The sequence below is a fragment of the Amia ocellicauda genome, chromosome 8, assembly GCF_036373705.1.
Source record: "Amia ocellicauda isolate fAmiCal2 chromosome 8, fAmiCal2.hap1, whole genome shotgun sequence".
Classification (NCBI taxonomy): Eukaryota; Metazoa; Chordata; class Actinopteri; order Amiiformes; family Amiidae; genus Amia; species Amia ocellicauda.
Genome location: NC_089857.1, coordinates 23,462,904 through 23,576,109, shown reverse-complemented (window position 1 = coordinate 23,576,109; position 113,206 = coordinate 23,462,904). Strand labels below are relative to the sequence as shown.

Genomic DNA, 113,206 nt, shown 5'->3' with positions numbered 1-113,206 from the left:
ACTTGACCCTTTCTGACTCTGATTCGTCAGCTAAGCGGCTTGTCATAGAGTACCATTATACACTCACCTAAAGGATTATTAGGCACACCTGTTCAATTTCTCATTAATGCAATTATCTAACCAACCAATCACATGGCAGTTGCTTCAATGCATTTAGGGGTGTGGTCCTGGTCAAGACAATCTCCTGAACTTCAAACTGAATGTCTGAATGGGAAAGAAAGGTGATTTAAGCAATTTTGAGCGTGGCATGGTTGTTGGTGCCAGACGGGCCGGTCTGAGTATTTCACAATCTGCTCAGTTACTGGGATTTTCACGCACAACCATTTCTAGGGTTTACAAAGAATGGTGTGAAAAGGGAAAAACATCCAGTATGCGGCAGTCCTGTGGGCGAAAATGCCTTGTTGATGCTAGAGGTCAGAGGAGAATGGGCCGACTGATTCAAGCTGATAGAAGAGCAACTTTGACTGAAATAACCACTCGTTACAACCGAGGTATGCAGCAAAGCATTTGTGAAGCCACAACACGTACAACCTTGAGGCGGATGGGCTACAACAGCAGAAGACCCCACCGGGTACCACTCATCTCCACTACAAATAGGAAAAAGAGGCTACAATTTGCACAAGCTCACCAAAATTGGACAGTTGAAGACTGGAAAAATGTTGCCTGGTCTGATGAGTCTCGATTTCTGTTGAGACATTCAGATGGTAGAGTCAGAATTTGGCTTAAACAGAATGAGACCATGGATCCCTCATGCCTTGTTACCACTGTGCAGGCTGGTGGTGGTGGTGTAATGGTGTGGGGGATGTTTTCTTGGCACACTTTAGGCCCCTTAGTGCCAATTGGGCATCGTTTAAATGCCACGGCCTACCTGAGCATTGTTTCTGACCATGTCCATCCCTTTATGACCACCATGTACCCATCCTCTGATGGCTACTTCCAGAAGGATAATGCACCATGTCACAAAGGTCGAATCATTTCAGATTGGTTTCTTGAACGTGACAATGAGTTCACTGTACTAAACTGGCCCCCACAGTCACCAGATCTCAACCCAATAGAGCATCTTTGGGATGTGGTGGAACGGGAGCTTCGTGCCCTGGATGTGCATCCCACAAATCTCCATCAACTGCAAGATGCTATCCTATCAATATGGGCCAACATTTCTAAAGAATGCTTTCAGCACCTTGTTGAATCAATGCCACGTAGAATTAAGGCAGTTCTGAAGGCGAAAGGGGGTCAAACACAGTATTAGTATGGTGTTCCTAATAATCCTTTAGGTGAGTGTATACACACACACATATACATGTATGTGTATTTATGTATGTATATTAACGGATATATGTGTCTGCTGTATATATATATATATATATATATATATATATGTATATATACACTCACCTAAAGGATTATTAGGAACACCTGTTCAATTTCTCATTAATGCAATTATCTAATCAACCAATCACATGGCAGTTGCTTCAATGCATTTAGGGGTGTGGTCCTGGTCAAGACAATCTCCTGAACTCCAAACTGAATGTCTGAATGGGAAAGAAAGGTGATTTAAGCAATTTTGAGCGTGGCATGGTTGTTGGTGCCAGACGGGCTGGTCTGAGTATTTCACAATCTGCTCAGTTACTGGGATTTTCACGCACAACCATTTCTAGGGTTTACAAAGAATGGTGTGAAAAGGGAAAAACATCCAGTATGCGGCAGTCCTGTGGGCGAAAATGCCTTGTTGATGCTAGAGGTCAGAGGAGAATGGGCCGACTGATTCAAGCTGATAGAAGAGCAACTTTGACTGAAATAACCACTCGTTACAACCGAGGTATGCAGCAAAGCATTTGTGAAGCCACAACACGTACAACCTTGAGGCGGATGGGCTACAACAGCAGAAGATCCCACCGGGTACCACTCATGTCCACTACAAATAGGAAAAAGAGGCTACAATTTGCACAAGCTCACCAACATTGGACAGTTGAAGACTGGAAAAATGTTGCCTGGTCTGATGAGTCTCGATTTCTGTTGAGACATTCAGATGGTAGAGTCAGAATTTGGCGTAAACAGAATGAGAACATGGATCCATCATGCCTTGTTACCACTGTGCAGGCTGGTGGTGGTGGTGTAATGGTGTGGGGGATGTTTTCTTGGCACACTTTAGGCCCCTTAGTGCCAATTGGGCATCGTTTAAATGCCACGGCCTACCTGAGCATTGTTTCTGACCATGTCCATCCCTTTATGACCACCATGTACCCATCCTCTGATGGCTACTTCCAGCAGGATAATGCACCATGTCACAAAGGTCGAATCATTTCAAATTGGTTTCTTGAACATGACAATGAGTTCACTGTACTGAACTGGCCCCCACAGTCACCAGATCTCAACCCAATAGAGCATCTTTGGGATGTGGTGGAACGGGAGCTTCGTGCCCTGGATGTGCATCCCACAAATCTCCATCAACTGCAAGATGCTATCCTATCAATATGGGCCAACATTTCTAAAGAATGCTTTCAGCACCTTGTTGAATCAATGCCACGTAGAATTAAGGCAGTTCTGAAGGCGAAAGGGGGTCAAACACAGTATTAGTATGGTGTTCCTAATAATTCTTTAGGTGAGTGTATATATATATATAATTTATTAAGGGGAATTTTGCAAATTTTTTTGAGAGGATATTGTGTTTGTTATCTGGGGTCCTGTTTCATTGTATTGACTGTTACGACGTCTATTCAACCTGAAAGCAACGTATATTTCGGGGGTTGATTAATCGTTGCCAAATCCACGTTGAATACCACGAAACAACGTTGAAATGACGTCGAGTGCCTGCTGGGATCACTCTTTAAAAGCAGCAACAACACACTGATGTACTTTACACAAAACACTGCTGTCTTTAGTACTTTGTATACCTTTTACATTTTCTCATACAGGCATCTGTGAAAGATTGTTCCAGTACAGTCAGGGCCGGCCTTTTGGCGATATAGGCGAGATTTGATTGTGGGGGTCCCCACCTCGCCGCAAAACGTTTTAGTGGTGCCCATCTTTATGGCGGAGAGAAAATGTTTAGGTAAAACTAAGAGACACACAAACATTTGAATAGTGCACATCACAGAACATGTATTGCATTTTACAGTTTTTCCCAATTCTTTACACACTAAAATTGGAACATGAAACGCAATCACCGGAACCTGAAACTCATGTGCCAAATCCCTAAACCAAGTCTGCAAAATTGCAAGCACAATTCCTGCTTTACACTCAGTTTCCAATTCTATATCACACTTGCAAAACACTACACACAGTTCTCTACATTAGGCACAACATTCAAAATTCAAATGTCTGTAGTCCCTTTGGAAAGCAACGCCAATCACAATGCCAAGCTCTATACACCAATTGGCAACACCCACTCCTCACAGCTGTAAACACTTGTTGCTGAATTGTTCACTTTAGCACTAGAAAAGGCCACAGATGAGCTCTCCTGTTCTGGAGGAAAATGGAAGTCAATGGTGAAGCAAGGGCTAGAGGTCAAGGAGTGAGAGTAAGAGGAGGATGAGGATGAGGAAGGACAGTTGTCTCAGAGGAGATCAGGGCCACATTAGTGGACCATGTGCTCAACCATGGATTGAGTATGAGGGAGGCTGGGCAGAGAGTTCAGCCCAACCTGAGCCGCTACACGGTTGCATCTATCAGAAATGAGAACCGGTAGATTACCTACCATCTACACTATACTCTTTATGTATGTATACTCTAGTATACTGCAGTCCGACATCTCAGTAGGCCTATGTTACTCAGTGATTGTTGGCCAATGTTACAGTAATGTCATTTCATATCGAAAGAATCAAGATTATTTTAGTTTACTGTAACCAATCATAGTATATTTGTGGATCTTCTGCAGAACTGAGAGATGGCCAGGCCATGGTGGATGACACCAGCTGTTCACACCAGAACAGGAGACCGCTATTGTGAACATGGTGGTGGCAAACAAAACAATACCATTATACTACAAGAAATCCAGAACCACAAAATTTGCTGACAACACCATATTCAATAACATTCAACAGGTGGGCTTGTCTACATTGGACCGTGTATTACAGTGCAACCGAATCCTGATGAAACAGGTCTACAGGGTGCCATTTGAGCGAAACTCAGAGAGGGTTAAAGAATGTGCAAGTAAGTACTATACTGTGAATTTATTATCATATCAACACTGTATAGACACATTACAGTCCTGTAACCCAGTGTATTGTGCCTCACCATATTGACTGCTCTAGGTCTATTTTTACATATTGTTTCAAAGAGTCTTGGAGCTGGATGCCACTGCAATTCAGCACGTTTATATTTACATTGATGAGGCTGGCTTCAACCTAGCCAAAAGAAGGGGACAGGGACGGACCATTATTGGCCACCGTGCCATTGTGAATGTCCCTGGACAGCGTGGAGGGAATATCACCATGTGCGCAGGCGACCTCCATCACCATGCCAGCCTTGGTCCCTACAACACCGCCCTTCTCATCAAAGTCCTGGACACACTACATGGCATCCATATTCTAGCCGAGCAGAGGGGTGGACCAGAGCAGCCCAGGTATGTTGTCATCTGGGACAACGTGAGTTTCCACTGGGCTGTTCTGGTCCACGGCTGGTTCATCGACCACCGACAATTTATTGTTCTATACCTCCCACCATATTCCCCATTCCTAAACCCAATTGAAGACTTTTTTTTAGCATGGTGATGGAAGGTATATGACTGCCATCCCCTCACACATGTGCCTCTTCTCCAGGCAATGGAGGAGGCATGTGGTGAAGCTGATGTGGGGGCTTTCTGCAGCTGGATCCATCACTCCAGAAGATTCTATCCCCGCTGTTTAGTCAGAGAGAACAACGCTTGTGATGTAGATGAGGTGCTGTGGCCAGACCAAAATAGGAGGTGTGATGCAGCCTAATTTCTTTTGTCTTATATTTTGCATGTGTTTTTCTGTTTACAGTTTTGAAAGAATGAACCACTTTATCTTACTGAATGTTTTTCCTGGTTTTCTCCTGTTGGGTATGGAAAGTGTTACATACAAGTGTTCAAAAATACTGCCTTTTGGAAATAAATGACAATGTTTTTGTTACTGTATTGAATTTTTGTGTGTTTATTTATATATATATATATATATATATATATATATATATATATATATATATATATATATTGAGTAGGTATACATTAATGTGACAATATTTTACAACCAGCTACAGTGTAACAATGAAAATGCAAAAGGCATAAATCTACTGATGGGATATTCATAGTATTGTTTTGTGTTGAGCACATCAGTGTGTTGTTGGTTGGTAGACAGATCTATTCATATGACGTGTGTGTGTGTCATTTTGATGCAAAAAAACATTTTGGAAAGAGATAGAACAGTTTTGAATGCAGTGTTTGCTTTTGCTAGAGATTTGTAGACTTTTGCATTTTGTGTTTGTGTTTTTGTTTTGTGTTTAGAGTTTTGCAAAATGAGCCAAAGATTCAGCAAACGTGTGTAAACAATTGGGAAAAACTGTAACATACACTGAAATAGATTTAGTAATGCATACACATTTAAATAGTACACTGTGGACATTAAAATAACAGCAATAATTAATAAAGATTTTAGGTAAAAAAACACCCACGCCATAAGTACTCAAATACTGAAAATACTATATTACACATTAAAACACAAAATGTATTAAAAAAAATACAATACTATCAAAAATAAAGAAAGTTTAATGGGGACTCTAACCCTAAATAAATAAAAGCATTTCAGTGTTGTACAATATTACATTATAATACCACGATATGGTGTAACTTGTTAAATGCACACACGTGTGCCTTATTGTCATTAACAATGTTGTGCTGCAACGCCATTAAAGAGCAGGTTGTCAACCCATCCACCACTCCTTGGCAAGCTCTGTTGCTACTTTCTGATTATTTTCCTGGCTACATTTAAAATCAGAACATATTGATCATTTAATAATTGTTGACAAAGTGCGAAAATGTTTTTTTTCAACCTCCAAATAGGTGTCCAATGATTGATAAATAAATAGTTGAATGCTAAATGATTGTACCCTAATTGCAGTAGCTGTTTAGTAGGATCATGATTTTGCATACCATTGCATGAATGATTGCCTGAAACATAATTTATTATATTTATGATTAACAATCAAATTATTTATTACTTAGAAACTAGTTGCTATGAATAAAGGTGCCATCAGGTGTCTTCTTATGAATGACTTGTTTGTCATTGAGTCAGTGTTGCTGATGAAAAGTAGGCCCTTCATTACCAAACACCAAGTAACTAAATTAGGATACAATTATGAGTCATTAGCAAAGTGTTAGTTAAACATTAAACTGTTGGTTACTTTAAAACTAACCTTCATCTGGGTGATCACTGGGATATGTGAATATTTGATCTGTTAACTGGTTGCATATGTCAGATTTATCACATGACTCGTTAGGCAGAGGAAAGCTGTTGCTATGAAACATTGTCTGCTTAATCAGCTGAGTCAGTTTACTGGTGAAGGGAGAGAGCAAATAGGCCAATAGAAGGAAGGTTTGCAAAGTGATTTCATGCTCCCTTGTAAAAGTATTTTTAGTATTTTTAAAATACAAAAATACAGTAGTTTATTTTGATACATGGTGTGGCTGCTGTATTTTGTAGTTAAGGTATTTGGTATTTTATTTTCAAATACATTTTGATGTATCTTTGCCCATCCCTGCTCTGTCAGCTGGCGCATAACTGTCACACGATGCCTGTGAACAGTGTGATCTAATACAACAGCAGCACCAGCAACAGCGACTGTCCGTCTCCGCCTCTGAGTCTGCGCAGTCCTCAACTGCGCCCCTCCTCCGCTCCTATCCGCTGCTGAGTGTTGCCTGAGGTCGCACAGTGGATACCCTGTGGCAGACTGCGCAGTTGGCCTTGTACTCGTGTGCGCCTGCTCTCAGGCCTGTGTCGGGACAGCCTCTGTCTCTGTACTGTCTCTGTCTCTGTACAGCCTCTGTCTCTGTACTGCCTCTGTACAGCCTCTGTCTCTGTACAGCCTCTGTACTGCCTCTGTCTCTGTACAGCCTCTGTCTCTGTACTGCCTCTGTACAGCCTCTGTACTGCCTCTGTCTCTGTACAGCCTCTGTCTCTGTACAGCCTCTGTCTCTGTACTGCCTCTGTCTCTGTACTGCCTCTGTACTGCCTCTGTCTCTGTACAGCCTCTGTCTCTGTACAGCCTCTGTCTCTGTTTAAACCCGCGCGTCTGATCAATACTGTCCGCTCGGCCTCGTAAATGCTTTTGGTTTTATTATTTCTCATGTCATTGCAAGTATGTGAAATCGTAGTGTGTGCAATAGAGTTGGGTGTGCACGAAAATACGGGACAAATCGCGTCCCGTGTCGACTCAGTAAGGGAAAGTGCATTTTATTTTTCAATACGGGACTTGTGGCAACGCTAACTACCAGCCACTACCCATAGCAGCTAGCAGTACACACAAGAAGACCTACAACACATATACAAATATGGGTTTTAAATAAATCATTGACAGCTTGAAGGCACTTATTAACATAGTTGATGGAGTTGAGTTGATGGAGGCCAAGTGGAGGCCTTTGTGGTCAACAAGGTATTGTGTTGGCTGGTGGCCGTACAGGCTTTATCGGAACAAGTGGTGCATTTGGCGCATGCCTGGGGTCTGTTCAATATGCGTTACTCTGTTAAAGCATCTACAGCTGATAATGTGTGCGAATGTATATTGACAATTGGTACATTGTAATAACATATCGTATATATACTGAAGCCCCTCCCTTCCTGTAGCCATTTAATAGGTACATTAACTTCTCAGAGGGCATTGAGTAGTGAATGTCTTCTTTAATGGAAATCTTTTGTTTTAAATCGATGAATCGCTCATTTTCTCTATCTCAAATATACTTCTTACTAGTAATAAACACATTTAAATACTGTGCATTACCATGCTAGTAATATATTATCTGTGATACCAGCTTCCAATGTTAAATATTACAAATATTAATTTTGCTAAGTGGGAGCAATACTACCTCAGGTGTATCCATGGCAGACTCCACATTTGGTACCCACACTCACAAAACGTTGTACTGGTGCACAGAGTGTAACATAGAAGTAGAAAGTGAATAATGCAGTATATAATCACAGTGTTTTAATATACTCGTTTGTGTAAACTGTGTGTAAACTGATTAATACAAGTTATTTGAAAACCTCTCTCTCGATAGATAAATAGTATCGTTTTAAAGTGTGATTTCAAATTAATAAAGACTGAAGTATGAGTAAGAGTATTCCAGTTCTATAGGAAGTAGAATTCATCATCAACCATGTATCAAAGGCTTGTTCTGCGTGTGCATAAGAGTCCAGAGTCCAGAGTCCAGCCACAGTCCACAGTATGTTGAATGGGCGACTTCAACATGTGGCAGTCTGCTTGTTTGTCAGTACTTTCAGAGTTATTTCAGTTGAACATTTGTATTGTTTCTCCATTCTCATTCTCAGTTGTGGTTTAATTTTGTTAAAATATATATATATATATTTTTCCCACCTTCACTTTGTCTGTCAGGGCTTCAACTGCTTTAAGTAATAATCAGATATTGGTATATACAGCACCCTCCAGGGTTACTCATACCCTCATTGAACCTTTCAGCAAGGGTATGCAATAATCTATAGGCTACTGTACATGTTGACCTGTGGTTAATGTGTAAATTATTAACATTGTTAAAACCAAATATGTAACAATTACAAATACAACACCATGGGCTCCAAACATTTATTGTGTAACTTACCTACTCTCAAATAAGTTTGCTTTGTACAGTGACACGCAATGAATTAATTCACTGAATTGTATGATCAAATTACATTCAATGCTTTCAGTTAAATAAATGGTATAGAAACCAGGCATACAAATCTTACAAACATGGAAACTAGTGTATTTTATGATTGCATTTTATTGGTCATAAATGTCATACAAGATTGGCAGAGAATCTTCCATATTATGAATTATAGTTTAAATCATATACCAGTATATACACACACACGTATTTATAGACAATGACCACCTTCTAAACCAATCTTTTAAATTAAAAACTGTATTTTACACCTTTAGAAGAGGTGACCAAAGTAAGACTGAGGTTTGTTTTAGTCCCTTCATAATGAAAAAAATCACCAAGAGGTGAAAGTCATTATAAAATATATAGTAAGTACATTGAGTTATCACATTATCGTCGCACCAAAATATCAACTTTTAGTTTGGATGTGTGAGGCAGAAACATCCCATTGATCATTTACTTCATAAAGAAGAAATCTTTATATAGATATTGATACCAGATTGCAGAAATCCAATCTTCAAGATGTAATGCCAATTTGTAATCCAACTCTTACACATCATGTACACTGATTGTTTAAATACCCTAACTTTTAAAATGAAAATACAAAATCATTAAACAAAAACAATAAGGCTCTGCTGATGGATATGCATAATGGGGTATTTTTAACTGTAATTAGCAAGTTTGTAAATGTGCATGCTTAAATAATCAAATAAAGCATTTTTGGCCTACATATACATCCTGATATAGTTCGCCCATTGAACTGAATACAAACTAAAAAATATGGCCTAACCTATTACAATGTAGCTAGGGATTTACAAGTTGCTAAAACAGATTCAACACTTGATTTTTTGTACTCCTGTATAGAAATTACCTTTTATATATTAACCTAATGATTTGATTAAATGAGTAACTGGTACAGTGTTTTCTGGCGTGCACTGCCCTGGGCGCATGCTTGCTGACAGTACATTCTACAAGCCTCTAGCTTTGACTGTTATTCAAATAACAGCTGAAGGTATGTTTAGTATTTTAAGGCTTTAAATAATTACAGTCTTAAGTTTTTCAGTAGAAACTACAACGTGAAATGTTGATACAGTCACTGAAAACAGTCAATTTTGTCCCCCTAGTGAATAGATAATTACTTGTCCTTATTTCCTTATTATGAAAAACTAAAATAGATGTGAACCTGTTTCTGGGAAGCATTCATAACCCTAAACAATATATACTTCATATAAAGTTTATATTTAAGTTCCATACATTATTTTAAAAAAATGTCACATATACTTACCACATATATTTCTATATACATGAATTTGGTAATGTTTATGGTAGGCAAGTGGTTATCTAAGGTATTATTACAACTTTGCATATCATGAAGGTATGTTGTTTATTATTTCCCACAAAACTGCCCCCAAAACTGGTCCTGGAGCGGTAAAACATAGTTTATTGTTAATTCCGCCCGAGCACTCAATTTACCATCTGAAGCAATTACTTTATTCTTTAATGTAGATTCAAGTGACATTTCGTCTCTCGAATGAACACCTTAACAATAGGGGTCTCCAGGACCTGGGCAGAGGACCACTGCTATCAGGCACGTGCACAGATAGACCCCAGGTGGTGCTTGAGCCCATGCCCTTTTTCCCTTAAACTAAAAAAAGTGCCCTTTATCCCAAGCACTCCCCCCCTCCCCAGAACGCACTTTGTTAGCACGCCCCCTCCCTCCGGACCACACCTCGCCAACACAGGGTGCCCTTATTTTGGATTGAGCCCCTCCCCCTCAAAAAAGCTGTGCACAGTACTGACTGCTATAAATTCTGGATTCTAGGTAGAGCTAAGGGTACTGAAACCTATGGCCAAGGCAAACGTGTTTTTATTTCATTTTTTTAACTGAAACCGTAGGTGACAGAAGGCTCCTGATTACAACTATTTCAAATTGATCTAGAACAGAAAACCAAAAGCTATAGGGATCACATGACTAACGGGTATCTATAGGCCTGGCCTCAAACACAGTGTGATTTTCTAACAAGAACTCAGAATCACAAGTGACAGCAAGCAGAAGTCAAATTCTTCTTATATTTATTGAGTGTTTCTCCTCCCACCGCTGTTGTAACATCATGATGTTCTAGTTAATAAACATGAAATAAATAAAATAAATAAATAAACAGCAACATCACAGTCAAGTGTGAAGACGGCTGCTTGATTTTATAAGTGTTTATGGCTCATGATACAAGGGCACATTTTTTTTGTATTTTTTTTTTTTATTAAATGTATTTTGCCAAAAGCTCCAAGGTCATAGAGCTCTGTAAAGTGTGTGAAGGTGCAGACAGTGGCAGAATTACAGACCTGTTAGTAGCTTGGACAGTAGGTACATGGATTATGTTAACAATTAAAATGTAATAGAACGAAGAACACACAGTCACACACTGATGAAATAAGAAGTGTGGTTAGAATCATCTAATGATCAATGGTAGTGACATATTAGTAATGCTAAATGGGAAAATTATTATTATTAAAAGAACAATCTATGTGAGGTATAACGGCATAGTTCAGAATGAAATCCAAACACGATATAACACTATCATATAAAGTAGGTTTTGTACTAAACATTAACCTCAAGTTTCTTAACATTAGGTGTTCTGATGCTATATTTCCTCAAAACTTTGTTAAGTGGTATTGTAAAGCTAAGATGAAAAGGATAATGTGACCATGGAAGAGGTGACTGCCCGAGCAGTGACACCCAAAAAGATTCCAGTATATAGAATTGGAATCAGTGGAGACTAGGCACATTTGTATACCTCTTTTTTTGTTGTTACCCAAATAACTGTTTTGTACATTTATACATCTAATTTCTTGTTTGCTTTTAGTTATATCTATCATTAGTGAGTATTACTAACTTGGAAAAACAACATATTTAACACAGCCAGAGCCACACTCTGCCCTTCAAAGGCCTGATCACTCCTCAATAATATACTGCTGGTATATGTTCCCAGAAACAGTACCCAAACCATAATACCTCACAATGTTTCATTTTAACAAGAAAATACCTTGATTTCATAATTTAATTGGTGGGAGAAATATGAATTTGTTTCTGTCATGCTGTAACCTATAAATATCTGAGCAACCACATTCGTGTTAATATTTGCTTTGGAATGACTGGCTGATGAGCACTTTTACTTATAGACATTCAACCCATATATTTATCTATTTATCTTAAAATGTCTAGTACATTTCAACAAAATACAAAATAAAACCTCAAGCTAAATTGGTCCATGAATTTATATATTTTAAAAAAGGCAAATGGAAAAAAGGGAATTGTTTGTTTACAGGATATCACACCTGCTTTAGAGATCAAAGGATCATTCTGGTGCTCCATGATACTTTCATTGGAAGGAGTGTGAAATTTTAAATAATGCATAACCATCTGACGAGAGAGACTTGATATATTACAAGCCAAAAAAACAAACTAATGGGTCAAAATTCCTAACATCTTTGTATATGATTTTGTGGCTCAGTAGTTATAAGATCTTAACAGACCACATCATCAACAGAATATTTACATTATTGTTTGGTAATGGAAAACTATCACACAACTCTGAGAGGGAAGAAAATCTGCATTTTGCTCAGCTTCATATAGCAAAAAGTATCCTGGTGACAATTTCTCTTATTTTTCTTTCTCTGCAACAGTAATGGACACACACATATTACACCTCTTCACCATAAACTTTGGGATACAAATATTATGTAAAACATTTTAAGGGTATGTTAGGCATTCTTGAGAAACCACCAAATTCCAATATAATGTAAGATAAGTGTAAAACAAGATGTTTGTCCTAGGTGTGTTAAATACTGCAGTTTCAGTACAAGCTGTTTTTCAGACATTCAGGTTGATGGAGCCAGTTGCTACAGTGATCTTGAATGCAGTGATTGTCTCATGAATTCTGACAAAAAATATGCAATGATGCAGTTTCCTTCCTGGAAAACTGAAAATATCAGAGCCTTTCTACGGGCTGTAAAAAGGTAACGCTCTTAACACACAGACACAGGAACACTTTAGACCACGGTCTCCTGTCTCAGAAAAGTGCTTTTGACCCTTGATTTTCAAACTCTGACCAGGCATCCTTGAGCTCCATGAAGATCATTTTGGCATACTGCTCATACGGCTGCCCAGTGGCCTGAAAGTGAGAACAATTTTTAAAGTTGGTTAGCTTCACAGTGGCAACTGATTAAAAGCAATTTAATCTGAAACCTGGATTTAAATCATAAAAAAAATGTATATAATACAAAAGACAGAACAGTGTTTATAGAACATTTCACTTCCCATGTCATATGCATTTTAGAGTGCATTAGTAATATACATTGGTTCTGTATTAAGAGACTTTTTGAATAATACACAAGGCAAAGGACACTTTCACAATTGTAATTTGCAAATGCTTAAGCCCGGTTTGGCCCAGTCTTTTTTTTTTTTTAAATGGGTGTGTACATTTATAGGCATCATTTAACAAGGGCTGTCAGTGTGGACAGACGATAGTGATATTTGTAAAGAAACAAAAATGGGCAACTTTACCATGTTAAATTAAATTTACATACTTTGTGTGAATGTCACAAAACATATTTTACCTTGTCTGGATGGACCACCAGCACTGCTTTTCTGTAATACTTTTTGACTTGATCTGGTGTCACTAAATCGGCCATGCCCACTGACTTCCACCGTGTCTCCCCTTCCCACAGCACAGTGTGCAGGGTGGACAGCAGGGCTCGGATGTTCCGCTCCTTTCCTTCAATCCAGTCCAGGATCTGCACAAGGAGAAACAAACATTACCTTTGCGAAACTCCAGTTAAAATATATCTTTTACTTTATTGCATAGCTGATATACCCGTTTTTGGAGATGCTGTACTTTTTGGTCACTGTAAAAACAAGAAACTTGTAATATATTCATGTTAATAACCTATCATTCCCTTTCAATTGTGAGATTTTCCATTTTGCAGTATGGGTAGGTAAACCAGAGCTATCGGAGATACTCTGAAGGCCACAATACACTATGAAATTTCCATGAAATATGAATGTGTTCGATTTCGTTGGATTTCATTAAATCTGACTATGCGAAATTGCACGATTTCATTGGGTGAAATCAGATTAAATCAGATGAAATGGGGATGCAATCGCACGCTATATAAAGGGTGTTTGGGAGCGAGACTGCGTGATGAAGTTTTGAGTTTTGAAAGAGAAAAGCAAGAAAGAAGATAGAGAAATGTAAATACTTTCTGTATAGGCATATTTCATTATGACAGCTTCAGCCATGCTGTACATTGTGGCAAAAATAAGACAGCTTCACTGAAGTCTATGCAAGTTTACATTCAGTATTTGTTGCAGAAATTAATGAAAGCAATACTAGTTTCAGTATTGTACTTTGCAGAAATATATTTGTCCAACATATTTGCTCAAAACTTGTACTTTAATATTTTTTAGATATCTAACACTGATAGTCTTGCATTGTTTCATGTGTGCATGTATTTATACAAAACAAAAACAAACAAAAACAACACTGTACACTTTTACTAAAACTATTTTTTTCAGATTGACAGATTGTTATTATGCTTCTTGCGTTTTTAATTTGTTTCCTCCTTCCTCCCTTTCCCATAGCCCCTGACTGTGACCCTACATCTTGACAGCACTTAGCTTTTACTGTCCAGGATGTAGGACCTCACTTACTGTACTTGCCTGTGTAAATTGTAAATTAGAAGTTGTAAAATGTATTATATTTTGAATTGCTATATTTTATGTAAATTGAATTTGTAATGATTGATGCCTTTATTGAACTGTATTTTTGCACTTTGTTTTGCACTTATGTTGTAAGTCCCCCTGGATAAGGGCGTCTGCCAAGATATAATAATAATAATAATAATAATAATAATAATAATAATAATGATACACAACTATGATTTGAGGAAAACTAAATGGAAGAAATACGAGACTGAAAGGAAAATATGTATTTAATGTTTATTTAATATTTAATAAATGGCTTTTGCCAATTTACCACAGTTTTATGTGTACGAGACAGTAGCCGTAAACACTGTGTAAACTGGTGCTTCTCTGGCTCTCCTCTCCTGTCCAACTTCCTATCTGCTGTTCAAGCTTCCCAGTGACGTCGTAGATGTTGTCATGTGACTCCTTCTTGCTCTCTGATTGGATACTTGTCCAGGGCAATTTCATGAAAATAGGACTCTGCTCTATAGCTTGAAATTGCATAAAATCTGTTTTTTTCAATGAAATTTCGAGGAAATCCTGGGCTGCATTCGGATTTCATGAAATCGGATTTCATAGAAATTTCATAGTGTATTGTGGCCTTAAGGACAAAGCAAGACACTCCATCCTCTAGGTCAGCATCTGCTGCCTGTGAAGTCACATCTCCCAATGGCAAGGAAGCCCAGGTGCTTCAGATTTAAGGAGAGGATGCAACACTGCCAAATAGGCCCCCCTAATGGCTCCGACCCAGGAAGACAGATGCTACTTAGATAGGGGCTGACCCTGGTGACGTGCAGCATAATAAACAAAAAGCTGCACAGAACAAAACCAGGTATTTGTCTGATCAACATAATAGGCCAACATACACACAGAACAGAGCATTCAAAAACTTTGAAACTGGAAGGCGACCTGTCAAAAAGGTCCTGTAAAAACTGCAGGAAACTGCTTTCAGACAATGAGCCAAGCACTAGTCCTGAAAGATTTCCCACCACATCCCATATTGAGAGTGTGGAGGTCGCTCTGACATTAACCAGAGTGTGAACATCACCCTCAGACAGGCCCAGTTATTCTGACTATATTCTTGAGTTAGCATCTATGCCCAATGCATAAGTTTCCAAGCTAGATGGTCAAGGGTACTTGAACGGAGGCCCTGTTTGTTCAGGTAACACACAATCCTTGGGAATAATTTAAATTGCCTGCTTCTCTAGCAGAACCTTCATCTCTTTTTCTGGTGAAAACCACCCTGCTGAAGTGAGGAGGGCTGAGCCGGAACTGCAGGTCATAGCCACTCTGCACCATGGAGAAGACCCACCTGTCCAAAGTAGAGCTGAAGGGCCTTAGTCTGTAAGACATAAGGCAACTGCCCTAGCACCCTAGGCCTCATCCTCTCCTCATTCTGCTGTAAGTATCTCTGGTGACAACTGTATATCTACCCATACTATGTAATGGAACATCTCGCAATCTAAAGGGAACATCAGGTTATGAAAATAATCCTAATTCCCTGAAATAGAGAAGTTCCACCTGCCATGAATACAGCTCTGGGAAACCCTGTGATCTTGTGGAAATGACACACACCTGAAGTTTTTGAGGGTCCATATCTCTAGACATCTCTTGTTTCCTCATCTCCGCAATAGTCTTTGGTCCTTTCCTATCCATTTTTGCAGCAAAACCCTGTTTGGACAAGAGGTCCTCAAAATCATCCTCCTTCACTTTAGGCTTTGGTCCTGTGAAAACAATTATAAATGTAACACATTTAACTGAGTTAGATGTATTTTCCTATGAGAATGGTGAAAAATATGATACCCCTAGACTTAACTGTAATTATATTTTATAAATTTGAACTAATAAGGAAAGATAGTTTAACTTCAATTTATACATAAATACATATGCAATCTCTTTCAATAACTATCTCTGTTTCAGAAGAACAAAATGAGGTCCCAACTTTTGTAAAAACTGAATTCTAAATAATACATTTACATTGTAAATGTATTTCCCTTTTTAAATTCAAATTAATTGAAAAAATTATGAATACTTTGGCCACATGTCCAGAACCTTGTATTTAAATGTCAGTTCAACCATGCTCCTTGATAGAGAGAAAAAGCTAAACATATGGTTTACATGTAAACTCAATTTGAGAATAATTGCATATTTAAAGTTTTAGTAAAACAAGTATGATTATGAAAATACTTTGTATCTTTAGCGATTTCTCACCAAATCCAGGCCCCCTAATTCCTCTATCCTCTCTCCCCCCAATCACACTGAAATTGAGGTTGTAGTTAGGCTTGGCTTGCGGTGCCTGTTTGGCAGGCTGGGGTTTGGGTGTCGTCGGATTTGTCCATGGCTTTCCTGCAGGTCGTCCCGACTGCCACTGACTCCCACCCTTAGGTTGCTGGGCAGTCTTCTGGTTAAAGCCGGAAGCTTGAAACCCACCACTTGAAGAACCTGTAATAATGTATTATATATATATAATCATGAATTAGCCCAGTTTTAACCTCTTCTTATGCATCTTGTATAGCCTCCAGATATTGCCTGTAATATTACCAAAGGTCATCCAGGCCCTGAGCAACATCATGGAAGAACATACCATTCTATTTAAATTCATTCAATGATGTGCATTATAAGTTACTAGTGCTAAATATAATAACATTTCTGACTTTTATGTTTAGCCTGAGTTTACTGGATCTCTGCCCACTGACTGATAGTACATGTTACTTATTAAAAATTTGATTGCTGACAGTAATAATTAAGAATGTATAGTGTCTGTTACCTGGAAGAGCAGAGCCAATATTCCCAATGTCTGCAAAGGGGTCAAAGCTCTGGGACTTGGTCTGAGCGATGGACGGGCCAGAAGAAACATTGGATGAAGGAGCTGGAAATGAGGTAAGCCTAGTGTTAGGTAGAGCCAAAAACAATAACAGGATGTATTGTTCTTAATTCTACATTATGTGGGTCCTAATCCATGATTTATTGTTTATTTCCCACATCTTGTTTGTTATTTTTTACCAAATAAAATGTGCCATAGTAGCCCAAAAAATAAATATTAATAATTATAAACCCTACCGAAGTACAACAAATTCAAAATGTCATTAATGTAATGAGATTTTAACAATTTTAATTCACTGATTATCTATCTAAACAGAATTAACTAACTGTATACACTTTCCTGGTCAGAGAAGAAGCACTGGTATCACAATGCCTGCAATGGCAATGTACCAGGTCTTACACTGACCTGGTTAGCATTTTTGTTGTTGTTGTTGTTGTTGTTTGTGTGTGTGTGTGTGTGTGTGTGTGTGTGTGTGACCCATTTGACACCTATCAAGATAATTTAATCTTCATCTTTATCTTTATCTTTCTGCCAACTGTACCTGTGAATGTGGGTCTGCTACTGGGAGGAGGCATAGCACTACTGCTATTGGAGTTAGATGTCCAGGCATCCCAGCCACTCAGGAGGTCGGGTTGACTGGCAGAAGATGGTATCTTAGAGGTATTGGATGACAAATTATCTGCCAAAGAAAAGAAAAAAGGAACAATGCTGTAGTGTTAGCAGTATTCACATCACTAAGAGCTTTAGAAGAATTACAGAAAAGTGTAACTAAAGGACTTTTAGGTGATGCATTTATATTTTAAGCAGTCATGTTCAGTGCAGGTTGATTTCACCTGTGGTGGACTGAAATAATTATTATAAAGGATGCTTTATACAGCTTTATTAGACTTATTGATACTGAAGTACATGCATCTGTCTAGGTAGAACTGCATAAATGTACTTAAGCATTTCAGGTTTTCAAACTGGAAATCTGAGGACAATACTGGAGAGATTGCATTGCATTGACAGAAAAGTCACATCTGAATCTAGATTATGTGAGGCATTGCCATATTGCCAAGATTTAGCCAAGTTATTTATCTGTTAAGGGTGACATACTGAGGTTGAAGAAGTCTGAGCTTGAGGAGGGTGGAGGGGCCAGGTTGCTGATGTTGCTGGCTGTTTCGTCAGGACTCAGAAAACCACTGAAGAGATCAGGGCCTGACTGCTGTGCCGTAGAAGAGGAAGTCCCTACAGAGCCCATCAGAAATGGATCAAAGGGGTCACTGGCTGTGAGAAGGAGACAGACAGCAGCAAGGTGATCAATTTTAAGTATTTTGAAAAGTAAAACCGTGCATTCTCCTAATTACTTTTTCACAATACTTTCTGTCCTTGTAAGGGGAGGATTATGAACTCAACCTAAAGCAAACAATTAGTGCTGTATTAAAGTATACAAGTCAGCACAAAGAACTCTGATCAGAAAGCATCTCTACAGATCACTGACAACAAACATGTTTAAAAAGGACAGACTCCAAATAAATATTTGTATTCAAAACATTAGTTTGTTCTTGATTCAATATCTGGATACATTTCACTTTTTCAAAAAGACAAAATGACCAGATATCTGTAAGTTAGTGGTCAGTCTGAAATTATTTTATATAGCAGTGGACATAATTAAACTGTGGTCAGCTAAATGTATTTGTGAGTGCTAGGACTTTGTGCATGTTTTTTGTTAAAATTAACTGGTTGTAGTGCTCTCATGACAGCGGAGACACAGAAAAATAACATGACTTACTTTTAGAGGACTGTGGTGCTGTAGCTATAGATGATGGGCCCTGGGTGTTATTGGGAGTTGCGGTAAAGAATAAATCTTCCTCCACACCACTTCCAATCAGGTCCTCAGTACTCCCTTGCACATTTGTGGGGGCAAAAAGGTCATTTAGGAGGTCAGCATTGCTGGAAGAGGTCTTCATTCCCCCAACAGGAGGGACGGTGGTAGTTGGCCCTTCAGACTGGGAGTCTGTGTTGAGTCCTAGCAGGTCCACACTGTCTTCTGATAAGCTATCCTGGGGAAGCCTATTGAAGTCTGCTTCAAAGAGATGGTCACTGTTCTCTTGAGATGAGGCTTCATCCTCTTCACCCCTGGAACCCACCCCATCTCTAGGGAAAGGGGGGAACTCTTCCTCAGAAGGATCACTCATATCATCTTGGTCTTCAGTCACGCCGTGGCTGGTCTGTCCATCAGGACTGTCCTGCCGCCCTCTCCCATCTGAAACACAAATCAGCAGTCTGAAACCCTCACACTTCTCTATCACTGTACTCATTTGCAAAACAGATCAAATATGATCCTAATCAACAGTGAAATCTGCCTAGTTCAGTTTTCAGCAGTAGCAAACTCTCCAATGTAAGCTGGCGATGCATTCATATAACAGCTGTTACAGAAACCTAAACAGTACATTAGTAAGTGAGAAATGTGTTTTACAAACTTTGTAACAAAGTAGTCAAGAATGAATGAATCTGAGTTGCATCCTTCAATCTGATGTATCCTGCAACATTGAGTCAAGAAGATAACAGATATTGCTTATTCATTCCAAAATGATGCATACAGATCACCTTGTCCAATCACTGGAGTTGTAAATGAACAACAAACCCACTACACTACAGAGCAGCCAATCTGATTATGAAGCCATTTTTTATAAATATACGAAGCACTGCAATTTTAAAAAGCAATGTACCCAATGTTTTCTAACATTTATTCTCTAAAATGTATGCTGCAATGTATTGCACTCTATGTGCACATCTCTATACAAAAAAATTATGCCCCAGAATAGTTTAGAATATTATTGTTATTTTATTTAAATAAGCAGTTTTTAACCATGCCCTTTCTCTGTGTAATATAGCCTAGTTTTTAACCAAAAATAGGTCAATAATAAACCAATAATACAATTTAGGGTAAATAAACCAAATTACAGGTCAATAAACCAATAACAACAGTGTAGCATTCCAAATATACTGAAATATTTAATGTTTTTGCAAAAGTATCAAATTTCTTGTCATACCTATTTTTCTAATGGTCATGACAGCATTTAGGTAGGAAGAAAGATGCATAGAGATAAGAGAGAGATTAATAGATATATATGAATACCATCGCTGATATTCAATTGCAGTTTTATGTGGCCTCCTGGAGATACTTTTAAAAGTCAAATTTTAACAGCAGTTTATTTTTGTTATTTTTGTAATTACAGGTTAGTCAGAGTACACTCACAAACATTTTAGTTTGGAAACATCACTAAAATCCAACATAAATAAACCTGCATTAAAATGCTACTTTTGAGCTGTATTGTGTCCTCCCATGGCTTCGAGTTTCACAGACATAAAATTAACTAACATGCATTTAAGTGAACCAACTTGTTGCATAATTCCACATACGTGCCAAAGGAGAAACCACCTTTTCCAAATAAAATATTTAATAATCGGGGATATTAAGTTGATGTGTTATCGGTATTACTTCTGAGTCCTCTTATGCAAATCTTTGTTATTATAGCTCCACTCTATCGATGATACAGACTAATTTCTTGATGCACTGAAAAAAACAAATATTGCGGTTTTGGCAAGCATTCTGGACATTGCAGTCTTTGCATGAAAAGCACCACTTTTGGACTATACGAGTTGTACTGCTGTGCAAGGTTTTTTGTTGTTATTTAAAGTAAGTTACAGACTACCAAGTACTGCAATTCAATGGAGAGAGCTTCCACTACAAAAACCACCACTGAGAAAATAGTCTTGGATTGCAAATTACATAGCTTTACTACAATTCAAGGTGTGATCACACTTCTCAGCTCATTCATAAGTGTCAAGGGCAACATTCTGACCCTAGTGTGCACTTCACAGGCATATGTTCAGTTAAATAAATAATTAACCAGGCATGTGCAATGAAATGTGATTACTTGATCGATTTTATTGGTTTCAGAAATGGCAACTTCTCATTAACGAGTTCAACCAGCCTAGCAAATTATGGCTTTTAGTTATTTGAGTGCAAAAAAACCTAGACAATTTGAAAAAACTTTTATTTTTTGCTATTCTGTAACTTTTATAATCTATAGATCTATAACAAAAACACACACACAAAATTTGCCAAAACGTGGCAAATGTCATCCAACGTACCCGTTAAATTTCTAGATTAAACAAGAACAGTGTAGCACATTTTTTTACATACAATTACCCAATTATACAGCTGGGTTTTTACTGGAGCAATCTAGGTAAAGTACTTTGCTCAAGCATACAACAACAGTGTCTTCCATCTGGGATTGAATCCACAACCCTCCATTCAGGGTCCTAACCATTACTTCACTTCAATTTAAGTGTCCTCCATCAGTGTTAAATTGTAGTCATTTACATGATTTCAGAAATAAATCTGCAGTTCCTGTAGGTTCCGTTTGCAGGGTAGTTCATGTCAAAAATAAGACTCAACCATGTGCACCAAGGAGCTTTCAAAAGAAATCCAGGACAAAGATCAGGTAATGGGTATAAAAATATCAAAGGCCTTCAATATCCCATGGAAGGTGTATGACACCACCAAGACCTGATGAAACCTAAGAAAACCTGCCATCCTTAAGAGACCTGGGATGGTCCCAGTGAGTCTACTGCAGGTAGTGGGATGTGGGAGAAAAAATAAATGCAACCTGGCCCTTCATAAAAGTAATTTGACTCACCATCCCAATCCAGTGTCTGGAAGAAGTTATTTGCATTAGTGTCTGTACTTTGAGGTGACTCGGGTTCTGTAGTGGAGTCATCCTGGGGTTGGTCTGACCTGGCTGCTTCTGCATCATAAAAGGCTGTGGATCCAGGCTGTCTGGGAAGCTCCGGTTTACCTGAGAGACAGCAGACATGTACTGGACATATTCTCATACCACTTTGCCATCTGCAGTCACTTAGTGGTCATTCGCAAAGGTCTTTGAGCAGTGGTCGTCTCTTAAAATTACTGTAAAGCTGATCATTAGCTGAGACAACATGCAGCTTTTATGTTGGATTTCAATTCAAGATTAAATTGAATTCAAACAAACTATGGCAATTCCTGTGCCTTTCTTTCAAAACTTCTTTTTTTTTTTGGCAAACGTAACATTGATTTTTGTTCACATAAACTACTAATATCAATTTGGAGCAATTTAAAATTAATGTTGTCCTGCTCATACTAAAATACAATTTATTCTAAATGAAATGGAGTCCCATATGCAAGAGTGAGATTTTATAAATGTCAGACAGACAGGAAGTTTATTCAATATATCATATCATCTTAATGATGCACACTGCTAACTAACAAGCAGTAGTCAATATAACTAAACAGAATGGTAATCTGTCTTGGTTAAAAAACGATCTAATGATTTGCAAGGTATTTTGATTTGTGCTGTAATAAGCTGAGATATAATTCAAGAGCAATACTGTAATGACTACAAGCCAGTCACATGTAATGAAGTTGAGACAAGAAACTCTGGCCCCACAACCAATTTGATATTAACGAGTAAAGATTTATCCAATAATGTCATCCAATGGTGATTTTAAAGAGAAACGTCAGAGCAGCACAGGCTTTTGTTAAGTTTACTGGATTATGATTTATTTGAACCATAAATTATAAGATTGTTTTTCTAAGTGCTGAAATGGGAAGTAGTTTCTCACACACCCATTACCTCAAGGAGATTTTAAATTATTGTATTGTTTAAAGGAAAATCAACTCTTTTCACAATAAAATATCTAGTTAATTCACAGATTATTGCATAAATGTTTTGTTAGTCTTACATATCATGTCTAAGACAAGATAATCATATGTCAAAATGTATAATAATGTACTGCTCCATTTTGTAGAATCTGCCATGCATACATTTTCAAGCAATCTAAAAAAATCTATGGTCATGTGGTCTGGGACATCTGTGAAGTCACTGAGTCTCCTTGCAGGCGTAGATACATTCAAGTTAGGGTGGACCTATTGTTAAAATAATGTAAAAGCACAAGTAGACAAACTATTTCTTAGTTGATTAAATGCCAACATAATGCTTGGCAAATGCATCGTAAAATGTGTCTGTGCTTGAAATAAAGTAGCTCCAAGAACACAGCACAGACAGCTACAATACCCATTCTCCAAAGAGACTCCATCACCAAACTCCAACTGAAGTCAGCACAGCAAGATGCGAGATTAAAAAATGACATATTCCATAAACCAGTGTAATAAACCCAAATACAAACAACATTCTGGTAATAGAAGCTATGGTTACAAGAAGATGACAAACTAAATGAATGATACTTATGCAACTCAACCTTAAAACCGATACATGGACAGGCCATGTTTGGTCTAGAAAGAATAAGCATTGGATCACTCAATCATCTTCACATTGTAAAGCACACAAATACTGTACAGATTTTTTATTACTGCACTGATTTTTGGATTTCAGTATTTAAAACTATTAAAAAAGTATAAAAGTTTGCAATACTATTGCATACAACAGACATGATTAAAAAAGCATCAGTAGCCATGTACACTGTTCTGCTAACCTACATGGGAGTGTGTGTAATTTATTTATTGAGATGATTAAAGTACTGTAATGCAATGACTGTTCAATATATTGGTTTAACAGAAGCCTCTTAGTGCTGGAGGAATGAAATATTTACCCGTTACGAAGTCCAGTGGAGAAAAACAACGCCCAAATGATACGTTAAAAAAAAAAAAAAAACTGATAAAACCTTTACAATGTACTTGCTAAAGGAGGTTCCGTTTATATATTTTTAATATATTACCAAACTACCAAATCTGCTCAATTGACTTATTCAGAGACTGAGCTTGCATTTATCTCGACAGCTAAGTGTGGAAATATAACATATTACCAATGTCATGAGAAGCATCTGCCGTTTGGGATTTATTTTTATTTTTTAAACCAAAGAAATCTGAATACAAGCTGCCACTGGAATCCATCAAATTATTATTGCATTGTTATTATTGCATATTAAACCTGTGAAATTAATAGTTTCAATGCTGGAATAGAAAAATTATTATAGGCAACAGAATATATCAATTTGCTTTTTATATATGTATTCATAGCAATTAGTAGGGATTCTTCTATAAAGTTTTGATATGAGTGTTGGTCTATTTATTTTCTATTCATAAGGTTTTGAGATGTATTTATCATTGTCTTTAAAGTATAAAGTATTGTTAAAAGACCAAACCAAAATAAAAAACCTATCCCACCTCCAGGTACTGGATACCATCACTCCTTTGCGTATTCTAAATGTACGCATCTTTGTGGCAAAACTCTCTATTCGCTACCATGATACTCCTTACACACAGCTGTCTTCACCATACTACTCCTTACCTTCAGTCTCTTCTCTCCCTATATACCCTCTCTGTTCATCTCTTACAAGTGGGTCAGCCATAAATTTCCCTAAAGGACCCGAATGCCTGAGCACAGCCTCCCTTCTCTCCAGACCCAAAATGATGGAATGATTTGCCCGTAGACATTAAAACTACACCACTACACTTTACCACCTTTCTATGCCTCATCTGTTTGATTACACTTTTAGTATTCTAATCTACTCTTATATCTTTATTATATTCACTGTAATGTGTACATTAATTGTTATAACGATGTTGTTACCCTTATAATATTTTGAATATCTAGAACATTGCATTTTAGTGACTTTTGAAATCATACAAGTTGCCTTGGCAAATGCCTGGTAAATAACTTGAAAATAATTTAAGTGAAGAAAAAAAAAAACATGAAATGCCTTTGCTAATGAGATTTAGATATCACACAAGTCATTTGGCTGTAAATTCCTTCAAAATGTGGCTAAATGAAGGAAATTCAAAGACTGTTCTTAAACCTGAAGTCATCACAGGAAATATCATAAATATGGATGTTGTCCCTTTATTTGTTATACAGCCATAAGTGTTTAATTAGGGAAGTGATAATGTCTTTCTTTAAATATTTAGTTATAGGTTATACTTTTTAGTATACTACAACTTGGTAGTTAGAGTTAGAGAAAAGTTGTGAGTTTGTTCTAGTCAAGGAAAGTGTGGTAGGATGGTTTAGTTGTATAGTTCATTTTTATTAGAACACATTTTTAGCATATATTTAGTGAAGAACCTTAAACATAAAACTCATAGAACAACTCGATCATGGAGAAACAATAAGTTAAATGGTGAGACTGTAGTGTGTTGCAGATCGTAAAGCCGTGGAAAGGCCACTGAAAAGGTTGAGAGAGTGGTACTACAAATACGGCCTTAGCCTTTCATTGGCTAAGGTCCTGGGACATTTGTTTTACTTTGTCCTTAACAATGGGGAATCTGGTTTAGATGGAAAGGTTGGACTGCAATGCTGTGGACCTAATCTGCAGTATTTTCTATTGTTAAAAGAAACAGGTTGCTTTCCATTCATAGTGTTTGATTGCCAGCAGTGAGGAGTCATACAATTTTTTCGGACTTCGACTTACATGCATAACAATTAATTCTTCGTTGTTTGAATTAGAGTCTTTACATTTGCCTAAATCTTATGTTTAGTTATTTTTACTGGTACGAAGTGTTGCTAAAATATTGAATGCAATACAGTGTAGTACTGTTTGCCTGTGCTAATTGTTGCTTTGTGTGTTAATAAAGCTATAAACATTGAACTTGCTCATTTTTGTGGAGTTGTTTGAAACGTAATTCATGTACATTTTTTGTTGGTAATAGTCTAGTTGTGAATATAATACCCTGGGTATATTTACAGTGCAGTAGTATGGTTGATTTATATTTTAATGGTCAGCTGACTGCAATGTGCTAGACACAGTATTGGTACAGTTAGTGTTAGTTAACACTTAGTGTTAGGAAATCTGTTAGAGAACGTATCTGTGAATATTTACATTTAATTTTCAGAGGCAAATCTGCCTGGAATTAGATTCAAGAGTTTAAGATATTTCTAAGGACACTCACCAAACTTTGTAAGAATTTCCTGTTGCTCCTCCCGACAGGAAAAGAGGATCTTGGGATTGAGGCCCTTGGTGGGGAAGTTTTCCCAGGGCGGAGTCCTGTTGCTCGGTCGGTCCCTGGACTCAACCTCCACTTCTAAATTGACTTGAAAGAGGTCTGGGTACTTCTCCTGGATATCGCACGCATCCAGATCATATCTGCAGGGTGGCACAGAGGAAAATTAGACATGCATCACTCAGTAACAAACAAAAAGCATACATACTGATATGAATATCAATTAGATTTAACCAACATTGCAAATGAAGTGTTTTGACCAGACTGACTTTGAGACACACTGACAACAATTTTTCAAACTCATATATAAAAATGTGGAAACAGTTTAAGAAATAAAACTGCTAGGAATGTAGACTACTGACATATGTCATCCACTGTTTACATAATTGTGAGGATTAATTGAAAAAACTAAACTGAAATTGATTTTAAGAGTAAAGGTGTTTGGACTGGTGGATTCAGTTTGTTTATCCTACATATTTCATAGTAGAAGAAAATGTAATGGTTTAAATACCCTTTTTATTTTTGTTTTTAATTGTTATAAGAAATGCTAGATGATTTTGATTAATTTGGAATGAATGATTATTGTTGAAATAAGAAGCTTTGAGAAGTTTAAATTTACTATCCGACCAATAATTTAGGGTTGAGAGTGGGACACTTACTTTGCAAATTTGACTGTGGTTGCATTTCTGGGAACAAACCCTGTGTGAAACTGAATCTGGAACATCTTCATTGAAGCCATCTAAAGTATATATACATAAATATAGAAATATATTAATATTATACAAATATAAATATAAGAAGGTATTAAAACAAATGTTAAATATTAACAAATTACTTCTGCTTTTCCTCTGCTTGACAGGCAAAAATTAAAGCCATTTACTACATTTAGAAATCCAGCAATTTTCCTTTTTAAATGTCATTACTGTGCACATGATGTGCTCCATACCTTAGCTTGCAGCCTGCCTCCCAAAGTGGATCTGGAATGATAGATCACGATAAGGACATCTCCCTGAACAGTAACGCCAAGAGGAATTTCAGCTCGACCATCTTCTGTCTTAAAATCCCTGCAAATAGAAAATTGTTATATGGGGTGTTCAAACCTGTGGTGTCTGAAGGCATATACTGTAGGTTCCCATGAAAAAGAGGCACAAATCAACAAAATACCTTAACTGACTAAAAATAACATTAAAAAGTGGCTGTTTTGAGAAAAACTGGTTTCAAAACCATGTGCCCCCTAAATGATTTAAGATACAAAAAAAAACATATATATGGATATAAGGAAACAGAAAATGTTGTTTAAGGTGTTTCACTTTTGCATATCTGTGTCTTTAAAAATTCTTCTGCCTGTGGACTCCAATTGGGAAAAGCAATTATATAAAACAAAAAATAATAAAAATATATTCAGTGTACTACCTTCAAAAATTAAGTGAAGGCATTACATTTATACTACTACACAACAGCTGGGGCATTACTGGTTAGTCAATCTCCAAAAACCAATACTAACAAAATCACAAAAAGACAAAATTTTGAGAAAGTGAGAAGTGAGAAAGAAAGTGGTTCAAACATTCAGTTAAAAAAATGTAGGAAACACCGTAATATAAATTCATTGAAATGAAGAGAAGCACCTACTTCATTCTGTCATATTCCTGAGAGGTGCTGGCCACACGGTCATCACCCACGTACACCTCACAGAAGGGCCGGCAGCCATTGCGCTGCTTGTTAAACAGGGGCACTGGTGTCATGTTGATGGATTTGATCAGGATAGGCTTACTGTGAGGGATGATAGGTTCCTCGGCCATCATATCACACATATACTCTATATATCTACAGGATTACAAAAGCAGACAAGAAATCTGTATTTTATTTTGTGGGAAAAATACAAAACATTTTTATGTTTTTCAGACTCAACTTCACCATCTGGGGGTGAATACAATACAATAGTGTATTTGTGGATTGAATAAAAGCACCCTTGTAATATTACTTTTAAAGATCATGCCGTGTATTGTGCAGATTGTGTGCAGTGCTTGAGATGGGCCAGTTCTCACTGGTACAAAGTACCAGAACTTAAGTTGGCACATCTCAATTCTTCAAGACTCATTTACCATAACAATCTGCATATACAGTGAGGGAAAAAAGTATTTGATGCCCTGCTGATTTTGTACATTTGCCAACTGACAAAGAAATGATCAGTCTATAATTTTAATGGTAGGTGTATTTTAATAGTGAGAGACAGAATAACAACAAAAAAATCCAGAAAAACGCATTTCAAAAAAGTTATAAATTGATTTGCATGTTAATGAGGGAAATAAGTATTTGATCCCCTATCAATCAGCAAGATTTCTGGCTCCCAGGTGTCATTTATACAGGTAACGAGCTGAGATTAGGAGCACTCTCTTAAAGGGAGTGCTCCTAATCTCAGCTCGTTTCCTGTATAAAAGACACCTGTCCACAGAAACAATCAATCAATCAGATTCCAAACTCTCCACCATGGCCAAGACCAAAGAGCTGTCCAAGGATGTCAGGGAAAAGATTGTAGACCTACACAAGGCTGGAATGGGCTACAAGACCATTGCCAAGCAGCTTGGTGAGAAGGTGACAACAGTTGGTGCGATTATTCACAAATGGAAGAAACACAAAATAACTGTCAGTCTCCCTCGATCTGGGGCTCCATGCAAGATCTCACCTCGTGGAGTTTCAATGATCATGAGAACGGTGAGGAATCAGCCCAGAACTACATGGGAGGATCTCGTTAATGAACTCAAGGCAGCTGGGACCATAGTCAGCAAGAAAACAATTGGTAACACACTACGCCGTGAAGGACTGAAATCCTGCAGCGCCCGCAAGGTCCCCCTGCTCAAGAAAGCACATGTACAGGCCTGCCTGAAGTTTGCCAATGAACATCTGAATGATTCAGAGGAGAACTGGGTGAAAGTGTTGTGGTCAGATGAGACCAAAATCGAGCTCTTTGGCATCAACTCAACTCGCCGTGTTTGGAGGAGGAGGAATGACCCCAAGAACACCATCCCCACCGTCAAACATGGAGGTGGAAACATTATGCTTTGGGGGTGTTTTTCTGCTAAGGGGACAGGACAACTGCACCGCATCAAAGGGACGATGGACGGGGCCATGTACCGTCAAATCTTGGGTGAGAACCTCCTTCCCTCAGCCAGGGCATTGAAAATGGGTCGTGGATGGGTATTCCAGCATGACAATGACCCAAAACACACAGCCAAGGCAACAAAGGAGTGGCTCAAGAAGAAGCACATTAAGGTCCTGGAGTGGCCTAGCCAGTCTCCAGACCTTAATCCCATAGACAATCTGTGGAGGGAGCTGAAGGTTCAAGTTGCCAAACGTCAGCCTCGAAACCTTAATCACTCGGAGAGGATCTGCAAAGAGGAGTGGGACAAAATCCGTCCTGAGATGTGTGCAAACCTGGTGGCCAACTACAAGAAACGTCTGACCTCTGTGATTGCCAACAAGGGTTTTGCCACCAAGTACTAAGTCGAAGGGATCAAATACTTATTTCCCTCATTAACATGCAAATCAATTTATAACTTTTTTGAAATGCGTTTTTCTGGATTTTTTTGTTGTTATTCTGTCTCTCACTGTTAAAATACACCTACCATTAAAATTATAGACTGATCATTTCTTTGTCAGTGGGCAAACGTACCAAATCAGCAGGGGATCAAATACTTTTTTCTCTCACTGTAGGTCCAACCCTTGTATAAATTGCCCCCACCTTTTGGAGACTAGAATTTTAGGAAAACACATAAATTAGGCCTACATATTTGTGTATTTATTTTTTATTCTGCATGCTCAACATCAATAATAATGTATTTAAAATCAGCTTTGGATTTATGAAATGTATGGGTGACTAGAATAACAAACAAAATGAAGAGTGGTGTATCTATAGAATAATAATAATTAAAAAAAAAAATCACGCACACAAAATGGAAATAGGGCTTTACTGTATCATCAGTAACTATGCTGATTCAGGCTCAACCGTCTCATTCATTTGATTGAGCAGTATTTAATAGGTTTATGCATAAAGAGATTTCAATGTAAATGGCCAAATAAAAGTGTGAAAAGTAAAATGCATGCATGTATAAAAAGGTATTCATCTTTGTTAAGCATTAGTGTTTTAAAAAATATAAATGGTAATATAAATATGAACGTGTAAGAACGGGGGGCACGACCTCTGACCCAATTGTATAGGGGCACGACCTGGGACCCAAAAAGTTTGGGAACCTGATTTAGACTGATAATAAATCTCAATGAAGAGCTAAGATGACTGTTGGTTTACCTTTTGTGAGAGGGCCAGATGCCTGGGGGACAGCGCTTCATGCTGAACATGTAGACAGCGGCCTCTGCTGTGGTGAACAGACGACAGAAACACAGGAAAGAGCAAACAGCAACCGCAGAGGCAGCCCTGCCATCCTGAAAAACACAAGTGCATCATGGGTGAACAACTGGGAATGCCAAGCGCCCCAAAGCCAATGCAATAACAATAATATTAAGAGTGAGAGAAAAGTGTTGAAAAAATGAAATAAAACCATAAGGGTTATTCATCCGCTGCATCTAGGCATTATCTAGTTTTTATTGCACTCAGGAAAAACGGTACTTAACCCAACATAAAGTACTTATATGTTAAATCTGCACATTAGATCTCTTGCAAAAAACAAAGATACCACACAAAATCATCAACAATAATCACTATCACAGAAGTGTAAGCTGAAAAAGACAACTATTAGGACTGGTGTTAAATATCAAACTACTGCTTGTTTAATGTCTTTGTTGATATAAACACACTCACAAGGCAGTGGACAATACAAATGTTCCTCTGGTCTTGTTTGAGCCACAGGTGCATGTTCTTGCAGATGCTGTAGAGGTTTTTCAAGGTGGGAGCCCGTCTTGCTTGCCAACCACATTCAGAAACCTTAAAGGAAAATAACAGGATGATTACAAAATAACAACGAGACCAAATAAGTACTTAAGATATGGACAGACATTTAGACGTAATGAATAAATTTTACAATGGCAGCTTAGGAGCATAAAGTGACACTTAAAACTGTTACCACTGTCATTTGACATTATATAAGGAATCATTTACTATTTCTTTCCTTACTGGTCTATCTCAGCTTACCCTGTTGTGAAACCTAGATGGCCTGTACGATCTCTTAGACAGGTTGTAAACAGCATAATGGCCTGCATGTCGAGAGTCCAGGAAGAGCCTCACATCTTCAATGTTGTTTTTAATGGCAGACTCCACTCCTTCAGCAGGGAAGGACATCACTGCAGCAGAAAACAAGGCAGCAGGATCAAAACAATGAACACACATTAAAAGGAGCAAAGCCTTCATAAATAACAGCCCAATTCATAGTTATAAGTACTTTTTGCTGAATATGTTTTTCCCATTATTTTAATAAATATAAAATTAAAAATATGATAACATGTTTTTAAACACTTGAAATTGAAAGTATAAACCACATTAACATACACAGTAATGCAACAAAAAAACATACTAAAGCATTTTGTGGTTGGAGACAAAATGTAAATGGGTAGCCCATCATTTAAGCCTGGATATACTTCTTAATCTTGAAAACTTCACCTGCTATTCTTGAAGTGACATAGGAAATGTCCAGATCTCCCTTTGCATAGCTGAAAAACAGAGTAATTTTTTAGTTTAACTTTACATCTTTGTCCTACAAAATAAAACAAGTTTAAAATAGTATGTCCTCCCAATAGCAAAACATGATTTTAAACAAAGTACATACATGGACTACCATCTTATTTTTGTAAACTATAGGCAGAGATTGAAGAGCTCTCCATTGGGTTATTTACAGCAGTCATGATTGTGATTGAGCGTTATAGTATTTAACACAAATAGCACAGATGTTAATACAATCCTACCTACACGAGTAAATTTAAAAAAAAAAAAAAAAAAAAAAAAAGTAGGGACTGAGAATGTTCCCATTTACACAATGACAGTATCCCAAATAAAGCAGAACTGTTTGAATAAGCTGTGTAAAAGCTCTCTCACATAATGTATGTATGTACAGTCCTGACACCACCAAAGCATAGCCATGTACAGTGAGGGAAAAAAGTATTTGATCCCCTGCTGATTTTGTACGTTTGCCCACTGACAAAGAAATGATCAGTCTATCATTTTAATGGTTGGTGTATTTTAACAGTGAGAGACAGAATAACAACAAAAAAATCCAGAAAAAACGCATTTCAAAAAAGTTATAAATTGATGTGCATGTTAATGAGGGAAATAAGTATTTGACCCCTTCGACTTAGTACTTGGTGGCAAAACCCTTGTTGGCAATCACAGAGGTCAGACGTTTCTTGTAGTTGTCCACCAGGTTTGCACACATCTCAGGAGGGATTTTGTCCCACTCCTCTTTGCAGATCCTCTCCGAGTGATTAAGGTTTCGAGGCTGACGTTTGGCAACTCGAACCTTCAGCTCCCTCCACAGATTTTCTATGGGATTATGGTCTGGAGACTGGCTAGGCCAGTCCAGGACCTTAATGTGCTTCTTCTTGAGCCACTCCTTTGTTGCCTTGGCTGTGTGTTTTGGGTCATTGTCATGCTGGAATACCCATCCACGACCCATTTTCAATGCCCTGGCTGAGGGAAGGAGGTTCTCACCCAAGATTTGACGGTACATGGCCCCGTCCATCGTCCCTTTGATGCGGTGCAGTTGTCCTGTCCCCTTAGCAGAAAAACACGCCCAAAGCATGTTTCCACCTCCATGTTTGACGGTGGGGATGGTGTTCTTGGGGTCATTCCTCCTCCTCCAAACACAGCGAGTTGAGTTGATGCCAAAGAGCTCGATTTTGGTCTCATCTGACCACAACACTTTCACCCAGTTCCCCTCTGAATCATTCAGATGTTCATTGGCAAACTTCAGACGGGCCTGTACATGTGCTTTCTTGAGCAGGGGGACCTTGCGGGCGCTGCAGGATTTCAGTCCTTCACGGCGTAGTGTGTTACCAATTGTTTTCTTGGTGACTATGGTCCCAGCTGCCTTGAGATCATTAACAAGATCCTCCCGTGTAGTTCTGGGCTGATTCCTCACCATTCTCATGATCATTGAAACTCCACGAGGTGAGATCTTGCATGGAGCCCCAGACCGAGGGAGACTGACAGTTATTTTGTATTTCTTCCATTTGCGAATTATCGCACCAACTGTTGTCACCTTCTCACCAAGCTGCTTGGCGATGGTCTTGTAGCCCATTCCAGCCTTGTGTAGGTCTACAATCTTGTCCCTGACATCCTTGGACAGCTCTTTGGTCTTGGCCGTGTTGGAGAGTTTGGAATCTGATTGATTGATTGCTTCTCTGGACAGGTGTCTTTTATACAGGTAACGAGCTGAGATTAGGAGCACTCCCTTTAAGAGAGTAATCCTAATCTCAGCTCGTTACCTGTATAAAAGACACCTGGGAGCCAGAAATCTTGCTGATTGATAGGGGATCAAATACTTATTTCCCTCATTAACATGCAACATTTGTTGTTATTCTGTCTCTCACTGTTAAAATACACCTACCATTAAAATTATAGACTGATCATTTCTTTGTCAGTGGGCAAACGTACAAAATCAGCCGGGGATCAAATACTTTTTTCCCCCACTGTATACTCTGATGGCATTTCAAATGCAGTATTGAGAAGGAAAAGTTAGGAACTGCTAAGGACCATCAAAATTTGACTACTATTTACAATAAATGCTTTTATCTCTGATAGTATATACATTTCTATTTAATGAATTGCAAGAGGCCCTTGGAGGTGTCAGTTTCTGACCTGATTTGAGCATATTGTAGTAGATAACCCTATTAATTCCTTTGAGGTGTGGTGTCTGCTTGTCTGGAGATTCATTGTTATTGGTTTTATTAGTGGTATTATTTATATAACTTTATATAACTTTATATAAATATTTGTATGAAAATATAGCTTAAAAGTGTACTCCTAAGTGTAATGCTATTGTTAACTATGTATTTACAGATAAGAAGAACATGTACAATGTATGTACATTTGTATTTTAAATTGTTTTATTTATTTACAAACAGATTAAACTATAGTTGCTTTATACTAAAGAAACCAACGAACATTTTACAAAACTGCTGCAATTACAAAGCACTTTAAATTCAGGAAAACTAAAATACTGTACTAAAAAACTACACTCACAAATACATTCAAATAATTAATTTGATGGGGAGGCATTGCTCAATGAAATAGTTGCACAAACTATTTCAGTTCACACTCCTTTTTGGAAATGTCTGTGTTCCCATAAATGAGGTTCACTTCTAGTACAATTTGCCTGATCAAGTCATGTTAATGTCAGCAAAGTTTTCAACCATTGTAGGGTGGAACTGATATCAGTTCCTGGAACTGATTGTGTTGCTTCATGCAATGTCAACATTGTATCTTTCAAACAAGCCCAACAGACTGTAGTAATATACATTCCCAGAGTGCATTGCACGTAATCTGTGAATTTGAGTTCTTTCAATTTTAAAACAGTTAGTTAATCTTGATTTCTGTTTCCTCCACAGGCTGAGAAACACTGGAACACACTTCAAACTCAGTGGAAGAACAGTTGATTTCAGGTGCGGTGTTAATTCAAAGTGATACAACTAACAGGATAAAAATCTGGTTTAAATTTCTTTACAATAATGTTTTATAAAGATATTAAAAACATACTGTATTTCAGAAATATATTAACTTATTTGGCTTTTTTAATATTTAACATCCATTTAATCATTTGATTTTAAAATGTTTGCTTTAACTGGGTTTCCAAGAATCTGGATCAATGTAACTGACCCAGTAACACAACTTGTGGTGACAATAGTAGTCTAGAGGCATAGAAACCTATAGATATGGGGCTTGTTCATCAATGAACATGGTATATAACTCACACTGATGTCACAGATCAAATATTTGAATAGCAGAAAATCGACAAAAATGGGTATAGTTAGTAGTTAGGAGAAACAATATTTCCCTGTACATTAAGAGAAATACATATCCCCAGAGAAATGTCTCTATGGATCCTGGTTTTCTAACATTACTAATTTCTACTGCATCAACACAGAGAAACTTTTTACACATGGATTAGTCTAAATATCCATCTACAATGTTAGATCATAAAAGAAAAACAGAGACTAACAAGGTATGATTATAGACAGACCAAGCTTGTTAATCTGACAGTAGGCACACTGACACACGCACATAGGGCCTTTAAATATTTACCTGGGGTTGCTATCAGATGTAGTTATACACCATTAGCAGTGGTGCAGGAGAGAATGGTGTGGAAAAACAGGCAAAACAGGTAAAAAATAAAATAAATTATTATACATTTAGGGCCCTGTGTCTTAAGCGGCCAACTTACTTTGGATGCACTTCATTCCTCCCAGCAAAAGGATGTCATTAGTCTGGTTAATTAAACCACTAATTGATTAATAATCTTCTGATTCCTTTATTCATCTCAATTAGTCAATCTATTAACATTAACATCTAATTACCGAGTAAAAACAAAATAACTGTTGGAAAAGAAAATGCACTGATTCCCAGAACGATTTATAAAATGATAATAAAATAATGTATATAAAATATAGAAATATAACATCAATGCTGTATGCATATATTACAAAGATAACATAAAAAGGCAAGGTTGTTCGCTAGTGAAACTTACAGTTTAATGAAAGAAAGTGTCCCATGCATTAATTTATGCTAATACATTTAAGGATTGTTAGTTGTTAACCCGGTCTTCTTTCATAGACATGCTGTTCTGTAAAACCTTGGTCGTACTTATAAACACGTATTTCAGCATCAAAAGAATTAGTACCAACTGACATATATTTTAGCTTTTCATGTTACATTTGAAAACAATTCCTCTACTTTAATAAAAAATTAGTATTTCAACTGCCGTTTTCTTTTGCATATGGAAGGTATTTACAGTCAGCATCAAATCCTGTAATATAACATAATTGGAGGGCTTCCAGATCCAGAATACAAACTTTAGAAACATCACGGAAGGTTTTTACATTTTGTTTATTGCAGGAATCTGTGCTGTGTACCTCTTGTGCTAGTGCTTAATGTATTGATTCATTCTGCAACTTTTTTTGTAGGTTTGATGAACTCTCACTTTCAAACCACTAAATCAAATCCAACAATCGCTTGCCATCAGGGAGTTGACATTTAAAATGTAAGTCTTGTAAGGTCCTTTAACACTAGTGTTTGGTGATTTGTGCATGTCCATTTCCTTTTCCAAGAAGTATGCATAAAATGGGATACATTGGGAATGATATTCAGCAGCAGAATACCAAGTGCCCCACCATCTTGGTGACAACTTCATGGGTAAAGTACAGTCTTCTTGTTGGATTGCTAGTTTTCTTCTTGGGCAATGTTTAAACTATCTGCTTTAGGTAAATTATTTGCCCACATATTATTGTCAAGGGCTGTTATGGGGATTACAAATCAAATTACGTGATGGCCTTTTTTTTTTTTTAATATACGGTATATTTACTGAAAACAAGAAAGATGCAAAAACTAAAAATAAGTTTACTTTAATATGTTGTGGAAGTTTTTTTTTTTTTGCGTTAATGCATGTTTAGAAACTATCGATTTCCTTTTTCTTTATTTATAAAACACTGTCAAGTAACCCGGCATTTATTAGAGTCCGGCTTTTGTTTACATGATTATGCAGATCAACACGGCGACTATCGGAGACCTTCTGCTATTTCAGACCTGGCGAGTATTGGAAGTTTTATGGTATATTACTTGATCATGTAACCAGCGTGATTATGATTTCAGTAATTTATATACATTCTTCAAGGAATCATTGCTATTTATTTGTTTTACTCTTTTGTTGACATATTATGTTTCTACTAGTAAACAAACATTTCAATTATTTACACATTTCTTAGAAATAGTATTGAATAAGACGTATTAGTAACAAAGGGATGAATGACTAAATAAATGACGATAGCTGCTGCCGCTTAATCAACATGCCATTGTGCATTGACAGATTGACTAATTGAGATGATTAAAGGAATCTGGAGATTAATTAATTAAGAAGACTACATAACCGCCATGAGCAGGGAGGAATGAAGTGCAGCCTAAGAAAGTTGGTCATGTAAAACGCAGGGTCCTACACATGATACAATGAAGGCTAATAAAACGTTCACAAGAACAGCAAAACTTTAAAAAAGGCATGTGTTCTCCACAAGGAAAATAAAGGAAATTCAGAAGTATGACTGGAATTTAATTTCCGTGAATTCCAAATGTATGTAAAAAAAGCAAGGATCTTTAAGTTTTACTCGTTGCTAAACATTGCCATTATTTGATTAGCTTATAAAGGCAGTGCAATTAGTCACCTATGACAAATGAGGCCAATATTTCCAAATTCAGTGGAAAAATGTTCCTATTTCTGCAAACAGAAAATCATGAATTCTGCAATAGCTTTTAAAGGGTAAATTATTATTTTTTTAATAAGGCTATTTTCAAACTGTATCACAGTGACTAAACAAAGCAGAATAAAAAAAACTAAAACATTTTGTAAAAATACAGATTTTCTTATAACTTTTATTCAAAACTAAGAGTTGTGAGGTCAATCATCAGATGGAAAAGACTATGGTAGAATGATTAATTAAGCTTTGTGCTAGCCAAAGAGACTTTCACCTTCTCTTCATTTAATTATACAGGTGCTACTAAAACATTAACCATAAAATGGGATTGTGTCAACAGTTAATGCAACTAGTTTAACTGCCTGTTTCCGCAACGCTTAATATTCTGGTAGATAAACTATTCAAAGACGTAGTACTCGGAATGGCTATTGCACTCTTCTTTGAAAAATAAATAATTCACAGTAGAACGGAAATACTTTTCCAATGGGAGGGTATTATGAAATTTTAGTGTTGGGCTGTTTGGATTTGGATAAAAAAGAAAATGGAATACTAGTCAAACCTGGCTCGTCAGGAAATTGTCTGTGCAGGAAACAGTGTTAGTGTTGATCTGCAAGTACCCAACTGATTTTACAGGCACTTGAATCTCCCTTTAGCAATTTCCCATAAGAGATAAATGTAGACAAGGAGTAATTCATTATTTCCCATGTTTTAAGAGATAGGTCTCCATTTTCCATTAGTTTCTATTTTCAGTATAGTCACATGCATTTTTAAAAAAGCCTGTTAAGAAGCTAATATGCAGACATGCATATTAGGTGTAGTAAATTAAATCATGTACACTTAGACCAGTACATTAGCACGTTGTGCTAAACAAATACATCTGTATCGTTTGGTTAAGGACACACAAAACTCTCAGGAAGTTCACAATATCTGGGTCTGTTTAATTAACAATGCGTGTATTTTGTTTATTAAAGTACAGTTTCCCTGTATTTCACTCATTCTCCAATGAACAAATCTCCCAAGTTAACTTACCTGGCCACAGACTGAATCACTTTAGATGAGGTGTCTTTGATGTTTGTCAAAAATCTTTCTGTTCCTCCTTTAAGGATATCAAAGAACCCCCCACTCATGGACTGGTCAGACTCGGAAGCATAAATACCTATGAGAAACAAATACTTTTAACATTAGGGCTTTTTACATTTATTTTATGTCCATATGCATCTATCACTACTAAAAAATAAAATATTCAGTGTAGACTGAAGATCCTACAGAAAAGTTATTCACTTAAAAGTAACACGTACATATATTAGCAACATCTTTTTAGATTTTTAAATAAAATGGTTTTATTCAAATCAGATCCAGTGCTTGAATCATTTGGCCTCATAGGATATAAGTTATGAGAAATCAGTCCTGATATCACATTTATAAATACTATGCTTCGAGGCTGAGGACAGCCTCCTATTTTACATAGAAACTAATATTTTGTTTGTTTTCAGTGTAATCTGATGCATCACTTTCAATGCTGAGTATATTTAACAAGACTCATTGTTATGAGCCTGTTATGGTGCCATCACTGCCCTTGACTTAGAAGAGGGTTCCACTAATTCTTCACTGCTGAGTAGCAGAAAGCTAACAGTCAGCAGAAATGGATCAGAAAATAGATTTCTTGTGTAGTTTTGAGATATGGTTTAAAATTTCCCGAAAAACAATCAGATATATTTAGGCTTGCTCTATTTCACATATTATTTGTTTGAGGAGGGCATACATTAGATATTAAAATGTGCAACTAAAGAAAAGTGTTAATGGTTAGAACTGAAACCTGTTAACTCATTCCCTGTCCTGTGTGACTATAGTCGCCCCAACTCCGAGTGTCCTACACTGCCTTGGGTGACCTCAACAGAAACGCATAATGGTTACCACCTTTTATATACAATCAAACACACGTTGCTATACATACAAAAATGTGGTTCACATAAATACAAGTTAAATATGAGATATACTCTTAAAAGTTAAAACATGAGAGTTGTAGTAGTCAAATGAGAAATGGCAGAAGTGAAGTAGAGCCAACATAGAGCAACAGTGATGAGTTTGAGATATTTGCCGATGCAGATCTTGTAGGGAAAAGATGCAAATTAGGATATAGAATTGGATTAATCAGAGTCTGAGGAGGGGGTGACAGAGAAGGAGGAGACAACCATCGGGCCAGCAAGAGTAGGGAGTTGTGCTCATCCATGAGATTATGTTTTAAATTTACCACAGATTTGGCTTAATGCTTATAGAAACTAATAGGTACACATATTTTTCAAAGATATGAACACACCACATTCAACACAGCCTGGACTTTGCCCAACCAAGAGAACCAGCAGGATTCAGAGGGGATTATAGTTTTACAACATTAGCACAAAACATAACATTGTAAAGCACAATAACTGTTTAAGATGCAATTCAGTAAATTTGTACCACTTGTTTTTGTGTTGTAAAATGGGGCTTCTTCCTTGCAACACCACATTCATGCATCCAACCTTGAATGGTTCTTTTTAGATGTTAGACTCTCTTGGAGACCTCCAACTGTTGCCCTTGGCTTTGAGACACTTATCGAACAGCACACAGTGTTAATATTTTCTTGTGTTATTTAACCCTTAGAGTACTACTAGGCTGATAATTGGCACACAGAGTTGGGCTATGTGAGAACCAAACAGCTGATGACTGGCTGAAGATTCCACCCTTACATTTGCTCTACATTAGTTTATATTGGATTAGTTTACCATAAAATCCTGAACAATATCAGAGAGTATTGGTGTTAATATTAACTAATAAAATTGATTTTAAAAGTAACAGATGTTTTTGTATTTGTAAAAACAAAGATTCAGAGTGTGTTTTTAAGCAAGTCTGATGAAGAATATTTTGACAGTTTTACAGCTCCTAAAGCAGATACAACTTAATCAATCTCTACTCTGTTTGATTATACTGGCTTGTAGAAGCTTATAATGCAATATGGCCACTAGGCCACATACACTATCTGCTTCACTTGCTCATTGCAGGTTCCAGTTGTAGATTCGCCATGATTTTAAGTAGAGCAACTTGCCTTTTTTTATCGAATGACTCATCATGACCACCAAATCTTACAACCAACTGACTTATGTTAAACAACCATAAAACTACAACATAAGGCAATAATATACTCTGTTCATATGTACCGGTTCGGAGAAGATGATTATAGAATGTCAAAGCTTTGCTGAAAAATGCAATATGGCAGACATAACATGTGACAAGCCATGTCTGGTTCAGTGTTCTAGGGACACTAACAGGCTTGGTGGAAGAAAAAAATAATAATAATAATAATCCTAACAGCACTTCCTGCTTGGAAGCCTAATAAAATAAAATCAATAATAATAATAATAATAATCAGTATGAAAACAATAGATGTCTAGTACCTTCAGTATTAGGCCACCTAATAATCATAACAAAAACAAGATTTTGTCCAGCATCATGGGTGCAAGGCCACCTAAAAATATAAATGTAGAGAAATCTGCATGGACAGTATTTATTCATTATAAAACACGATTTCTTAACCAGAATTAATGAATAAAGTAACCATGTTTTATTCAGCTAGCACCCAACTAGCATTCCAGGGTTTGCTTTACACTTTAAATAAAAAAAATTGACAGATGCATACCATATGCAAAAGAAGTGGAATGTCTTTGAATTCATTTTGGATTAAAACTGAAAAGTTATTTTCCAATTTAACATGCAAGTAAACTTTTTTTTTTTTTTTTACATTTGTAGATGAAAGATGGCTCTTCATATAGCCAGGTTTTTTCTATCCATGAAAGAAGGGTTAACTAACAATGCTTAAAATCAAATTGTAAAATTGAATGCATTTCACATTCATGACACTAAATCACACACCAATGTTCCTTGTGAACAACCTTTTATTTTATTGAATTCATTAATTAATTTTATACGTTTTAAAACTTGCTTATATGTAGCGGAAAAGTGCTATACATTTTAGTTATACACTTTAGCAACATATAAAGACACAAAACCATAATTGTAGGAGTTGTGCGTGTTCCCTTTTAATGGATTATGCTTTTGCTGTACTCTTCTATTAGCTGCAACTTGTACTGTATTTTGAACTGCACCTAATAATCTGAATAATATAGTATAGTCTAAATTCTTGGTTATAGCACTGTAAGTTTTGTACAATGTAAGTTATACATTTGCTTATTGAATAGGACCTGCCTTGGATCAAAGTATCATAGTAATAAATATAAGCAGACAAATACAATATCCAATTTAGAAAGTAAAAGATTATATATAAAGCATAGGAAACAATCACAGAAATCATTTAGGTATATAAGACTAGATAAGCTGCATAAACTACTGAAAGCATATAAAAAAATAAAATAAAAAAAAAACTGTCACCTCGTACCTGCATTATGAATGTTGTTGATCTGTGCAGGAGGCCGTGATCCCTGGGGTGGGGCTGCAGCTAAAGTCCGGGCAATGGCATTATTCCCGTAGCCTCCGTTCTGCTCCAGGAGCTGCAACGATTCATAGCCATCATAAACAGGCTTCCAAAAGCAGGTGCTTAGGAGACTCATGGATGAAAAATTCCAAATGAGCAGAAGAGAAAAACAAAAAACGTCTTTCTTTTTTTACATCACTACACTCTCTTCATTTGCAGTGCTGCTTCAGTGTAGCACTATACACTATAGCACTGACAACAAGCCCTCTTTAATCTGGCTTTAGGCCCAGCTGTCTTCCTTACTAAAACATGCCTTCTTTCTCTCCAGGTAAGCTCATTAGTCTACTCTTGAAGACCAGATTGACCTGGATCATACCCCTAATTCTGGTGATACACATAGCAAAAACAGTACTGCCCTGCACAGTAAAATGGCCTGCTGTAGTGAATAAAATACAAAAAGCCAGCTCAATGTCTTTCAGTAAAGCCTTCAGTCACAATTACATTGATAACAAGGCACTAAGTCACAGATTTCAGAGTATCCTAGAAGAAATGAGAATTATTCTGCTGTGTGGGAGAGAAAAAAAATAGCTATGAACAAGGTTTCAAATATCCCAGAAATGTGGGAATGTTGAATTTGCATTTGGGGGTGTACATAGTTGTTTTTTTGGAAATGTAGATGAAGAGCACTACACCACAAAACAAGGCTGTGTTTATTACAGGAAAAATCTAACCTTTCAATAATGAGAGCTTTACAAGAAAACTTTCACATCTAAATGAGAAAAATACAGAGATATTTCTGTGACATGAACTATAGATTTTATATAGGGCCTAAGCCTCTCAAGCAGGTTGATGTTCTTCACAATGATAGTGGAAAAAGTAATAATGCTTGTTACAATTTCCTGGAAACCTGATAGAATTAACAAGCAGAACTAGGTAAGAATAATGGATTTTTCCTTATTTTAATAATAATAATAATAAAATGTATTTAAGAAATAGTATATTTGCATAATATTGTATCTGAGAATTAATGAACAAACATAAATGGGTAAAATTTACAACTGTGGTTCCTTAAAGAGGAACTAGCACACTCACCAAAATGTTTGGTGTATATGTACTCATGTGTTAATGAGTGTATACTGTATGTAAAGTATCAGATTTTTATGTTCTATTCCATCATTTTAGTAACTTTTAAAATGTAAAAATAATTACTTTCATCACAATCATGGCCACTGTAAATAATCCAAAGGAGATTACGTCTGTAAATGGCAATACATGTAAAATACAATCACAGTATGATGTAGATCTTTTGAAGTGTAGTTTATGTCAACTGTAAGTCACCCTGGGTAAGGGAATCTGCTAACTAGCTAGCAACAGAAGAGAAGATAAAGAAGAGAAAACAGGCTGACTTGTACCTCTGTAACGGGAGACTTGGGATTGACATTCCTGGCAGCAGAAATCTCCTGCAGCTGATTGACGAGTTCAGTGATGGACAACCTCTCGTCAGGGTTAATCTTTAACATTGACCCTGAATCAGAAGAAACAAAACCATTATTTGTCATCTACTTGGGGTACACCGATGCCTGCCTTAAACATGTATGTAAAACAACATGTGCATCAAAGGCAAATTATGCAGCAGCAGCCCCAGCAGACTTTTGAACATGTGGAGGACATGCTTTATGTTCAGATGATGATTACCTTTTTCTATCCAATCAAACATATGTTCCTATGCATGAAAAAAATCCTGCATAAAATATGAGTTAAAGCACTGACATCTCGGTTGTATTATAGTTTGAGGGGATATATCATGATTTTACAAGTTAAAAGATGAGTTTGAGGGTTTTGCAGATTAAGATCTTTTGAGGCTTGGCGATGCAAATCAGGGTGTAGCAATGGAAGACCCTCTGATTTCAATTTGTCATGATCCGGGCCAAAAAGAGTATTGCTGGTCCATATGATTATGTGTATGTTTTCCCAAGATGTAATTTAATTAATTGTTGCAGAAAGCAAAAGGCACACCAAGCAAGTTCATGCTCATGGTAATTTAGCCCCCCAATCACACTTGCATGAGTGGAAACCTATGAATCGCAAGGGAATGGAATAAGTCCTTGCAATTCAAATTTCAATGGGTCTGGTTGCAAAACCACTGTTAACCGATTACTGGAAAAGTAATGCACAATTAATGACCCCTAATTTTTTCTAAAGTCATGCCCTGAAAATGTTTTGCTAACAACAGCCTGTGAATTGAGAGGTCCCAGCCAGGTCCCAGCCCTTTATTCAAATACAAATTTTGTCCTGACCGATGCTCTCACAAACTACAAGTAGGCCAAGGATGTGTACACTGGGGAAGCATATTTGTATGACGCAGATGTCAGAATTGGGCACAGTGTTGTGATGCAGTTGCTCAACACCTCAAAACTGCTGGAAAAATTAGTGTACTTTTACACTTCCCCTGCCCTGTTTGACTCACTGGATGAAAAAAGCATGTGCTTGTGGCACTGTCAATATGAACCGTATGGCATGCCTCAGCAGTTTCCACTTTCCACCATGCATAACATCAGATTTTGTTCATACTATACCGGTAAGCTTGTTTTGCACAAGTACCATATTGGTTCACTATTTTGTCTTACATTCTATTTGCATGCTCACTATACTGGTTTGTGTGCACACTGTATCACTGAGGATATAGAAGAAAACTATGGTAACACTAAGGTAAGGTAAGGTTAGACTATTTATGAAATAATATTTTTGTCTACCTTTTCATAGTCAATTCGTAATAAATGTATGCTGGTTTGCTTGTTAAATGGTTTAAATAGGTAGTAATGACCTGTCAGAATGATTGCTTTCCCAGCAGGCACTCGACGTCATTTCAACGTTATTCAACTACTATTCAACGTGGTTTTGGCAACGATTCATCAACGTCGAAATATACGATGCTTTCAGGTTGAATAGACGTCGTGACAGTCAAAACAATCAAACAGACCCCCAGATAACAAACACAATATCCTCTCAAACAAATGTATTTCCCCAGTCCGTACTTTTTTCATGGGTGTATTTTGAGTCACATGGTAAAAAATAAGCAAAATTCACCTTAATAAATAAAACATATATGTATGTGTATGTGTATATGTATATGTACACATATATATATATATATATATATATATATATATATAATGCTATTCTATGACAAACCGCTTAGCTGACAAATCAGATACAGTCGGAAAGTAATCAGCCAATTGGATGAAAGCGGGAAAGCCTCTAAACTTGAACACAGCCTGGGGAGAACCTCCATTTTAACTGAAGCTGGCTGTGTGGAGGAAGGGTTTCTCAAGTAAGATTATATATATATATATATATATATATATATATATATATATATATATATATATATATATATACACTCACCTAAAGGATTATTAGGAACACCATACTAATACTGTGTTTGACCCCCTTTCGCCTTCAGAACTGCCTTAATTCTACGTGGCATTGATTCAACAAGGTGCTGAAAGCATTCTTTAGAAATGTTGGCCCATATTGATAGGATAGCATCTTGCAGTTGATGGAGATTTGTGGGATGCACATCCAGGGCACGAAGCTCCCGTTCCACCACATCCCAAAGATGCTCTATTGGGTTGAGATCTGGTGACTGTGGGGGCCAGTTTAGTACAGTGAACTCATTGTCATGTTCAAGAAACCAATTTGAAATGATTCGACCTTTGTGACATGGTGCATTATCCTGCTGGAAGTAGCCATCAGAGGATGGGTACATGGTGGTCATAAAGGGATGGACATGGTCAGAAACAATGCTCAGGTAGGCCGTGGCATTTAAACAATGCCCAATTGGCACTAAGGGGCCTAAAGTGTGCCAAGAAAACATCCCCCACACCATTACACCACCACCACCAGCCTGCACAGTGGTAACAAGGTATGATGGATCCATGTTCTCATTCTGTTTACGCCAAATTCTGATGCTACCATCTGAATGTCTCAACAGAAATCGAGACTCATCAGACCAGGCAACATTTTTCCAGTCTTCAACTGTCCAATTTTGGTGAGCTTGTGCAAATTGTAGCCTCTTTTTCCTATTTGTAGTGGAGATGAGTGGTACCCGGTGGGGTCTTCTGCTGTTGTAGCCCATCCGCCTCAAGGTTGTACGTGTTGTGGCTTCACAAATGCTTTGCTGCATACCTCGGTTGTAACGAGTGGTTATTTCAGTCAAAGTTGCTCTTCTATCAGCTTGAATCAGTCGGCCCATTCTCCTCTGACCTCTAGCATCAACAAGGCATTTTCGCCCACAGGACTGCCGCATACTGGATGTTTTTCCCTTTTCACACCATTCTTTGTAAACCCTAGAAATGGTTGTGCGTGAAAATCCCAGTAACTGAGTAGATTGTGAAATACTCAGACCGGCCCGTCTGGCACCAACAACCATGCCACGCTCAAAATTGCTTAAATCACCTTTCTTTCCCATTCAGACATTCAGTTTGGAGTTCAGGAGATTGTCTTGACCAGGACCACACCCCTAAATGCATTGAAGCAACTGCCATGTGATTGGTTGGTTAGATAATTGCATTAATGAGAAATTGAACAGGTGTTCCTAATAATCCTTTAGGTGAGTGTATATATATTGTGTAGGCTACTGAAAGGGTCTTTGGTGCTTGAATGTTTAACTGCTATATACTGTAGAAATTTATGAAGGTATATAATTAGAATTTAAGCACATTCCTCTAAAGGAAAAATATTTCTGAGTGTTCGTTAATTAAAATAAGTAATTAACGGCTACTTTAACTCAAATAATTTATCAGCAAAATATTTCAGTGCAGGATAACAAAATTGTATTATGTGTGCATTAATCAAATGTATTATCAAAATAGTAACTACAATTAAAATATTTTATCAGTGACCGTTTGAAAAATTTGTTTTTGTTTTTTTTTAGTTCAACTTTAATTCAACTGGAGACCTGTATAAAACATATTGGAAAAACTGTGGGTGTGTATAAAAGTGCTCTCTAACCATTACTTGTATGGAACTAGTTTTAAAAAGATTGGTAGCATTTTTAAAATCTGTTTTTCAGGTGGTTTAATATACACTCTTAGAAGTAATGTGTAGAAATTCTACACAAATAATGTGTTAATAGTACTATGACACGTTTTGTGTTATTTTCTATAAAATATGTGCAGGGTACTGTCTTTCTTCTAACACATGAAAACAAAGTAATTTCAGCCAAAGAAATTATGTTTGGAGTTTTCATTCTAGGTTCATCCTGAAGCTGTACAGTGTTTTTTCCTCTACTGTTTTTGTATAGTTAACACCAAGAAAGTGTATTTTAGTTGTTTTCATTTCTGCTCCCCCCAGATTAACTCTATAATCACTCTCTCTCTCTTTCTGTGATTGTTGATGATTCTACGTCGATTCCATTTGCAAATACAACAAATTTTCAATGAAATTTCAACGTTGCCTATCTAACATTGAATCAACGTAGATTATTCCAAGTTGATCCAACATTGAATCATCAACGTTGATTCACTGTTGAAAATTCAACGTCAATTCCATTTGCAAATCCAATATATTTTCAATGTATATTCAACATTGAAACATGACATTGAAACAACGTTGTTTCTAATGTATTTTGCCTCCTGGGTTTTTCTCTGCTTTACAAAGCAGCATTGTAAATCAGGCATTTATTTATTGACTGCATTTGTGGTATACAAGTCTGTATTATTATAATTTGGAAGTACATTTTTATCCAAAGATTATAATTGTGTGCACACCCACTTCTTGTATAGCTTCACAGTTGCTGGTTTTAATTTGAATTGTTTTTAATGCAGCTTAGTTGTAGTGCAGTGGCGTTTTGTTTCACTGTTATAAAAGTTTAGTCACTTTTCAATGTCTAGCTAGGCATTTACGGTTTTGTTTTTAGAATAAAACCACACTCAAGTATACCACAGGAAACGGTATATGTTATGGTATGGTAAATTGGATGTTTTGACTGACAGGCAAATAATAGCATAATAAATGTAATAAAGTTAATAAATTAATAAGTTAATAAAAGCAAACGGAGGATGATACTCACGAATTAGGTTATGAAAGACTAAGTATTTGGTGTCACTCTGGGGGATGGAATATTTTCCGTTGACTATTTGAAGTTTTGCTCCTTCTTCAAATGGGTGTTGCTTGAAGCATAGAAGGAACAGAATACAACCCAGTGCCTGTCAAACAAAATTAATTACATTACATTTGTTAGTTACCAACTGATTAAATAAAGAAAAAGGTCAATTCAAATGGATGACAGGTATGTGAGGACACACTGCAGAGAGTGTTGCTCATTTTGTATTTCTGATACATGCTATCAGGCAGAACACTGATGCAATCCTAGTGCTCTATCATGGCATGTTTGTGTCTGTTGTTCTACAAATTACAAAAATCTGTTATATATACCAAATCATGCAATGGCTTTGTATAGAAGCTCTGACCTCTTATTTTGTCAAATGAAAAGTATGTTTTCGCCATCCAAATGATCAGTCTTTTAAGGTACACAATCTTATCTTGTTGACTATCATTCTAATTCATTACATTTTAGTATTATTACTCAAATATACTGTATATTAGGCATTGAATAATCCTATCTTCACAACATTAATTTTCCATAATCCTTTCTCTGGTAATGTAACTGTGACAGGTCAGCATTGTCAAAGCACAGCCGGCGGAAATGCCTACCCATCAATTCCGACAGCAGTGTGTCATTCTCGTTCTAAATAAAACACTTGATGGCTATCCCTGAACCCTTGTGTGTCAGTGTCACATCTTGTTACAGTAACTACACCCAATTTTATCAATTCAACATTGAACATGTCAAATCCTTTCATTGTCCTAAATACAAAGCATAAATTAGAGGGACGACACATGTAAAATAATTTTAAATGAAACCTTTTCCCTTTCCTACCAATGTACTCTTAATCTACATTGTTATGAATGAAATGCATTATTTTAGTAATTGCAGTAAGTCTTCATTACAATGCTCAAAAACAGAATCGCAAGATCAATTTCAAAATGTTGATTAAGAAATATTTGGAATGTATTCAAACAGATCAAACTGTCCAAATTGTCCGCCAGTGTTCCTTACTTACCCAGATATCTTGCTTTTCATTGATAGGGTAGTTTGAATAAAGGTCTATCATTTCAGGAGTCCTATATGCTGGGGTAGTGTTTCTGGTTATCTATAATAAAACAAAAGCAAGGTAAAGTTTAATATTTACACTACTACCTTCAAATACTGAAAATTGTTCTGACAAGAAATATTTTTACTACTGTACTAGTCTTCTTTGACACAAATATTTTAACATTAAAATACTATTACATATGGGCTATTTACCAACATCTACATAAACATTAATGTAATATTGCTCATCAGATTTTCCTATAAATTGTTACTTTACCTCCAGAGGTAATTTACATACACCTGTTAAAATAAGTCCTCAAAATTAATTAAAAGCTGCACTGTTTTGATACATACAACAATTATGTTAAACCATGAAAGGTGAAACGATGGGAGCATAAACGTTGTTTTAAGTGAAATAGAACTGAAATGGTGTATTGTGCATTTGTTTATATTTACAGTAGGGATGTACCTATAGATCAGCCAGCTATTGGTATCGACCAATATTGGCAACAATTTACACTATTAGACTATTGATTTAAAATGGCCAAAATCGTCAAATGGTTATGCCTACATACTTAAATAAAAAATATAATAATAATTGGGAGGAAAACAAACATACCTCGTCCTCTACCATGGACCTCTTCTGGGCAGACCAGCTGTAGTCTGGATAGTGTGCAATAGTGGTGGAACTGCCAAAATCACAGAGTTTAACGGTTCCCTGGTGACTGATGAGCAAATTCTCAATCTGGAATGCAGGAAGGAAATCAACTAATTTAAATCAGGTTCAAAAGCAGCATTAAACATAAATAAAAATTACAAACCTTCTAGTAAATTAGAATTGACTACATTAACACAGATAATGCCCTGAAACCTAAACAAAATAAAATAAAATAAAATAAAATAAAATGGATGTCTCTCAGAGGTAGAGATATGCCCATTTTTCTTAGATATGACATTGGGGGTTTTACATGCAGTGTTTTTAACTCATGAAATAATGATGTGTGTTCACATTTGGCCCAAAACTCGGGAGAATCAGGTAGGATACTTAAGTTCCCGGCCATACAATAGCTCCCAGCCCCATTTCCAGTTCCGTATCTTAGATTGCTGTGTGTGAGTATTTTTTTTAAAAACATACACGGCAAGAGGACTTCTTAGAAAAAGAGCTTATTTTTGTATTTATCTCAGAGATTAAACTCTATACCAGTAATCAAATCTCTACTGTCACCTTATTAAAGTAAGAGAATCTGTTACAGCAAACAAAGTACTTAAGAAACTGTTGTGATGGCTCTGCATACAACAAGACACAACTGCAAGAGGTTCACTTACCTTGAGGTCTCTGTGAATTATAGGTGGTTTCTGCTTGTGCATGTGTTGTACAGCTCTACATGTCTGGTAAAAAACTTTTAACACTGTGTCACATGACATTGGGCCTTTCATCTCCACCTTCTTGATGAAGTCCACTAACTGGCCTGTTACAGAGAAAACAGGTTGAATGAGTCATTTTCAGAAGTTGATTTGTTTTCATGATTTAAACCAAGAGTATAGGCTGAACAAGTATATGCCAGAGTTTGTAACATGACACTGTATGCCCTAGTCTTGACTGGTTTGGTACTACTGGCATTATACTTGTGATGACACCAGTTGAAGGAAACACTTTTACAGAAGTGTTCACAAAAGAATACATTTATAACATGCCACAGGTTGCAACAGTCTCAGTAAGTTTTAAATCAGAGGATGAAGTGTAAAGTGTAAATAATTAAATCAGTTTCCATGCGACTTTTTCTTTCTTGTATTCAAACAAATTAGAGAGGTTATCAAGAGACTACTGTGAAAGTGTCTAGGCAGTCATGCAGCAAGTGGCCAGTTAAGTCAAACTGTAGACTTCATTAGCTAAATAAGCTATTTCAGCAACAGCAAACAGTCAGTAATTAGCAGAAGACAAGTTGTTGAAAAGCAGACTTAGCCCACAAGAACACTAGTTGTTGCCCAAGGGGGAGGGGTGTTCTGCGCACATCCCTGGAATGTATCGAAGACATTTGTCTATCAAAGCTGCCATTGTCCATTGTGGCCGTCACTCAAATAGGACCCTTCCACTTCCTGTTTTTATAAAAGGTGATGTCTGAACAAAGAATTCCTCTTTTTGCCGGGGCCTAGAACTCTCGCGTGACCTTGCAACCCTTGGGCAGTGCTTCAATTCTCAGATAACCACAAATGCATACGTAACCTATTGTTATCTTTCGAGTTAGAAACACTGCTCAAGGGGGAGGGGTTACAGTATAACCAAACTGTCGCAAGGGAGGAGGCAGCAAGCTGGTAATAGAGATTGCCCCGAGGCGTACCTACTAGGAGTCGTATCAACTCTATGAAGGAAGCCAGAGGGGCACCTTAGGGCCACATCCGGGCTCCCCAGACCCGAAGACCACAGTCACGCTGGGTTAGGGTTGTCACAGTGTGCCCTGCACCCGAGACAACAAGTCCGCCCACAGGGGAAGCTGCCAAGGCTCTCCGACCAAGAGGGAAACCAGGTCCGCAAACCACAGGCCAGCGAGGTGCTAACAGCAGAACTGTCACTCGTTCCTGCCTGATCTTCTCCAGAACCACTGGGAGAAGAGGGAACGGTGGGAATGCGTAGAAGTGACAGCGCGGCCACATGTGGGCTAGTGCATCGATCCCCAGGGTCCCCGACTGATCCCGAACAGAGAACCATAGGGGACTGCGCCTGCTGAATTGGCACAAGACAGCTCTCCTCTCTGTTGACCCGAAGGCCCAACTCAGAGAGGCGGTCGAGGATCAGCCTCGTGTGGCTCTGAACCTGGAGTGCTCCTTGGAGTTCAAAACAGAACAGCCAGTCATCTAGATAATTGAGGACGCGGACCCCCTGGCAATGCAAGGGGCCCAACACTTCGTCCATGCACTTGGAGAAATTGCTAGCTAGAGCTTGAGACAGGCCCAATGGGAGATCAGCGAACTTGAACACTTGGCCTTCGAAGGCGAAGCGGAGACATTTCCTGTGTGCCTGTGCAATGGGGATGTAAAAGTAGGCATCTTTCAAATCCACCAAGGTGAACCAGTCTCCAGGCTTAATAGCCTGAGACATGGTGTGCAGCATGAGCATCTTGAAACACAACATCTTGAGGCGGCGATTCAGGTACCTCAGACCCAATATGGGGCGGAAACCACCATCTTTATTGGGCACAAGGATAGAATTCCTCGTGCTGCCCCGGAGAGGGCACTTTGCAGATCATGTTTCTCTAAGAGAGTGGCGATTTCGATGTGAAGCAATGCACACTGCAACGGGTCCCTCACTTGCATCCACACCATGCCTCTAAAGTGGGGGGAAAGGTCTGGAACTGTAGGGAGTAGCCAACTGTTATAATTTGGAGCATCCAGGAGTCCCAAAGCTGCCCATCCTCTTGCAGCGGTTCCTGGCATTTGGCCTGGTTCTACCAACTCCCCAGTAGGCTTTGGGGCCCCCGAGGGCCTTCAATCCAGGGCCTCCACCAGCTCGGGCCACCTGCACAGTAAGTAGGGCGCAGATCTGGTCCATCCTGTTGTTGTGAGCCAGGATGGCAGCATCTTGCCCCCTGTCCGCAGAGTTCGGGCCCCTGCACCAGCGTCTCGGTGGTGATGAGACCGATTATGAGGAAGGGGAGGGGGCCCGGGGACACCTCTACGCGGGCTTCTCTCTCTGCCCCCTAATTGTCACGGCCAGCGGTGGGACAGAAGCCCCAGCAGTCACTGGCCTGACAGATGGGCTAACGGTAGAAAAACCACCAGCTGAAGAGCTCAATCCAGTTAACTTGAACAGTAAGACCTCCTAGAGCCGCAGACGTGGGCCGTAGTGCGGGCGCAAGCTAGTCGAGGAGCCCCTCTCGTGGGCGAGGTCTCATAAGACAGACCGAGGCTTAGGCTAGGCGGCCGGCCTCGGCTATTACTGCTGCTGCGTGCATTCTCACTGTGGAGGAAAAAGTCCTGTGGACAAAAACCAACACAGTGAACAAACCTGAATAATAATAATGAAATTAAATTACTAGTAGTCGTGTGAAAGCCGAGCTGAGCCGAGGCTCGGACAGAACAAAACAGCGTGGCTAATTTAAATAAAATTAAAATAGCACAACACACAACTGTAGCAAATCAGCGGAAGTAAATCACAGAATGTAATGCCAGCCAACCGAAAAACACAGATTTCTGGTTGGGACAAACATAGAAGGCTCTCTTACGTGTCTTGACGAACCAAGGCGAAGGGCAAAAAGAGGAAGTCTTTGTGCAGACGTCACATTTTATACAAACATGAAGTCGAAGGGTCCTGTTTGAGTGACGGGCATAAGGGCCAATGGCAGCTTTGATAGACAAATGTCTTCAATATGTTCCAGCGATGCGCACTGAAAATCCCTCCCCCTTGGGCAGTGCTTCTAACTTGAAAGATAACCATGAAGGAAAGTTTCTGCAGACTACATACTTCAGTTTCTCATAGCCTCACATCGAGGGGGTTTTATTTATCAATTACTGCACAAAACCACCCAAACTCTGTAGGAAAGAACATTTATTATAAAAGGCCAGTTTATTTACAGGTAGGCCCAAACAACAAATTAATACAAAATATTTATTAACATACAAAATGCAATAAAAACAAAAAGTGATGCATTTTTTTTTCCCCAACTACTAATTACAATGAATTTAAATCCCAGGATCTTTCACCTGATCACCTTATATTATGTAACATTAACTTATAAAATCAACTGTATGTGTACGTTTTATCATATAGAGAAGTAATGTCACACGTTCAAACTATCTAGTGGTTAACATGCTGCATACAGTACAAAACAACTATTTATCAATGCTAGATTGATTAAAACATGAATTTGGTTTATGCACTATCCATAGTGCCAAAATTCAAACCAATACATATGTTGAAATAAACAAAAAATTGGGGTATTGCATTACAGGTTGTAGCTCTTTTGTCGTGCCATAATGAAATACAATACACATGTTGTTAAACAATCCTTAATCAATATTTTTTTAGTCTTAAAGTACACAATGGTAGTGTGACACACATTGCAATGTGTTGTATGCTATGACTCAGCATGAAGAGTGACAAAAAAAATCAATGTAGGGGCAGATATTACAGTTTGTAATATATAACATTAATACTTCTTGAACTGCTTAAGAGTTAAACTATTATGAACATAAAATTAAAAAAAGGTTCAGTATGTAAATGGGGAATAATAAGAGAAATAATAAAAACAATGTACAAATGTTACATTGTGTTGAGAAACAATTGTCAACACAATGTAACACTGAAAAGAAACCGATGTCAAACACAGCTTGTTAGTATTTCCTGCAGTGATTTAGTTTAGGAATTGACAGCTTGGTGGCCCTGTAAGTCACCAGGCTGGTGGTGTACCTGTAGACTACATAAGCTTGATCATACCTCTGCAGAGTTCAGTGAGGATGAGGAACTCTGCCTGGCCAGTGTCCGACTCCTCTTTTCCAATGGAAGCCGCGGAGCAGAACTGCACAATATTGGGATGTCCTGAAAGTTTTTTCTGAAGGCAATCAGTGAAGGAAATATCTTGGATCCAATTTTTCCAAAATATTTTAAAGGATGTTTTAGATATTACTAATACTAACTTATTTGCCTCCATTCATTGTCTATAAAATGTGCATATTGTGCAATTTGTCTTGCTTATGAACTTGCATGGGTGCCAAAACAAAATAACTGCAGTTTTTACAGTTAATACACTTATGCTTACATTATCTCCTAAATTCCAGGTTAAAGAAAAACAAAGGATCTATTTAACTAAACTACAGAAAAGCTGCCATGCTATACACATGGTGATTCCACTGAAATGTAAGTGATGTTTTTTTTCTCAATTTGATTCCAACCTTATTCATACTGGACAGAGCGAGGCGAGAACTGCAGAATGTCAATCAATGTTAGTTGCTCCCTCAAAAGACCTGAAATAAATATATAACCCTGCAACTGCTTTCAAATTGGTTACAACATTACTCTAGATGCCCTACATAATAGTTGCATATTATCCTTCTTTAATACTTATTAAGAGGAGCCAGGTGAGGTGGTTCGGGCACTTGTCTCACTAGGCAAAGCCCCAGAGGCAGACAGACAGGGAAACAGAGGAGGGACTACATCTCTCAGCTGGCATGTGAGCACTTAGGATTTGGAAAGTGTCACAGGACAGAGGCATGTCTGCACATCTCTACTCAGTATGCTTCTAACACAACCCTCACCAGGATAAGCAGACTGCATTGTTCTTATTGTAGCAGTTAGACTAATAACTATTAGGTTGTTTAACATCATATTTTTTTATGATATGTAGTATTAGTGTTATATTGCTGTTAATTAACACATCTTGAAGCCTGTTGTTCTTGTAAGGTTTTTTAAAGCATAATATAACATGGCCACCATGAGTAAATAACATTGTATGTCTGTTTTAAAATACAATGATGTGAAAAGTATTACATGAAGGCCTAGTTTCCTGAACTATACTGTATTTATGGTTGACATTTATTCATAAATATTGGTTTTCCATTAAACTGCATCGACTGTTCTTCCAGTTCATAGTACAAGAGGAAGTCCCTAAATGATGAGGGGATATATGGAGCTACTGCACCCTTCACCAATACAATGTACAGAATGTAACATTTCAGGTTTGAGGTGGTTTCTGATGCTGACAGTAATTGTTCAGTGTAATTACTTTGACACACAAAAGAATAACGGCAAAGATTTGTTTCAGATTTACCCTGTAAGATTTATATTTTTTGGAAAGGATACCATGAAGCAGACCTCTTGGATTATAGCCTTGTTCTTCTCCTCTTCATTTGAAAGAAGCCTCTGCATGACAAGCAAAGGAAAACAAGTTCATTTGACAAAGCACTTGATATTCAAGTGCAAGCTCCCCCTGCTGGAGGCAAATATTGCATAACTTAAAAAACCTTAATTTGGGGAAAATGTTTATATACAAATATATATATAAGTATTAACTGTTCAGAGAACCATTGCAAAATGCAAAAATGCCTATTTGATTAACTAAATTTGGCTAATACAGTTAAAAGGGTCAACAAGTCAACTGAAAAGCTTAAGTTATGTTTTAATTAATTTGGACACATTTATAAAATAACCATCACTTCTCAGTTTTTGTTTTTCTTCTATTTTTATAGAAATCTTCCTTCCCTTGTAGGTAGAAAAACATGAAATGACCGATTAAAGAAACAATTACCACAGACACTATGAATAACCTGACTGTGTATTTATCACGGCCAATAATTTCACTCACAACTTGCAGAAAAGGTGAAAGAAAAACTCAAATAAAACAACTTTTTTTTGTCTAGTTTGGATAATGTAAAGAACGTTCACTTCCTCTATCCTTTCAAAATCAGGATTGAGTCCTGATCCTGGTCAGAAGCAGGATCAGACTTTTAGCACTGATCTGTTTAGTACAAACAACACAGCTGGGCTCAAGATTAAGCTATGTGCCTGGATGCGGGATCAGGTCTGTTTAGTACAACCAGCAAATGAGGTTCAACTGACAGCAAATTAAGCAAACTTCTTTAAATTTATTAATTTTTCAGAACTGGTTGGTTATCTTAAATCTCTTGAAACTTGGAACCTCCGAGCTCTCCTGAAAACTTGAATCCTAGTCAACGTAAGTTTGCAAACTCTTCACGTTTTCCTTGTGTGTGGGGATTAGACAGTTCAAATTCATGGGCTGTGATCTGAGCCCACATTGTGGTTTGTCATTGGCATTTCTAATCAGACAGAACACCATTGAATATTTTTATTATGTCTGGACACCTAACAAATCAACAATTACACCATGTCTATTAACCCAAAACAGACTAAAACTGAACACATAGGCTAATCCAATGTGTGGTCAGTAATCGCATCCAAAAGCGGAGGTTCTTTACTGTGAGGCCCAGACACTCGTGCAGGTAGCAGATGTTCTCCTTGCACACTCCTAGATCTATCTCCCCCTCTCCCCCCCAGGGCATATAGTGTTGTCCTGTTGGCCATGTTGTGCCCCTCCTAGCCACAATGTGTTTTTCCATGACAGCTCATTAATGCACCTTAGTAGGAAATAGACCCAAATAAAAATAAGTTTCATTAATATATATATTTTTCAAACGGCAGATTTCAGCAAGTTGTGGGTGATATGCAGCTACATCATATAGAAATGGAACATACCATACATAGCTTGCACGTTGCAAAGAATATACTAAGTAATACAGAACCGTATAGGTTTTGTAAAATGTAAATGATTCACTCTTCTTAGGCTTTCCAGTGTCATTAGAGCACAGCTCCCACTTTGGAATGATCACACCAAAAACGGATTAACCAGTTTATGTGTATCTGATCCTTATTTTATATCTCATTATTACAATAATGAGTTCCTGCAAATTTACATGCTGTTAACTTTCTCAAAAGGAGTTGCTTAATTGGTGTTCTCCACAATGGTCATTAAATAAAACAACTCATTATCAGATACAGGATTTTACAATTGCAGTCGAGGATCTTTTATGGTGATCAAGTTTATTTTTCAGATATAAAAATGCTGTTCATTACCATTATTTTTTAACATACACATCCATGTCCATGTCCATGTCTAATAATCCTTTGTGTAAAACTACGAATACATCAGGGGAGTCCATGGCAACAAAGACGCCGATGGTATAGGAAATGTGATATTCAAAAAGTGTGTATGTTTGCTGGCTCAAATATATTAGATATAATATTTTGTTTTAAATGTTATGCGAGTCATGAAAAGGACTCAATGTGCACCCGATTTCAACATTCCAACCTACAGGTAAGTGTAGGGTCTGCAAAATCTTTGTACATTGAGAATCAAATAACCATAAAAAGAAAATTAAACCTTAATTATCATGAAGTGTTCTTAACCTCAAATGCCTTTTTCCCCAAATGAAAAATAGTTCTAGAGTCTAAAATATTAGGGTTGTGTTTCAGGATGTATACTAACATTATAATGTCATCCTTCATATAACATATCTGTTCATAAGGAACGTATAATTTGTGTAGATATTCCAACCTCTTTCAGAATTAACGATCATTGGGGAAAGATTTCCAAAATGTTTATCATCTTTGAGTGGTGAGACACTGTCAAGTGAACGTGAAATCCAACAAATATAAAAATGTTACCTTTAGTGCATAATCTTTATTGGTTCCAATATCCTGTGCTTCATACACAAAGGCAAATCCACCTAGAGTAAAAAAACAAACAAAAAACATTAAATTTAAAAAACATACAAAACAGGCGTTTAGATTTTTGTTTAAAAAAAAATAATAATGTCATAAGTTTAGGTAAGTTTTGTAAAACCATAATAAAAAAAAAAGTGTAGTGAAGTACACAGAACAGGTAAGGAATGACAGACAAAGTAACTGAAATAACTTGGTTGACTAAGTATCCACCCCCTTTGTAATAAGGGAAATCCATAATAAAGTGAGCCTGGCCATGAAAAAATAAAAATGCCTATACAGTGCCTTGCGAAAGTATTCAGCCCCTTTGGCATTTTTCCTATTTTGTTGCCTTACAACCTGGAATTAAAATTGATTTTTGGGGGGTTTGTACGATTTGATTTACACAACATGCCTACCATTTTGAAGATGCAAAATATTTTTTATTGTGGAAACAAACAAGAAATTACACACAAAAAACAGAAAACTTGAGCGGGCATAACTATTCACCCCCCAAAGTCAATATTTTGTAGAGCCACCTTGTGCAGAAATTACAGCTCAAGTCTCTTGGGGTATGTCTCAATAAGCTTGGCACATCAAGCCACTGGGATTTTTGCCCATTCTTCAAGGCAAAACTGCTGCAGCTCCTTCAAGTTGGATGGGTTCCGCTTTATTCTGGCCACTCTTCCGTAAAGCCCAGCTCTGTGGAGTGTATGACTTAAAGTGGTGCTATGGACAGATAATCCAATCTCCACTGTGGGGCTTTGCAGCTCCTTCAGGGTTATCTTTGGCGTCTTTGTTGCCTCTCTGATTAATGCCCTCCTTGCCGGGTCTGTGAGTTTTGGTGAGCGGCCCTCTCTTGGCAGGTTTGTTGTGGTGCCATTTTCATTCCATTTTTTAATAATGGATTTAATGGTGTTCCGTGGCATGTTCAAAGTTTCAGATATTTTTTTATAAACCATCCCTGATCTGTACTTCTCCACAACTTTGTCCCTGAGCTGTTTGGAGAGCTCCTTGGTCTTCATGGTGCCCCTTGCTCAGTGGTTTTGAAGACTTGGGGCCTTTCAGAACAGGTGTTTATATACTGAGATCATGTGACGGATCATGTGACACTTAGATTGCACAGGTGGACTTTATTTAACTAATTATGTGACTTCTGAAGGTAATTGGTTGCACCAGATCTTATTTAGAACTTATTTTTTCAATTCACTTCACCAATTTGGACTATTTTGTGTATGTCCATAACATGAAATCCAAATAAAAATCCATTTAAATTACCGGCTGTAATGCAACAAAATAGGAAAAATGCCAAGGAGGGTGAATACTTTCACAAGGCACTGTATCTAAATAATATCAATCAGTTTTTAATAAAAGGAGTATATTTGTGCATGCTGTATTGTTTTGGTTCACTGTGTGCCTTTTAAAGTAACAGTAGAAAACAAAAAAGCAACATTCACAAAAGTCAAATTTTCATACATTTATAGGTTTCAATTGTGGGATAACCGTTTTATGCATAGTTTTGTAAATATGCCCAATTTGAACTCAATGGGTATGTAATAGAAAGATAATACTACATTTTGTTGATAAAAGGAAACAATGTTAAAGCAATTTTTAAATAATGCTGTTTTTAAATAATGCAAATGTCACATTCATAACATTTTCTAAAAACAAGTTTTTCTAAAAGTTGTATACTACATTCCCCCCCCCCCCCCCAACTTTCTCTGCAAAGCTAACTTTGTTAAACTTATGTTACAAGAAAAAAAGTTTACCAGTTATTAATAAAAAAACGACCAAATTAGCATTATGGATGTGACCGGCATTATGGATGTGACATTACGAATGTGACAATGTCTTAAGGTAATACTAAGCTTGATGAGATGTGATTTCAAATAATGCCTTATAATGTAAAAGAAAAAACATTAAAAATCACTAATAGTAGCACATTCTCATGATGTATTATATCACACCATCAGATCCTGCCAGTCATTTTAATAGGGGGGTTAAGGCATAATTTTAAATGTTGTCGATTATTTGTTTTAAGATCACCCAAACACTTTCATTAAAACTGAAAATACACACAATCTTAAAAGGGAAGACCATGTGTTTACCATGTCCAGCTCATTCTATGTACCAGAATTCAGGGATTGAGACAAGAGGTCTCGAGCTGCTTTGCTGGAAGTCAATGGCGAAATTCAGAAAAGTCACAAAAATCACTAAAAACAAGATTTTATGCACGTTCGATGGCCCATCACCCTATTTTTCCAAAAGAACCATCAGTTTGTAGTCATAAAAACTTTATTTCACCACACAGAACTGTTGCTATTTTACATGATTATTTTATTTGAGGGACTGCCGTGTAGGCTACAGTGGAGCACTCTGTTCTAGCCTACATGGCAGTAGCTCGAATAAAATTATAGGGTGATGGGGCCATCGAATGTGCATAAAAAATAGGGTGATGGGGTCATTTTAATGATTTTCTGAATTTCCCCATTGATTTCCAGAAAAGCAGCTCCAGAGTTAGCACAGAGTTTTACATCCTTACAATTCGGAATGTTTTGTTTGTTTTTAAACTGAACTTTACATGTTTCTATGCAATAGTTTTTGCCTCAGTTTTCTAGTAATTTCTACTTTGTTGTGATCCACAACTTGCTTCCTCATGAGCCCTTAAATAAGGCAACAAAGTTGCATTTTGTGTGCAAATGTTACATCCATAACATTGGAACTGCCCAATAGCAATCCTAAATAAGCTCAGATGTAAGTAATCACCTTCAAAATCACACACCTGTGTTGTTTTGAGTTAGGGTAAGTGTACCTATTAAGCCCATGTACCCATTAAGCCCACTACCATGTTTGACTTCAAATAAAAAAAGTATGATATGTTCTGCTGCTTGATATCTCCACTAATGCATGCATTTGTTATTTCCATCCTAGTTTTTTATTTTAAGCCAATCAGATGTATATTGATTAAGATATGGTTCATCAAGTGCTGTCACTTCCTAGTAGCCATTTTGAAAGTGAAGAAAAATAACTATGCTGTGCAGGGGACCTGCAGAAAAACACTTTTTTAACATGTTTTCATTTTCTTTTGGGGTAAATTAAAATACTTAATGTACAATTAAGAGATTTATGTTCTTAAATATGCATAGTAAAACAGAGAACATTGATATTAATAATAGTATACAGCTAAATCAAAAGATTGGTTTAGAGAGTTCACGATAGTACCACATGTCACAGTCAACATGCAAGGGAATTAAGGTCATGTGCAACACAAATATAATACATCAGTATCACTGGCTTGCAATTTACAATGCATTTTGTACTATATTTATCTTAAATTAACCTTGAATACTAGTATATATGTATAATTGTAAAATTCAGTTTTCCAAGGCGGGCTTAAAGGGTACCATACCACAAAAAACATTGCTTCTGGGTAGAATGTAAATAAAAATAAGATTAACTTATTAAATCAAGATAATACTAAATGTTGCATAATGTTGTACTTTACAGTATTTATTTATAGCCCAAACAATTTGTTTCCAAATACATAAATCGGTAGAGTTGTATACAACATATTTTTTAACCAAATTCTACTGTTGTTCCTATTAAGCCCAGTGTGCTCTTTTTAACCCCACTTACTCCATGTAACGAATGTGCATATTGTGTATGTAAAAAGACATGAGCTTTCCAAGGATCCTAATTTTCGATAGTCACGCCCACCATATCTCCCCAGGAGATTTTAATTCCCATTTAAAATCCCATTTAAAATTACTTTGAATTGATTTTAAACAGGGGGAAATGTATTCAAATGTTTTTGAACTTTTCATTTATTAATTAAAATAGATGCATTGATAAAAATCATGTAATGGGCTTATTTGGAACATATATGGGCTTAAATGGTACATCAGGTACCCATTAAGCCCAGTCAGGATTTTTTACATTTTTACTAATATCTATTTTTTATTTTTTAAATATAGAGTAATATAACTTCACATGAGAGATTACCCTTTCATTTTCTGATTACTTCTCTTCCAGTAACCTGTGATTATGTCTTTAAAATGTCTCAACTCAGATATTGGTGGGCTTAATAGGTACACTTACCCTACATACAGTGAGGGAAAAAAGTATTTGATCCCCTGCTGATTTTGTACATTTGCCCACTGACAAAGAAATGGTCAGTCTATAATTTTAATGGTAGGTGTATTTTAACAGTGAGAGACAGAATAACAACAACAAAAATCCAGAAAAATGCATTTCAAAAAAGTTATACATTGATTTGCATGTTAATGAGGGAAATAAGTATTTGATCACCTATCAATCAGCAAGATTTCTGGATCCCAGGTGTCTTTTATACAGGTAACAAGCTGAGATTAGGAGCACTCTCTTAAAGGGAGTGCTCCTAATCTCAGCTCGTTACCTGTATAAAAGACACCTGTCCACAGAAGCAATCAATCAATCAGATTCCAAACTCTCCACCATGGCCAAGACCAAAGAGCTGTCCAAGGATGTCAGGGACAAGATTGTAGACCTACACAAGGCTGGAATGGGCTACAAGACCATCGCCAAGCAGCTTGGTGAGAAGGTGACAACAGTTGGTACGATTATTCGCAAATGGAAGAAACACAAAATAACTGTCAGTCTCCCTCGGTCTGGGGCTCCATGCAAGATCTCACCTCGTGGAGTTTCAATGATCATGAGAACGGCGAGGAACCAGCCCAGAACTACACGGGAGGATCTTGTTAATGATCTCAAGGCAGCTGAGACCATAGGTCACCAAGAAAACAATTGGTAACACACTACGCCGTGAAGGACTGAAATCCTGCAGCGCCCACAATGTCCCCCTGCTCAAGAAAGCACATGTACAGGCCCGTCTGAAGTTTGCCAGTGAACATCTGAATGATTCAGAGGAGAACTGGGTGAAAGTGTTGTGGTCAGATGAGACCAAAATCGAGCTCTTTGGCATCAACTCAACTCGCTGTGTTTGGAGGAGAAGGAATGACCAAGAACACCATCCCCACCGTCAAACATGGAGGTGGAAACATTATGCTTTGGGCATGTTTTTCTGCTAAGGGGACAGGACAACTGCACCGCATCAAAGGGACGATGGACGGGGCCATGTAGCGTCAAATCTTGGGTGAGAACCTCCTTCCATCAGCCAGGGCATTGAAAATGGGTCGTGGATGGGTATTCCAGCATGACAATGACCCAAAACACACAGCCAAGGCAACAAAGGAGTGGCTCAAGAAGAAGAACATTAAGGTCCTGGAGTGGCCTAGCCAGTCTCCAGACCTTAATCCCATAGAAAATCTGTGGAGGGAGCTGAAGGTTCGAGTTGCCAAACGTCAGCCTCAAAACCTTAATGACTTGGAGAGGATCTGCAAAGAGGAGTGGGACAAAATCCCTCCTGAGATGTGTGCAAACCTGGTGGCCAACTACAAGAAACGTCTGACCTCTATGATTGCCAACAAGGGTTTTGCCACCAAGTACTAAGTCGAAGGGGTCAAATACTTATTTCCCTCATTAACATGCAAATCAATTTATAACGTTTTTGAAATGCGTTTTTCTGGATTTTTTTGTTGTTATTCTGTCTCTCACTGTTAAAATACACCTACCATTAAAATGATAGACTGATAATTTCTTTATCAGTGGGCAAACGTACAAAATCAGCAGGGGATCAAATACTTTTTTCCCCTCACTGTATCAGGATAAACTGAGAAGGTCCTGTAGGTTCCCTATGATGGATAATGCATTTCAAAGTTGTTGAAATGCACAGATTAGGGGATGTGTAAAAAATATATCAAAGGCCTTGAATATCCTTTGGAGCACATTTAAGACAATTATGAAGAATCGGAAGGTGTATTGAAAATAATCTAAAGACCCTGCCTAAACCAGGCCATCCCTTCAAACTGGAAGACCGAGCAGGAGGGAGAGGCTACCAAGAGGCCATTGCAACTTTGCCAGAGCTAGAGGCATTTATGGCCAAGACTGGTCAAAGTGTACATGTGACAATATCTCCACAAATCTGGCCTTTATGGTATAGGCCAAGAAAGTCCATCCTAAATCCACACTGAAGTATGCAAAAATAACTAAATCAGGAGATTCTGTAGCCATGTGACAAAATGTTTTGTGGTCTGATGAAAACTAAACTGGAATTTTTTGTCTGAATGGAATATGTTATATTTTGCACAAACCCAACAAAGCGCATCACCCAAAGAATACCATCCCAACTGTGAAGCATGGTGGTGGCAACATTATGTAATGGGGATGTTTCACATTAGCAGTGACTGGGGCGCTTATCAGGATAGGGAAAATGAATGGAATAAAGTATAGAAATGTGAAAGGAATACCTGCTCTCTGCAAGAAAGCTGAAACTGGGATGGATGTTCACCAAGATTTGTTAATGTCGATGGCTTAACTGTAAGCAAATTTTAAATTCAACTGCTGAGGCAATTTGTTTTGCTGGGCAAAGGGAGAATTTTTTTAATGATGTAGCAATTGACAACAGCAGGGATGCAGGCAAAAGACAAAACAAGTTGCATTATAGATTTATACTGTAAAGGCCACATGTTCGATTGTTTCTGGAATTTTTTATTAAAGTATTATTTTCTGTATTTAAAAGTAAAAGTGCTTCTTTTGCATTTTATCCAATGTATTCATGAAATAAGCCAACAATTGTTTCATGACATCAAGAATAATCATCATAAGTTATTTATCATAAAACTAGTGTTACACTTAAAAGAATCATCAACATGAATATCAAATGTAGATTACCAGTAATCCTAATAATATTTTGTTTATTATAAAACAATGAACATCTTTCATGCCTTGAAATGTACAAATTTGGACTCGGTGGGATTTCTGGCAGTTTTCATTTCAACTAAAGTCTTTAAATGGGGTTTGTGGTCATGGTTCTTTGACATGACAGTCTGTCAAAGTGGATCAGTGCTTGGACTTTAAAGTTGAAAAAAAATGTTTGCATCTCTGTCTTCTGGTACACACTTCCAGAATGTAAGAATTCCCTCTTTCAGCACAGATTTGAGTCCACTGTTCTCCTGAAGTTTGCGATGCAGGTCATGGAATTTAGTTTTCAGTTCAACAACGAATCCTGCATATCTCGGTGTGTTCCGCTTTAGAACAGGTGGTGCTGCATGTTTCTTTGACCCTGACTGAAGTTGACACATTGCTTGAAAGTGTGTCAGTTCCCCCTTTTGCATTAGCCTTTAAAACATTTGCAGTTTTCCAAATTTGCAAACACAGTCTATATTAAATCCGACGGCATCTTTGATTTTCCCTGCAAGTCCACATTTAGTTTGTACAAATGTATCGGCATGTCTGCAAGAAATGCACAATCAAGAACCCATTAAGAGTCTGAAAGCTCTGGGTATACCCCGTCCTCTCCATGAATAATTTGATAGACGCCAACAGCTTAAAAAAAAAAAAAAAAAGGGAAATGTCCAATATTCTGGAAATCTTCCATCAGCTTCCAAGTCCCACTAACTCATCCATTTATCCTAGCATCAATGGAGCCCCTTCAGTTGCTACCACCTACATAAATGCCTCCTTAATATTCATTTTTTAAATTAAAATGTTATAACAAATCGTATGTATTCTAAAACATCAGCAATATCTACAGACATGCACGCAGATATGCAGGTACTGTACCTGTTTGAGCAAAAAGGAAAACAGAAAATAAGCACTTCAATCATTGTGACAAAACTATCAGATGGTACAGGGCAACACCTTCTCCTTAAGGTGAACATATAACTTAGTTGGATTCTAAACATGCCTTTAAATGTCAATGTCTTTCCCTTTAAATTGAGTCCAATATAAGGACTGTAACATTTTTGTATCCTTAAGTATGCACCGGTTTTATTTTATTATTTTGCAAAATGCTGAAAATGCTGCTTATGTTAATTAATAATTAAAAAATACTAATGTTGTAATGATCAACTCAGTAACGCTGATTAGCAGTTTCACTAGCAGCAGGAATAGTCCTGTGCATGGTAATAAAGCACCATTACTAACCTTAGCAAAGCTGTATTGCCAGATTTACACTAATTTCTTTCATGTTAATTTAAGGACAAATTTAAAATCCCCTTCTGTCTCGAAGTGTCCAAGGTCCCCAGAATAATATGTTCATTCTACTCTCTACTTCATACTTAGTCAAGAAATTACTGTACTTTCATACTATTACAATGTATTGCGTTTGTATTGCCCATGTTAAAATAATCTGTTAACTGATTTGCTTTGCTTAGGCATTTTAATAAAGTACAACTGGTATATGGTTTTCACTATTTTAATATGTTCTATTTATTTACAGTTTGTGTACAGTTATAAGTATGCTCTATCTTTTTAATGCAACAATTTTTTTACATTAGCAACAAAATTATATAAATCTTGCACAGATTAATTATTAGCCTATTAAAATATTTTTAGTGGGCCAAGCAACAAAGACGTTAGCAGCAGATCCTTCAAGTCCTGTAAGTTGCGAGGTGGGGCCTACATGGATCGGACTTGTTTGTCCAGCACATCCCACAGATGCTCGATTGGATTGAGATCTGGGGAATTTGGAGGCCAAGTCAACACCTTGAACTCGTGATTCATCAGACCAGGCCACCTTCTTCCATTGCTCCGTGGTCCAGTTCTGATGCTGACGTGCCCATTGTAGGCGCTTTCGGCAGTGGACAGGGGTCAGCATGGGCACCTTGACTGGTCTGCGGCTACGCAGTCCCATATGCAACAAACTGCGATGCACTGTGTTCTGACACCTTTCTATGAGAACCAGCATTAACTTTTTCAGCAATTTGAGCTACAGTAGCTCGTCTGTTGGATCAGACCACACGGGCCAGCCTTCGCTCTCCACATGTATCAATGAGCCTTGGCCGCCCATGACCCTGTCGCCGGTTCACCGCTTTTCCTCCCTTGGACCACTTATGTTAGGTACTGACCACTGCAGACCGGGAACACCCCACAAGAGCTGCAGTTTTGGAGATGCTCTGACCCAGTTGTCTAGGCATCACAATTTGGCCCTTGTCAAAGTCGCTCAGATTCTTATGCTTGCCCATTTTTCCTGCTTCTAACACATCACCTTTGAGGACAAAATGTTCACTTGCTGCCTAATATATCCCACCCACTGACAGGTGCCATGATAACGAGATTATCAGTGTTATTCACTTCACCTGGTCAGAGGTCATAATGTTATGGCTGATCAGTGTATGTTAAATATGCGTATTTTCAAATGCCTGAACTTTGCCCCAAGAAAACCCATGAGCAAAATTAAAAAACTCACCAAACTTGGTACAATAATAAATGGCAATGTTATGCTTGATTGTGGTAAATTTCGTCACCACTGGTGATGCGATGTGGTGGCAAATTGTATTAAAAGATGTCACATATGGTAGCAAGTATCTTCAGAACTATAGAGCCTAATGTACTTCCTTTTTTGGTGATTAACACTAGTACAAAGATCTGTCAAAGTTGATGAAGCAAAGTTGATAGGACACAAAACATGGCTGCTGTACACCAATCAAAAGGACAGCTTCACATGTCAGCCACATCATGACATTCCTTATATAGACCTCTACTTCTATCATGTGGACAAGTTTGGAAATTGTATTCCGCATCTTGAATGACACAATAATGAGAATTTCACATATATGCTAAAATTAAGTGAAAAATACAGTGGTACCTTACATAATTGATGCATACAGGCAAGAAATTATATTATTATAGTCCAGTGACATTGAAATACACACTATAAATGACAAAGGATTGAAAACCTCAAATGTATACTACATTGGATTGAAATAGAAAATTACACATGTAATAACATGCATTTAAACTACAAATGCCTGCTAAAATCTGAAATCTACTGATACAGCTTAGAAGCCTTAAAAGTTGCATGCAACTTCTAGTTATTATTATTATTCCGCCAATATATTGCAAATGGCCATAAATTGAGAACTACTAGCCAGAATCTGACCAATCTTGGTATGCTGGTAGACATCTATATGAAGTAGAGGTCATACATCATGTTGTTCAGTGCCAATATTGGATTAATGACAATTATTAGACAACATTCAATCAACTTCTTCTCCAAAACTGCTAATTGGACAGACTTGAAACTTGGTGCATACGTTTATGTTATGACCTATATTCAGATTTGTTCAAGACAAGTCGATCCGTCACATGGTTTGGCAGCCATGTTGGATTGGTCAAAAATATTAAATGATCTACTTCTCTGAAACCGTTAGACAGACTGAAGTGAAATTTTGCACACATGACCTTGGCTTGGTCCTCTATCAGATTTGTTAAAAGCAAGTGGACTCATTAAACAACATGTCTGCTATGACCAAATACGTGTGTTAATTTTCTGTCCATACATTTCAAACGCCTATGAAATTAAAACATAACAAACTCAGCAAAATTGATGCTTTGGTAGATAGCTATAGCAGGTTGTTCCACAGGAAATATCATATCATATGGTGTGGTGCCAATATTGGATCAAGTGACAATTATTAGACAATATTCAAGCCTCTTCTCCATCCAAACTGCTAATGGGACAGATGTGAAACTTGGTGCATGACACTTCATGTAATGACCTATATTCAGATTTGTAAATTTAAATTCATAAAAGATTTCTAAAACTAAAATGTACTTTTTCAAACCATCTAATCCAATTACACACTGAATGTACAGCTGCTCTTGAGACAGAGCACTTGCTCAATCAATCACAGACAATGCCACCACTTGCAGGGACTTCCAGTACAGATCACATACTCTGAAACTCAACCATCATCCCAAACTTGCAGGGACTTCAAGTACAGACAACATACTCTGAAACTCAAACATCACGCCAAGCTTGCAAGGGGATTCGGACTCAGACATATGCAGGTGTTGACATATATAAGATACAAGAACATCTCTTAGTCTTGCATTTCTTGCCTTTACCCACTGCGCCTCTGGGGAGCTTGATATTAAGGCTTGGATTTATAATACATTTATGTTATACATTCATGTGGACCTGAAAAAGAGAGGGAGCTGTACTACCAATACAAATTTAACTAATAGTAATCTTTACAAATATTGAAATAGTTAACAATTTTATATTGTCTATGTATTCATTGTAAGAATACAAAATGCTTTAGATAATGTAGTCTATTGCAGGGTACAAAAAATATATTGTAATATATACATGAATAACATATCACACTCATATTATAAATGGTGACTCAAATTACAATGTAGTTATGCACTAATTATTCCCTTCTCAGGGGGCATAGAATTGTTTGGCGACACAGACTTTAAGGCCACTGCACTGTGGCACAGGAGACCCAGATTTGAGTCCCGCTATGGCCAGAACCCAAAAGTATGTTAAATATGCCATATCCCTACACATATGCTTGGTCCCCTACATTGCTGCTTGCAGTTATATTTCTAATTATTATCATGTGTGCAATTCATTATATATCATAAAGGAAAAAAAAATGAAATCTAGTTGTTTTTTTGCAAACTACCAGATTCATTATATGATGTTTTTATAACTTTCCTTTTTTTTTTTTAAATCAATTTGGGATAGCTTGACAACTTTGAAGTTGTTAAAAAAAAAAAAAATGTAAAACGTATTTAACGCTGAAATTTGATTGATTTGGTAAAGCGATATGAAACCACTTCCTTTCGCTCCCAGCAAAAGGGAAATGTTTAATTCGAGCTAATGCGAATATTATGCTGGCCTGTTTTTTTGATTTCCTATATTAATTTTTGATTAAATATATATGCCATAGCCTGGCATGTGTGGATAACACCGATACACAATATTATCGTAGATCACATGCACATCAATGATATTCTGTTTTATTTACACTTTGCGTCTCACAGGCGGTGGGGAAGCGCATCTTCGGGGGAGCGATGGAAAGGCGCTGCAAGGGTAACAAGCTTGTGCTTTGAGTTTTGTTGTTTGTGAATGTTCCGTGCCAGCAAATGTATTAATGCTACAGCTGTGAACAACCTGACTGACACCTAGTCCAATGTCTCACAGCGCACATTGTTTTAGTTTCCATCTCAGATGCAGGGTATTAAGCATAGCTTTATATTTTAGAAGAAGAAAAAAAAAAAAAATAGATTCTCACTGCACGTAATCACATGTAATGTAATTAAAAGATACAGAAAATAGTCATATTAAATATATAGGCTTATACACACAGTACTTTAATCCCTCAGCCACAGCGCACCTACGCTAATGCCCACCCTGGGCACGCACCTGCACAACTTGCACCCACCCACAAGCCGATATTTGATATATCCGATAAATCGCAATATTTTTATGTCTATCAACAGCTATATGTCATTTTTTAAATAAATATCGCCAAACCCTAGTTCTTACCACAAATGAAAACTATTGGTGAAAATATCTAGTAGTACAGACTGGTGGGGCATCTTACTCCTTTAGATACCTTATATCAGTGGTTTTCAACAGGTCCTGGAGTACCCCCTGCCCTGCTGGTTTGTGTTCCAACCAAGGTCTTAATTGCTTAATTGAATCCTTAATTGAACTAACAAAGCAAATATAATGTTATATTAAGTAATTAAGACCTCGGTGCAAAGTCCAAAAAAGTGAATACACACGTTAGTCATCGAGACCTCCATAACCTTGAAGCCTCTTTGATGTTACAGACTGTTGCTCCAGCTAACAAAATGGCAACCTTTACCAGTTCTATAAACAATTTTTAAAAAGCACATTTCTTAGCTAAAGAACCAAACACAAAATTAGTTAAATGGAATGTACATGCCTTTATTTATTATATTACAAATTGTTGATCTTGCCAAAACCACTGTATCCACATGAGGTGCAGGATGACCATAGAACTGTCTTACAGTTCTGAGTATTGACTTACCACGTGCGCGAGAGCTTTATCTTTGGCTGTGCAGCTGCAGCCATGGGTGTTACCAGTAAAGACTTGGTCCACATATCACATTTATATGTCTGCATTTCAAAAAATAATGTGTGCAACAATTGTGTGTGGAAGCTAGAGTATGTACAGGGTAAACAATTGTTGATTTCACATCAGTGGTGAAAATACAATTCCACTTGCATTATTCTTTGATCTATACCAGGTTTAAAAAGCTTTTAAAGTATTCTTCTATATAATATTAAAATGTTCTATGACGCTTTTCATAAGTAGTGAATAAAGACATGATATTACGAATCCTAGTGCAGACACAGCAGATCAGTCTAATTGGAGATGACCGAGCTCTGGGAGACAACTAGCTTTTTAGAAACAGAAAAACTGTGAATTGCAAATAAATAAAAACTAACTTTTTATAAATCTAAATATAAAAATAAATGAAATTGAGTCATAAAGTATTTATATTTTTCCACCTCATACATTGGAAACAAATTATGTTCAATTGTATATACATAAAATGTATGTAGGCCTATAAAATGCTATCTTTATTTTTCAAATTTTAAAGCATTATTGTAATTGCAGCAGTTTTGTAAAATGTTAATGTGTTTCTGTACTGTTAAGCAACTCAGTTAAAACACATTTGAATACATTTACATACAGTATACACATTCTACCTGTAAATACTTAACTGAAAGTAGTTGACATTTAGCATTAATATAATAATAATATAATTAAGGTTAGGTGTAGATATTTCACCACCAAATAATTTTTAAAAAGGGGGTTCAATTAAAATGAATGTATGTAACTGGAAGCAATTTCAAACACTTTGTTTTTTAGAAATCATATCAGCCACTTAAAGTTGTGTGTGGAAGAGAGGGGGTAAAGGGGTGAATCAATAAAAACATTATATCCATAAAAAGGAGACATGGGAGCATAGCATAGAATAACCATAGACTGTCTCTTAATATAATATAGGCTATATCTATTAATTTAATTTTTGCTAAAAAATAAAATTAAAATGTAGCATTTGTGGCTTGTAATTGTGGTAAAAGGGGTACTGCAGCGCAGGCAGTTATTTGACTCCCAGACTTGCGGCTCACTGATTAATTTAGGTTGCTCACCACTGCTTTAAATGGAACAGATACAGCGTAAGGGTTTTGGTGGACAGTTCACATTAGTAACCATTAGAGTCCCATATTTGTTTTCCCTAGAAAATATTTATATACATTTGATTTTGTCACAAATCCACCCCTCCCCAATGTTTTGGAATCCACCACCCCCAACACCCCCAGACATCTTATGGGTCAATAAAAAGGTCTCAGAAAAAATATTTTACAACTCTAAAACAAGGGAGCCAATATCATAAAACACAACTCTAAAACACAGGAGCCAATACCATACATACATGACGGTTTTTTTAGCACTATGAAGTCTCTGAATTGAATTATTTCAACAGCATCAGCAGTTCAAAGAGAATGGTATTGAAAGCACTGTATGGCCTGCATCTTGACCCATTGAACACCTCTAGGATGAAAAGAACAGTAAACTAGAAAGAAAACTGAGCAACTTATTTCAATAGTAACTAGTCTGCAGCATGAAACTACTCTGGCCATCTTTTATGGGTATGACAGCATTAACTAAGTTTGTGCCTTGGCAGAAGAAGTATCTATTTTTTTTCCCCACATTGAAGGCATACATCATTTTTTTTTTTAAAACAGCTACCTTGTGTTTAATCAGTTTTACATTTTTTAAGGTTCTTTAAAGGTTTTTCTGTTACCTTATTGTACATGCATGCAGTCTGCATCTTGTAAAACAACAGATGTTTCAAATTGCTACCTATTTATTGCCAGTGTTATTCCACTCTTGGGGAAAAATAAATAAATATATATCTGATTAATATATATACATCTTTTAAAATGTAAATTAATGTCATTGGTAGTTTTTTTTTTTTAAGTTAATACTTGCTATTTGGATAATGAACACGAACAGAGCAAAACAACCAAATTAATAATTTAATGTTAATATTACAGAATATTATCAGAATATATAAGCTTTTAAAATTATATATATATATATTAAAAAAAAACATACAAAGCATTGAGGTGTGCACAATCAATGGTGTGAACTCTAAACACTGGCAAATCCTTCTAGTAGTGGGAGATATGCTAGGTGTAACAATAAAATGTACATACTACAAGATCCTGAAATAAATCATGTTGACCTTTTGGGGCCAATATACACTACATTAGTGGTTCCTAAATTTTCTCACAGTACAGAACTATGAACCAATATACAGACATGCACTCTTACAAAGAAAAGAAATTCCAGTAAAAATGCAAGATCAAAACAGAATACCTGAAGAATATTTTGATGGATTTTTGTGTATTTGAGATAAATGTCATAGCATGCAGGACAAAATATGATATTTGGGAACCAGTGCACTAAATAACTAATAAAATCAGTTCAATCTAATAATACAATGTGAAAACAACACATTGACTAGTTAATTATCAAACGGGTAGTGCTCTTCGTCACATGATTGTAGTTTAAAAGGAGTCCTTTAAATGGAAAATTTGAAAGAATGCATGATTTGTTTTCAAATCTCTGCAATTTATTTAAGAAACCGACATGGATTAACACAAAAATGTCAGACGAAGGCAGCTCTGTCAATCTGTCAACACAAACCAATAGAACAAATAAACCTATAATTTGAAAAATGAGAATGTTGTTTTTAAGACAAAATGTAAATGTAAATTATAAGCTAACCATTCCCCTAGCTAGGTGTCCATGATTACTGAGTGATGTAAAACATTACAATTCCTAGGTCATGTTGTTGGTTAAAAATAGTGATGCAAACCATTTACGTTATCTATTTGATTCGATTTTAATTTGAAAAATTAAAGACAGGTTTGGCATGACAATAATTCATTGTTTGCACTCATTGCAGGAAAAACAACAACTAATCAAAGTAGCCACAACTGTTTGACAACCAGCACATTTGTAACTCCCTCGTTTCCCAAATGTTCATGGTGAAATGGCCGGTTCTCTGAGAACTCTTTACCCGTTTATGTTTTGTTATAAACTTCCAGACACCAACAGTGTCGCATAAACTAACAAACAATATATAAAAACTAAAGGTAGAAAATGTAGACAAGAAGATACTCCTTTTTATAATTGCAATACCGACAGGAAGCAAGAGAAATCTGTCAGTTCAGGCAGGTGCAATCGTTTTTTGGTTTACATTATGAAATATAAATAAATATATGTTGTTTTAATTCACGTTGCATCTCATGCAATCATAATAATATGTATTCTGTCCATATTGGATATCGCTATCCAACATTCAAACTGTTGAATGTACTTATTCAGTGATGAGACTAAGAAGAAAAGCGATTTGTCTCAACAACCTTAATCGGTGAGGGAAAAAAAACGTTCATGATGTCAAACTTTGTATTTCCGTGCCCCTGAAACTAGTCCATCTACAATGGAAACAGACTGCCAAACGCATCTGCCCGGTTGTGCCCAGCCGAGCGGAGCAGGTGCAGCTCAGCACTGCCAGCCAGGCCAGACCTGCCTCAGGTACTGTCAGGCACTGACTGGGCTACCTGCCTACGTCGACTAATAATAATATTGATCCGCATGTATACGAGATATAGACACAAAGGGCATCTCACCTTCGGCAATTACTCGCTTGATTGAAAGCTTCATATCCCCGAGCTCCACTGCTTGTCCTACAAAATCATTTTGGTCCCGACTGGCCGCTCCAGCCGAGCCGGGCCCCGCCAGGAAATCAAGTGCCGACTGTAACAGGGACATTTTCGCCCAGCGTCCTCTCCGGGGAGATCACGGGGTTATTCCTTTAGCAAACTGCAGATATATAAATACGTCCTTAAAGATTCAAATCTAGAAAACGCAGCGCTGTGAAACTGATGGATCTACTTCTTCGATCTCCTCCTCGCCGAACAAACACACTGTGCCTGCTGGTAGAAAACAGCCACCATCTTCACTCTACTTCCGTAAGGCCCTGACGTACAACGTGACGTCATCAGCAGGCAACCTCAAAGAATTAAAAAAATAAAAGAGAAAAAGCGCAGCTCTGTCAGATAATGCTAGACTTCAAGTACATCCAGTCTCTTTATCTTTTAAAATGTATTTCATTATTTAATTTATTTATTAAGTGTTTTAATGTCCCATGGCTTAAACTATAAAAAACGTTAAAGGGAATAATTGAGGATTGTATAACCCAAGTTCTCATTGTTCACTTTAAATATTAATGAAATATATATCTATGCACTCCACCTGATACATACACTGTATACCTGACAGCTAATTTAAGAAATTAAGTTCCAATGGCCAAAGGTATTCGTTGGCAATTTTTAAATAAAATGAAGGAAGAAAACTAAGCATTAAAGCTAAATTTCCATGAAAGTATATTAATATCCACGAAAGAAAATACAAGAGTGCATGTATTTATTATTAATTTATGCTACTGAATACCTTTCCAATCAAAATATGACTGTTGTATAGCTATCACATTATTTTTGACATCTCAGTCCAAATCATCTGCAATTGATGCCTCTTTTTCACTTTTCTTTCTTAAACATTTCAAAGCGCTGAGGGTCGGGGCTCTGGTCTCAGCAACTACACACGCAGGGGGAAGAGGATCAAATGCGACGAAACAAATCCCCAGCAGTTTTGGTAAGGTATTGAATATTTGTCTAAGAAACTATACATACGTTTTAACAATATTAAGAATGACGAAATGTAATAATATTTTAAATAGCTTTAAATATATATATATATATATATATATATATATATATATATATATATATATATATATATATATTACTATTTAAAATATTATTACATTTCGTCATATATATATTAGTAACTATGAATAGACCACACAAAGCCACTGATTCCCGTTAACAACTTTTATGAAATGGGAGCGAAAACAACTAAATATGTAATAATAATAATAATAATAATAATAATATAAAGTTATTTCCGGTCAGTATCATATGACTCAAACAGACGAGTCATGTGACCTGCACGGCCAGCCACGTGGGTAATGAGTCAGCAACATGGAGGTGCACGTTTATGTCATCTTCTGAAGAGGGACTGTGCTGTTTCATTGACCCGATTCGCTAACATTGTCTGACCTGTTTTCGTTTCATTGTTGAATCGTCCGAAATCAAGCAGCAGCAGCAGTAGATAAGCGGGCGAGATGGACTGGCAGGGCGGCGGCGCTGCTGTGTCCCCGGAGCAGGAGAGCAGCGGCCCTGGTGATCGCAGCCACAGCCTCCCATCCGCGACATTGCAGCCGCAGGTACTGTGCAGCGCATTGAATACTTCATCTGGGAAACCACAGCCTCAAGGGAAAAAACTATTCCCGATGCCTTGATTTACCACGGAGTATTTTACGACTAATGCAAACATGTGGCGTTTGTTAACTCTTAACGATTTGAACTTTGTTTTGTGTCGTGTGGTACTAGTACCCCTTCAGTCCTACCAAGTTCAAATAATCTGTAGTTCGAGCAGCATAACACTTATTTCTGATAATAAGGTATCAAGAAATGCATGCAAAGTATTTTATTTGGGATTATTGATGACTGTACTGTTTTTTTTTTCTTCACACCCTTTTAGGCAGAGATTTAAGGAATTGCTCCACACCCACATTGTGAAACCAAACAAACCTAAACTCGAGCAAATATTGAACTGAGCTCATCATACTTCTTCATTTTAAATCATGAAAAGGAAAGGCCTCTCTGAGCCCAGAAGTTTTGTTTTTGTTGTTTTTGTTTTTTAACCCTTTAAGGTAGCCTATAAGTATAATTTAATGTTATTGTTAGCAGTAGTAGTAGTACTTCTCGGATAACAATTTTTCCACTGTAAAATATATTGTTTTTGTTCACAAATTATATTTGGGGAAACAAATATTCAACAGAATACAATATATTATAATTAGGTTGGTTTGATAGTGATCATTCTTCACGAATCAGGTAGTAAGGGTGAAACATTCATGACAGGATTAATGCTAGGTCGGTAAACTGTGTCTATAACAACTACACAAAATGATCATCTCATCCAGCAGAATGAACAAACTGACCACAGAACATTTCTGGGCGCAACCTAAGACTTGAAACACCTGCTGATGCTCTGCATCCTGAAACAGTGCAATGAAGACATCTAATCTCAAAAAGCTTTAGGTACAATTATATTTATTAATTATGTATACATGACAGTATTAATAAAATGTCAACACAACAAGTAGTTGTGGTTCTTAGCTGCAGTGTATGTTAAGTTGGACAGCCTGGAAATTGTTTGTTTGGATCCAGGGTATGTTGCTGGAAAACCCGACCGAAGTCTTCAGGGAGGGTGAAAAAATAGACAGGTTACACCATAATAATGGGAAAGGCACAGAGTTGGCTGAGTGAACATAAAACCATAATTAATGTGACTGGGGAGTTTTTCAGATACACCCAACTCTGTGAAAAGAAGTGACTATTTTAAGTTTCAAATGCACCTCTTTCCAGGTATGAATTTGAGTCTGTTTTATTCCCGAGAGTGTAGTCCATGGGGTTGACCTTGTCAGCACCATTGAAGATGAAAAGATTCAAAACCAAACTGATAGTATTTCTTTGCATGGTCCAAACAAATATGTTGCATGGCCTGATATATAGATGGAAAAAAATAAATAGATTCTACAATGAAGTTTCGCCCTTCCTTATATTCCAAATATTTTTTATCGACCAAGATCAATCATTGATCGGTGAGCGCTCCAAGTGTGTTTGATCTTCTTGAGTAAAAAGACCTCAGCGTGAAAATTAAATTGATCACATATTTTCTGTGATTTTGAGGTAGGCTATATATTTGTCTTGATACTGGTCAGCTCATTTAAAGGAAAGGAAAACCCAAATGGGATTGAGAAAAGCTGTTCTAAATACTGAACCAAACAACACAAACTCTTGGGTGGGTCGGGGGAGGAGGATTCAAATTAAAGGATTTATTTACCTGTTAATACTACATACTGTGACATTATTTTAATGGCAGTTGCCTTAGAGGATATGCTTTTAAGTGTAGATTTGTAGTTTTTGATTAGCAGGTGCATCAACATTTTGATTTAATTCCTCCATTAGTTAGCTGCATTTGTTTTAGTTTTTTTCAATATATGTAACAACACATTTAGTAGTGCATATTTTAATTTAAAACACAGCCCACATGTTGATCCTTAAAGGTCTAATTGAAATAAAAGTGCTTTTCATGTATTTCATGCTTAAATTTGAAGTCAAATCCTAGGGAAAACAGAAATATTCATATGACAAAATACGGGAAAACCCTACACACTTATAGCTGGTAACGTGTGTGTGTACCATGCTGTAAAATCCATGTAGAAACTAGTAATTGTGGCAAAAATGGTTCGCCAATGTTGAGTCAGTACTGTATCAAAAACAAAGGATGGAGTTTAGCTTGTTTTCATTTCTGTCAAATGAGCAAAACAGGATACATTGGGAAAATAGTGTGTAAATCACAGATCCACATTTAGAGGGGAAATCTAATTCAGTCATCTATAATGACCACTTTGAAGGCAGCGCATGTGAATACTGTGTAATACTGGAATAATCAGATGGGAAATGTTGTCAAATGATTACTTAGCTTTTTCTGGACAGTAATACATCAGGGGTTGCAGACAAACCTAAATAACTTCTAAAATAGATCAATACAGTTGTGTCAACAGCAGATTGAAAGGGGCTTCAGCCTGATTAATATTAACAGTGACAAATGTGCTTCCTATTGTAAATAGCGTTGCTCATCCCTCCTGGTAAAATTCTCTCCATGTTCTCACACCAGCAGTTGGTTAGCCAAAGAATAATGTTCAGCAACAGAACTCTAAGCACTAAGACTGTTGAGCTCAGTTATGACAAGATTTGTAAATTGTGGTTGCATTTTTAATTCAGTTCTTTGTTTTAATTTTGTTTTATTTTACATCTAAAACCTATACTCCCCTTCAAAAACTATTGATGGATGGGAGTGTAGAGATACTTTTTTGACTCAATAGCACCAAAAACAAACTTTATGGACAGTATAATATTATCTTAAACTAAAACTGACTCGGTATAAGAGTAATTTTTTTTAGATCTCCTTAATTTAAGAAATGTACTGTCTAGAATTCTTAGTTGGGTATGACATGAAAGCTTTTCACAATCCCTTAAATTCAAATGTATGCCCATAAATGTATTTGTATGTTCCAGGTGAGTTCTGACAACATGGTATCACTGTGCCGAAGCCAGCAGCAATGTGTGAAGGACTCCATATTCTGCAGTTGGCAGCTAGTCGAAGCGCAGGACAGACTGTCGGGGCTGGAGCTGCACAGCTCAGAGTCAGCTGAACAGGAGCGTGCCCGGGCACAGGCGAGCTCCTCCGAGCTGTCGCAGACTGAGAGGGAGTGGAGGCATAAAGAGAAGATGCTGGGCTGTGAGGACAAAAGGAGTCCTATGCACTGTAACACCTTTAGCAGAGATGTGTTCAATAAGGTATGAGGTTCCCAAAACAGCAGTGCACTCCTAACATGCCAATGAGAGATTCATTAACCTGAAAACATATCCTAGAAGGTGATCTATATATTTTTTCTTTCTCTTTCCCTTCTTCAGGTGAAGCATCAAATTTGGTGATTAGAGAATACGTATGGCTTTAAATAAACTGAACATTTAGTGTTCCAAACATAGGTGTAGGTTTAGAATGGGGATGGGGCCCAATGTTGAGAAAATGTTTCATTGTCCCCCCCCAAAATTTGTATGCCCGGCTATATTTTTTTAACCTAGGTCAAGCCTATATATTATAACTATTAGCAGATGTGCTATATTTCTAACCAAACAAACTGTTATTAGAGGACGAAGTTGTTACAATGAAAAGGCACAAAAAAAAGTCATCGGTGTTTCTTTTCCCATTCAAAATAATGTGAATGTATTTTTCATATTGCTACTTATTCAGTCACTGATGCTGTCACAGATGTACTGTGCTCTTCCATATCTGCTTTAGTGTTTTGACGCGTATGGCTGTCAAAGTATCTAAAAAGCGAATACTCACTAATCTAAATTTTGTTAAACGTATAAGTCTGAGTCTCATGAAATGTAACAAATTATTCTTCATATTATTAATGATGTTTTCATAGGTTAATACCATTTAAAAGCAGTTACTTATACAAGATGGAAGTGTTCTTCAAGCAACTAGAATTATTATTAAGCAAATAAGAACAGTGATTTAACTTGTTTGGGTAAAATGTTGTCTGTAGACTTGTATATAGTGCCTGGCAAAAGTATTCAGACCCTTCCTATGGTGGCCCATTTTGTGAAGTTACAAAATGATGTGTGTACACTTTTTTTTTTTTTGTGTGTGTGTGTGTACTTTATTCAAAACTTTAATGATAAAACTGAAAAGTTCTAAGAGTAAGATACAGTAAATATCACCAAAAAGTATGAAATATTATGATTCCGTAAGTATTCAGACCCTTCAATATTTGGTGCTTTTTGGGTAGGTCTCTACCAGCTTTGCACACTGGATTGGTGAAATGTTTGTCCATTGTTGTTGGCATATTTGATCAAGTTTATTCAGATTTGTTGGGGATAGCAGTTTAAGTCGTTCCACAGATTCTAAATAGGATTCAAGTCTGGACTTTGACTGGGCCACTCAAGGACATTCACTTCCTTATTCTTATCCAGAGTAGCTTTGGCCTTGTCCTTTTGATCATAGTCCTGCTGAAAAGTGAATTTTCACTCCAGTTTTAAGACAGATTTTCCTTTAGTATTTGTCTGTACTTCGCTCCACCAATTTTTCCTTAAATCCTAACAAGCTTTCCAGTTCCTGCTGAGGACAAGCATCCCCATAGCATGATGCTGCCACCATGCTTGACTTTAATTGGGAGATGTGCTGTGTTGGGTCTGTGCCAAACCTAAAGCTTGGCAACGTAAATTAATAACTGTGGCCTTTTACCACAATTACAAGCCACAAATGCTACATTTTAATTTAAAAAGCAATATAATGCAGTAAATACACATCAAGTGATTAAGACATTAATTCTAAATAATAAGCAGTTGTCATAAATACTATTTACTTTATACAGTTTGTATTTGTGTGGGGGGTTCGTGGGCCGCAAGTGGATGCAATCTTGGCCACAGGTTGGCCACCACTGATTTAGACCAAAAACAAAAAGATCAGTTTGGTATATGTTTTTTTTATTTTTATTTTATTTTTGTAATTATTATGAACAACTAATGATGAGACGTAACACTGTTATATGTTTAGGAGGTTGATTGCCCCCAAACCAGCAAAGAACATAATATATACATTGAAATGTACTGATTGCATAAGTTATGATTGCATTCACCCGCCTAAGGCAGTACGTGGTAGAAGCACCTTTTGCACCAATTACTTCTGTCAGTCTTTTTGAATAGGTTTCTACCAGCTCTGCACAGTGGGATGGTGTTAATTCTTCCTTGCAAAATAGTTGAGTTCTTAGTGAATTGGTTAGTTTGTGCAGCATACAATTAAAGTTTAAGGACTGCAGTTTTACTTGTTCAACATATGTCAATTTCCCTGTTTAAAACTGTTGTTTTAACCCTTGTTTTGTGTTTCCGTTATGCAGAGTGTTATCAATATTCAGAATGGAAACCAAGAACCAGAAGATGATAAAAGTAAATCCTTTGTCCAGAAATATGAGCATCAGTTAAGACATTTTGGTAGGTGTGCAGTGAAAATAGTAATTTGACCGATCTGTAACTCTTCCCTTAACTTCCATATGTCAGCATTAATGTATTCTCTTGTGTAAAATTGTCACTTCTGTGTGTAGCATCAGATTCAGGGATTCACACAATATTCTGTTAGGAGGATCCTTGGGTATGTTTACATGTTACAATGCTTTGATGGATTACATTTATTAGAGCATTGTGGCTAATTGTTTGGGTAACAATTCCCGTTCTTGACCTTTGTTATATTTAGATGATTTTTATGTATGTGTTAAACATAACCCAGAACTATTGAAAACTGTAACCAGCCATAAGCACCTTAAATTTACAGTACTTCGCCTGCCATGAAACACAGGATTTTTGTCCATTATTTTCTCAGCTGCAGTATTTTTTTCTCTGTCAATTTCTTTGTAGTTATCTCTTGGTCGTTTTTAATAGAAGTCATTTCAAGGTATTGAATATAATCAAAATGTGTGAATGTGTTGTCTTCAAAGGTTTTCCAAGATTACATCAAAATCAAATCCATACAAACAAGGCTGTAAAAAGAAACATCCCTTGACTAGTATCAACTACTACTAATGCAAATTGATTGTCATATTAAGTTATATACTTATTATTTTTGTATCCGTGTGTTTTAGCCATTCTGTGTTGATCTGTGTAATACACAGTCCAGTTCTCGGGGTATTAACAAGGAGCAGTGTCCTATGGAATACATGACTGATGTGTGTTTTGCTAGGTATGCTAAGGCGCTGGGACGACAGCCAGAGGTTCCTGTCTGATCACCCCCATCTCATCTGTGAAGACACGGCCAACTACCTAATTTTTTGGTGTTTCCGTCTAAAGGCAGAGGAGGTAATGCGAGAGCCTTGTTAAGTCTAGATCTAGGATGGACAAGATCCCACTAACCATTTTACAGTCTTTTCCCTACAACTCCTGAGATGTTTCAGAAAAGCTACTAATACCTGTTTTCCTCAGTTTAAAACATTTTATTTATGTTAGAGAACTCCAAGATAGTATGTTTTTAAGTTGTTCAGTTCTTCTTTTTAATCAAAATACAACTCAACTGGATTTGAATATCTATTTATACAAATGGAAGGTCCAGTAGTTTTTACACATTTAATTTGGTAAGAAAACTGCAGGTTTTTTTGGTTTATCATTACAGCAGCGATCTGTATATGATATAAGTTCCAATACTACTTCTACTTAACTCTCATTGGTAGATTATTACTGTGTTTGTTAATTTCTGTCAGGTCACACTGTGTATTTCTACAAACCCTTTGCTCTATGCCATTAGAGCTTCCTCTTAATATCTGTCTCGCTCTACCTGTCCCACAGAAAGAAGCTCTAATGGAGCAGGTGGCTCATCAGGCTGTTGCCATGCAGTTCATCCTGGAGATGGCTAGTACCAATAAGGAGGACCCTAGGGGCTGCTTTAGAAAGTTTTTTCAAAAAGCAAAAGTAAGAAAATGTCACAAATATTGTACATGTTTAAACCATAACACTGAAACATGCAGCATCTTAATCTGTTCCCCCCTACACACTTAATTTAGGGAAAGTAATCTCACTTTAAGAACATAATTGCATCAGCCTCTGAAACTAGATGTGTTTTCCTGGTAGGCTTGATAAATGTGATTCACTTACAATCTTTTTTTAAATAACATAATACAGCTAAGCAAGACCATTCAATTTTTTTCACATGTTTAATGTCACGTTTACATTTCACATGTTTTTCTAAACCTGCAAACACAGCTCCTTTTGGAATTATCCATGATGTCTTTTACTGCTAGTAGTTGTATTTTCCATCTATGGTTTTTTCATCTATATATGTATTTTATATTTAGTTTAATGCTTGGGTAATTCAAGACAGAAAGCAATTTGTAGCCTCTAACATTTTCTTTATGTGAATTACTCGCATTTATTATTATACACATCAACTGTGGTCTAGCTTGTGTAAACTCTATTTGATCAAACACTGCATTTATCATGATTATTTATGATTATTTATTAGAGCTGAATTTGCTCAATCCTCCACAGCACTGTGAGCTTTGTTTAGTAGAGATTGCATTAATGCTATTGCTCTTAGATTATTTTTCCCTCCCTAATCCTTAGACAAAGCAAGGTGAATGTGACAGGCCACAATAAATACTAAACTATGCAAATATACATTTTAAAACTAAACAGACATCTAATCCACAATTTAGGATGGCTGCAACATTAAGAATACATATTATCATCTTTTCATGTAGCCCATTGCAATTAAAATAAAATGTAAACCAAATTCTTAACACAATAATATAACTTAGTATTGTATTAACATGTTATATGAAACAAAACCATCCAGGACTATATTGATAGTTTTGTGGGAGTTTACTGTCTTGCAAACATCAGGCTCACATTTGAATGGTTCCAAGTCTTTGCTGAATTGCTGTATGAGGGCATTTAAAGGTCCTGGTTCTGTGTATTGCAAGGGTAAACTGTCATGAGTGGAGTAGGGATAGTACATTGGATACATGAAAGATGGTGTTTTTTACATTTCTTTCCAGCCTTCTACAGATCTGGGGATTATTATGATCTTTACTGGTAGATTTAGCATTACATCATCTGACCATATGCTTTGTACACAATTCAGCCATGGTCTTCATATTTCTATCAAAATGCAACATCTTAGCACATTGATTGTTTGCTAAATCACTAAAATTGTATGTTAGTGAAGACACCCCACCGCTAAATCACAGTAGTAGACAATATCTGTTTACCCACAAATCAGTCCAAATTGGATTCCTTTACAGTCTGAAATACTATATACGACTTTGCAAATGTTGCTAATTTGTGCCTTTTAAATCTTCTAATATTTCTATAAATGGATCAGTACAAACATAAATGTACTGTTAGAAATTTGTAAATAATTTGCTGTCTTTATATTGTATATGATCTTCCAATTCAGTACTTCCTTGCATAACATTGTGTAATCCTTTCTGTATTGAAAACATTTATTGTAACAACTGAATTGTAATGGAGCCGTTCCACCAGTAGAGGGAAGCAGTATCAATCATGCATAGAGCTTGACAGGCAATCCAAATTAGGCTTTAACACAGGCCTTAAAATATGTGTGCATCTTCACAGTGGAGTGTTTAATTCTGACAACAGTTGTTCTACTCTAGAGCATGAATAGATGAATAAAATGCACTTTGACTTGTATTATTTGTCAACTGTCAATATTATTTGTTATGTCTGCTAATATTTTAGTCTGGTCAAGAGGGTTATGTGGATGTCTTTAGAACTGAACTTGAAGCTTTCAAGCAGCGAGTGAGAGACTACACAGGAAAGTGCAAGAAGGAGAATTCTGCAGACATGGAGCATCAGAAACCTCCAAATGGATGCTGTCTGGACCCGAAAGAGGTTCTGGAGTCATTGCCACCAGTACGTTTTTTTTTTTTTTTTTCCTCCCCGTCTTGTTGCAGCTGTTATATTATGGGACATTTCATTTTTATTTTCAAATGTATAATGAGGACTAGGTGTTGTAAGGTGACTGGCTGATGGGTATAATAGAGGATTTAACATTTTTCACATTGTAGATGAAATTATAGATTATCTTAAACTTAAATTACATTGTGATCAAAGTTAAAGCAATTACACAACCAGGTAGATTTAAATTTGTTGTTGACACTAAACCGATTTAGTGATGGGAATTTGATGTATTGAACTTGTGCATGTCCTTACCAGGCAAGTGGAAGTTAACTGTTTGTACAGCAGCATTACTGATATCCATTGCTACGAGTGTTATGTGAAACAGTGGTACATTCAGACACTAAGCATCTTTCTTGTTTTGTTGAAGGAGCTGAAGAGAGGGTTCCAGCTGCAAGACATGCAGATTCTGCAGAATGTTCTCAGTAACATGAACCCACAGGTATGGCATCTTACAACACTCCATGTTTTTGGTAAGGCACTGTGTCTTTTTAAAAGCTTTTTTAATAATGCCTAATAATGACTAACTACCCGTTGGGTTAGGGTTAGGTTTCTTTCTCCAGTCAAACCTAAACGAGTTTGCATAAATCATGTGTTTTATGTCAGGGGTTAGTCTAGGCCAGTGATCTCAAGAAATGGCCACTGAGAGACCCAGTACAAGTGATTTTATAGGTGTCTTTGACATTCTGAATATAATGTGAAGGATATCAAAATCACACTAATAATAAAATGTATTTCAAGTTTGATTACTCCCCAACACCCCATACAAAAGGTCTCTGTCTCTCTCTCACTTAAGTATTTGCCCTGGTTTCATTTGTGCCCAGTATCTTCCACAACCCAAAACAATATGCAAAACCTAAACATCAATTTATTTTAATATCTGCAGGTTGCTGAATATTATGTGAAACGCTGTTTGGAGGCTGGACTTTGGATCAACAAAACTAAAGGGACAAAAGAGGAAGATACAGATGAACCCCGAATGATGGAGACCACATAGCAAAAAACGATTACTTACCTAGGAATATCCAAGGAGTTTCAAAGGAGACTGACTATTTTTGTATTAAAATCAGTATGCGCCTGAATGTGTGCTGCACTTTATATTTGTTCAAGGTATTTAAAAGGAAATTGTATTTTTGAGTTTTTTTGTTGCTGGTTTTTGTTAATTTTGAGGAGGTGGAGCTGCTCATTCTGCGCACTGTTGTTGCCATCTATTAGTGGTTAAGGAGTTGTTACCTGCTTGTCACATAGCTAACTAAGTCTTCCATTCTCCATCAGTATCTTCACAAACCCTGAAAAAAAGTTTTCATTTTTAAACAACCAAAGCTCATTATTCTTATCAGTAAGCTGATTCCAACTCCTTCTGAAGGCTGTGCTTTCTTTCATATTTTACGTTGTCTGAGTGTGTGATATAATATACAGTGGCCTTCGTATTTATTGATAAAGTGTAACAAAAAAATGATTTAACAGATGGCATGCAAGCGTGCAATAATTGTATTTGCTCAATTGAACATACGAACAATTTTAATACTAACAACGCTGCAAGAGCAACATCGTACATTTTAGAAATAATGGCATGTTTTTCAAAGAACACAATGATGACAGTGATTCACATCCCTGCAATCAGTATTTTGTGCACCCTCCATTGACCATAATGACACAGTGTAGTGTTTGGTTCTAGCACTTCTCAGGAGGGATTTTTGATCACTTCCAGCTCGGTTGGATTATTTGGTTTTTACTCGTGACCTGCTTTTTTTTAGTTTTAGTTTTTAGTATTTTTTGTTTTCACTTAACCATTTATTTTTAGACATTGATGCATGAATTGGATCATAATCATGCTGGAATTACAATTGTTGACCAAAATTGAGCTTCTTAGCAGAGAATTCATTTTTCCCTTCATCTGAATAAGGGCACCAGAAGATGTAAAATAACACCAAAATCCAGTTCCATAATTCACAAAGGGGATGACATTCTTCTCAACATGAGCTTCACCTTTTCGGCATCAAACATAATGCTGATGAATGTGTCCCATACAACTTTTTTTTTCTTTTCTAATCTGAACCTAAAATGGCCCCAAGTGTCTCAGATATGCAGTTTGGCAAATGTATACAGCGCCTTTCTGTTTTGTGCTGTCAGAAGATGCTTCTTACGTGCATCCTGAAGAGTCCAGACTCTTGGAGATCTCCAACAGTTGCCCTTAGATTGGAGTTTTTGCTTCTGAGCCACTTTTTATTTTTACAGGACATAGTGGTAATATTTTCATGCATCCTTTTCTTGGCAAGGTGGTGACTGTTCCAGTAGCCTTAACTTTTTGATAATAGATGCTGTAGTGAAAACTGGTAGGTTCAACTTCTTGTTTTTTCATGTTTGTTTTTTGTTTTTATTTCGAGAAATATGGTGGGGGGTCTATTATGTATTGTGTACTGGAGTCTTTGTTAAAATAGAGGGAATCATGAACTTCCAACACATATCGATACATTTTGGCCAAAATCCTGGTTCCTTCTGAGAAGAAGCTCATGCTTGGTTAAGAATGGATCATTGTCATGCTGGAATGTCCAAAGCATACATCCATATCTACGACTTAAAAAAAAAAGTTCACAAATGGAGATCAAAGAGTTCGAAAGTACTAGAGCAATTCTGCAAAGAGGAATTGTTAAGAATCCACCCTCTGAAGTGTCGGAACATCACAGAACACTACAGGAGGCGTCTTGTCAGTGTAATCATGCCAGAGGATTTACAAAGTACTAATTACGAGGCTGCGACTAAATTTGACCCCTCTTTTCAGCAGGATGCATCCAATCTGTTAATCATTCTTTCTGTATGCTGTTTTTTATTCCTATTTATTCAGGGGTATGTATAAATCTGGAGAGCAATGTAGGCTGGTGAGACCGCAGTTACCGTAATTGGTTGTGTGTGGTCAGTAACACACACGCATGGGTCAAGCTGCGTTTCTCAACAATTCTCTACTTACTGGTGTAGCAATTAAGTAATGAAATTGGCCACCCTCACATATACATTTCCACTTGATACTGATCAAGGTATGACTTAAAACGCAAAAACTCGTGGACTTACTGTCAGGGTTTACAAAGAGCTCCAGCATGTTGGAAACTAATGCAACTTTTCTAGCTGGAATTCTAACTTTAAAACAGTTTGCTTTCCTTTCTGTATGTGGCCATAGTCAATGTGACATTGTTTCTATTGACTTAATGGCAGCCAGTTACAGCATATTTATGAACAATCTTGACATACATTTTTTTATTTTAAAGCAAGGAATCTGTGACTCAAAAAGTGACAAAGTGCCTCATTACTGAAAAAAAAAATGTCTACAATACAGAATAAGCTCTATGACTTTGATATCACCAGGTCAAAGCTGATCCAAGCTGTGCTACTTACTGACTGTGGCTGAGAGTTATGCATTGAAATCCCTAAACTTGGCCAAAAGTAACAAGACAGAATGTGGCAAAGATATATACACAGGATAAAGGTATTCGGAGAATTCTGAATACTTTTTGGAAAAAGGGACAATAATTATCCAGTTAAATATTAAGGAGAGAACCCTATTCACCCTTCCCCACCACTTGGCTACCACTCTATAATGTTACTGAAGCAAGATCAAATTACCTTAAAAATGTGTGTAGGTATGGAGATCAAGGAAATAAGCAATCACAGAACAAATCTAGTTGTCAGGGTGAAAAATATGTTTTTGTTCAAGGCTAATAATACTTCACTAATAGGCTCCACTAATATAGTCTCCCATATTCATTGTACTTGGTGTAGCAAGATGTGAATTAAGTGGGTCATCTTTTGGCATGAAAGTTCATGATGGATGTCTTTGTCATTATCTTTTCGGTATATGTACCTAGGTTTCTTTTTCAAATGCTGACAGATTACATTATGAATCATAAAATAAGGGGTGTTCAAACTTTAGCTGTTTAATAGGAACATTATGATATGCTTTGGAAAAATAATCCATCATCCAGTTTGAAAGTTCATTCACTTTAAGTTGTTAGGTCATGCCACGGAGACTGACTGAAGTCTACCTGTCAGTTATGATGATTGGGCTAACGTGAAGCTACTTGATCTTACGGGAAAGATGCACACTAAGCAGTGTGATACCCAGATACACCCCAAAACACACTAGGCTTCTTCTAAACTGATTAAACAAATAAAGGAATGTGATACTGAGAATGCTTATTTCATCCAACGCTGCTGTTCAACCATTGATCATTTTCTGCAGCAGTTGTTTTATTCAGTGTTGTCTTAGAAAATAAAAGGTAGATGCCATTGTGATTTCCCCCCCACACATATCTAAAAACCTCAGGTAAAACTATGGTTTAGAGACTACTGATGCAGAAATTAAATAGTTCAATTTTGTTTGTACCAGCACATACAGCAGTCGGTGGCAATGCAGGTTCCCGTTAAAGGTGCATGCCTGTTTGAGTAATTTTTAGCAGTGTACTTAATAAACACTTTCTGCAATTCTGTGACAGTAGTATGTGAAATGTTTGGCTGGCATGCGAACGTGTCTCCCAAAGGATCATAATCTGATGTTACAAAAAAACACCTCCACCATCCATATTTATTTCTGCTTCTGCCAAAATCTAATGTCTTCACACTGGACAAAACTTGAAGTGCATTTCTTCAGTGATTGCAGCCAGCATATGATCAGTGTTGCAATGTCCAAATGTATGTCAAGATGTGGCTTTCATTGGAAATGGGAAGTGCTGAAATCACAATTAGCCTTTTAAGCCTAGAATATGTCCGAAGTATGTTCTATAATAAAGCTCGATGCAAATTAAAATGTTGCTGTAGTATTATTTAATAGATTAAAAAATATTAAAGTCTCTTTTTTTCCCCCCCCAAAGAAGTTGATATTGTTTTAAACAAGAACAATAGGAATCAATGAATTACACAACCATTTCTAGCTATGTTTGGATTATTCAGTTTGTATTTATAGGATCCTTCACAGAGCACTTCACCTATTAAAGTAAACAACCTCTTATTAGACTTTTTTATTTTATTATTCTGCACATTCAGTTAAATTCTGCCTTCTATAACCAACATCAGATCGAACATACAGGTTGAATTTGCTACAGTATGTAATGTCAAATAAGCAGCAGCATTTTTGGCCATCTTTAACAACTTCTTGAATGAGTCACATTATTACAGATGAATATAATTCCCCCAAAATTATTTTTTTTTGCAATTAAACTGGGTTATAAAACTGAACTCAATTCAATATTATGAGATAGTCAGTACACATCACACATTTTAACTTTGTTCAATTTTAATAACTTGTTTTATTACACCAACTCTGCCCCACCACTAGAGCATACAACAATTTTTCTATAAAAGAATGACCCATTGATACTGTGGCAGATCCATATACAAAAAGGAAATTCAGAATGTGTGTTAGTAATCTAAAACTGGTATTTTAAGGTTAAATGTCTATAAAAGTTTTTGCAGAACTAAACCTAATGCTTTGATAAGACTAAAAGTGCTGTTAAGTATATTTTCTTGAATGTAGTCACTTCAACCAATGCAATCATTACAGTAATGTGTACATGTTTTTAATATGTATGCTGGAATGTATGAAAGGAGCAAGTTTGGCTAAACTAACAGTTATACTTGCAATTAAAAATATATTCTCTTTATATCTTACATAAGCACAATAGATCACACACAGACACGACTGCTAAATAGAAGGCATTGTATAATGGAAAAATGAACTATTGCATACTTATACAAATAATTGTATTTAGAGCAATTTTTATTACTTCATAATTCCTGAAACAAGCTATTTTTTAACTTCCACTAAAATTCATTTTTCGTGCTATTATCATTTGTCAAATATGTGCATCTATACAATCATGTTCCTTTCAAATGATTGTGCATACTAAGGCAGGACATAATTAACACCGCATCTACTCCTCAAACTTACAAAGTAGTACAAAAAATTGTTTACTCAATGGAATTCGTCAGAGTAATTAAAAAATTAAGAGCACTGTGATTCACATTTGGATTATAGACTGCTTGATTACTTTATCAATAAATGTAGTATACGTCTGGTAGTCATCATGAGTTATAACAACCTTGTATTAGAAGTGATTTCCCCTCAAATAGCTTTCCCTTTAGCATGTTCATATGGCTTAATCTTGACTTATTTTCATGCCTTCCCAGCAGCTTTATGGCCTCCTGAAAGTTTACCAGACATGAAGGTGTGGACAAGTGGCCAAATCTTGTTGGTTTCTGTTCCTGTGAAGGTCTCCAGGACACCCTTTTGTCTGCAGAGGAAAACAAACACTAGTAAACACAAGGCTAGTTATAGGGTTAAACCTAGGTATAGAATTAAAAATATACTCAATTGTACAGTTTTTTGCCATTGTTACGATGAAGATTTGGGCAAGGATAAGGATTATCACTAAAATTAGTAAAGGTGGTGTTACAGTAACTGAGCTGAGATTAAAACCAAAATTTGCTACCTTTGAACTTTTCCTCCATTGAAAAGGTTATTCCCATTTAGCAATGTGGTAAGTTAACGAAATACATTTACTGTTCGAGCCACTTCACAGAGAGTGCTGTCATCTACTGCTCTAGATCTCAGATGAACTCATTAAAACAAAACTTTTCTGAACATGAGTCGCAACTATTTTGGAACTCAATACGGGTTGTTTAATGAGCAGTACAGATGGGTTAGTCGCCACCCTCTCTGGTTTCCACATTTGAAAAATGGAGAGGAGGGAGTTTACATATTATAACAAGCTGCCAGAAGCAGTATTGCCCACCTTTGGAATATGTGGCACCAAAAAATACATAACATCACATTATAATGCCAATCCAATCTAAAAATGTTTGAAAAGCAATGTCATTGCATTTTGTGTGGTTCATATTTACACAGTTTTTTTACTGCGCTACCTACTTTGGAGGCTTCAGAACATATGCGACTCCAGACAAGTTTAACAAGCAACCAAAATAAAATTGCAACCTATCTAATGTGGTGCATGGGCTTGCAGGTTGTGTCACAGCTTGTCAAAATCCACATAACACCCAATACTGCTTTGCTATCAGAGTTTAATTTCAAACTGTAACTTGGTGATGTAGTGGCATGAGACAGGGTGACGGGCAAGAGGATGAGCACATAAGGTGCCAGAGATCATACATTTACATGATTGGTGGACATTAGTGGATTGTAATATGATAGGAAAAACTTGTTTTTCTGGACACACATTTTGTTGTCCCGGGTGTCAGGTGTTACGTATTGCACCACCCCCTGCAATTTCTTGTGCAATCACATGATAGGAAAGGCTCCTAGCCAAATTATAAACTATGTTCCCTTATTGATGTAATCTGTTACATCCACTTCAATCAGAGTAGCTGAAGGAGAGGAGACGTGTTAAAGACGGATTTTTAAGCCTTGACACAATTGAGACATGGATTGTGTCAACTGCCATTCAGAGTGTAAATGGGCAAGACAAAGTATTGAAGTGCCTTTGAACACTGAATGGTAATAGGTGCCAGACAAGCTGGTTTGAGTGTGTCAAGAACGCTGCTGGGTTTTTCACGCTCAACAGTTTCCAGTGTGTATCAAGGATGGTCCACCATCTAAGGGACATCCAACAGCAGGCCAGTGGTTGAAAAAGGCTCACTGATTAAAGAGGCAAAATTAGTCTGACATGAATTGTGCAGAGCAACAGACGGGCTACAGTTACTCAACTGACAGTCCAGTATAAAAATGCACAACTCGTCGTACCTTGACACAAATGGAGTATAGCTGCCAACAGAGTTTCATTTAATTTCTTTCAGCCTGCCCATTCACCAGATCTCAATCCACTTGAGCGTCTCTGGGATAAGATGGATGAGCTGTTCGGAGTACAGATCCACAACCAGCCAGCTTGATACAACTGTGGGAAGCATTGGAGTCAACATGGGCCAGCATCATGCCTTGTACAGTTGTACAGTTCATGCCCTGATGAACTGAGGCAATTCTGAGGGCAAACGGGTGATGCAACGCAATATTAGGAAGGTGGTTCCTAATGTTTTGTACACTTAATGTAACCCAAAGGAGAGCTCTTCTGTTTTTCAGTATGTGATGTTGTGAAGAGCAGCCGGTGTGAACGAATTGACGGGACGAAAAGGTGACGGACAGGTCGAGGTGGCGTGACTGGGGCGACTGACTCGTGGAGCATGGGACAATCCTGATTGTGCGACTGGGGCAACTGCCACATTTGGCCACACCTTGGATAAGCTAGGGCAGAGTACCTGTAATAGTCCAGCACTGGCTGGGTCTGCATTTCATATGCCTCTAGTCTCTTGGTGACTGTTTCTGGTGTGTCATCATTCCTTTGAATCAAGGGCTCCCCAGTGATGTCATCGAGACCCTATTCAGAAAAAAACATACAATAGTACATTTCTGTATTAGAAATTGTTTTAACTAAAATTCCCAGCATATACGATAAAAAAAATGTTCTTCAAAAAGCTAAACACTATAGGGAAATATTTATAAATACATTCAACATAAAAAACATAGGAGGAGGCACTAAAACAGAATGATCCTTTCAGTAATCATGTTTTTTAATAAGAAAACATTAACACACAATGAATAGTTTTTTGTAATTTTACCCATATGCTATTACTATCAAGAAGCTGAAGTTAAAGTTATGATCTGCCAAAATATTTACATATATGAAGCAGTTACAAAAAAAAAAAAAAAATCTCATGAATGAAAGTGAAAGTATTGGAGAATGCACCCGTCTGAGGCCCACCTAGGCTGGAGCATTCTGTGAGATTTTACTACAATCCGAGTAACTCCTAGCATTCTTAAAATAGGCTATTCCAATTAAAGACATTTAGAAGATAGTTACCAACTACTGTATTTAGCTTTAAGATTCATATTTAAAAAAAAAAAAAAAAAAAAAGCTTACCTAGCTTTAATTGATATTTGAAGCCAGATACATATGTGAGAGGTTGGTCTTGTCATGGCTGCTGGTGGGTGTTGGATTGCGATTCCTGTGGCACTGGCAGCTGTCTGTCATGTCAGTGTTTCGTAACGGCTGATTGCAGATAGCTGCCGGTGCTTGGTGGGATTGCAATGAGCACACTCACCCCAGCTAAGCTTTCCGTTTAATCTCTTCCTCTCTTTTACAGTCTCGCACCCGTAGACAGAGAAGCCACTACCACAGACATGGCACTAGCCATACTGTACCATTCATCCATAGTTCTGGATTGTCCCATATCCCAATCATTAGATTCCACCCGACGGCAATTGTTTTACAAATTGCTCCCTTTGCGTTCCCTCTTCTCCACAGCTAGCCTGTTACAATATATGCGTGTACACATCTAATATTTAATCTTTAATATACAATATCAAAGTTCTCCAAAATATTGTGGAATGTGTGACTCTGAATGAAACTTACTGAACTGAACATTGTTGATAACTAGAAGCTGTGTTTTCACAGCCTCAAACACAGCAAGTGTGAACCACATTCACAAATGAACCACTAAATCGCTAAAAACTGAAGTTATGTTTCACTTGGTTGTTTTAAGTGTAATATATAAGTCATGAGATTCAACCATGGAATTCCTGGAAGGTAAGTTTGGAATCCCTCAATTTTGTATTTCTTACTTAATTAAATATTTATCTCCAGAGTGCACAAATGCAATTAAATGTAATCTGATCTTAATACTAAAAAAGAAATATAGTGGTGTTTATATTTTACGTTTCTATTTTGATTGTGATGCTCCTTGCTTTTTACACCAAAGAGACACAGTCCATCAGCCTATACCATATTCCAAACCATAACGCCTTCTGTAGAAGTCAACATCACGTGACTTATACTCAGAGTCTCTCTTAATACAGTTTCAAAGGAAAAAGGTCTCCTGAAAATGTTCTTAAAATAGAAACCAAGTCAACATGGAAACATCAAGCACACACAAGGAAACGTTCATCTGAAAAGAGTTGTTCTTATTATTGACCGAAATATAACCTTCATGGTCATGGTTAGAGGCAGCGCTGCACTTGAACGAGTACGTCATGTATAACAAACAAAACTAAATCAAGTAAATCAGATTAGCTAACAAATATTAATCCTGAAGCTCTATCATAAAGAGACGTATTTAATCACCAAACATAAGGGTAAATTGCATTTGAACACTAAGCAAAAGAAAACTACTGACACGCACAGAGGAAGAACTTCCCATGCAAGCTGCATTCATCTTGTTTACAACTGGAGCAAAGTGTTTCCCCAAATGCCACACACACAGCAGTAGAAATGAATGGCAGCAACAGGACGTCTCAAGTACATACTTTAAACTGCACATGATTGTGGAAGAAATGTTTTTAAAAATGTTTTGTTGTCATTAAGAAAAGCTTAAGTATTAGTTTATTTGATTTCAAACCTAAAAATGCAACCTCACAAGATGGAAATGAGCAGTTTTTATTTATTAAGACAACATCATGATAGTGGTTATAAACAGCACCAACAATTACTGTAGTTATAAGTTGACAGCATCAGAAAAATATATATTTTTTAATTGAATATGACTTTAGAATTAAACAATCACTTATTAGGGATGAGACTGAATAGTTTCATATTTATGCAACGATGGCCACTATCAACAAGTGAATCTAACATTCTGGGGAAAAAAAACGTAGAACGTATTCATCCTAATAGACAAAATGCGCAAAGGCAAGACCATTTGCATGTGCATCTATTAGGACGAATACATATGGATTTGATTTTAAAGCCTGTACTGCTGATTGGTTCTCTCTGTAGTGGTAATGAAGATTGACGGGAGGGTGGGATGTGTTATTTCTGGTCTGTGATTGGCTAAACTAGAACTTACCTTGGCTAATGATGGCTTCCTCACAGAAACGTCCTGCATGGAAATACTCTGACAAAGTCAACTAAAACACTGCAGTGTAAAATATTTGTAGTGCAATTAAACTACCATTCAGCACTAGCTGCATTCATAGTTATACTGTCATTCAAAGTTTGGAAACTCAGCTGGCATCTACCTTAAACAATATACAGCAGACTTATATTTGATGTATAGGTACTGCCAAACAGTACATCATCCTGATATCAGAAACACTCGTTTTTTGTTTCGTTTTAGTTTTTTTAATAGAATTGGATTTTAGTAACCTGCTGCTACTATAATGCCTAGACTGTTTACCTAAGTACGATTCTCTTGTTCACTGCCAAATAGGCTAGTTGTTTGCACCACTTTACTGGTAGATTGGGAGCAAAGGTCTGTTCTTATAGTCTTTAAGCAAACAAACCGCTCCAGTTCACTCCCATCTCCTATCTGTGATCCATGGGGTATGAGAAAGGTGTCACATTTGCATCTCTTCATTCTTATTCAAAGTTAGAATTAACAGAGCTCTGATCACTAAATTCTGGCAGGTTTCTTATATAACATGACATGACAACAATAATGACAAATCCCACAAGGACAACACTACCTAGCCTGCACCCAGCATCTCAGAAATAGTACATTATCATACATAAACAATGACACTATCATAAAACTAATTAATAATTAACTCAACACATTAAGAAATATCAAAATTTAAATGAGATTAATCTCCTTGTCCATATATACAAAAAAAAAAAAAAAAAAAAAGATTTTATACTAATCTATGACCCATTCACATGTCATGGGGGAGACAGGGTGAATTTATATTGATGAAAAAAATAGTTTAGTCAGTCTTTAAGCCATACTTATTTATTTAATCAGATGCAACTTCTGAGATTTAACTTGGAAAATGCTAGCAGATGTACAGTACTGTGCAAAAGTTTTAGGCAGGTGTGAAAAAATGCTGTAAAGTAAGAATGCTTTCAAAAATAGACATGATAATAGATTATATTTATCAATTAACTAAATGCAAAGTGTGTGAACAGAAGAAAAATCTAAATCAAATCAATATTTGGTGTGACCACCCTTTGCATCAATTATTCTAGGTACACTTGCACAAAGTCAGGAATTTTGTAGGCATATAGTCAGGTGTATGATTACAGTTATACCAAACAGGTGCTAATGATCATCAATTCAATATGTAGGTTAAAACACAATCATTAACTGAAAAAGAAACAGCTGTGTAGGAGGAATAAAACTGAGTGAGGAACAGCCAAACTCAGCTAACAAGGTGAGGTTGCTGAAGACAGTTTACTGTCAAAGGCAGTTTGTTTACCAAAGGGCTGGAGAGCGGTACATGAATGAGAGTCTGCAGGCAACAGTGAAGCATGGTGGAGGTTCCTTGCAAGTTTGGGGCTGCATTTCTGCAAATGGATTTGGGGATTTGGTCAGAATTAATGGTCTCCTCAATGCTGAGAAGTACAGGCAGATACTTATCCATCATGCAATACCATCAGGGAGGCATGTGATTGGCCCCAAATGTATTCTGCAGCAGGACAACGACCCCAAACATACAGTGACAGTCATTAAGAACTATCTTCAGCGTAAAGAAGAACGAAGAGTCCTGGAAGTGATGGTATGGCCCCCACAGAGCCCTGATCTCAACATCATCGAGTCTCTCTAGGATTACATGAAGAGAAAGAAGCAGCTGAGGCTGCCTAAATCCACAGAAGAACTGTGGTTGGTTCTCCAAGATGTTTGGACCAACCTACCTGCCGAGTTCCTTCAAAAACTGTGTGCAAGTGTACCTAGAAGAACTGATGCTGTTTTGAAGGCAAAGGGTGGTCACACCAAATATTGATTTGATGTAGATTTTTCTTCTGTTCACTCACTTAGCATTTAGTTAATTGAGCAATATAATCTATTAATAGGTCTATTTTTGAAAGCATTCTTACTTTACAGCATTTTTTCCACACCTGCCTAAAACTTTTGTACAGTACTGTATATTCCGCTGACACCAACTGGTCAGCCAATAAGCTAAGCCTTCTGGTGTTCCTGTGTGGTACACCAGATATCCACATCATTATCTGACACAATGAAACACATATTGGAAATGCTCTTGATTGATCACTTTTTGGGACCACCTGATGCTTTAAGAGTATCCACTTGTTTTTCTCAAAGCTCACTATAAATGTGTTTACACTGCAATGTCAGACCTGAAGCAGTTTTGGTCGGACTGCAAGCATGTTTCTATCAACACTCCTCGACACACATTTACACTACAAACAGATCTAAGACATTGTAGGTCCAGGAAAACCTGATCTATATATTCAATTAAAATGAAACCTGGATGACAGGTTTACAGAAACATCCATTGGTTGACTTACAGGAATCTTGGGAGGGTTGAAATTGGTGTTGTAAACTCTTCCACTGGACGGATGGATCCACCGGGAGGTAAGGCGATCCTTAATGATCTCAAAAGGCACGTTAAGGTTGACCACAGTGTCTATGTGATAGGCTTTTCCCAGAGACTCTGCCTGCGTGACGGTGCGAGGAAAACCTGATGAGAAAAAGAAGCCTTGGTATATTCCCCTCAGCGCCGACACACTCCTTCTTGTGGCAAGAGATTATAAGCATTACCAGCACTACATGGACAAACTCCAATTTCTTAATGCCAAAGGTCTGTGACAGCCTGTAATGTGCACAGTTTGGGAAATTAGCTCCACTATAACTATAGTTGCTGACATATATATACTTTCATATATAAACATTAATGTAATGTAGTATAAAACATTAATGCGTAAGCCTCCATCCCTTTAAATAATCCCTCTTTTTATGTTATTTCCAACAGTACTTAAAGAAATTAGGGAAATTATTTATATGCTGCTAACTAAACTATTCCAAATGACACTTAGAACAGGGGATGTGCCAACTGACTGGAAGACAGCAAATGTCATACCAATCCACAAGAAAGAGTACAAAACTGAGCCAGGAAATTACAGACCAATCAGTCTCACCTGCATCACCTGTAAAATGTTGGAAAAAATGATTAGACAGAAATAGAGGAGCATCTTAATGAAAACCATATTTTTGGAGATAGTCAACATGGGTTTAGATGCGGCAGATCATGTCTTACTAATTTATTAGAATTTTTTGAACATGCAACTACAGCTGCAGATCATGTGAAAGCATATGATATGATACACTTAGATGTCCAAAAAGCTTTTGATAAGGTTCCACACCAAAGACTGATCCTCAAATTGGAAGCTGTAGGCATTCAGGGTAATGTAAGTAGATGGATTATGAACTGGTTGATGTAAGGAAACAGAGGGTGTCAATTAGAGGAGTTGCTTCTAACTGGAGTGAGGTTGTTAGTGGAGTTCCACAGGGATCAGTACTAGGGCCTTTGCTTTTTCTAACCTATATTAATGATCTGGACTCTGGGATAGTTAGCAAACTTGTCAAATTTGCAGATGATACTAAAATAGGTGGCTCAGCAGATACAATCTCGGCAGCACAGGTTATTCAAAGGGACTTAGATAATATTCATTTGTGGGCCGATACCTGGCAGATGAAATGGTCAAGTGCAAGGTAATACATGCAGGTAACAAAAATGTCAACTATAATTACACTACGGGAGGAATAGAACTAGATGAAGTAACGCATGAGAAAGACCTAGGAGTCTATGTGGACTCCTCACTTTCCCCATCCAAGCAATGTGGTGAAGCAATAAAAAAGGCAAACAAAATGTTAGGGTATATTGTCAAAAGTGTAGAATTGAGAACAAGGGCAGTAATGTTCAGACTGTACAATGCACTAGTTAGAGCTCATCTGGATACTGTGTGCAGTTCTGGGCTCCACACTTCAAGAAAGATATCGCTGCTCTAGAGGCAGTTCAGAGGAGAGCAACCAGACTTATTCCAGGTCTGAAGGGAATGTCCTACTCGGAGAGACTGAGGGAACTGAACCTTTTCACCCTGGAACAGAGGAGACTACGTGGGGACTTGAGTCAAGTCTTCAAAATCATGAAAGGCATCGATCACATCAAACCAGAGGTTTTCCAGATCAGCAGGGACACACGCACCCGGGGAGACAAATGGAAATTGGGCTTTAAGACATTCAAGATGGAAAACAGGAGACACTTCTTCACACAGAGAGGCATCACAATCTGTAACAAACTCCCCAGCGATGTGGTTGAAGCTGAAAATTTGGGAACATTTAAAATCAGACTGGATAGGATCCTTGGATCACTCAGTTATTAATGGACACCAAACAAGCACAATGGGTCGAATGGCCTCCTCTCGATTGTAAACTTTCTTATGTTCTTATATCTGGCATGAGAGTGAGCCTTTAATGAGCAGCATCTGGGTAGCCACCATCGCAGTAGTCTTTAGTTTATTTGTTTTGGTATGTACTTATAAATCATACATCATGAAGAAAATCATGCAGTTACTTTGAAACACAATACTACATTTCTAGAGCCTTTTTAAACTGCTAGTACACTCAGCAGTATCCAACACACTGGGAACATATCCTGCGCATTTCCATATCAGAGTATGTTTTCAACAGGACAACAGGTTGGCTCCAGATGGATATTTATTTAAATAAAAGTACATTTAAAGGGGAACTCCACTGAAAATCCATATTTTCTCAGGTTATTCTATAAGTAGAAACATATTCTGTGGAGTGAGTTTTTCATGTCCAGCTCATTCCATTTACCAGAAATCAGAGACATCTGCAATGACATCATGGGGGTGCTATCTCTGGAGTTGGTTTGCTGGAAGTCAATGGGGGGAAATAAAAAAAAAAAAGTCACGAAAATCATTAAAAAATATATATATGCACGTTAGATTGCCCCATCACCCCAGGGTGTGATAACGGATTGTCGAACAGAGGGTTTAGCTGTAGCAAGCATGGGGCAGAGCATGTGCATTTCTGCTTTAAAGTTTATTTCTGTTGTTGTTGTTTTTTTCTCTGTTCACGCATTTGTTCGGCCTGGCAGCAATGAAATGCATTGAACCGTTTCCTAAATGTGCCACAACAAGACGTGAATGCATGTACTGAGCATTCCAATTAAAAGGTTATAATCTGCATTGCAGATTTCACTTGTAGATCTTCTCCTATGCCTCCTATGCACAGATTGGCGTAATACCTATCATTCTGCTCATTGATTTGTTTAGCTTTTCAGTTTATTGACTGAAATCTGATAAAATGTCTCATCTTACATAACCAACCTGTATTATATATATATACTGTTGCAAGTCTGGCACTGTTTAATTGATTATATTGTTGTTTTGTAAACTGTGTAAGTGGCTTTGGATAAATGCACCTGACAAATGACCAAAAATCTGTTTAACTCAAGGAACAGCTATGCCAAAGTGTAACTGTTTATAGAAGGGGAAGTTACAAAGTGTCCTTTACCTCAGGGGTTCCCAAACTGTTTTCCCCCCAGGACCCATTTGCCAACCAGATTGTGGCGGGGGGGGTGCTGCTGACAGTATTTTCATGGATGTCTTGAGCGGGGGGTGATGACGGTCTATTGTCCGAGTGCATGACCACATTGTTAAAGGATAGGTTTTTTTGGGGGGGAACTTGCCTCTGGAGGGTCGCGGACCATAGTTTGGTTTGGCTCTGCTTTACCTCCCTTAACTTGACCTTGAAATAAACAGTGAAATTCAAAATGGGAACAACACAAGAGTAAACCCTGGTTGATTAACTTCAAATAATTATATAAATCCACCTAAATGCAACAGATGTCCATGTGTATGTTTACACATAATCAAGATTGTAGTACAAGAATATGGTAATAACAGCAGATATTGATATTAGACTGTGACAGGATGCTGTCTGTCACTGCATGGCTGATGATGACACACGCTGCTCTGCTGCAGCTGTGTCCTCAGCTGACTCGTTCGGCAAGCTGCAGGCAATCAGCGTGACGTCATCACAGCTGTGCTTCGGCTATTTAACCACTCTCTTCTCACTCTTGCAGTAGCTCTTCGATCTAAAAGGAAGACTGCAACCACGACCCAATCCTACCCTGCCCGGAGAACCCCTTATTTGATAGACCTCCTCGTTCTCTCCATTTGTTATTTTTATGTTGGTTGTTTTCCTTTGTCCCCTGAGTTAAAGAAACTCTATGAAGAGACCTTTGTGTTTTTATGACTTATTACAATAAAGACTGTATATTGGGAAAAGACTGAAAAGCCTGGTGTTTCCTACATATGGCGTCCACATAGGCCTATATACAAGTAAATGTGTAACAAATATTGTTTTTATCTCTATGATAAGAACTCTTTGTAGACTCTGTCTGCTGAGGCAGAACATATTTGCTCTGTTCAATAATAACGTGACTACCTGTACTAACTGTTTACCGTACACAGCTTGTAGTCTACTTCCGATTTAATACTTAAAATAAAATAACTATTACTTAGGATAGAGACTAGAAACTTCCTAAATATACATAGTCTCCTTATTACGCCTCCACCACCTGTCATTTTACAAAACTCTCACCATATTGTTAAAATTATAGATACTGCCAACAGTTAGAAATGTACTGACAAAAATAAACAATAACATGACAGAATTGTTATTTCACCTGATATTTTTTTAAATATAAAATTATACTATTAATAATAATTTAACACTCATCTTAAGCCTTGTTGAGGAAATTACACTGCAATGTAAATGTAACTTTAAAAATGTATTGTGCAGTACATGCTGTCAAACTTGCAGGAATGAGCATTATTTCACTGCCTACACCTCTCATAAGAGAAGAGTTTATTTGAAGCAGATAAGATGCATAGTGTACACAATCCCTTACCATCCAGCAGCCAGCTGCTTTTCTCTATACTCTTCAGTTCCTGTAGGACGAGCCGTGAGATGACATCATCAGGTACAAGCCGGCCCTGGTCAATACAGGATTTCACAAGAAGTCCTATTTCTGGAAAGACAGAAAGAACCATACAGAATTATCATCACACATTGAAATTTTCAAAAACATGTCTGTTCTTCTTCTATAAACATTCACTCCTGAAAACAGTACATGGTGAGACTAGATTGTCAATTTTTATTTGTGTTTAAATCAATGGCCCATCAATGTTTAAACTCTTTATCCTGACATGTCTGTTCTCTGAAATGCACCAATTTTTTTCTGTGGCAGGGTATAATAATTACTGACAGTGCAAACAAACATTGAGATCCAGCAAACAGAAGTAACTCAGTAAAAAGTTTTGTTTATTTTCTGTTCCACATATATTTTTAGTATTTCTTTATCAATTTTCAAAACTGCATCCAGTACTAAGTGATTGCAACCACATTCTGACTTTTGATTCCTCTACAAAGGTGAATTCAAGGTGTTTCTTGTATTGTTTGAAGCATAAAATGCAAGCACACGTTCAGCCATCTGAAAATACAGTTAGGCCCATAAATATTCGGACAGTGACATAATTGTCATCTTTCTGGCTCTGTATGCCACCACAATGGATTTGAAAGGAAACCATGAAGATGTGCAAAACGCCCCAAGAACAAGCAGGAACTAAAGACAGCTGCAGTGCAGGCCTGGCAGAGCATCACCAGGGCAGAAACCCAGCATCTGGTGATGTCTATGGGTTCCAGACTTCAGGCAGTCATTGACTGCAAAGGATTTGCCACCAAGTATTGAAACTCACAATTTAATTAATGATTATGTTAGTTTGTCCAAATACTTTTGAGACCCTAAAACTGGGGGGACCACATACAAAAAAGGATGTAATTCCTACACCGTTCACCCAATTTGGATGTAATTTAAAGATGAAAGTCTACACTTAAAGAACATCTTGATTGTTTCCTTTCAAATCCATTGTGGTGGTGTACAGAGCCAAAATTATGACAATTGTTTTCACTGTCCAAATATTTATGGACCTAACTGTATATAGACACACACACACACACACATCTTTCCATGCTTCTTTGTGTCAGGCTCAGTTTTTGTAACTGTAAGCATGGAAAGTTGTAGGCTATGCTTATGGATAAGGGAAGCTAAGTGGAAAAATTTGGAGGAGGCCTTCATCCAGCAGTGGATTGATATAGACTGATGATGATGATGATTTATATATTGCAACATGGTCTAGGGTCAGGTGGTATGGGGGCTCTACTTCCCCGCCTGTACCTTCCACTTTTTCGCAGCTAGAATTACACATAGCCAGCAAAACTGCAACCCTGAGCCCCCCCCACAAGGGGAAGGACCCCTTGAGTGGGAACTGTCATTCTGCCAACCCCTCGTTATAAAAATAAACTGATCTCACCTAAGCATCTTACGTTCATGAAATGAGAACAAACAAAGAGAGTGAAGAGAAAAAGAGTGATTATCTGTCAGTTTGTGCTGTCAAAACTAACTTCGGAGGCTAAGCTGGCTAACAACCTAATTCTGGATCTGGACCCTGCAACCCTATGCACCCCAGCATGTAAGAGGATCCTGCCTGTAAAATGAACCCCCGCATGTACACTGTAACTGTCAGAATAGTGGGACCCCAGCCCGCTGAACGGACCAGCTATCGTGATCCCCCGGCCCAGCTCATCACACTGCCCCGCAATTTGTTACCATATTAGGCCTAAATACACACACCACTTTGCAGTTTCCAATATAGGACTGTTTGCAAAAATACACATTACGCAAATACTCCCAAATCAGCTAGTTATTATACAGATCGATTATTATTAGCTAGCTAAATAAAGTATTGCAAGATGTGCAGTAAAAATAAAAAATTAAATTAAGGCCTATTTGATTCTATACACCTTACTTGGCTTCAATGGCATGTTTATGCTTTGCTAATATCTTTAAAAAAAATAACAGTAATACAACCAGCATAGATGTCATGAAGAATGTCACAGATAAAGTACTTAAGTAATAATATGTGTATTCAGATGTTATCATTTGAATGCACATGGACAGATTTGTCAAAAGAGCATTGTAGGAAACAGTAATGCACACCTGAAATCATGACTAACTTTTCAACAGTATTTGTGAATAAAAATTAATAAATTAATACAATTAATAAAAATTAAGTGTCGAAAACTATCATTTGATAGTGGAGCTATGAACACACTGTCTCTCTCCAGGACAGAAAACAGTCTGTTATGTTAACCAAAAGTAATTTTCCATTTAATTCCATTCTTCCATTTTGTTTTTAATTCAACATGAAGGCGAAGCAGCAGTACAGATTTGAGTGGATGTTTAATCAGTTTGGGCCTACTGCAGCACGGACTACCTTCAACAGCACAAGTACATTTAACTGTATCTTCACTTTATTGTATCGTCCTGGTAGGTGAATATTGCAACTCCAGGGATTCTGCCGTCATTGACTGTCAATATATATATATATATATATATATATATATATATATATATATATATATATATATATATATATTACACACACACACACACATATCAGTGGTCTGCATGCATTGCAATGTTATCAGGTAGGCTGCAACAAAACACTATACATTTTGATCATTGGCAATCAATGTATAATTATTTATACTTTAATTGTTATCCCATATTGGGTAATTGAAGAAGGTGCTTGAAAATACCTTTTGGTGACAATAAAGTAGCGAGTTTGCTCTGAATGTATTGCAAGGACCGAACACACCCAAATTCGTGACTATATTAGTATTATGTATTTAATTAGCAGACGCCCTTGTCCAGGGAGAAATACAAAATATAAGAGCAATACAAAGTGCAGTAATACAGTGCAATTCAAGGCATAGTACATTTGACAACTTCAAAATTTACACAAGTGTACACGAAATATACTGTAAACATCCTTGGATGTGGAACTGTGTTTGGTAATGTTTAATTATGTGTATGTGCTTTTATTTTCTTGTAAAACAAAGTATGAAAATATCCTGTTAATAAATGTATTTATTAAAACCAACCTTTTGTTATATAAGCTGTTCAGGTGATTTTCTGGTATTTCATGCATGCATGTGTTCCTATTCATATGCATTACATTTTACTTGGTACGAGTGCATGCATGTATATTTCAATGCCATCATGCAGTTGCTGCTCCGCGACACCCGGGCCGGGAGTGAAAAAGTTTGCAAACACTGACAACGCCACGTACAAATGTTACGAAAATGCACAACACATGCAGTAGTACAACTGTATAAGCAAATTAATAAATAACAATAACTTTAAAAACACGGCTTAGTACACATACACACATCGACTGCTTTCTTGCCTAGTGTGTTAAGTCTGCAGTTTGAAACTGAGACGAAACATGCAAGCGAAGTTGTTTAGCGCTACATCTTTCTGAGCAGATCCTGTCAATCCCTCACGGAGCACCAGAGCAATTACTTTCGTCCTGCGTTGTCTCAGACTATAGCCGTCACATTTACCTGTCTTGGCTTTAATGTTGTGCCTCAGAACATCTCCACTGGAAAGGTGCATTAATCCAAAACTTTTCGTTATCCGATCCGACACCGTGCCTTTCCCGGAGCCCGGGGGTCCCATGATGAGAGCACGGAACAGCAGTCGCACAACCATCTTCTCGGAGTAGAGTACAATATTTAAATACAAATTATTTCATTAAAAATGCTATCTATTTTGTATATTAGATCACGTACATTATCGTAAGTGAAACCCCCAAAACAAAAGTAATATATATTAAAAAAAAATGAAAGCAAGATTAAAACTTAGTGCGCTTAGTGATTACGTCTCCTCGGCCCGCAGCGTGTGACCGGAGTGCGGGCGGGGGGCGAGCACAGCGGCGCGGAGGAGGAGACGCGCCCGACAGCCAGCACCTGCGGGCCTCCTGTGCCGACAGAGCAGCAATCGCTAGACACGTTTACGTAAATGTTTAATACATAAACCGTTTTGAATTATGGTTTTCAAGTACACGTCATGTAACTAAATATAAACCATCTTAAGTTTTCCCGTTTTGATTTTCGTCATGCGACATATATATATATATACATAGTTACATCTTTCAACTTGAATTCCCGGGAGATCACCAAAGCATTTGCTTGTGCGGGAAAATCCCAGCATCTCTGCCATGCAATATGAAGAGCCCTCTGAAGCAACGTGTTGGTGAAGTCCAGATGTCTTGCCTTTAAAGCATCAAATAACAACATCTGTCCGGACCTACACGTCTATTTTGGGAATATTCCCAGCAAAAGGGTAAACAATTGTAGTATTAATATTTACACAAACACTCATTTCAGTGAAGAACATAGTCACTTATTTTGTAAGTCGCCCTGGACAAGGGCGTCTGCAAATAAATAATAATAAATCATGATGATTATTATTACAAGTAAACATTTAGATGGTAGTGTGTCGGTGCATACCAAGGCTAAACCATATGCGCCTCGACTCCGCGCACTGCAAAGCGTGCAACGTGTTTCAAAATCACAGGCAGTTTACGGCAGGACTACAGTCTGAGCATGCGCACGTTCTAAGAAAAAGTGCAGACACGGGCTGCGTCCCAAATCTCACACTCGCTCCCTCGTCCTTCCCTTGCGGGGCGGGGGTACTGCGGCGGCCATCTTAAGGGCTGTCCCAGGCCCTCCGCAGCGAGAGAAGGAGCCTAATCGCGCTGTTTGTCCTTCATGCTCGCTTTGGCGCAGTGAACTAAACAGCGCACTGATGCGGAAGTGTTTAGCGCTGAAGTCCCAGAACTCTGTGCGGTAAAGGCGGAGACACGTCAACTGGGACGATATGGCAGCGGCGGGTGTATATAATGTAATGTAATGTAGTACTAGCTAGACAGATGTAGAAATTGTTCAATTATGTATCATGGAAATTATAATGCATAGATAGATAATATCTATCTGTCCTACAAATGACAACATCAATGAGCGCCATCATGTGAAAATGTAGTTTAACATCCCAAGTTAATTGTTGTTTCTTCTAAACAAGGGGTTACCGATGTCTGGTGATAGAGGGCCAATTAACCGAGGTTGCATGGCATTGGGGGGGGGGCGCAGTAGTGAACAGGGAACATTTTTTTACTTTAATTGTTTTATTATTTTCCCCCATATTATAAGTGCAATTTGTAACCGAAAATTGTCATGAAGTGTACGAATATAGAAAACCGTCAGAAAAGCGGTGGTTGAAGGTTGGCTTTAGGGGGCCGCACCTAACATCCTCGAGGGGCGCATTTGGCCCCCGGGCTGCACTTTGGGTACATCTGTTCTAATCAATCGGTGATATTGCAGTAAGCATAATTATTTAGTTTTATAAGATTGGTAAAATTGTGAAAGATATAGAACTTTATTAATAATCAGTGTATAGTCAATATTATCTTTATTGTGGATATCTGTAAATTATACTCACCACATAAAAAAAACCGCTATTATTATTATTATTATTATTATTATTATTATTATTGATAATCGATTGCTAAGTCAATGTGAATGAAACTGGTCTGCATGACCAACACCATAACCTAGATGAGCAGAACAGTATTTACAGTCATGTATGGTTGCTTTCAAACTAAATAAAAATGCCAAGCACATTTTTGCACAACAGTAAACACAACTTTCTACACATGACTCAAAAATCAATTGGGTAAGTCTTGTCAAATTAGAACATTTGTTCACAGTCGATAACACATACTCCCACAACTGTGAATCTCTACTGCATGTGTGCAAATCCTCATTGCTCAATTGTTCAATCATAATCGCATTTAAAAGTGATCTCCAGTTGGCCAGAATGCAAAGACGAACGAGAAAAAGAGGGGCACCACAACCAGGAGCCCATAGCAGAAGAGGGGTGTGTGCGCAGTGTTACAGCAGCTCAAAGGGGAACATACAGTTCCAATTACATATGACAGAGGTGACCCAGGTAAGGGCAGCACAGTGGCCCTAGCCATTGTGTAACCCCCACGGGGGCTGGGTCAACCCAAAAGGGACTACAAGAGAAGTTACAAATGTAGAATTTGAAATGTTCCTGTCCACAACTAGAATAAGAAAGGGGGATCCGTTTTATCTTGTGTATAAGAGACTTATTGAAATGTTACATGTATCTACTGAAGAGTGAATACTGTGCTGTTCTGGATTGTCTGTGATCGTCTTGAGGGGCCGACCACCACTTTGAGACAGTGTCAAGAATCGATGTGCTCTGGCTTTCAGGAGACATTCTGCTGTCAGATTGAGCAGCTGTATCATTAAATCAGTGCCGAGTGCTGAAGCTCAGATTGTGTCTTGAGTGCAGGCCTGCCTCCAGTCTCTGGACAACACTGGTTCAGTATTGAAACTGAACATCTTGATGAGGCTGAACTCCAGAAACAAGAAAAAATGGAAGTTGGTCTATCACCCATTCCTGGATGACCTCTCTGCCATCTTGTTAAGGACCATTATAGCCATTATGTGCAAAGTGGAATCCTTCTACATTGCATCACTCACTTTCTTCAACTGAATTTACCATTACACTATCAATCATTGTCAATCAAGGACATGATTATGACAAACATAGGAGCTGAATGAGGTTATGATTTATTGTGGTGCATTGCTATTTCACTGTCACTCTAGTTTGTCTACTTTCAGTAGAATTTCATTTTCAGATCTTCCTGAGACCCTGTGGTCACTCCAGTTTCCATTGTGCTATATTCAAGAAAGAAGCCTTGATAGATCGACAGATGTGTATATGAAACAGCACTGAGTACTAGACTACACAAGTTTAATAGTTTGGCTTGTGCATCATGCAGGGATTGAGGCAGACGTTTTTGAAGTTTTGTAGGAAAGACACCATGTTTGGGGCAGGGCTCTTTAGTTACAGTTATGCTTAGAGTGCCAGAATCGGACTCACTGTAGTTTTTGAGCTTTGGAACTGATGGCTCCCTGTTTTTCTAGGTGTCTGATTTCCCTGAGGCCCTGTGCCAGTCCTTCAGCTGCATCATGGATTGCCTGAGCAACAAATTTACTCGAGCACCAGTACCAGCACCACCATCTCTATAGGTGAGGAGATGACAAAAACCTGGGCAGGATATAGGTCTATAATATAGCTCACAGGGACATTGAAGCATGGTTAAAATAACACTGTGTCACTGTAGACTCTGTGGTTTTGATTCTTAAGTGAGTGCAGCCAGCATTTGGTGAACTATTGTTTCGAAACCATAATCATAAACTAGAACAGAACAGACTACTGGCAGTGGGTCCTCTCAGTTTGGGGGATGGCAGAATGGATTCGTATGAGAAGCAATCTGCAATGAATTCCTGTGATTAGCTTTTCAGATTGTGAACGGGAGATCCTGAGATAAAACCATTGAATTGTCATTTTTCCATGGAACTATTCCAGTAGCCAGGATGACATATTCTCTTAATATCTCTGTGTTGAATTGTTATTCAGTGTTGCTTTCTCTGATCTTTAGGGTTCCTGTTTAAAAATGCCCCAGAGTCCCTCCTTGGAAGTCTGCATATGGATGAGATCTTCCAAGGTAATGGAGCATGTGAGAGAGTATCAATGGGTTACTACTGATCAGTGTAAGAGTAGGTGTAGGCTGTGGAGTGTGCTGCACACATCTCAGTCCTGCCTGTCTTTCCCTTCTGTGGACAACAATCAGAATTAATCTCTGGGGACGGTACTGCTTTCCACCAACTGTTATTGGTGCTGTTCACATACACACACCTGTAATCTAGTGATATACAGCATTGCATGTGTGGATTTGCATTGTCTTCTGACTTTCACTCCACCTGAACTCTTCATTCATGACATGATGTTTCATACACCCAATTTTACCTTTTTCCCAGGCTGCTACTGAGGTACTGAGGTGCTTATTTTAAAGGGCCTGGCAAAGCTTGGTCTGTGGCCCTCCAGATCAGACACTTTGTACCACTACTATACTCAGTCTCCCCTCTTATTGCCTCTGTTGACTAGAGCCTGTAACATTCATGTCATAAAAAGTCATAAAAAGTGTATTTCACCACCCAGAACTGTCGCTATTATTTTACATGATTATTTTATTCCATGCACTGCCGTGTGCAAAACTGCGCATGCTGCTGTAGCCCACACGGCAGTCCCCCGACTAAAATAATAATGTAAAATAATAGTGACAGTTCTTGGTTGTGAAATACACTTTTTATGACTGCAAACCGATGGATCCTTCGGATAGGGTCATGGAGCAATGTGCATTCAATGCTCTTTCGTTATGATGAGTTAGCACCCCGGTGATGTCACAGCATATTTCTCAATCTCTGATTTCTGATATATAGAATGAGTTGGACACAAAAAACCCACTCCACAGAATATGTTTCTACTTATAGAATAACCTGAGAAAATATGGATTTTCAGTGGAGTTCCCCTTTAACATTACTAGCTAAAGTAAATTATTTTTCTATTTCAATATTTCTAACCATTTCCCTCACTAATGCACTGCAAAAGCTATTCACAATTAACAATAATTTAAAAGGTTTGCTAGTTAGAGCATCCCAGCTAACACATTTGGTTCTGGTAGCATTGTGTGAGTTTGGAGTTTGGTTCCATTTTGGTACTGACAAATCTGATGTGAGTGAAATGTAGAAACGCACTTTGACAATTTAGTGAGTCAGTCAGCACATTTAGGCTTTGTTTACTAGGCCTTAGTGCAGTACAGGAGTTCACAATGTACAGATAGTAAATGGAAGGAGTGCCAAAGAAAAAAAATATATAAAAAAAATTATTATATAAATGATATCATGCACAAATTCGGTGCTCAAATTGAAGGAGAATGGCCTCCTCTGGTTTACAAATATGTAAAAATCTCCCTTGTGAGACTAGGGCATCGAACTGAGGGGGGGAACAGTATTCCATCTGGAAACAAAAATAAATAAAATCCTAATCCTTCTTATGTGATGTATAGAAGGATCAAGGACATGGACATGAGGTAATTTAGATTTGCCGGATTGTTATTTGATAATTGCGGGACAGTATTGAGCTATTATTATTATTATTTTTAACATATTTGTGTTTAGCAGTTAACATTATATGAACATTCTAAATATACAGAAATGTATATTTATAAGAGTGGAATCGAAATCAGAAACTATTCCATCAGTACCAAATCAGGAATCCTCACTTTTTTTTTTATCGCCCATCCCTAACTGGAGAAGACCCGTCTTAATAAAAATGCAGAGTACTAGCTGACAAGAGGTGTCCCATGTCACGAGTGCCTTGGCACGTGAACACAGACTACACCACCCCTTGTTGACCTTGGAGGCCATACGCACCACCATCATTTAAAGTCTGTTTCATCTTATAGCCTGTAATTTGTTGGATGCTTTTCCAGACACCCTTACTGTCATTTGAGTTCAATTTGCTCTCTAAAGTGTCCTTATATTTAGCCTTTGCTTTGTCCAATTCATGTTTAAAATCATATTTAGCTGCTATGTCTGGAACAAACTACCCAGTGATGTGGTTGAAGCTGAAAATTTGGGAACATTTAAAAACAGACTGGATAGGATCCTTGGATCACTTAGTTATTAATGGACACCAAACGAGCATGATGGGTCGAATAGACTCCTCTTGTTTATAAACTTTCATATGTTCTTATGTTCTTTATACAGTGCAATGTCCCCACATTTAAAAGCATTTTTATTCTTGGCCAATTAACCTTTGAGATGTTTACTGACCCATGGTTTATTATTGCTATAGACATTGATTATTACATTGATGCATGAAA

The 113,206-nt window shown here is 37.3% G+C and overlaps 3 protein-coding genes and 1 long non-coding RNA gene across 9 annotated transcripts; 2 read left to right on the top strand and 2 right to left on the bottom strand.

Annotated features, from left to right (window-relative positions):
- Nucleotides 1-8,932: 8,932 nt before the first annotated feature.
- Nucleotides 8,933-75,537, bottom strand: gak (cyclin G associated kinase). Of its 2 annotated transcripts, XM_066710740.1 has the most exons (28): nucleotides 75,183-75,537; nucleotides 58,571-58,632; nucleotides 56,192-56,251; nucleotides 54,830-54,944; nucleotides 50,725-50,867; nucleotides 50,018-50,143; nucleotides 49,367-49,456; nucleotides 48,313-48,448; nucleotides 43,652-43,764; nucleotides 42,204-42,315; nucleotides 38,804-38,930; nucleotides 31,983-32,032; nucleotides 31,518-31,666; nucleotides 31,188-31,310; nucleotides 30,678-30,811; nucleotides 28,004-28,198; nucleotides 27,321-27,438; nucleotides 27,034-27,113; nucleotides 26,324-26,517; nucleotides 22,083-22,241; nucleotides 19,166-19,639; nucleotides 18,490-18,660; nucleotides 17,936-18,073; nucleotides 17,338-17,439; nucleotides 16,782-17,012; nucleotides 16,146-16,294; nucleotides 13,445-13,621; nucleotides 8,933-12,999 (listed from the first exon to the last, which is right to left on the bottom strand). In XM_066710740.1, the coding sequence occupies exons 1-28, from the start codon at nucleotides 75,322-75,324 to the stop codon at nucleotides 12,898-12,900; spliced, it is 3,972 nt and encodes a 1,323-aa protein (XP_066566837.1). In that variant the 5' UTR covers nucleotides 75,325-75,537; the 3' UTR covers nucleotides 8,933-12,897. The 2 variants fall into 2 exon arrangements, with proteins under 2 accessions (XP_066566837.1, XP_066566838.1); XM_066710741.1 differs by lacking the exon at nucleotides 22,083-22,241.
- A 1,038-nt stretch (nucleotides 75,538-76,575) lies between these two features.
- Nucleotides 76,576-90,516, top strand: cdc37l1 (cell division cycle 37-like 1). Of its 3 annotated transcripts, XM_066710735.1 has the most exons (10): nucleotides 76,576-76,840; nucleotides 77,158-77,329; nucleotides 77,606-77,720; nucleotides 79,764-80,045; nucleotides 82,154-82,247; nucleotides 82,990-83,105; nucleotides 83,589-83,711; nucleotides 85,500-85,673; nucleotides 86,089-86,160; nucleotides 86,605-90,516. In XM_066710735.1, exons 4-10 carry the CDS (start codon nucleotides 79,779-79,781, stop codon nucleotides 86,713-86,715), a joined length of 957 nt encoding a protein of 318 aa, XP_066566832.1. In that variant the 5' UTR covers nucleotides 76,576-76,840; nucleotides 77,158-77,329; nucleotides 77,606-77,720; nucleotides 79,764-79,778; the 3' UTR covers nucleotides 86,716-90,516. The 3 variants fall into 3 exon arrangements, with proteins under 3 accessions (XP_066566832.1, XP_066566833.1, XP_066566831.1); XM_066710736.1 differs by lacking the exon at nucleotides 77,158-77,329; XM_066710734.1 differs by lacking the exons at nucleotides 77,158-77,329; nucleotides 77,606-77,720.
- Nucleotides 90,517-90,641: 125 nt separating this feature from the next.
- On the bottom strand, nucleotides 90,642-108,124 carry ak3 (adenylate kinase 3). 2 transcript variants are annotated; one of them, XM_066710738.1, is made up of 6 exons: nucleotides 107,898-108,124; nucleotides 106,950-107,097; nucleotides 103,393-103,512; nucleotides 98,957-99,129; nucleotides 93,975-94,093; nucleotides 90,642-91,999 (listed from the first exon to the last, which is right to left on the bottom strand). In XM_066710738.1, the coding sequence occupies exons 2-6, from the start codon at nucleotides 107,095-107,097 to the stop codon at nucleotides 91,882-91,884; spliced, it is 678 nt and encodes a 225-aa protein (XP_066566835.1). In that variant the 5' UTR covers nucleotides 107,898-108,124; the 3' UTR covers nucleotides 90,642-91,881. The 2 variants fall into 2 exon arrangements, with proteins under 2 accessions (XP_066566835.1, XP_066566834.1); XM_066710737.1 differs by lacking the exon at nucleotides 107,898-108,124 and adding an exon at nucleotides 107,535-107,836.
- LOC136754690 (uncharacterized) lies at nucleotides 107,651-110,995 on the top strand. Of its 2 annotated transcripts, none has more exons than XR_010817583.1 (3): nucleotides 107,651-107,730; nucleotides 110,403-110,507; nucleotides 110,921-110,995. It is a non-coding gene; the product is annotated as an uncharacterized LOC136754690 (long non-coding RNA). The 2 variants fall into 2 exon arrangements; XR_010817584.1 differs by lacking the exon at nucleotides 107,651-107,730 and adding an exon at nucleotides 108,136-108,291.
- The last annotated feature ends 2,211 nt before the right edge of the window (nucleotides 110,996-113,206 follow it).

Bases quoted from the DNA above. Each gene is read 5' to 3' on its own strand.
- gak (XM_066710740.1), bottom strand. From the start codon at position 75,324: ATGTCCCTGTTACAGTCGGCACTTGATTTCCTGGCGGGGCCCGGCTCG. The intron at 31,311-31,517 runs GTAAGCTGAGAT...TTTTCCTTTAAG, and splicing joins CATCTAGGTTTCACAACAGG to GTTTCTGAATGTGGTTGGCA. The intron at 27,114-27,320 runs GTATGGAGCACA...TATATACTTTAG, and splicing joins GAGGCAGGCTGCAAGCTAAG to ATGGCTTCAATGAAGATGTT.
- cdc37l1 (XM_066710734.1), top strand. From the start codon at position 76,739: ATGGACTGGCAGGGCGGCGGCGCTGCTGTGTCCCCGGAGCAGGAGAGC. The intron at 76,841-79,763 runs GTACTGTGCAGC...TGTATGTTCCAG, and splicing joins CCGCGACATTGCAGCCGCAG to GTGAGTTCTGACAACATGGT. The intron at 83,712-85,499 runs GTAAGAAAATGT...CTAATATTTTAG, and splicing joins AGTTTTTTCAAAAAGCAAAA to TCTGGTCAAGAGGGTTATGT.
- ak3 (XM_066710737.1), bottom strand. From the start codon at position 107,684: ATGTTGTTATTTGATGCTTTAAAGGCAAGACATCTGGACTTCACCAAC. The intron at 94,094-98,956 runs GTAAGTCAACCA...TTTTCTGAATAG, and splicing joins TCAACCCTCCCAAGATTCCT to GGTCTCGATGACATCACTGG. The intron at 92,000-93,974 runs GTACTCTGCCCT...TTTCCTCTGCAG, and splicing joins CCAGTGCTGGACTATTACAG to ACAAAAGGGTGTCCTGGAGA.